At 50.7% G+C, this 118,870-nt stretch overlaps 11 protein-coding genes, 1 long non-coding RNA gene and 1 pseudogene across 34 annotated transcripts in view; 9 read left to right on the top strand and 4 right to left on the bottom strand.

Moving 5' to 3' along the window:
- Window positions 1-11,235: 11,235 nt before the first annotated feature.
- LOC119521847 (zinc finger protein 580-like) lies at window positions 11,236-13,539 on the top strand. Its single transcript, XM_037820519.1, has 3 exons — window positions 11,236-11,254; window positions 12,148-12,374; window positions 12,655-13,539. Exons 1-3 carry the CDS (start codon window positions 11,236-11,238, stop codon window positions 13,054-13,056), a joined length of 648 nt encoding a protein of 215 aa, XP_037676447.1. The 3' UTR covers window positions 13,057-13,539.
- A 139-nt stretch (window positions 13,540-13,678) lies between these two features.
- Window positions 13,679-18,604, top strand: LOC119521654 (zinc finger protein 580-like). Of its 3 annotated transcripts, none has more exons than XM_037820150.1 (2): window positions 13,679-14,374; window positions 17,994-18,604. In XM_037820150.1, the coding sequence occupies exon 2, from the start codon at window positions 18,056-18,058 to the stop codon at window positions 18,473-18,475; it is 420 nt and encodes a 139-aa protein (XP_037676078.1). In that variant the 5' UTR covers window positions 13,679-14,374; window positions 17,994-18,055; the 3' UTR covers window positions 18,476-18,604. The 3 variants fall into 3 exon arrangements, with proteins under 3 accessions (XP_037676078.1, XP_037676076.1, XP_037676077.1); XM_037820148.1 differs by having other exon boundaries at window positions 17,840-18,604; XM_037820149.1 differs by having other exon boundaries at window positions 13,679-14,407.
- A 15-nt stretch (window positions 18,605-18,619) lies between these two features.
- Window positions 18,620-21,283, top strand: ZNF580 (zinc finger protein 580). Its single transcript, XM_037820147.1, has 2 exons — window positions 18,620-19,220; window positions 20,308-21,283. The coding sequence occupies exons 1-2, from the start codon at window positions 18,807-18,809 to the stop codon at window positions 20,836-20,838; spliced, it is 945 nt and encodes a 314-aa protein (XP_037676075.1). The 5' UTR covers window positions 18,620-18,806; the 3' UTR covers window positions 20,839-21,283.
- Window positions 21,284-21,384: 101 nt separating this feature from the next.
- Window positions 21,385-23,297, top strand: ZNF581 (zinc finger protein 581). 2 transcript variants are annotated; one of them, XM_037819291.1, is made up of 2 exons: window positions 21,385-21,597; window positions 22,297-23,297. In XM_037819291.1, exon 2 carries the CDS (start codon window positions 22,316-22,318, stop codon window positions 22,907-22,909), a length of 594 nt encoding a protein of 197 aa, XP_037675219.1. In that variant the 5' UTR covers window positions 21,385-21,597; window positions 22,297-22,315; the 3' UTR covers window positions 22,910-23,297. The 2 variants fall into 2 exon arrangements, with proteins under 2 accessions (XP_037675219.1, XP_037675220.1); XM_037819292.1 differs by lacking the exon at window positions 21,385-21,597 and adding an exon at window positions 21,678-21,780.
- Window positions 23,298-23,946: 649 nt separating this feature from the next.
- Window positions 23,947-28,777, top strand: CCDC106 (coiled-coil domain containing 106). 8 transcript variants are annotated; one of them, XM_037819289.1, is made up of 6 exons: window positions 23,947-24,788; window positions 25,319-25,394; window positions 25,536-25,648; window positions 25,736-25,912; window positions 27,146-27,367; window positions 27,937-28,777. In XM_037819289.1, the coding sequence occupies exons 4-6, from the start codon at window positions 25,771-25,773 to the stop codon at window positions 28,251-28,253; spliced, it is 681 nt and encodes a 226-aa protein (XP_037675217.1). In that variant the 5' UTR covers window positions 23,947-24,788; window positions 25,319-25,394; window positions 25,536-25,648; window positions 25,736-25,770; the 3' UTR covers window positions 28,254-28,777. The 8 variants fall into 8 exon arrangements, with proteins under 8 accessions (XP_037675217.1, XP_037675212.1, XP_037675211.1 ...); XM_037819284.1 differs by having other exon boundaries at window positions 23,949-24,792; window positions 25,531-25,638; XM_037819283.1 differs by having other exon boundaries at window positions 23,950-24,788; window positions 25,531-25,638.
- A 1,457-nt stretch (window positions 28,778-30,234) lies between these two features.
- On the top strand, window positions 30,235-48,807 carry U2AF2 (U2 small nuclear RNA auxiliary factor 2). Of its 9 annotated transcripts, none has more exons than XM_037819279.1 (12): window positions 30,238-30,434; window positions 34,352-34,487; window positions 35,212-35,256; window positions 35,574-35,677; window positions 36,075-36,226; window positions 37,521-37,637; window positions 38,473-38,611; window positions 44,255-44,334; window positions 44,417-44,539; window positions 44,843-44,929; window positions 45,199-45,414; window positions 48,532-48,807. In XM_037819279.1, exons 1-12 carry the CDS (start codon window positions 30,386-30,388, stop codon window positions 48,664-48,666), a joined length of 1,383 nt encoding a protein of 460 aa, XP_037675207.1. In that variant the 5' UTR covers window positions 30,238-30,385; the 3' UTR covers window positions 48,667-48,807. The 9 variants fall into 9 exon arrangements, with proteins under 9 accessions (XP_037675203.1, XP_037675201.1, XP_037675207.1 ...); XM_037819276.1 differs by having other exon boundaries at window positions 30,239-30,434; window positions 44,843-44,941; window positions 45,166-45,414; XM_037819277.1 differs by having other exon boundaries at window positions 30,240-30,434; window positions 45,166-45,414.
- Window positions 48,808-49,689: 882 nt separating this feature from the next.
- On the top strand, window positions 49,690-66,343 carry EPN1 (epsin 1). 3 transcript variants are annotated; one of them, XM_037818777.1, is made up of 11 exons: window positions 49,690-49,949; window positions 52,842-53,143; window positions 57,946-58,195; window positions 61,006-61,130; window positions 61,359-61,433; window positions 61,838-61,921; window positions 63,161-63,464; window positions 64,002-64,112; window positions 64,202-64,285; window positions 65,299-65,556; window positions 65,766-66,343. In XM_037818777.1, the coding sequence occupies exons 2-11, from the start codon at window positions 52,916-52,918 to the stop codon at window positions 65,972-65,974; spliced, it is 1,728 nt and encodes a 575-aa protein (XP_037674705.1). In that variant the 5' UTR covers window positions 49,690-49,949; window positions 52,842-52,915; the 3' UTR covers window positions 65,975-66,343. The 3 variants fall into 3 exon arrangements, with proteins under 3 accessions (XP_037674705.1, XP_037674706.1, XP_037674704.1); XM_037818776.1 differs by lacking the exon at window positions 49,690-49,949 and adding an exon at window positions 51,747-52,670; XM_037818778.1 differs by lacking the exon at window positions 61,359-61,433.
- On the top strand, window positions 66,034-81,328 carry LOC119520922. 3 transcript variants are annotated; one of them, XM_037818781.1, is made up of 4 exons: window positions 66,478-67,389; window positions 67,490-67,664; window positions 67,922-68,059; window positions 80,504-81,328. In XM_037818781.1, the coding sequence occupies exons 1-3, from the start codon at window positions 66,943-66,945 to the stop codon at window positions 67,963-67,965; spliced, it is 666 nt and encodes a 221-aa protein (XP_037674709.1). In that variant the 5' UTR covers window positions 66,478-66,942; the 3' UTR covers window positions 67,966-68,059; window positions 80,504-81,328. The 3 variants fall into 3 exon arrangements, with proteins under 3 accessions (XP_037674707.1, XP_037674709.1, XP_037674708.1); XM_037818780.1 differs by having other exon boundaries at window positions 79,796-81,328; XM_037818779.1 differs by having other exon boundaries at window positions 66,034-67,664; window positions 79,796-81,328.
- On the bottom strand, window positions 75,923-76,938 carry LOC119521845 (annotated as a pseudogene).
- On the bottom strand, window positions 80,349-99,532 carry LOC119521844 (ret finger protein-like 4A). Its single transcript, XM_037820518.1, has 4 exons — window positions 99,385-99,532; window positions 97,947-98,013; window positions 89,244-89,590; window positions 80,349-81,064 (listed from the first exon to the last, which is right to left on the bottom strand). Exons 1-4 carry the CDS (start codon window positions 99,530-99,532, stop codon window positions 80,487-80,489), a joined length of 1,140 nt encoding a protein of 379 aa, XP_037676446.1. The 3' UTR covers window positions 80,349-80,486.
- An 8,269-nt stretch (window positions 99,533-107,801) lies between these two features.
- LOC119520924 (ret finger protein-like 4A) lies at window positions 107,802-109,857 on the bottom strand. The gene is made up of 2 exons (XM_037818782.1): window positions 109,572-109,857; window positions 107,802-108,474 (listed from the first exon to the last, which is right to left on the bottom strand). The coding sequence occupies exons 1-2, from the start codon at window positions 109,855-109,857 to the stop codon at window positions 107,903-107,905; spliced, it is 858 nt and encodes a 285-aa protein (XP_037674710.1). The 3' UTR covers window positions 107,802-107,902.
- LOC119520927 lies at window positions 109,456-111,418 on the top strand. The gene is made up of 2 exons (XR_005214247.1): window positions 109,456-110,443; window positions 110,750-111,418. It is a non-coding gene; the product is annotated as an uncharacterized LOC119520927 (long non-coding RNA).
- A 5,604-nt stretch (window positions 111,419-117,022) lies between these two features.
- The window catches only part of LOC119521843 (ret finger protein-like 3), a 2,657-nt gene continuing 809 nt past the window's right edge, over window positions 117,023-118,870 (bottom strand). The window contains exon 2 of the mRNA XM_037820517.1: window positions 117,023-117,600. Coding sequence (XP_037676445.1) covers window positions 117,023-117,600 — 578 coding nt within the window. The remainder of the gene's footprint in view (window positions 117,601-118,870) is intronic.

The raw sequence follows: 118,870 nt of genomic DNA, 5'->3' as shown, positions 1-118,870 counted from the left end.
GGCCACTATGCTTAACTACTACTATTTCTTATTAATAAATGCAATTTTATTGCACACACCATACAATGCATCCGGTTTGGCTACTTTTAATGTAAAGAATATCCACTTTGCTAAGTGTGAAGAGCAATCCTGAAAAATGAGTCTGGGAATCAGATGGAACTGATCATGAGGGCCCTGAATACCGCTTTTATAAGCCCTTCTATGACTGTCCCCAACTATTGTATATTATTTTCCACGTATTTTCAAAGGGAAAAATCACTGAGGTTCTAAAAAGTGGGAGTCAGGAGACTCCGGCTCGAGTCCCATTTGGCCCTTTCCCATTCCAAGCCTCATTTTCCCCGGTCCGTGTAATGAGGTGGCAGTTCCTGAGGTCCTCGTCAATCTCCAACGCTGCCGGAGCAAAACCGAAGCAAGTGACCGGCACCTGCTCTGCTTGGGGGACCTTTTGTATCCCACTTATGGGGGGTGGGGCGAGCGTCACGCGGGCCCTTCCTCTCCGCGCCTTCCGTTTCCGGCCGGAGCATTTTCGCAGAGGGCCCCGGCGCGCGCCGTCCTCCCGGAGTCTCCCCCTGGAAGCCTCGGCTCCTCCTCCACCTGGGCCGGGCCCTTCCTGAAAGAGCTTTCCCGGTGGCCGCCGTGTGGGCTCGGTTGGCCCCGAGGGGCAGCCCAGATGTCCGACCTGACGAGCACGGAAGGCGGATGGCGGCTGTGGCGGCGCTTGGAGAAGCAGCGGGAAGAACCAGCCCAGGGAGAAGGGACACCATAGAGAGGCTGGCTCCGGATAGAGGGGCCCGGGGGAGGGAAACGAGAGGCGGAGTGAGGGTAGATGGGCGTATGGGGGGAGTTGGCGGTCCCCGAAGGAGAGAACGGGAGGCGCCAAAGAAGGGAGCTGTGGCTTGAGGGTCGGGGGTGATGGCGGTGGTTTCGGGCCTCTGTGAATCAGTCATTCGCTGCGCGTGTGCCCTTGAGCTAGTGAACTCGCTGGTAACCGGGCGGCCCTGTGCCTCTCACGGTCCTAGTGGTGATTAAAAGAGAATCGCGTGTGGAAGAACCAGGCATAAGGCCTATACGTAGACAGTATGCAACAAGTGGGAATAGTGCTACTATTTAGCACTTGGACATCCTCTTTGTAGCTCTGAAATTCTTCAGGCCATTGAAATCAGGCAATAGGGTATTAAAAAGAAGGGCTTAGGGCTCTCCACATAATGGGTCTTGAGATATCTCGCTCTCTGCAGCCCCTGCCCTAGCTCAGACTTCATTCTTTTCCAGCTGGATCACAGCACCAGCCTCCTTCCTAGTCTCCCTGCTTCCACCCTCTAGCCCTCCGACAGAGGTAGAGAGGTCTTTCTAAAACTCAGATCTCATCCTGTCCCTTCCTAGCTCAAAACCCTTCCAAGACAAAATCCGAACTACTGAGCCTGGCATTTGGGGCCCTGTTTCTTCTCTTACCACTTTGTGCTTCACCCAAACCCAACACCTCACACCCTCCTGAAAACTCTCACCTTTTTACACCCCCAGGTGCTAAGTCTTGGGTTATTCCTGCTGCCCTCTTTGGTTTACAGGATTTATTTCCTCCAGAAAGCACCCTCTGATTCCTGCCCACTTCCCTCTCTCAGGCTGAATTAGGCAGCCCCCTGGCTTCTCTCTGCTGTTGCCTTCAGTCCACTACTTCAGAGGAATCCTTCCAACTCCTTGACTTAATGGTGTCCCTTGCCAGCTCAAAACCCTCCAATGGTGTCCTAATAAGCTCCTCAGTCTGACACCTGTGGAGGTCTCCAGCTGGCCTCAGCCCTGGCCGGGCACAGTATGCTGTCACTGAAAGCAGTGCAGTTCTCTAGGCGGTTGCAGTCTGTCCTAGTTTCCATATCACTGCACTTATGACCCCACATTGTAATTGCCTATTTGTCTGTCTCCTCCGCTGAACCTGTCTGTCTGGTATGGAAACCACAGGCCACATGTGGCTCTTCAGCAATTGAAATGTGGTTAGTTCAGATTGAGATGTCCAGTAAGTGTAAAATATGCACCAGATTTCAAGGACTTAGGATGATAAAAAATAAGGTAAGAGATCTCAGTAATTTTTACATTGACTACATATTGAAATAATATTTTGGATATGCTAGATTAAATAAGATGTTGTTAATATGTATTTCCCTTGTGGCCACCATCAGACAGTGCTGTTTGAGACCTGCACAGCCCATTACACTAGCCACTCGCCTCATGTGGCTGTTTATATTTAAATTCATTACAATTAAATAAAATTAAAAGTTCAGTTCTTCAGTCTACTGGCCACATTTCAAGTGCTTATGATCACGTGTTCCTAGTGGCTGCCATGGTGGACAGCACAGACTATAGGCATTTCCATCATTGTAAGAAATTCTATTGGACAATGCTATATATCTTTGGGGAAATATTATAACTTTTTCACAATTATATTCTCAGTGCCTAGGACGGTACCTGGCATAGAGCGGGTGCTTATTAAATAGGGTTGAATAAATGATTTTCCTCACCAAGCTGGGTCAAGTATTTCCTCTTTGCTCTTAGAATACCCTGAACTTGCCACCTCTGTTACAGCACATCCCCGTTTGTTTTGATTGCCACTGTCCTGGGTCTGATTTCATAGGGATCAGAGATTGGATCTAATTCATTTCAGTGCCCCCAGCATCACCCAGCCCATGGAGTGGTGATGGCGGCCAGGAGATGTATATTGAAAAAAAAAAGTCAATAACTGGGCTTAAAATGCCTTTTGATTTTTCCATTGCAGCATGTCCCCTGTAATTTGATTGTCTCTCTGCCTTCTCCCACTGTATGAGTATTTTTTGGGGGTGGGAACATCATCTGACTCATAGCTTGTATTATTATAAGGTTCAGTAGAGATACTTAGGATTAATAGCAATGACAATTATTATAAGGTCAATGCTGCCTTATGTTAAGTGCTCATTTTGTGCCAGGCACTTATGGTGCACTTTATATTCTGTAGTGAGCATTTGTCTTCTTTTTGGTTGCTTGGCATCTGAGTATCTTTCCTGTGTTTGGGGAATCTTCCACTTCATGGATTTTGGTGGTAGAAAGAGCCCACCTTCCACTATAAAAGTAGAAAAGTTTGTATACAAACATAATGATGAGTGGAAAAAAAGGAAACAAAGAGATTATATATAGCATGTAATTTATATAAATTAAAATGCATCACCCAAAGACCTACAAGCAAATGTTTATAGCAGCTTTATTCATAATCGCCAAAAACTGGAAGCAACCAAGATGCCCTTCATTAGGTGAAAACAAACTGGGGTACATCTGTGAAATGGAATATTATTCAGCAATAAGAGGAAGTGAGCTATGAAGCCACTAAAAGACATGAGTGAATCTTAAGACTTACTGCTAAGTGAAAGAAGCCATTCTGAAAAAGCTACATACTATGTGATTCCAAATATAACTTTCAGGAAAAGGCAAAACTATAGAGACAGTAAAATATCAATGATTGCCAGGGATTTGGGGAGTTGAAGTGAAGCACAGGGAATTTTTTTTTAGGTAGTGGAACTATTCTGTATTCTGATCCAATGGATATATGACACCATGCATTTCTCGAAACCCATAGAACTTTACAACACAAAGAGTAAACCTTAATGTCTGCAAATTAAAAAATAATTTAGGAGGCCAGGGGCTCCCAGGATGGAATGCAAAATATGACAAAACTATCTAACTGTATTTCAAATATATGAAACAATTGCCCTGAAGGGAGTGGGGCAAAAAGCTGCTTATCTAAGTGTGGTGGTTTCATGCTATTAGGTACCCCAGAAAAGGCCATGTTCTTTTAACCCATTCCTGTGAGTCAGACCTATTGTGAGTGGGAAGTTCTGATTAGGTTATTTCAATCAAGATGTGACCCACCCCATTTAAAGTGGGTCTTAATCCTTTTACTGGAGTCCTTTAAAAGAGATGAAATTAAGAGAGGCTCTTAGAGAAAAACTCCGGAGAAGCTCAGAGAGGAAGCGACTGAAGCCAGAAGCTGAAAGCAAGGAAACCCGAGACGAGGAGACACCAGCCACGTCTGTGTCAGAGGCGTCCCGGGTGCCGGCAGCCTGGTCCAGAGTCCAGGTATTGTCCTGTTGATGCCTTGTGTGCTGGTTTGCTGATGCTGCTGGAATGCACAACACCAGAGACGGACTGGCTTTTATAAAAGGGTTATTTGGTTACACAGTTACAGTCATAAGGCCATAAAGTGTCGAAGGTAACCCATCGATCGGGTACCTTCACTGCAGGATGGCCAATGGTGTCCAGAAAACCTCTGTTAGCTGGGAAGGCACGTGGCTGGCGTCTGCTCCGGAGTTCCGGTTTCAAAACGGCTTTCTCCTAGGAGGTTCCTCTCTAGGCTTCAGCTTCTCACCAAAATGTCACTCTCAGTTGCTCTTAGGGTGTTTGTCCTCTCTTAGCTTCTCCAGAGCAAAAGTCTGCTTTCAGAGGCAGTCTCCAAACTGTCTCTGTAAACTGCAGCTCCTCTCAGCTCCTGTGCATTCTTCAAAGTGTCCCTCTTGGCTGTAGCAAGCTCGCTCCTTCAGTCTGAGCCCATATAGTGCTCCAGTGAACTAATTCAGACCCACCCTGAGTGGGTGGGGTCACAACTCCATGGAAACTATCCAATCAGAGTCATCACCCACAGTTGAGTGGGTCGCATCTCCATGGAAACACCCAAAGGATTCCAAAATCTTATCAACACTAATATGTCTGCCCACACAAGATTGCATCAAAGATAATGGCTTTTTGGGGAACATAATACATTGAACTGGCACACCCTGAGTTTGACATTTTCACAGCCTAAGAACTGTAAATTGTAAGTTAATAAATCCCCATTGTAAAAGCCAACTCATTTCTGGTATATCGCATTTTGGCAGCTTTAGCAAACCAAAACACCAAGTAACTTTAGAAGTGAACTGAGTCTGTACAACTAAATGCCGAGGGCTGGCCTAACCCTCAGCAGCGGGCAGGGTCCTGATGGGGGGGCTGGAGTCGGCAAAAAAACGAGACAGACACCTTGTGTCTGGGTACGAAGATGAAATCTCCGACCAAGCAGAGCATCAGAGCTTTATTTTTATAATTTTCTGTAACATACGCACTAGCATTCAGGCATGCAATACTAGAATATTTTGGCTAAATCTCAGACATTATTTATTCTCACACAGTGATCAGTGGGTTTGCAGGGACAGACTCCCTGGAGCGCAGCAAGACACAGTGTTTCGGCACAGGCATAGCGGTTCCTGTTATTGAGTACCAAGCAACCTGTAACTATTTTTTGTGTTCATGTTTTAGAGTCTGCTAATCATTACCTTTTCATTTCTTCTAGCTAACTCTTTCAAAGCTTGGGAAGGGGGATTTTGAGCAGAAAGGGTGACCTATCGTCTTCTAAGAAAGGAGCAGGCATTTTCACTATGCTGACGCTAATGCAGGGTAAGCTGCTGGCTCATTGATGTAGCTAGGTGTGGGGGCATCCCACCACCACAGAGCCCAGAAGACGCCAACTGAGAAAAAGAGGCAGTATGAGTGTAAGAAACATATAAGAAACAGCATAAGAAACAAATTCCTTTTAGGCAGGAGTCATAGGTGCCACTCGACACTCCACCTTGCGGAACGGTCACTACGACATGTACTGAAGGCCCAGGGACTGTGCCACTAGGCCCACTGCCGGGTGCTGAATTGGCTGCCCATAATTAAAGGCAAAAGAAGCTTGTACATAAGCACTGTCCTGATGTGATAAAGTTGTTTAACGTGGGCTTATGGGGTAATAATTCTAATCTGCTATATGTGTATATTGGAATTGAAAAATTAAGTAAATGGATGGTGGAGGTAGGAGTCAGGTTTGTCACTGGAGGAGCCAGAGAAGGCTAGAATGGCCCATGTAGTGGATTAGAGTTGGAGACATCAGCATGAACTATTACGAATAAACATTAAAAAATAATCCATGGAGCCACACAACTCAGTAAACCCTTAAGTAAACCATGGGCTATAGTTATAGTACAATTATAAACATGTGCTGTCATCAACTGAAACAAATGTACTACACCAATGCCAGATATATGGGAGCTCTGTGCTTTCTGCATGGTTGTTCTGTTAACTCACATAATAATAATAATAAAAAATAATGATAACAGGGGAGACCCAGGGGAGAGTATATGGGGACTGTCTGCACTGCCTTGGCAATTTTCCTGTATATCTAAAACTTTTATAAAAATAAAAAGTTTATTTAAAAAGTGAATGCAAAATGTACCACACTAAGAAAAATGTTTAAGAGTAGAGAAAACTGTGTGTGTGTGTGTCTAGGGGGTGGTATATGGAACTCTGGACTTTCTGCATTATTTTTCTATAAAGCTAGAACTGCTCAAATAAATAAATAAATGCACGCAGGTGGAAACAACCTAAATGTCCATCAACTGATCTGTGGATAAGTAAAATGTGGTATATCCATATAATGAAATATTATTCATCTGTTTAAAGGAACGAAGTACTAAGACACTACACAACATGGATGAACCTTGAAAACGTTACGCCACCTGAAAGAAGATTAAAGAGACCACATGTGTAAAATTTATATAACATCTCCAGAATAGGCAAATCCATAGAGACAGAAAGCAGATTACTGGTTGCCAGGGGCTGGGGGTAGGGATAGGGAATGACCACTTAATAGGTACAGAGTTTGGGGTGATAAAATGTTTTGGTAATGGAAGGTAGTGATGGTTGCACATTTAAAATGTACTAAATGCAGCTAATGGTAAATATTACCTATGTGTATTTTGTCACAATAAAACAAATACCCACACAGAAAATAATAATACACACTTTACAAACACACATACAAATAAAAGCCTACATGCAAAACACATTATAATGATTGCCTATATGTAGGGTTGCCAGAAAAAATGCAGGACATTTCATTAAATTTGAATTTCAGATTTAAAATGAACAATTCTTAGTATAAGTATGTCCCCAATATTTCACAAGACATATTTGTATTAAAAAGTAGTATTCACTTTTAAATCTGAAATTCGAATTTAACTGGGCACCCTGTATTTTCTATTTATGAAATCTGGCAATCCTATGCATGACAGATGGAAATGGAGGTATGAGAATAATAGGGGATAAATGAATAAACAAATATCTGAAAGAAATTATTAAACAGACAATGATGATAATGTGTCATGAACCAAAGAAGAACAGTAATTCAAGCTCCTTCATTTGAAACACAGCTGAGAAAATAAAAAGGTCAGCTACCTACCTTCCCAGCCTCCTTTGCGGCTATGGCATGGGTACACGACCCAGGCTCAGCCAGTCAGACACCCCCACCGCAAACATCATTTCAAGAGCTAGGAAGCCAACAGTGGGGATGGTGGCGCATCTATGGGGGGCTGTGACGACTGCAGCAAGATTGAGTTCCCAGTGCAGAAGTGGTCTTGGCCTAAACTGTGGCGTCTCCTGCTTTGGGGTGGAGATAGCGGCAGAGCTTGTCCTGCTAGACTAGTTCCGTGGCAGCATTTGGGCTATTGTTACTTACCCTTGAGCTTGCTTCTCTAATCCTCCCAGTGATTCTTTGAGCTACTGATACCCTTTAATCCACCTCTTTTCTCTTTGCTGAGCCAGTGTTGGTGTCTGTGGCTTGTAGCTGAGAACCCTGTCTCTTGTAATTTTCTCAGCAGTCCACTTGGGAACACAGTCTTCCTCTGATGAAGCAACTCAGGCTCTAGAGGTGAAGGGTTCCAACTAAGGAGCTTGACACTTCGTTCAGGGACCCAGGACTCAAACCAGTTGGTCTGACTCTAGGGCCTGAGATTTTAACCCTCCCTGCCTCCTACCTGGTCATTAAGAATGAGAAACCCCTTGATTTAAAAATGGGCAAAATATTTAAATGAACATTGCACAAAAGAAGATATTAAAATGGCCAATGAACATAGGCAAAAGGGTTCATCAGCTTTAGTGTTTAGGGAAATGCAATTAAAAACACAATGAGAAACCACTTTGCACTCACCAGAATGGCTGAAATAAAAAGGACTTTCAGCGACAAGGGTTGGGGAGCATGTGGAGCAACTGCAGCTCTCGCACGCCGCTGACGGGTGTGTAAACTGGCACAGCCACTTGGAAGTATGGTTAGTATCAACTCGAGGCCTACGCATGATGCTCTAGGACTCAGCGCTTTCATTCCCAGAAGAGATGGGTGCCTGTGTCCACCAGTGACCTGCATGAGAATATTCATAGCAGCTTTATTCATAATAAACCCAAACTCAAAAGAAATGTAGATGTCCATCAACAATAAAATAAAAAATAAATTGTGCTATAGTCATACAATAAAAGCTATACAACAATAAAAAAGCTATCGCTATACACAGCAACGTGGAAGATTTCACAATGTTCAGAAGAGAAGTGATCAGACGTAAAAGAGTGCCTATGGTACAATTTCATTCATATGAATTTCCAGACAGGCTCACGTCTTTGGGAACAGAAATCAGAGTAGTGGTTACGTCTGATGGAGGCTAGTGACTGATAGGAGGCATGAGGGAGCCCTTTTGGGGTTGCTGGAAATGTTCTCTAAGCCAGTCTGGGTGGTGATGTGGTCATGTATACCTGCAAAAATTCATTGGTCCGTAACCTTCAGGTTTGTGCAGTCTGTGTAATATATGCCTCAATATATAAAAATAAAATGAACAAGAACAAGGAATGACAGCCTCTATGTGATGGATGGGGAAACTGAGTCATCATATGCGCAGTGAAGTCACACAATGTTTCTCAGATTTGCTTAAGAGGCCAGATTGTTTTGAGACCAGAATTGGGATCCTGTCATTTCCAAACTGCCTCACTGAAGAGTTATGTTTCCATTGTACCCGGAAGGAATGCCTAACGCTTCCAGACAGTGCACTGATGGGAGAAGGCAGCCTCCTTATGGATTCTTAGCGCTCAGGGTGAGCGAGAACTCAAAGGCTCCACGTCAAAGGCTTTACCTCGCCTCTCCTCTCCCCGCCACACCCACACGCACACCCAGCACCTGGTCAGTCACTGAAAGCTGGCGATTCACTCGTTTACCCGCAGAGGCTGGCATAGGGTCGGCGCTTAATGAATATGTGGTGAACGAAACACTAAATAAAATAAAAGGAAGAATGAAGGCGCTAACAAGACGATTTAGATCGGTGGAACCAAAGGCCCTGGGAACCCCCCCCGCGCAGGCGCGTGTTTCCGCGGGGACGGCTTTCGGGTGAGCACCGCCCCGGGGCTGGGGTTGCTGGAGACCCGCCGCCGCCTCCGCTGCCGGGACGGGCCGAGCGGGGTTCCCGGGGCGTGGGGCGTGGGGCGGGCCCCCGGGAAGGGGTGCTGGGGGCCGAAGGAGTGGGTCAGGCCCACGCTCTCTGAGGTGAGAGGCTCCGGGGAATGCGCACACCAGCTGATGTAGAAGGAGCGAGAAAGGAAGGGATCTTTGAATTGGAGAGAAAAAGAAAGTGGACGTGTTGGGAGATCCTAGAAGGGAGGAGGGTCACTCTGACCGTGAGGGGTGGAGAAGCTGCGGAGAGAAAATCCCTGAGGGGTAAGAAAGAGGAGTTGGAAAGCAGGGATAGATAACCCTGGGAATCCTAAAGGAAAGTGTGGGTCACTCAGATCCTAGGGGAAGACCCTCGGGCCACACCGTAGGATTTGGGTTTGTAGGCGCTGGAGGCTGGGAGTGTGAAGTGGTAAAGTTAGAGAGTCTAGGGCTTGGGCACATTGAGAGAGGGTCATGGGGAATGTCCAGCCCTTTGGAGCTGTGCGGGGTTTAAGGTGGTGGAGGGGGATGAGATAGGCGAGCAGAGATTGGGAGATACAGACAGGTTCTTGGCAGCCCCTGTCCTTAGTTCCATCCCCCAACCCCCACCTTTGGTTAATGATTTTTCTCCCTCCTTTAGCCACTCCTCTGGATTTGAGGAAGATCTGAGTTTATCTTCAGCAAACATGGATTCTCCTGCCCCCAATGTGTACCCCTCCCCTGAATTGGGCCCCTCCTCCTCCTCCTCTCCCTGTGGATCCCTAGGTTCATCTGCTGCCCAATTCAAGGCTGATACCTGCTCATTGAGCAGAAGGGCATGTTGTACACCTACACATACACCATGCAGGTGGAGGAGCCCGATGACAACCAGGAAGTTAGCGGAACTGGCTTCTGCCTGGCTTAAAGCTGTCCATGGTGCCTGCAGGTCTTCAAGAATGCTTTCTTCCTTAAGGCCCATGGTGTCTCCTAACGCTGGGACAGCTGGTGCTTGTCTGTGAGGCTTGTGGCACGGCCTTCAAGCAGTTCAGCAGTCTCTGCCAGCACCAGCTCAACCACCAAGTGACCTACACCTGTTCCTTCTGCCCCAGGTTGTTCAGGAGTGCCCAGGAGCTGTCTCAGTGCTTTAGGGCAGACTGAGTCTATGATCAGGCACAAAATTGAGGCCTTCAGTAAACAGAGTTCCTGGAGTCCTTCCCCAGGTCTTCAAGACCCCAGCCTGGGTGATGTCAATTCCAGAGCTTGGCTCTGGCTTCACTAATGGACAAGGACAACACTCTTTCCTTGGCTGTTATGTCAAAGACTGAATGATTTCCAACCTCAGGCTGTGCTATAGAAGTTTACAGGTGGCAGAGAAACTGAAATGATGGAACTGTAAGCCATAACATTCTTTGAAACTTGCTCTACAAATCATACTTTGAAAGTTATTACTTTTCTGTATATATGTTATATTTCACAATAAGGAAATAACTGAAATTGCGGAATTGTAACCCATAAGATTCTTTGAAATTTGCTAACTACTTGTTAAATCATACTTTGAAAGTTATTTTCAATTTTTTACAATAAAAATTATACAATAAAAAATGTTAAAAAAAAAGTTTACAGGTGGCAGGGAAAGGAGGAGGATGTGTATGAGAAAGATGAACTCAATTTCTAGGGAGATAATTGGTTTTTTTTTTCCCCCTTTAGCTGCAACCAAAAGGCAGGGACCCTGGATTTTAACTCTGTACCTGCTGGGCTTTGTCACGGGAATTCACCCTCTGCTTTCAATGATCCCATCTGTAAAAGGGGAATGAATTTTCCCCTCCCTGTTAGCAGCCAAATGGTGATGATTTGCAAACACATGAAGGCATCTAGTTCCTTGTCTTGTTCTTTATTTTTAAAACTGGGACAGTCTTAGACAAACCATCCCAGTTTGCTTGGTGCTGATGGGTTTCCAGGGACCAGGGACTCTCAGTTTTAAAACTGGAATGTCCTGGGCAAACAAAGGTGAGTCGATCACCTACTGTGTCCTCACCTGGTTCCTCAAGATTAAGCTGACACCTATTGATGCAGTATGAGGCCAGAGGAGGCAGCTCAGGAGAAGGCAAAGGGAGATGGGCGGCTCCCACCCATGGTTTCCCTTGCCCCAAGTGCCTACAAATCTTTAGGAGCCTGTGCTACTTCATGTAACAGCGTGCCTCACATTCAGAACTCCGGCCTTATTTGTGTGGCATTTGTGGAAAGGCCTTCAAGTGCTCCAGCAACCTCTGCCAGGGTTGACCCATCTGGGATGGGGAGACTGCTGCCACCCCTGCCTCCTCCACCCTGAATAGTAGCCAGGAGCTGACCCAGCACATCCTGCTGTGTTAGCCAGGGCAGGGTTTCCTGGGTGGCTGTGCATTGTGGGTTCCGGGGTACTCTAGACCTGGATATCATTTTCCTTCACTGCATCAGCCCCGTGGAGGGATGTGGCATCATAATAGCCACTCCAACTAGCTGCGTGGCCTAGGGCCCATGACCAAGGCCACCTTCTCTGTCCTTGGTTTACCATTTACTTGGAAACGATACTGACTCCGTTTTCTTTCTGTGAAACTTGTGAAGCCACAGGCCTCACTTTTCTCACCTGCACAGTGGGCTGAGTAATTCCAGTGTCTTTGCTGTGTAGTGACAGACAAATCACTTTCCCTTTCTGGTTTCCGTTCCTATTTATTTGTACAAAGAGTGGCAAACAATTCCCACTATCCAAACCTTTTCTGGAGCTGGGAAAGATAAAGAGATTTTTTTTTATTTTTTAAGTCACGACTTTTTGGACAAAAGCCATTCCTTTTGTCTTCCCTCCTTCTGCACCCAGCATGTCGCCAGATAACGACTTCATTTTGACTTTTCTGCGTGCGTGATAGGGAGAGGTGAGGGGTGCAGGCCGCCGGAACCACTGATTGCGCTGCTTGCTTCCCGCCGGGGCGAGTTTCTGGGGACCCGGCTCGCCGCACAGGCCGCGGGAGCGGAAGCCGGGCTCCTGGCTCTCCTGGCCCATCCGCAGGGCGCGGCGGGGGGCTCGGGGCCGACGCTGGAGCTTATTCCCTCCGAGCTGGGACCAGAGAGACCGCCACCCTGCGAGCCGGCGCGGGTAGGTAGGCGCTCAGGGCCTGGAGCCGGGAGGGCGACGCCCTGAGGGCTATGACCATAGAGACTCTGGGAACTCGGGGCTAGAGGGGCCAGTGCCGCGGTGGCGTCGACGCCGAGTGGCTAGAGAGGCCTCGACAGGGGCCTTAGGCTGTGTGTGCGTGTGCGCGCGCGCTTGGTTAGACGGGGACGGGGGCGCGCGTGCTGGGATGTGGGGTGGACAGGCTCTAAGGCGGTGAATTCTGGAGAAGGAACTTCATTGAATCCCTCTCTCCTCCTCTCAGGCCCAGGATCCCAAAGTATACTTTGCCCCCGTTCTCTCCGTGGAGGCCATGGACTCCTGCTCTCCCAGGGTGGCCCCTGCCCCCGCAGCGGCCCCCTCCTCCTCCGCCACCCGCCCGGCGGCCCCTGCACCCCCGCAGAAGGACCGTCACCTGCTCATTGACGTGAATGGTGTCCCCTACATGTACACAGCGGACGAGGCCCCCCCGCCGGAGCCCGAGCCCGAGCCCGAGCCGGCCAAGGGCTTCACGTGTCCCCAGTGTTTCCAGGTCTTCAAGAGCGCCCTGAACCTGAGGAACCACAGCATCTCCCACTCGGAGCTGCGGCCCTACGTCTGCGCCATCTGCGGCAAGGCCTTCAAGCACTCAGGCAACCTCTCGATGCATCGGTTCATCCACCTGTAACCCCGGACCGTGGTTGTTTGCACTTGTCATTGTAACGGCTACTTTCCACTCCTTTACCTGCTGTTTGTTATCATAATGGCTGTTTTGGCTTAGTTACTGGTTGTGGGGACCCAGGGCCCGGGCCCGCCCCCTCCTCCATTGTGAGATGCTCGCAGCCGCCTACCCGACCAGGCAGCAGGCCCCCTGCCCCCCGCGTCCCAGGGGAAAGCATTAAGACGTCGCTCCACTAAGCTCGGTTAGTAGCCAAATCTCGCGAGACCGGGTTGCAACCGAATCTCAGAAACGCGGGGGTCGCAAACCCTTGTAAGGCCCCTCCCCCGCACTCGTCCCTGGTTTTCGCGCCCTTCAGTTTCCACATCCGGGTGCAACCGTGAGAGCATCACCTCTCGTCCGTACGTCGCAGTGAAACCCGTGTCCACTTCTGTGCCCGGCTAAACTGGGTTGGAACACTTCTTATTGTTTGAATAAAAACCCTAAACTCTTTAGGCTCGGGGAGACTGATTTGAGCCGAAGGCCTCCGTCTCCAGTGCCGGTTGACCTTGCATTAAAACCCTTTCCCTGAAGCACCAGTGTCACTATTGGTATTAGTGCGCATCGGATGGTGAACCCGCAGTTTTCGGCAACTCACCTGCCTTTGCTGGGCCAGGTTTACACCTGCCTGCTCTGTCCCCAGCGTTTCCAGGATGCACAGCAGCTCACCCAGCACATCCGGGTCCACTAGGCTGAAAGGACTTCCCTTGATCGTGCAGGCAATGGGCTCCATGGAAGCTCTCGTTTCTGGCACAGGCGGTGGGGGCCTGGGCCTGGCCTCACTGCCTACCTGCTGTGGGACCCGAGGGACGTGATCTCTCTCTGCTTAGGTTTCCTCATTCCTGAAATAGGGAGTGGCTTGTGGTCTCTGAACCTTTATAGAATCACCGACCCAATCTGGAACTCAGTTTTCCCATCTGTAAGACGGGAAAGAGTTCCGATTCCATGATCACAGTGAATCCAGACATCAGAATGTACAGTGTTGTGTAGTTAATGCACAGATGCCAGATAATGGTAGCACATATCGCTCCATTAACTTCTCTGTAGCACTCGTGGTGCCTGCTGTGACGGACTCAAATGTTTGTTTTGATTATTACTGGGTAGTGCGGCAACCCCAAGGACCTAGGAACCTTTCTCTGGGTGTGAGTTTCCAGCCGGAGTGCTTTCCTGGGGGCACCCCCAGCGCCGCCTGAGTCCGGAAGAGGCGGCCTTCAGCTCGGGAAGTCGGAGCCGACGCCAGAACTCGTCTCTGCGGACGCTTCCGGACCCGAAAGTTTGCCGAACCCGGGTATGGAGACCGGGCCGGGGCTCGGGGGAGCGGGTAGGTTCAGGGGAGGTGGCAATTCTTATAGAGTCCTGCCCCGCGGGGCAGTGAGGCTTCGGGGCCGCGTGAAGAACTTGGGGTGTGGGACCGAGTGGTTCCAGGCGGTGGGCGTCGGAGACTGCGAAAGCCCGGGAGGGAGGTCTGGGGAGGGACTCTGGGGACCCAGGGCGGGGGCTGCGGTATAAAGAGAGGCCGGAAGACAGCCTGGGCAGTGGGTTGCTTGGACCCAAACCGACCCGGAAACACGGGCTTGGGAAATCACTTTTCCGAAAACGGAGACGGCCTTGTTGCATTGGGGGTGCAAGATAAAGTGGGATGAATGGTGGGCGGTGAGAAGAAGGGCTAGTCCAGAAAAGGTTTCTGAAGGAGGGAGGACTCAGCTGGGCAGGGTTTGGAAAGCCGAGGGAAGCGAGGGTGCTGGGCCGCGGGCGGGGGAGGCGCGGGGCACCAGGATTGAGCAGCGTGCGCCACCTCCTGATGTCCGTCTCACGGGGCTGAGAGAATTAAGCGAGGCCACGGATACGAACGTGCCGTATGAACCGAAGAACTTAATATATAATGGAGTTTGGGGGACGGCTGATCCGTTGCAGATCAGGCTGGAGAGAGAGGCTGCTGAAAGTGAAGCTGTTTATCTGATAGAGAAGGAGGTTAGGATGGGAATTCCAGAGCATAGAGACTCAGTGTCCCCAAATTGGAGGAGTGAGTGGAGAAGTCAGAATAGTTCATTCACCGTAGCTGGACAGTGAGTATGGGTGAGGGGAGGGGTGGGAAAGATGGCTGGAGAGGGATTGGGGCCTTTTAAGAGGCCTTAAATGCCAGCTTAAGGGGTTTATGCTGTGGGCAGAGCTGCGGGAGGGTTTTGAGCAGAGGGAGAAATCCTTCTGAAGTTGGTGGGTGGATGAGCCAGTTTGGGAGGTCAGGATAGATAGGAGTCAGGAAGGCAAAGGAGGAAGTGGCCAGTAAAAGCAAGGGGAAGTTTCCGGGCAGAGGAAAACACATTCGCCTTTTTGCCTGGAGTTGTGCAAGTGCAAGTTCTGATCGGAGCACAGAAATGGAGAGAGGTGGGAAGGTGGCTGAACCACATCACGAAGTGCCTTACATTCCAGGCTGAGGAACTTGAACTTTGTTCTCAGGGTAATGGGGGCTGTGGAAAGGTTTTGAATGTACAGCAGTTGCATTTGTCCCAGATGTTAGAAGGCTCCTTCTGGGACGAGTGTGGGAAGGGAACTGGAGGTTATCATTCCAGGGAGATTCTGGTTCAGGGGACCAGGTGAGACAGGAAGGAGCCAGAGCTGGGCTTGGAGAACAGAAGGGAGCACACAGCTCTGAGAGCCTTTCAGGGTCAGGAGTGATAGAACTGGGTGCCTGTTTGGATTTGGTGGGGTGGGGTGGGGTGGGGTGGTGGTGAGGAAATGTGACCTTGTTGATGGTGGGGCCTCATGTACCAGGAGGATGAGCAGGGTGGGACGGGGTGGTTTCATTTACTCACTCCACCAATATTGAATTGGGCCCCTACCCTCTCCCAAGACCTTTGCTGGAATCTTGGGATAGACCTGGGCCTGCCTTCATAGAGAGCAGGGAAGGCAATAAAATAGCAAGTCAAGAAAAAGAGGAGTTCACAATGGATCTTGTTATGGGACGTGAAGGAGACGGACAGACAGACCAGTGAGACAGCCGAGGTGTCCACCAGCTTGAGTGATGCTGATGAAGTGCTGTTTGAGTGAAGACTGGAATGGCCCGAAAGAATCCATCTTTGTGAGGGGCTGGAGAGGAACATTCCAGAGACAGGAACAGCAAATACAAAGGGCCTTGAGACGGGAGAGGTTGAGGGGTCTGAAGAAGGGCAAGAAGGAGGGCAGCCAGGGTTTGAGGCTTTGGGAGTTGATTCTTGAGCAGTGAGGGGGCTTTGGTCAGAGAATGACATGATTCTGTGGGTTTTAAAACAATATCACTTGCATGAGGGAGATGTGGTGTGAGGGTGGACTGCAGCAGTAAACTGGTGTGTGTGTGGGGGTGGTAAACCGTGGGGGTCTGCACTGGGCGAGGGGGAGGGGAACCAGAGAGAAGTTTGGGGTGCCTCCAGAGAGTGCTGAGGAGCCAGGCAGAAGCAGGTACCATCCTGGGCTGCTCTGAGGATTTGGTGTATTTAGTGATGGGCGGGCTGAGTAAGGGCTTAATAAATTGTGCTCATCGTCATTTCTGGGTGTGGGGTGGGGTGGGTGGGGCTGGCTTTCATGGGTGCAACTAGTTATATGGGTCTGAAATTCACCAGAAAGATCTGGGTCAGATACAGGCTGGGAAGTTGGTGTAGACCAGTGGTATTTAGCTGGCAGAGGTTTGGCCCCCCAGGGTACGTTTGGCAATGTGTGGAGCATTTTGGATTTTTGTCGTGTTGGAGGTGGACAGGGGTTGCTACTGGCATCTCGTGGGTGGAGACCAGGGATGCTGCTGAACATCCTCCCACACAGAGGGCCGCCCTCAGCACAGAATGGTCCAGCCCCCAGTGTTGGTGGTGCTGCATTTGAGAACCCCTGGTGCAGACAGAGGGTGTAGTTGAAGGTATGAGAACGTAAGTAGCAAGAGGAACTGCAAACTCAAATGTTGTAAATGTGCAGGTGGGTGACCCAGGTGAGTGAGTGGGATGGACGCCTGCCCAGTTCACCAGTGGCTGCTCTGCTTCCTGTTCCCACCATAAAGTTACCAAAGAATCTCCAGGATGACTCTGTCCAGTAGAAATACAATGCAAACTATTAAAATTTTATAGTAACCACCTTAAAAAAAACCGAAAAGACATAGCTGAGATTAATTTTAATAATATATCTTACTTAATTCAATACATCCAACCTATCATTTTAAAATGTAATTGATACAGAATAATTAGAGATAGTTAAAGACATTTTTTTTGGGTACTAAGTTCTCAAAATCTGCCAGGCATTTTACATTTGCAGCGCATCTCAATTCAGACCCACCAGGTGTCAAATGCTCAGGATGTGGCCGGTGATCACTGTTTTGGAGAGCCCCATTTCCGGGATCTTTAACTGTAGCCTCAAACAGAATTATATCACTAGGGAGTTTCCTGAAGAAGGCAGATGCTATCTCAATTCCAGCAGACTGCTGCCCCAAGTTTCTTTCAAGAATAACTAGAAATTCGAATTTGTATGAGCATTTTCTGGCTTTTTAAATATTGCCCAGTTAATTTATAAACATTAAACAATAACAACAACAAAAAACATCCTGTAGTTAAAACTAGATGCAACGGTGAGCCCTTTTTGGCCCGCGGGCTTCCGGCTTGCAGCGGTGGAGTGTGGAAAATTAAACGAAATGAAATATGCAGTGCCCCAGTCACATTTCAAGAGGGTGACAGTAACATGAGGCAATTTGCATTTAAATTGATTAAAAGCAAATAAAATTGAGCATGCGTTTCTTCAGTCTCTCCAGCCACCTCTCAGCTGCGCAGAAGCCATGCGTGGCGGTGGTCCTGGACGCGCGCCGGGCATAGGACGCCTCCGCAGCGCAGGCGGTCCTGCGGGACAGCTCCGGGACCGGTGCCGCAGTAACCCTCTCTCCTCTCTGCCGCTCCCAGCTGCCCCGCAGAGTCTGCTGCCACCGCCCCCGGCGCCCCAGCTCCGGCACTGCCCCGAGGCCATGGACCCGCCGACCCCACCGCCGGCCGCTGCGCCCTCCCCACCGCGCCACTACCTGCTCATCGACACGCGCGGCGTGCCCTACAAGTACACGGCGCAGGTGGAGCACGAGCGGCGCGCGCCGCCGCCGCCGCCCGAGGAGCTCACCCCGGGCGAGGGCTACGACTGCCCCGAGTGCGGCCGCGTGTGGCGCACCATCGGGCAGCTGCGGCACCACCTCGTGGTGCACTCGCCGTTCAAGCCCTACGTGTGCAACGTCTGCGGGCGCGGCTTCAAGCGCACCAACAACCTGTACAAGCACCGGCGCGAGGTGCACGGCGCTCCGGCCCGCGCCCGCAGCGACCGGCCTTACGCCTGCGGACTCTGCTCGCGCCGCTTCCAGGACGAAGTGGCCCTGGCGGAGCACGAGAACCAGCACTAGGGCGCGCGCCCCGCAGGCCTCGCTTTCCTCGTCTGCCCGGTGGGAAGTGTCACGCCTCCCTGCTCCGTAGCTGGACATGTCTGATCTCCTGTACAATTTAATAATATATTAAATCTCGATACCTGGCAACATCTGGCCTCCTTTGGGCCTCGGTTTCCCCATTTGCTGGAGGGAAGAATCATGGCTGTGCCACAAAAGGGCAATGGTCGGTCTCGGGCCTCGATTTCCCCATCTGTTCAGCGGCAGAAGCACCCCCTCGCCGGGCCCTCTGCTTTGCGGGTGGCGATGACCGAGCAGCTGAGACCGCGGAGCGCAGAGGGTCGGCCCCGGCATGCCGGTTGCGGGGCTCCGGGCACACTACTTAATCTCTCCTAGCTCCGGTTTAGCAGGTCACTTCCGTCAGTTCCACAGGGCGGGGGCAGGGGCAGGGGGACGGGCTTCCTTGGGGGTCTCGCTCCCTCCCCGCGACCCCCCCGACGGCGGCCAATTCAAAAGGGCGCGCGGGTGCGGCGGACTCGGAGGCGGCGGAGCTTTGCTCAGGGCGCGCGCGTTTCCGACCGGCGCGCTTTCCCAGGGACGCCGCCGCCCCTCGCGCCTCCGCGCCCCCCGTGCCCGCGTCCCCGGCGCCGCCGGCCCGGAGCTCCCCAGAAGCCTCGGTCCCGCTGCCGCCGGCGCTCGCGAAGGGAAGCCGGGGCCGCCCGAGACCTCGGCGCGCTGCTCCGGACCCGAGAGGCCGCTGCACCGGGTACGGGGGCCGGGATGGAGGGAGGAGCCTGGCTCCGGGACGGCGCCCAGGCCGGGAAAGGGGACACGGGACGGGCGCTGGGGGCGTTATGGCGGGGAACGAGTCGGCGGGGCCCGGGGTGGACGGACAAGAGGGAACTAGAGGTGCCATCGCTCTTTGTGAAGGCGGGGGCTGGGGTGTGGAGAGCGGAACAGGGGCCGCTGGGAGCAGAGCGAAAGAGAAGAGAGGCGGAGGAGCAAGCGGCGGATGCAGGGAGAGGGATGGAAGTCCGAAGATCTAAGGAGAAGAGGAGGAATGAAATAAAGATGCCAGACCGTATATAGAAAGGAGAGGGAAACGGGTTGGGGAGGTAGCGTGGGAAAGGGGATCCCGAGGCCTGGTATGTATAACCGTGAGTGGGAGCAGGGGCTTTTGGAGAAAAATAACAAGAAACAGGGGCACTGGGATATCTGCAAGGCATCTGGGGGGTCCTAGGGATGTACAGAGTGCATAGTGGGGAGAGGAAGGCTTGACTTCGGAGTGTCTAGCGGAGGAGCAGGATATAGGAGCCGAGTGAAAAGTGGAGAATTGGGTTAGTGGGGCTCTGCGGGTGTACTTAGGGGGGAAATGAGAGACGAAGGGTTCATATAAAGATGGGGGGGGGTGGATGCAGAGGGTCTGTAGGCGGACGACAGAGGCCAACGCCGTGGCCCAGGGGGAGAGGATGCCCCGAGGGGTGGGGATGGTGGGGAGAGGAAGCGACTGGTTAGAGAAATTCCGGAGGCAGAAGAGCGCCGGCGTGTGAGATTACGGACCATAGATGAAAAGAGGGTAGTAGACTTGGAGATAGACTGGCTGTTGGGGAGGAGGGAATGGGACGAGGGAGGATGAAGCCCTAGGGAGCTCTGGGAGGAAAAGCAGGTTGGGGTGGGGATGCGTTCAGCTAGTTTGAGACATCCAGGAGGCAGCGTGGATCTGGGCTGGAGTCGGGGTTTCTTTTCTGTAAGGGAGGTAGATCGATGGCATACAGGAGTAACAGGCAGCAAGAATGGAGACGTTTGTGGAAAGGAAGTGGAGATTTAACTTCTCTCCACTCCGCCACTCCCAGCTGCCGCTCCAGATGCTGCTGTTGCCTCCGCGGCCACCCCATCCTCGGTCCTCCTCTCCGGAGGCCATGGACCCTCCGCCCCCCAAGGCTCCCCCATTCCCCAAGGCCGAAGGCTCTTCTTCGTCCCCTTCCTCGGCTTCTGGGCCCCGACCCCCACGGCTGGGTCGCCACCTGCTCATCGACGCCAATGGGGTGCCCTACACGTACACGGTGCAGCTGGAGGAGGAGCCCCGAGGCCCGCCCCAGCGCGAGGCGCCCGCGGGAGAGCCCGCCCCCCGCAAAGGTTACAGCTGCCCGGAGTGCGCCCGTGTCTTTGCCAGCCCTCTGCGGCTGCAGAGCCACCGTGTATCGCACTCGGACCTCAAGCCCTTCACGTGTGGCGCCTGTGGCAAGGCCTTCAAGCGCTCCAGTCACCTGTCGCGGCACCGTGCCACGCACCGCGCCCGCGCCGGTCCGCCGCACACCTGCCCGCTCTGCCCACGCCGCTTCCAGGACGCCGCGGAGCTGGCGCAGCACGTGCGCCTCCACTGAGGTCGATGAGGCTCCTAGACCGCGCCTGCGCGGCCCCTCTCTGGGCCACCACGTCTGTCCCACACAGCGACGCTCCTACACACGCTCCCTGTCCCTGCTGAGGTTACTGCCTTCCCTTCGCCCTCAGTTTCCCCATCCGTCTCCTCTCCCCTCCTAGCTGTGTGATGTAGACCAAGTCGTTGTCCCTCCCTGGGCCTGTGAAATGGGTGGATTGGAGAAGAGGCGGAACACGGGCCTGGCTTCCCGTCCGGCTGTTCTGTGTGACCCTCTGCGAGTGACCTACCCTCTCTGAGCTTTAGTTTCCTGCTCTCCGAAGTGGTGATCGGTTGTGTGTCCAGGTGGAAGAGGCGACAAAAGGGCGAGGGCACGGTCTGGTTCATTTCTGTATCTCCTTCTTCCGCCCACTACGCCTACACCCTTTGCTCAATAAACATTCCTCACTTCATTTTCGGGCTCTTTTTTTTTTTTTTTTTTTTTTTTTGCGTTTGAGGGTTGGGGTCGGGCGGGCGGACCCAAAGCACCTGGGCACGGTCGTCTCGGCGTGTGTTTCCGGCCGGAGCCGTTTCCTGCAGGCCCGGGCGCCCCGCCCCCCTCCTCTCCGGGACCCTCTTCTCTCCCTTCCCCGGGCCTCGCTCCCCTTCCCGCCGCCGCCAGCTCCCCGGTGCTCTTCAGAGGCCCCCGTCCCACCGCCAGCTGCAACCGCGAGGGTAGCCCGGGGCCGTTCCGAAGTCGCCCGGACCTGAGAGGCTGCTGCACCGGGTACGGGGGTCGGCAGGAGGGCGGGGACCGGGCGCGGGCGGAGGGGCGGGGCCGGGGTCGGCGTCCGGGGGCCCCCTGGGGCTCTCCGCGGAGGCGCGGACGGGGACCGGGATGGGCCGCCCCGGAAGGAGAGGGCCGCGGGCCGGGGTGGATCCCTGGGGCGCCGGGGAGGGGGACGTGGAGGTAAAGGGTGAGGGGCGGCGTGGAGGGCGGGCGAGCACCAGGGGATCCGAGCGCCGCGGCGGGTTGGGAAGGCGTGGGCGTCCCAGCCGGCGCAGTCAAGGCTCCCGGGGGAGGATGCAGGAGGCGCTGACGCCGAAGTCGGGGTCGGGGCCACGTAGAGGGGAGGGAGCGACCCGCAGGCCTTGGAATGCGGCCCGGGGACGCCCTGAGGGAGGCTCCCGTGGAGGGCACGGGTGACCTGAGGAGCGCAGAGAGGGGCGATGGAGAGGTCCGGCCGTGCGCGGAGGGGTAACGTGGTCCTGGGGCTGCAGCGGGCAGGAAGTTTTCAGAGGAGAGAGCCCCTGCGAGCTCCAAGGACTCGGTCTGGAGACCAGGGCTGGGTAGAAGGACTGCAGGAGAGAAACTGAGGGAGGGGAAGTGCCGTAGTTCCGGACACGGCATATGCAAGGGGAGAGGCTGAGCAGGTGGTGCCGAGCCTCCCTCTTCTGTAACCCCATCCTGTCTCTAACCCACCAGGCCTCAGTTACCCCTCCGGATGCTGGTGCTGCTGCCCCCCTGTCCGCGGCCCCAGGTGCGCCCCTCCTTTGAGGCCATGGAGGCCCCTCCCTCTCGGTCGGCCCGGTCCCCAGAACCAGGCCCGTCCTCCTCCTCGGGCGCTCCCCGGACTTCGTCCCCTGCGCGGCCCAACCACTACCTGCTCATTGACACCCAGGGCGTCCCATACACAGTACTAGTGGACGAGGAGGTGCAGAGGGAGCCTGGAACCCATGGGGCTTCAGCCCAGAAAAAGTGCTACAGCTGCCCCGTGTGCTCCCGGGTCTTTGAGTACATGTCTTACCTTCAGCGACACAGCATCACGCACTCGGAGGTGAAGCCCTTCGAGTGTGACATCTGCGGGAAGGCCTTCAAGCGGGCCAGCCACCTGGCGCGGCACCACTCCATCCACCGGGCGGGTGGGGGGAGGCCCCACGGCTGCCCGCTCTGCCCGCGCCGCTTCCGCGACGCAGGGGATCTGGCCCAGCACAGCCGGGTCCACTCGGGGGAGCGCCCCTACCAGTGTCCGCACTGCCCCCGCCGCTTCCTGGAGCAGAATACGCTGCAGAAGCACACTCGGTGGAAGCACCTGTGAGCCGGGCCGGTGGGGACTCTGGAACCTCTGGGGTGGAGACTGAAGTCATGGCCCTCAGACGACTGGTAAGAGCTGGAGCCTGGAGAGACAGACCAGCCTCATCGCAGGGCTCGCCCTGCCTGAAATAGGGACTCCCGAGGTCCGGTAATCGGTGGTTTGGGGATGTGATGGAAACAAGACCTCAGGGCACAGGCTGGAGTTTGCTAGACAGTAAAGGGTAGCCCTGACCGGAAGAGTGGGGAGTGCTGTTTGTGGAAATTCTGTGCCTCAAAAGCATGCCTGGGGGTCGTCGGGGATCAGCACCATCTTCCTGATGTCGGGAAGGGGCCCTGCGCCTGCCTCCCACCTCCCAACCAGGGACAGCCAATAAACATCATTTCCACTTTGAGCACCAGACGTGTTTTTGGAGAGGTTGTTTGGGACCATCTTTGCCTTCCCTGCAGCAGGCAGATCTCAGCTTGCCTGGCTGGGGCTGGGGAAGGCTGGCTTGGTGCTGGGTTGAAGTCCTGGTTCTGCTTCCCACTTTCCTACAGCCTGGGTCTAGGCAGAGTGATTTTCAAACTTAAAAAATCTTTTTTATCACCATCCACAGTTAAGAAACATATTTCATATGACAACCCAATATACAGATACACAAAATGTGAAACAATTTTCTTCAATAGCAGTTATCTTTTTTACTTGCAGGGCATTCTGATATTTTAAAATCTATTATTTTCAATTGTTGGTCCCATCTACTATATTGAGTTCTCACCTCATGAACCTGCAGTTTGGAAAGCCCTGATGTAGGGCAGGTGGTTCCCCCTGGACTTGTTGATCCAGGCTGCAATTCATCGGTAAAGTGGAGGGGGCAGGGGAAAGAATGTGGTCACAAACGCCGAGGTTCTTTCTTTGCATGGTTAAAGCCACGTTGGCAGATGGCTAGCGAAGTCCCAGAGCACAGATAGTTAATGGAGAGCGGGAGGGGAGGCAGGTGGAATTGAGCCGAGGCTCAGGCAAGCTATTTAGTGCCAGACTGTCTGTTGAGCCTTATTTCACCCCCCAGCTCCTTTTGGAAGAACAAATCTGCCCACTTCCCAGAGAAAAGGGCCTCTGCCTGACCTCCAGCTACACCGACGGCGCCGCCGTCCTGAGCCCCGTGGCCAGGCTCTGGCGGTGCGTTTTGCTTGTGTCCCATCCCTGCATTCCCGCAAGGAGCGTGTACCTAGGGATTATGAGCTCCCCACCGAGGCTGAAGAGGGAAAGAGGCGGCCAGCACCCGGATCTAGGTCTGATTGTTCCAAAGACAGCCGCCGGTCACCAACATGGGGGTGGGGAGTGCGTTCCTGGCCCCTATTTTCAGGGAGAAGGGTGGCCCCCGCATCCTCGGATACCTCGGGGCCTGCTGTGCTCAGATGCCCCGTGGAAGGTGGAGCAGCTTGTGGGGCTCCGCACTGGCCGTCTCCTAGGCATCTTCAAAGGGGACTTTCCCTTTGCCCAGGTTTTCGGCTGCCTCCTACCTCCGCGCCCCGCCTCCCACCCGGGCCCCGACCCGCACCGCCAGCCTGGAGATGGGAATTTCATGATGCTCCCTGCCTAGGGCTCGCGGCGGGCGGGGTAGAGCAGCAAGGGGCCATCGCACAAGTGCGGTATCCGGCCCCGGCCGCAAACGGCGCCCCTCGCCTGGGCCGGGGGCCTCTGGAGCCAGCGAAGCGCGGCGGGCGGGATCCGCCGACGTCCCGCGCCCCTCCCCGCCCTGAGGCTCGCCTCCGCGGCCGCCGCGCCCGCTCGCGGGTGTGTAGGCGCTTCCTTACATCCCCTGACACTTTGCAGACGGTCCCCGGAGCCGGGCATGGGCGCCGCCGCCGCCGCCGCCGGTCCCCGGGCCGGATCCCGCGCGCGGGTAGGTGAGCGCGGGGACCCCGGCCCCTCAGCCCAGGGCGCCCGCAGGCGGGGGCTAGCGCACGCCCCTGCAGGGACCCCATCCACCACCACCCCTCTCCCACGAGCGGAGGCCGCCCCCACGCGTGACCTTCCTCCTACTGCGCAAGCGCCCAGCCCCCACCCACCACGGGGGAGGGGGTCCTGCTCACCCACGCGGGCGCGGGGTGCCCGAGGGGGGGTCTTGGCGCCGCGCGTGGGCTGGCCCCCCACCCTGTGCGGAGAAGTTGGGGCCCAGTTTCCCCCTTCCTCTGTTGGCTTCGTGGACCGTGGTGAGGGTCCTTGGCGTTCAGGTCAGGGTGTCCCAGCTGTCGACCCCATGGGGAACCCAGAAATTCCAGGTCCCAGCCCCTTCCCTCAATGCGCCGGAGTCCAGGAGTTCCCAAGCTCAGCGCGTCCTCCGTCGGTCCTCGAGTCCTGGCCCCCACCTCCCCTGGGGTGGACCTGGAGCCTCTCCTCGCCCCTCCATCCATGGCTCTCGCTTCTGTTCAGTGCCCCTGAGGCGCTCCGCTGCCCGGGTCTGCCTCAAGCCGCGCCATGAGTGACCGGAACAGCCGGAGGAGGACAAGTGAGGAACCAGGGACCCCCTTCCCACCCGCGGTCCCAAGGCCCACCCTTCCCCCCAGGGCTGCTGTGGTTGGGGTCTGGCCCTGGGGCGACGGCACCAGGCTTTCTCCCGGGTGACCCCGGCCTCTCTTCTCTAGTGAAGAAGGATGATGAAGACTTTGAGATCTCCATCCCCTTCGACGAGACACCCCACCTAGACCCACGGATCTTTTACAGGCTGAGCCCCTCTAGGGGAAACTTCGAGGGTGAGCTGGGGTAGGCACCGAGGGCCTTGAGTCAGGTGGGACACTGGGCGCAGGGGTCCTCGGGCATGAGGCCAGCCTGCCCCTGCTGTGTCCCCAGAGCCTCCGGAGGCTGCGCCCCCGACCCTGGCCCTGATGAACGGCGTCAAGGCCCAGCTGCACCTGGCCCTGGAGAGGAACTCGTGGCTGCAGAAGCGCATCGAGGACCTGGAGGAAGAGAGGGACTTCCTGCGATGCCAGCTGGACAAGTTCATCTCCTCCGCCCGCATGGAGGCAGGTGAGCGGGGTGTGGCTGAGGGAACCCCATGGACATGGTCCCCACTGTGTCCCACTCCTGAGCGCCCTGGCCCCCAGCTCCCACCCTCCTCAGGGCCACAGGCATGCAGTCCCCCTCTTGGGTTTTCTCCGTGGGGTCCTGGCAGTTAATGCTCTCTAATCCTCAGCCTGCCTTGGGGGCCCTTCCAGCTGTCCCAGGTCTCTTATCCCTATCGGCTCCCCCAAATCCTGCCTGCCCCAAGCACCCTGACATCTGGGCCTCCAGGGACTTCTGGGGTTCCCTGGTCCTTCACTCCAGCCTTGTCTTTGCAAGGACCTGAGAGTCCAAATCTCCAGCTTCCTCCCATGCCCAGCTTGATGGTCAGGGCACCCGTCTCCCCACCAGCCCTGTCCCCTACCCTTGCTAATTAAAGCTCCTTTCCTACTGAAGAGCCTAAATCCCTTCCTGACCGAGTCAACGTCTTTCCTTAGACCTTATTTGGTGGGGATCACAGCATGTTACCCCCCAGACCCTGCCTGGCTTCTCAGGGTTCTCAGCACACCCTGTTCTCTTGTTCTGTTCTAATTCATAGCCAGTTGCCCCCCAGTGAGCCCTGAGAGCTGGCCCATTAGTCCCCTTCCACAGCTGATCCCCTCCCCCACCCTAAGGCTGAGTCCGTTGGCAGCCTGTCTTCTCATCTGCTGGGAATTGCCAAGGGTGTTCATCCTGTTCAGTCTACCTCCTTCCCGCCGCTGGTGGGTCCAAGGGCCTTTGGATTTTCCTGGGGGGACCCAGCACCAGGCCTCCGTCCCTCGGGTTCAGAGCCCCAGCTGGCTTCTTGAAGGCAGCTGCTCTCAGCCAGCCAGACTCAGGAGTCTGTGCCCTGCCTGTCTCCAGGTTTCTAGGCTCCACTCTTCTGGAGCTCCTACCAGGGTTCCCAGAAAACCCCTCTGCTATGGAAACCCCAAGTAGCCACAGACCCGTTTTGGTCAGTGCAGTCCTTACCCAGAGGCCTCTGAACTCCAGCCCAGGTCTCCTGCAGGCGGCCACTGAGGAGCTGGCCCACCTGTTGCGAACACTCCCACCATGGCCCCTGCCCCCAAAGCCCAGAGGATTCTACCACTTCATCAGAGGTCACGCGGGACCCCAGTCCTTGTTGGAGACCCTAATTTTGGGAAGTCCAGCCCCTCCCCGTTGTTTCCCATGGGAACGGTGGTGAGGCCTCCTGCCTTCTCTTCCCTCCCCTTCCTGCAGTTCATGCGCGTCTCCCTCCTCCCGTCCTTGCAGAGGACCACTGCAGGGGGAAGCCCGGGCCCCGGCGGGCTGAGGGCGAGGCCTCGGAGCCCGAGTCGGCAGCCTCCTCGCTGAGTGCGGGGTCTGAGGAAGGCAGCGCCGGCGAGAGGGACAGGCAGAGGCAGAAGGGAGGCGCCGCTCGGAGGCGGTTCGGGAAGCCCAAGGCCCGGGAGAGACAGAGGGGTGAGTGGGGGTGTGCTGGCCGGGAGTGGGGTGGTGGTGGGGGGCGCGGCAGGGCACCCTCTCCCCTGCAGGCCTCAGCGTCCCTGTAAAGAGACCGGCCCTGGGGCCACCTCTCTCAGCCTGGATGGGTTTGGTCAGGACTGAGTTGAGGGCTCGTGGAGAGGGGCTCTGGACCTCTGTTCTCATTCTCTCCTCATCTCTGGGGCCTTCCTTCTCCAGTTTCCCACCGGGCCCACTTCCTCTGTCTCTCTCTCTTTCACCTTTTTATCCTCCTGCTTTCCATTTTGTTCACCTGTCTCTGTATTGGGCTCATCTCTGCCTCCCTCCTTCTTGATCTTTTCTGACTCCCTCTCCTTTCCTCTGTACATGCCCTTCACCCCATCTAACTTTCTCCCCCATACCTGCTCTCCCATATCCATCCTGCTTCCTCCATGTCTCTCTCTGCCCCTTTGTCTCTCAACCCCTCCATGTTTACACCACTGTCCTCTCCATGTCTCTGTCTCCACATCTGTCTCTTTCCCCCCACATCTGTCTATCCCCTCACTTCTGACACTGTCCCCCGCCTGCAGTGAAGGATGCTGACGGTGTCCTCTGCCGCTACAAGAAGATCCTGGGTACCTTCCAGAAGCTGAAGAGCATGTCGCGGGCCTTTGAACACCACCGTGTGGACCGCAACACCGTGGCCCTGACCACGCCCATCGCTGAGCTGCTCATCGTGGCCCCCGAAAAGCTGGCCGAGGTGGGCGAGTTCGACCCCTCCAAGGAGCGGCTGCTCGAGTACTCCCGCCGCTGCTTCCTGGCCCTGGACGACGAGACGCTCAAGAAGGTGCAGGCGCTGAAGAAGAGCAAGCTGCTGCTGCCCATCACCTACCGCTTCAAGCGGTGATCTGCCTGTGGCCCCCAGCTGGGGTCCCACATGGGTACTCTCAACCCCTCCGACCCTGTTTCCCCCGCCCACCCTCCCCAGCACCCGGGCATGTGTGCGTGAGGGGCGCGTCCCTCCCCAGGGCCTCGATGGGACGGGCGGCGGGTCTGCAGCCTCCGCTTGTGCCCCCAGGTCCCCCTGTACATAGGTCTCCCTGCTCGCCTCTCACACTCCTGGCCTTCTCCTCCTGCCCTCGTTCCCTGGGCCAGACTCTGAAGAGCTACTGCCCAGGGGCCCGATTCTGCCCTTCCCTCTCCAGAGAGCGGTGCCCGTCCCACCCTCACTGGGCACCTTTCCTCCCCGGTAACTGGGAGCCGCTCTCTGGGAGTGCCACCCTCTCTCCTCGGGGCCAGAGGGACTGTATAGACTCGTCTCCACCCCCCCAGGAGCTCCCCACCCGCCTTCCGGGATCGCCCCGACTCCCTGTGAGACAGAGAATTATTCAGAGAATTTAAATTAAAGTTAGTCGAGAGAATTTGGAATAAGACAGGCCCCAGCCTCTTCCTAGGAGGGGGACGTGGCTGGAAGGGGGTGGCTGTTGCCATGAAGACGGTGACGGGGGCTCGGGGGTTTCAGGGAGCGGGCGGCCAGGCGGGAACTGGGTGATGGGGAAAGGCAGGGTGTAATTAGCTCCCCGGAGGCAGAGGTGGGAGGGGGAGAAGCAGCTGTGCCCCCAGGAACTCTGTGGGGGCAGAGGCTCCAGAGAAGGAGCGCCACCCGAGCTTCCAGGCTATCTGGAAACAGAGGTGCGGCGGCAGGAGGCGGGACCCGATGACCTCCAGCCCAGGAGGCCTCCGGCGACCAGGGCCTTTCGGAGGACGCTTCCGCCGGCCCGCCAGGGGGCGGTAACGCCAGGTTAACAGCCTTCCGGAAAGTGGGCGTTGCACCGCCTTCTGCACCTGCGCGCTGCGGAGGGCGCACAAACGTGGTTGCCAATAGCAACCAGGGGAGGGCGGCCTTGCTTAACGGTCGGGATTTAGGGACCTTCACTTCAGGAAGGGAAAATCTCGCGCACGCGCGCAACGGGTTCTGATATCCGTCTCCCTACCCGGGCAGTGAAAATCTCCCCTCAGACTGACCTCTACGCAAGCGCAGAAACCGAGCACGCGCCCCGCCCCTTCCATGCCGCGCAGGCGCAAAAAAGGCGCGCCGGCAACTCCGCAGCTACCGCGCGCACCCGTTCCCTGGCTCCCTGCTTTTGTCTCGCGCAACCTTCTTAGCCCCTTCACGAGATCGACCCTTCTTTTCTTCCATTCTCCCCACCCGGAGGCCAGGTGCGGGCAGCCGGGACCCCGCCCTTAATCGTGTCCCTTCTTCTGACCCACCTCTCGGTCCTCCCTCCCTGTTCAGTTCCCGAAGCCGGAAGGAGCCGAAGCGCCAACGGAAAAAGCCGAAGCTGTTCACCGCCAGTAAGGTCTTCCCGAAGTGGTGGCGGAAGGAGCCGAAATTCCCCGAAAAGGGAGGAGCGAGCGAGTGGACTATCCGAAGCTTGGAGTTGAGCTTAATCGCTGGCGAAGCCCGAGGACGAGCGCCGGGAACCTTCGGAAAGTGCCTAAGTTCGGGACGGTTAGGATTGTCGGAAATAGCCGCTTGGAGAAGGCGGGAGAAGAGAGGGGGAAATCTGCGGAAGAAGCCAAAGATTGGGACAGTTTGAATTGTCGCAAGAAGCCGAACCTTTAGAGGGGGCTGTGAGCGGAGGAACGTGAAAAACTACGGAAACACCCGAACGTTGAGGAGCTCATCTCAAAAGTTACGGGAACCTGCGAAGCCGGCAAAACCCTCGCTTCGGGGGTTTTCGGAAGCAGCCGAAGCCGCCGCCTCCGGACCCCTTCCTCTGCCGTCGGAAACAGCCGACGCGTTTCCGAGCGAGGCTCTGGGGGCGGGGCAGCTCGCGGGTTGGCGGGCGGGGAGAAGGGGCGGAGCCGGGGCGGGGCGGGGCGGGGTCCCGGGGGCTTGATTAGGTAGGAGGCGGCGAAGCGCCGGCGGTGGCCGGAAGTATCCGAAGCAAGCGGCGGAAGTAGCCGAAGCGGCCGGAGCGGGCGGGCAGCAAGGCGAGGCGAGAGCTGCACAGGGCCCTGCGCGGCCGCCCCAGCATGTCGGACTTCGACGAGTTCGAGCGGCAGCTCAACGAGAATAAGCAAGGTGAGGGCGCTGGGGTCGTAGGGCGGCGGTCGGCGCGGCTCTCCACTTCCCTCCCTGGCCCCCGCCATTTTCCCCCTCGTTCCCCCCTTCCTCCGAGGGCCGCGCGGTGCCCCTCCCCCGCCCGGCGCCGCGCGCCTCGCTCACGTGACCGCCCGCGTTCTGCCGCGCGCGCGGCGAGGGTAGGGCGGTGGGCGCGGGCCCGTGACGCATGCGCGCTGCTGCGCCTGTCCCACGTGGCCCGGGCGGAGGCGGTGTGGGGACCGATGCGCGAGCTCGCGAAGTGGCTTGACGCGACTCCTTTTCCTTGGAAGGAGATTATATTAGGGCCTGTAATCCCTCTTTTTTTTCCCGTTGTCCTGGCACTTCCGCTTCCGGCCCGTCGGGTCTCCACGCCCCCTTTGTTTCCAAAATGGCGGCTTGCGCGCGGCCCCCTTCCTTCCTTCACGTGGTGAAGGCCGAGCTGCGTGTCCCGGGCCCTGCGCGTTAGGCGCCGCGGAGGCTCGTGGAGGCCGCGCCGTTCTCGCCTGTTCCTTTTGCGTGATTTCCTGATACCTTGTCCGCCAGGGTGTTCCTGCTCTCGGTTGGTCGTGGGGCGCTTATCTGCCTGCCCCTTCGTGGCAGCACTCTGCTCGCACGTACATCCTACACACGTGGGGGCTGTTGGCAGCCCTGACAATACCAGCGTGCAGTGTTTATGCTTATTTCTCATCTCTTTCCTACTTGGGAGAAACTCCAAAACCTGTTGTATCCCAAACTGAGAGTACCCAGTTCTGGCCTTGTAAATCTTAGCACAGAATAAGGAAACTGAGGTTTCGGGTAAGAGTGACCTGGCCCAGTTGGGTAGAATTGGGCAGGGTGGGACGAAAGTGCCCCTCAGGTGGTGCTAAGGGTCGCGGCAGTCGGAACAAAGCGCGGAGCCGTGCTGGTCAGCTTAGGGGCTCCAAGGAGGTTAGACTCAACAAAGTCGGTAGGTTCCTGTACTTACTGTCTCCTTATTTCGGCTTAAGAGTGAAGAAAATGAAGCCTAGGGAAGACGGGGGATTTGGGTCTCTCGGGTCTTGTGATGCTTGCGGCTTGAGTTGCCCGCGTCCCTAGTTGGAGCCTTTTTTCCCGCTGTTCTTCAGCGGACTGAATGAGGGTTCGGGAATTGTCTTTTGAGCTTAGGCTAGACTTGGACGGGGTGGGGGTGGGGGGGGGGCTGGGTTAAGAGCCAGTGCTTAGGGAGGGTATAAGGTTTACCGAGTGCCCACGGTATAGACGTCCCATACTGTTTAAAAGAATAGGCTGTGGAGGTAAGCACGCACGTGGCTTCAAGTACGTGATTGGTTCTTTAGTGGCTGTGCTACTCTAATACCTTTGCACGAGACTGGCTATTGTAATTCTTCTGTCACAGGGATTTTGAGAGCATTAATGTGGGTGATGGTGATGATATTGTGATTAAACCCAGTGCTTGCTGTGTGCCATGCACACAGTCTAAGCGTGTTCTTGTAACAGCCCCATGAGGCAGGGATTTTCTTCTCTTTGCAGAGGAGGAGCCCGAGGCTTAGAAAGCTTAGACTTTTTCAGATCTTAGCTGATAAGAGGCAGAACTGAGGTTAAACAGGTTAACAGGTAAAGAGTTTGGTGTGTGCCCTGGCATATGCTAAGTGCCTAGTAAACAGTATTTGTTCCAGTATAATGTGTATCAAGAGAGGCAGATCTCCCACTCAGATCTCCAGAAGTTGGAGCTCAAGAAGCACAGGCAAAGGTGCTTTCCAAATGCCATTCTGCCAAGTTCTGGTCCCTCTTTTAAAGAAGAGTTAACCAGATCTTAGAGGTTAAGTTGCATTTGCCTGGTTCTATATAGTTGGTAAGCAGAAAAGCTGATAAGATGCTGAGCTCTGGTTGGCTGCAGGGCCCGTATCCATTCCATTACATAGGACTGCCAAGTGAAGCTGCTTGAGTCGTCCTTGGGGCTCTTGATATGTGCTTCTTGGCGCTTCTGGGGTGATCCCACTGGTTGGGAACCTCCTGGTTGGGGAGGCCAGGCCCTCCCCTGGGTTGACAGAGCTGCTCCCATGCAGCAACTGCACAGAGCATCATGAATCAGCTAAGCTCCCTGTCTCATCCGCATGTCTAGAGAGAGCTCATACGAGAGAGCGCACACTGAGCTCCCTGCCTGTGAGTCTGTCTCCACGGGCTAGGCTCCGCGCATCTCTGGGTTCCCGCCCTGCCGTGTGCACCTGTGTCTCTCCAGGGCATTATTTTTCTTGTCTGTGTCCCAGGCACCCAGCAGGTGTCACTGCTTCCTCTGTGCATGTCCCTTTCTCTTTCTTTTGCTGCCTTAGAACCTTAGCAAGCAGGAAAGGCCCTTGGGGCTCACAGCCTGCCCATTTACAAGGATGGAGGTCCGAGTCCCAAAGCCCCCAGCCAGAGCTCCCGAGGCCACTCCACTCTGCTGGCTCCTTGTAATCCCTTCCCAAATCCATTTTTTTTTTTTTTTTTTTTTTTTTTGCCTTCAGGGACCCTGTTAAGGAGTGTGGCCTGGTGCTAAGCTGTACTCGCTGACATGACAGGGTTCAAATTCAGGTTTCACTATTTCTTGGCTTTCTGGTCTTTGGCAAATCACATGAATTGTGAACCTCCGATTTCCTTATGTATTACCTGAATCCAGCAGGGTTTTCCCAAAGTGGAAGTGAGGATTAAGTGCAAAAAAGTGATTTAGTAATTTCTGGTTTGGGGAAGCATTCTTGCAATGTTTGTTACTATTTTTTTTTCTTTCTTTCTGAGGTGTATATTTTTTCTGAAGTTGTAGCGATTTTAAAATGGAGGTGTATTTACCAAAAAAAAAAAACAAAACACATACAGTTTTTAATTACGTCAGAAAAAAACATGAGACCAAATGTTGATGTTGAGGCTGAGGCCCCCTTGCCGCTGCTCTTAAGAGGCACATGTTCAAGTTTGTAAGTGTGTGCGTGTGGTCATTTCTTCCTTTGTGTCTGATGACTGGTGTCCTTGAGTCCAGGCTGTGGCGTGAGGGCATCCTGGGCCTCTGGCTCCTGCAGTTCTCATCCACTCTGGCCTTCAGTTTCCTCCTCTGAGATGGAGGGTGAGGGTGGTGAGCCTCCACCCCCAAGTGCCCATCTCCGTTTTTTGGAGGGTGAAGGGTCTGTTGGGAGTAGAGGTTTCTGTGGTTTGTTAGCAAGGCTGTGCTCTCTGGGCCCTCTCCTCCTCTCCTGAGGGTGGTGGGTGGGAGTTTTCTCTGCCAGCCGACCTCCTGGAGACAAGTGAGGGGGAGGTGGGTGGGAAGAGCTGAACCTCCTCCAGAGCCGGCACAGACACAAGCCCCTGCCCCAGCCCCTCCTGTACTTGGGCTGGGTTTGAGAGAGTGAGGCTGGGGGAATGGGGTGGTTTGGGGTTCCTGAGGACGCGCTCCTCTCCCCACCTCCCGAGGCAGGCTGGGCCTGGCTTTCCCCTTCAGCCTGCAAATTCAGAAAGAGAAGCCACTCTCCTGGGGGGAGGGCCTCTGGTGTGGTTCACCTGGGTGGGAAGGCAGCTTCCTGAGGTATCAAGTCCTGCCTGTCACCTGATCCCAGGGCCCAGCCGAGGGCTCACTGGGTGGCTTCAGGAAAACGTTGGGTCTCCTGATTTCCCAGCCTCTAGTCCTGCCCCTCGAGGGGGACTGGGAGCTAGCGTCCCATCTTTTCTAGCTCCCCAGCTCTCCTGAGCGCCTTTGGGTGGCTCACTCCTGGGGCATTGCCAGGCCCTGTCCCCTCGGGGTCTGTGGGCTCGTTTGTGGACCCGGAAGGCTGCCCATCTTCCCTCCACTGAAGCCCTGGCCTTTGGGGGTGGCCTTCCCGGGGTTGGGGCCGTGGCAGGGTGGGCTGGACCCCCGGTGCTTCCTCAGCTCAGCCCCCTCCCCCTCCCCTTCTGCCCAGAGCGGGACAAGGAGAATCGGCACCGCAAGCGCAGCCACAGCCGCTCCCGGAGCCGCGACCGCAAGCGCCGGAGCCGCAGCCGTGACCGGCGCAACCGGGACCAGCGGAGCGCCTCCCGCGACAGGCGGCGGCGCAGGTACCGGGCGGGGGTGGCCCGGGTCCTGGGGGCGGCCCGGCTGCTCTGGGCCTGCCCTCCGTGGCTTCTTTTTTCTGGGGGAGGCATCTGCGGCTTAGTGTGTCTTGAGCTCAGTTTTTTCCCTTGTGTTTCTGGGTTTCTGTGGTGCCGGGGGTTTGTTGGGGGCACTTGGTTTTTTATTTTAGAGCTTTGTCTGGAGATGGAGTTGACTCGTTTCTTTCACGAGGGCTTTCTCTGGCTCTCTTTGAGGGCAGGTTTTTTCTTTTTGACCCTCTCTCTCTGTGCTCAGTGTGTGACAGTGTTCCAGGGCCTGGGTTCTGGCTCTTGGCTCCTGGGAGAAGGAAGGTTCTTGGAGTGGGGCAGTGTCTGCAGCCGGGGGCTGCTGTGTCCTCCCTCCCAGGGCTCCCCTCTCTGTTCTCGGCCCCTCTTAGCTGAGGAGGGGGGTTACCTGGAAATCTGCCTTCCTTCTCCCCTCTTAGTTTCTCCAACTGGGAAGTGGCCTGTCCTGGCCTTTTAGTCCTCTCCTCCTTCCACTTCCTCTGTCCTGGGGCTGGGGGTGTCTTGGGGGTGGGGAATGGTAGGGCCGAGGGGTGCCTGCTTGCTGCTTGTTCCCCTCGGCCCTGCCTCTAGCCCTGGGGGCTCAGTGCCCTTGGGGGTGTGTGGTGTGTGGGGAAGACGAGGGTCCCCAGTCACCCCTCCCCATGCCTTTCCCTCCCACCCCCAGCAAACCTTTGACCAGAGGCGCTAAAGAGGAGCACGGTGGATTGATGTGAGCGTCTCTTGCCTGTTCCCCTTACCCTGAATGAAGTCCGCTCCCTCCCCCCTCCTCCCTTCTGCACACCCTGCCCTGCCCTTGCTCAGCCCTGGCCCAGAACACAGGGGAAGAGCTTTCACCTGCCTTGCCTGACACCAGCGTTCCACCCACCCCACCCAGCCCCGGACGGTGTCCTCTCCACCCCCCCCCCCCGGAGAGACGGCACCTGCGCTCACGGGGGAGCCGAGGAGGAGCCGGGGTGGGGGGCCTGCGGGCCCGCCGGTGGTCAGACTGAGGTCACCCTGGCCCGCTCTTCCCCTCCTGCCCCCCAGCCGCTCCCCCCGCCATGAGAAGAAGAAGAAGGTCCGCAAATACTGGGATGTGCCCCCCCCGGGCTTCGAGCACATCACCCCCATGCAGTACAAGGCCATGCAAGGTAGGCCTCTGGGGAGCTGCTGCCGATGCGGGGCAGTAGCACCCCAAGTGTGTGCTTGCGGGGCGATCCAGGAGCAGGTCTCCATTCAGACCCCTAGCGTTTCTGGCCTCTGCCTTTTGGCAGTTGCCCCTGGAGGAGGAGATGATCTGAGTGTGGAGGACGCCCCCAGTGGACACCATCAGAGGAGACCTGCCTCTTAGAAGCAGTGTCTGCAGCCCCTGGGCGGGACCCCACACTGGAGGTGGGGATTTGGGGGAGGCAGAGGGAGCTGGGAGGAGGGTCGGGAGGAGCTGGGGCTGGGGCTGGGGCATTCTTGGGGCGTGCGCTGAGCCATGGTCCCTGAGCTTGGGGCGAGAGTGGCCCTGATCTCGTTTGTTCGTCTTTCACCCTCTTCAAGCTGCGGGTCAGATTCCGGCCACTGCCCTTCTCCCCACCATGACCCCAGACGGTCTAGCTGTGACCCCAACGCCTGTGCCCGTGGTCGGGAGCCAGATGACCAGACAGGCCCGGCGCCTCTATGTGGGGAACATCCCCTTCGGCATCACCGAGGTACCGCCCTGCCCCTGCCCCGCCCCTCCCTCTCCCCGCTCCCCCACTCCTTCCTTTGACCCTCCCCCCCGAACCTGCACGGGTCAGACTCTGCTCCTGCAAGACCCCCCGGCCCCCTCCCAGACGGACCGATGGAGTTGAGCCAGCCAGGGGCCGGGCTGGGGGTGGCCCTCTCCCTCCCTCCTCTTCCCCCTCCCGCCTCCCCCTCCTCCAGCAGCCCAGGGATCACACACACACGAAACACACTCCCTCCCGGAGAGGCAGGCAGGAGACTCAGCTCACAGACGCACGCGCGCCCGCAGCGTGTTCCCGACGTGCCTCTGTCCTCGCCTGTCCCCCTCCTCTCCCACACCCCTCCGTGGTCGCTGCTCTTTTATTTTTGATCGCCCCGACCTCCGCCCTGCCCCGCCTTCCCCACCTCTCCTCTCCCTCCCCTGTCCCCCACCCCTTCCCGTGGCACCCCCGAGAATCCCGAGATCAAAGAGTTGTTTCCATTTCTCTTTAAAGTGAAATATTGTGGGGCTGAGATCCCTCGTAGCAACAAAAAGTTTGCTACCATCGTCGAAGGCAAGTAAGGTCCATTCTGACTTTCTCAACCTGCACTTTGCTACATTTGATAAACCAGCCCCCGGACTCCAGGGCCAGGTCCCTCCACATCACTCTTTTTTCCTCCCCTCCCATCCCCGCCCCCCCACTCCGTCCTCCCCGTGGCTCCTCTCGCACTCTCGACCTCCTCTTTGCTCCTCTGCCTCGGTCTCTCTTGCTGTTCCTCGTTTCCTCCACTGACCCTGGGTCTCCCTGATCCTGACTCCTTTTTCTTTTCTCCTTTCCAACCATTTTCCTGCCTTTTTGTCTCCATTGGATGTTTTTCTCTTCCTGTATGTTTGTCTTTCTTATTTCTTGTGTATGATGATGTGTCATTTTTTCTTTCCCTGTTGTCGTTTTCTGTGTTTTTTCTGGAAACACTCTTCTTTTTCCTGATTGTCTGGGGCCCCTTTGGCTCTCCCTTTGCGCCTTCTCTTCGGTCTCCCCTGTTTGCTTCTATCTCTTGGCCCCTTGCTGTCTCTACCACCGTTTCTTCCCGACTCTCTCTCATCTCCCCTTGCTTCTGTTTCTACTTTTGACCTCTGCACCCTTCCTCTGCCGTATTCCACTTGCCCCCTTCCCTTTCCCGCCCCCTTCCCTGCCCTCACCCCTCTCCCCTGCCCCCACCCCCTCTGTGTCTCCCTCTCTCACCCTCCCTCCTCTCTCCACCTCCCTTCCCCGCCCCCCCTGTCTCCTCTCCCCTCTGCAGGAGGCCATGATGGATTTCTTCAACGCCCAGATGCGCCTGGGGGGACTGACCCAGGCCCCCGGCAACCCGGTCTTGGCTGTGCAGATTAACCAGGACAAGAATTTTGCCTTCTTGGAGGTGAGCTGGGGACACGTCAGGAAGCGTGTGCTGTGTGAGGACCGAATCCCTTCCACGGGCTGTGCCTCTGGCGCTGCCTGTGGGCCCGGGCCTGCAGCAGCCTCTCGCCTCTGTCCCCTGACTCTGTCTGGCCTCTCTGCAGTCCGCTCTTCCCCCTAGTTCCAGGGTGAGCTTTGCGAGATACCAGCCCGATCCTGCTCAGGCTTGCCTTTGCTTTCTGCTCACCTTGGCCTCTCAAGACCTTGCTGCCCTAGTTCTCCACACTGGGGCTGCCCCACACTGGGGGCCTTGGCTAGCTGATCCCTGAGTAGCTTGCCTGTCAGACATTCAGTTCTTTGTGGGTTGCCAATACTTCTGTAAAATACGGTAAGCATGCTGCAGTAACAGTAGGTTGCTGTAAAAGTTTGTAGTTTGTTCTCACTTTTTGTGCTCACCTCTTTATGGCCCGGCACTGGTGGGCAGCCCGTGCTTTGAGTAGCATTGCCCTAGATTTCAGCTCCTAACACTCTCTTCCCCGTTTTAATTAGATTACTCTTGTTATACTCTCTCAGCACTTTGCTTTGTTCTTTTTTGTACTTGTTACAATTTGTATGTTCACTTCTGTGTTTGTGCTCAGTGTTGGTGAATTTCATCACTAGAGTGTGAACAGGGATTTTGGGTTGGTCTTGTTCCCCTGGTGTTTGTCCTGGTGCTAGCATGAGGCCTGGCTGTGGCATTTGTTCAATTAATGGCTGCCTGAGAGGCAGAAAGAGGGGGTACAGGTCCCAGAGGGATCAGGGGTGGCTGAGCAGCACTGGAGCCCACGTGCTTCACCGCCCTTTTCTCCTTCCTTCAGTTCCGCTCTGTGGACGAGACTACCCAGGCCATGGCCTTCGATGGCATCATCTTCCAGGGCCAGTCTCTGAAGATCCGCAGACCTCACGACTACCAGCCCTTGCCTGGCATGTCGGAGAACCCCTCTGTCTACGTGCCTGGTGAGCGACATCGGTCCTGGGCTTCCTCCCCCACCCTCTTTCTGTGTTTCAGCCTCTCTTTCTTGAGCTCAGTTGATAACTGCCTAGAAAACAGTGTTTTGGAAGTGCTTTGAGATTTACGTGCCGTCTCGTCTGATTCACTCCAGCCTTTTTGAGCTGGATGTGGCACCCGGGGAACAGAGAGGATGAATTGTGGTCTGCTTGAGGACCCAGAGCTCATTGGTGGCAGAGCCAGGACTGACTGTGGGTGCTGATGGGAGCAGGGGCTTGGGGCCCACGTCTCATTCCCGCCTGCACCCCCTGGCTCTGGGAGGGGGTGAAGGACTCAGTGTCTCTGAGCCTCGGGCTCCCCAGTCAGGGCTGTACTCAGTGTGTGCACCAGTTAGCAAAACATCCACAGGCTGCCCCTGTGGAGCCGCACGTGGCTGTCCCTTCACTGTTTCCAGCGTCTCCCTTGAGTCCCTGCTCTGGGGCCATTCCCCACAGGCCTGTTCAGGATTGTCCCCGAGTGGCAGAGAATAGCCTGGCCCCAGGGCTCAGTCAGTCAGTGTTTTTGTGAAGACCCAGGAAGTAAGCATTTTCAGCTTTGCGGGCTGAACAGTCTCTGCTGAAACTACTCAACTCTCCCTTTGTGGTATGAAAGCCGTCAAAAGCGATCTGTCTGTGAACAATCCGGGCTGTACCCCTGTGTACCGTAACACTTGCAGCCTCTGAAATGTGAATTTGGACCTTTGCAAGTTGTGACATAGTCCTCGAAAAATGGAAACCACTTACGCTAGCAGGCTGTGTGGAGACAGGACAGACCTGCCCCGCAGGCTGTGGCTTGCCAACCCCTGTTGTGGGCAGATGGGGTAAGTGAAGACTTAGGCTTATTTAAGACCCTCTTGGGTTGCTCCATCACTTTGGGGTGGGAGGGGGCTGGTGCCGCTGGGCCCCGGGAGCTGTGTCAGCAGAGGCAGGGTGAGCCCTGGTGTGCTGCGGGGCTGGGGTGGAGGAGGCCAGCCCCCCGGACCAGGGAGGGTGTGTGCTGCTGCTCCACTGAAGGTGCCTTGGAAATGGAGTCAGCTTTTCACTCCATGAGGCAGGGGACTCAGCGCGGGACCCTGAGTTCTCTAATGCTTTTTACTGTAACAGTTTTGATAAATTCGGTGTATCCTTTTGTTTGTAATTCAGGTATAACTTACAACTGAGGTGCTGTAATCTAGGTGGATAGTTCGATGAGGTTTTACATCTTTATTTGTCCATGTAGTCATCTTCCACGTCAAGCTGTGGAAATTTCCTTTGTGCCTCTTCCTCGTAAATTCAGCATGTTTTAGCTGCGTATGCAGTCCGCTCACCTGCTGCACGCTTATTGTGCCTCGGGCACTGTGCTGAGTGCGGCCTGCGTTACCTTTTGAAAGCCACAGTGGTCCTGTAGCGGGGTCTGCCATGGTGGCTGCTGTCCGTTTTTGTCTATAAAGCTTTATTGGCACAGCCACGGTCATTGGTTCACAGTCTGGCTGCTTCCATGCTGCCAGGGCTGAGCTGAGTGAGGAGTTGCAGCAGAGACTGTGTGGCCTGCGAGGCAGGAAAGATCTTCTACCCGGGCCTTCGCTGGGAGAGTTTGCCGACCCTGCTGTAGGAGACGGGAGATGGAGGCAGCGGTGCGGGAGAGCGTGGGGCCGTGAGGTTGGTGGAGTTGCTACACTGAGCTCCAGGTGATTTGGTTCCAGAGTCCAAGCTTAGACATTTCCCTGCGCTGCCTGCTCCGTTTCTCTGTGGAAAACAGGAAACCTGCGCATGCAGGGGCTTTTGATTGTCTTCCCTTTGTTGCACGCCCTTTTCTAGAGGTAGCTGTTGATTGTGGTTAAACACAGAAAAGCCATCTGTCAGTTTTTTCTCTCTGGGATGTCCCTTCGCACAGATGCCTGGTTGCCTGGCTCTGCCTGTGACTGGGTGGACAAGTTCAGTTCTGGGAGAGACTGCAGGAGTGTGATCTGGCTGTTGTAGGCTGAGCATTGTCTGGTCCAGCTTTACCCACAATAAAGCTGGCGTTTTGATCCTCCCATCAATTTCACTACAAAAAGGGACTAAAAGGAAAAAAAGGCAACAGACGTTTGTGATTGAAAATACAAACTCAGGAACACGGAGGGAAACATTCTTCCCTCGATAGAAGGGTATCAACCTGTAATTAAGCATGCGTCATATGTAGTGGCAAAACATGAAATGCTTCTTTAGTTTCCTGTTGATGCCAGGAGCAAGGCAAGGCCACCCAAGTCAGACCTATCTCTTCAAGGCTGACGTGCTTGAAAGCCAAAACTCCAGTTCCGAGGCAGGCCAAGTCCCACGGGTTCAGGGCTGTCCTCCACACGGCTGCCCTTCAGGCACCAGCTGCAAACCTCATTTCTGGCCAACAGGCTGCGAATTTGGGCATTCCCACCAGCTCCTTGGGTTCAATGGAATGACTCACCGAGTTCACTTAAAATTAGGAGTATAGCTCTGTCATAGCAAAAGAATAGAAAGAAGCCAGCTAAGGGAGAGATGCGTGGGGTGAGGTGGGAGGGCATGTGACCCTCCAGGCACAGTGCTGTGATCTTCCCATCCTGTCATTTGTGGAAATGCCCCCCGTGTTTCCTGACCCGAGTTTATATAGGGTCTCCTCACACTGGCCTGGTGGGTGGAGTCCCTCCTCCCCAGAAGTCCAGGAGGTGGGCTGAGTGGGCCGGTACCAGGCAGCCCCGACCCCCAGCCCCCAGTCCCGTGGCTGCTCTGGCTGCTGTGGCCAGTCCCCCCAAGAGCTCAGGGGTCATCTGGTTGGCAGATGAGCTGTTAGGTGTGGGCCCTGTGGCCCATCAGGAACTGGGTGTAAAGACCAGCCAAGCTTTGCTACAATGTGGGATCTTAGTCAACTCTTTTAAGACCAAAAGAAATGAGATATAAAGAAGGAGCAGGAAGAACCAGGCCTTTATTTGAAGGCAAGAGGACGCTAGTCTTTTAGTCCATGAATCGGTTTTGCCCTGAGCTCTGCCTCAAGCCAGCACTCAACTGCTGAGGGCTCGGGATGAGTGGACGGCCTCTGCCTCCAGAGGCTCTGAGCCTGGGGGCTTAGCCTCCCCTTGAGTGAGACTTCCGTTGTTCTAGGCCCAGTTGTTAGTGTTGGGGACAGAGCAGTGCACACGGCAGACCTGGTCTGACTGCCCGTCAGGTGACAGTGCAGGGCTGGGGGTCCGGGGAGGACTTCAGAGGGGAGGAAAGGGCAGGCTGTAGAGCTGGGTTCTGAAGGGTGGGAGGTACGTACCAGGTAGCCAGCGTGAGGGAGAGTGTTCGAAGGAAGGACAGAGGTGTGGGCAGGGTTATGTTGATGCTTTCCTGGCTGTGTGACCTTGAATGGGTCATAAGGATTGGGCAGGCCTGGATTAGAACCTCCACAACTGCATTCTTATCTTGGGCAAGGTGTTCAGCCTCTGCACCTCCTCGTTTGCAGAACGGGGAGTGCCAGTGGCTCCCTCCCGGCAGTTGGGAAGGTTCACTGTGTGGTGGGCCCTGGGTGGGTTCTCAGTGGGGCTCACACAAGGACATGGAATGGCAGGCAGCAGCCCTTGAGCTCCCTGAAGGAGAGCTGTCGGTGCCAGGCTCCACCATGTTGCATGCGTGGAACGCAGGGTGCTTTTGGAGGTTTGGCACTCTGTGTAGTCCTTTTGGTGCATCCGTTTTCTCAGCCGTCTCATCAGTTGGCTGAGGAACCTCAGGCTCCGAGAAGGTTCCGTGAAGGTTCCGTCTAAAGTGCTGTCCTGTTGTCGTGGCTAGTGTGACTGCCCTGCTGTTGGGTGCTCGGCTGGGCAGTGAGTCGGACCCGCCCCGGCCGCCGTCCGGGCTTCTGGGTCGGTCTGCAGGCCTTGCACGTGTCAGCACTTGCCGTGACTCCTCTCATCCACGCAGCCCTCCGCAGTAGGCATTTGTGTTCTTCCTGTTTTGTAGATAGGGAAACTGAGGCCCAGGGAAGCTTCTTTTACAACTAAGATGAATGCAGGGAGTCCTCCTGGCTGCCTTGCTGTCTCTGGGCATGGGTGTTACACAGCCTGCTGTGGGCTGGACCCTGGCTGTGTCACTCAGTTTCTGGGGGAGCTCGGGCACGTTGGCGACCCAGCCTGAGCCTGTTTCCTCGTCTGCCGCCCAGGTGGAGTGACAGCTTAAGCAAACCCTTGGCTGTCAGGAGCTGGTTACTTCCTTGGTGACCTCGGTGCTCACTCTCTGCACCTCCATCTGCTCCTTTCCGCACTGTGGAAGGGCCTTGGCGGGGACTGAGGCAACAGGCTGGAGGAGTCGGCAGTGCCTGGGCCGGGGCGTGCAGCTGGGCCTCCTGGGGGCTCCACAGCCCCACAGCTCCAGCTCCGATGATGTAGGCCCTGGCCGTTGGTGCAGGTGGTCCTGTGGCAGCGACCTCCGCGCGGCTCTGGGAGGGCGCCTGGGGGAGGGTGCTGTGAGCCTGAGGTCAGATGGGGCCTCGTCCCCCTCCCCCTCCCATGGGCTCAGAGTTTGGAGACTGTGTTCCCTCCCATCCCTGACCTGGCCTGTTCCTCCCAAAATGCAGGATGGAGGTGGACAGGGGCCTTTCCCAATTGGTGGCTGTGGCAGCGGGGCAAGGAGAGGCCGTGGTGGGGTGGACTTTCTTGCGACGAGGTTAGGGCACTCTGGGCAGATGGTGGGTCCTTTGGTTTGTCCCTCTGTGTTCCAGACAGTGCACTGGGGCTTCCCATATTTCATGTCTGACTGGAGGACTCCAGGAGTTAGGTGATAAGTTTGTGATGCCTTTGGGACCTCAAAGCTGGGGCACCTCTTGGGCATTTGGGTATACGCATCCACAGTTGAGCGGAGGGGGCTGGAATTGCAGCCAACATGCAGTGCTCATTAAACTCACTCAGCTGACACGACCATGCTGGGCACCGCGATGCGGTGGTGAGTGAGCCGGGCATGCCCCTAAGGGCCTGCTCTTTACCAGAAACTGGACACCACACACAGAATCTCTGCAGTGGACAGGTAGTTACCATGTGTGATGACGTAATCGACGTTGAGGGCTGTGCTCTGAGACTTTGTGAGCAGCGGCTGAGTTTCTTGTCCTGAGGGTCCTGTGGGAGACAACCCTTGTCAGACCCAGAGCGACTTGCTGGGCTCACAGGGGCGTGTGATCCCAGAAGGGAAGGGACTGAGATTTTACAGGGAGATGCAGTTCAGGTGGGGTTGTCAAGGAAATCCTGAGTCCAGGCCTGAGGGATGAGGAGCTGGTCGAGGGAGGGGGTGTGTCTTTTTGACTTTCCCCAACAGGACGCGAAAAACAGGTCCGCAGCCAAGGTGACCTGTCAAAGTCACAGGGCAGCCGTGGCAGCCAGGGCTGGTCATGGTGAGCTCTGAGCAGTGCTGCCAGCTGGAGGTTGTGAGGCTGGACAGGTCTGGGAGCAGCGTGGTCTCTGCCACCAGGATCAGGGTGTGCCTCCCCCAGCACCTTGGGCCCGAGGCGGAGGAAGTGCAGACACGTGTGTTGTTGCTGCCCCAGAGTTAGGTGGTGGTTGTCCTGGTCAGCGCCAGATGGCCAGGGCCTGTGGTGGGCTTTCCGTTCCCTGGGTGTTGTACACTGGGAATTGAAGTCCTTGCTCTCTCTTCTCCTAGGAGTTGTGTCCACTGTGGTCCCCGACTCGGCCCACAAGCTGTTCATTGGGGGCTTGCCCAACTACCTGAACGATGACCAGGTAACCCCTCCTCTCCAGCCCGGCACCTCCCACCACCCCCGCCTTCCCCCGGGCCTGATGGATGGGGCATTTGTGGCTGCAGGTAAAAGAGCTGCTGACATCGTTTGGGCCTCTCAAGGCCTTCAACCTGGTCAAGGACAGCGCCACGGGCCTCTCCAAGGGCTACGCCTTCTGTGAGTACGTGGACATCAACGTCACAGACCAGGTGAGTCTCCAGGTACTGGCTGCCGGCTGCTCTGCCCTTGCCCCGCCCTGCGCGACAGCCCACGTGGAGGTCTCCCTGACTTGGGATGGGGTGGCAGGAGCCAGCTGGACACAGTGTCCTTGGGGTGGGACTCATCCCCTTTCCCTTGGTTCTGGCTCTTTCCAAGCTCTCAACCCCCTTTGCCTTCCCCTTTTCCTCCACCAATGCCCCTGGCTCTGGAGTACCAGGGCTTGGGGGAGGCGTGGGGACCACCCTGACTCGCACCTCTCCCCTGCACCCCCTCCTGCCCTTCCTCCAAACCAGGCTATCGCAGGGCTGAATGGGATGCAGCTGGGGGATAAGAAATTGCTAGTCCAGAGGGCAAGTGTGGGAGCCAAGAATGCCACGCTGGTGAGCCCCCCGGCACGTCACCTTCATTGGCTAGAGGGACGGGGGGTGGTCGGGGAGGGGCTGGGCTGCTCCAGCTCTCATGGGGATGGGATTGGGAGAGGCATGGGTGGTGCTGGGAGGTGGGGGGCATGGTCGTGCATGGTCTTTGTAGGGCGCACAGGAGGTGGGGAGATGGAGTCCTGTGGGGGTGGGTGGCCGGGGCCTTCAGTGACGCCCTTGTCCCCCTCCCCCCACAGAGCACCATCAACCAGACGCCCGTGACTCTGCAGGTGCCGGGCCTGATGAGCTCCCAGGTGCAGATGGGCGGCCACCCCACTGAGGTGCTGTGCCTCATGAACATGGTGCTGCCCGAGGAGCTGCTGGACGACGAGGAGTATGAGGAGATCGTGGAGGACGTGCGCGACGAGTGCAGCAAGTATGGGCTCGTCAAGTCCATTGAGATCCCCCGGCCGGTGGACGGTGTCGAAGTGCCCGGCTGCGGGAAGGTGAGGAGCCCCCAGGCCAGAGCACCTGTATGTGTGTGTTTCTCTCTCGCACACACAAGGACGCACGCACATGCATGCCACCTCCTGGGCTTGGCACCAGGCGGGCCTTGGTGAGCTGAGAGGCCTGGCCACCAGGGCGTGGCAGTGGAGGTGCAGGGTTCAAAGCCGGGCTCTGCGTCATCCTTGTCACGTGACCTTGTGTCAGTGCTTCTGCTTTCGGAGCACTAGGTAGCTTGTCTCTGAAGTAGGGAGGAAAGTAAGAATAGTTAAACGGAAGAAAAACATTCATGTGCTCTGTGCCAGCTAGTCTGTTAAAGCTTTACATGTCACCATCGACTTCTTACCGCATCTCCCTGGGCAGGGGGTGCTGGTTGTTTACTGCCAGTCTGGTGAGGGAGGCACGGACAGCTGCCCACGGAGTCCCCTTGCCTCTGCTACTGGGCCAGGCGGACACCTTCCCTGGTGTGGCTGGAGGCAGCCATGAGGTCACTCACTCACGCAGCACGTTGATGGATGCTCACTCTGTGCCAGGCTCTGTTGTGGGTGCTGAGGATTCTGTGAACAAAAGCTCACAGGCTCAAGGAGGTCAAATCTCGGACGTGTGTGCTACGTTAGGCAGGGAAAGGGAGTGGGCTTCAGATAGGGTGACCAGGGGTCTGGGTGAGGCGGGGACCAGGGCAGGCAGTGTTCTGGGCCAGCAGGCGAGGGCCGGTGCATCTGGGGACAGCGAGGAGGCCACGTGGCTGGAGCAGAAAAGTAAATCTGAGGACAGCAGGAGATGAGATGGCGCGTGGGGCCACGGGGGTGTTAGGAGGAGTGCTGGCTTTGCCCCGAGGGAGGTGGGAAGGAAGTTGCTGGACGGTATTGATCTGAGAAGTCTTGTTTTCAGGGAGCACTGAGACGTGGTCATGGGCGGGAAACCGCTCCCTGTTAGGATGAAGTGGGAGGTGGGCACGGGAGGGTGAGGCACTGCTTCCTCCAGCCCTGCAGAAATGAGACCTGCAGGACAGGAATTTGGATTCGCACAGACAGCAGCAGGGGGGCTGGCAAGTGCGGCATCTGGAGCGCAGAAGCTGACGGGTTCCGGGAGGTGTGGTTTATCGAGACCGGGCCAGCGCGTTCTGCAGACACCTGATCTTGAAGGGCCGGGCTCATTTCCTTAAGGAGCTTGGCCTTCCCTTAGAAACTGCAGGGCTTTTAAGGAGAAAACGGGGCTCTTGCGGTGTTTTTAGAGTATTTGGGCTGCTGTTTGGAGAATGGATTGGAAGGGTCCAAGGAGGGGTGTAGAGTGTCCCGTTAAGATGAGCCGGGATGAGCCCGGAGGCCTGAGTTAGAGCAGCAGCAATGGGAAGGAGAGAGCTGGTGGATTCGAGAGGGACTTTCGCCTGTGAAATACCAGAGACTGGTCTGAATGTGTGGGGAGGGAGGTGGGAGAAGGTGAGTGGGATGCCCAGACTTCGCCCTCTGGCAGGGGAGGGGACAGGGCCATGCTGGGGTGGGGGTGGGGGGCTGGCTTTGGGATTCCTTTGGGTACCCCGGTAGAGAGGTCTAGGAAGCAGTTAAAACGGACCCGTTTGAGGGTTGGGACTGGAGGAGCTTGCCCTGGGGGTGCAGGGAGTGGGCAAGGCAGGATGGGCGGGGGCCAGAGGTGGAGAGCAGGGGCCTGAGGAGGAGGGTGGGGCGGCCTCCTTGCTTGCTGTCCCATTGACCCCGCTGGTGCGCTGGGAGGCTGTGCGTCTCAAGGCTTTCTGTCCGTTCTGTTCAGTGATGACCTCTGGTCCCTGGGGTAGAGCAGCTTCAAGTCAGGCCGAGGATTTAGGGAAGAGTGAGTGCAGGAACCCTGGGCCCTGGAGTCGGACCCCCCCCCCCCATCTTAGTGTTAAACCTGACGGATCTCTTCAAATACACATAAAAGCAGAGAGAGAATAGCTCGGCGAATTCTCCTATACCTGCGACACTGCTTCAAGTTACCAGTGTTTTGTTCCTCATTTCTGTATTTTGACACCTCTCCCATGTTTTATTTTTGCTGGAATATTTTAAAGCATGTCTCAGGTGTATCATATGTTACCTGAAATACTTCAGTTATGTTTCTTTCAACTACTGACATTTTGGGCCACTTGTGGGGGCCTGTCCTGTACGTTTTAGGATATTCAGTGGCAACCCTGGCCAGTCCCACCACCGCCCCCAACCCCCAGGGTGACAGCCAGAAACGTCCAGACGTAGCCGAATGTCCCCTTCAGGGCACAGTCACCCCACTTTAGAACCACTCATTTTAAAGTTTATCTTAATGAAAACACAGTTAACATTTAATTCCTTAATTTATACCCATTCTGTGTTCCTGTCTGTCTCAAAATGTCCTTGGTTTCTGTGAGGATCCAAACAAGGCCCACCTTTTGTTTGGTTAGTTTCTTCTACTTTACATTGGTTGTATGTCACTGTTTTTTGTTTTTTTTTTTTTAATGGTCAAACCGTTTTATTCATTTTGGAAATGGGTCATTTGTCCTATAGAATTCTCATGTCTTGGATTAGGCTTATTGTATCTTCCCCCCCCCCCCCCATTTCCTGTAAATTGGTGGTTCAGGCAAGATTAAAAGCTTGCCTAGCTTAATGTTCAGTTTCTCTTTATTCTACCTGAGTTTGAACTTCTGCTCTTTCACACTCTGGCTGTGTAGGTTTTCCCTGATTTCTGAACTTCCTGACTTCTTCGAGGATGTGGGGTGGAGTGCCTGGCCTAGTGCCTGGCAATAGCAGATGCGGCCCCGGCTCCCCCTACCCCTCTGGGAGTGGGCCTCTGCTCTCCAGCCTGTGGTGCTGCTGCTGACTGCCTGCATGCCTCTCGTTTTTCTCACTCTCCATGCCTGTGGTGCCTCTGCTCTCTTTAGCTGTAGCCTATGCTCTGTTGATCCTGGGTTTTTTTTAAAAGGAGGGTTTGCATAAATAACCCCCAAGCCTGTACCAAGGGTTCCTTTCCAAGGCCTGTGCTCAGTGAGGCCTGCCTCTCTTAGCCACTTCCTGCTGAGTGCTGGTTATTTGCTGCAAATGAGCCTAAGCTTGCCCTCTGAGGCCTGTTTTCTGTCTGTCGGTCTGGCTTTCACAGCCTGCTTCTTGTCCCCACAGATCTTTGTGGAGTTCACCTCTGTGTTTGACTGCCAGAAAGCCATGCAGGGCCTGACAGGCCGCAAGTTTGCCAACAGAGTGGTCGTCACAAAGTACTGTGACCCCGACTCCTACCACCGCCGGGACTTCTGGTAGAGGCGGCCGGGGAAGGCGGGGAGGGGCTGGGGGGTTTCCTCCCTCCTCCCGCCCCCGTTGTCCCCTCTGAAGAGGATGGGCAGAGGAGTGACAGCCGAATACCAGCCGGCAGCAACTGGAATGGCAGCGATTCAGGGTGGGGGTGGGGGTGGGTGGGGCCGGGAGGGGGCTGGGGACGCACACAGGCCCACACAGACACATGCACCCACACAGACACAGAGGGACGGTCGGGATGGGAATGGGGCGCACAGCAGGGCGGGGTAGGACCCCCACAGCCCCTCCCCAAACAGCCTCTCCTTCCCCGTTATACCCCCCACTCCCCTCCTAGGAACATAGCGTGTTTATATTTTATGGCCAAACTATTTTGAATTTTGTTGTCCGGCCCCTCAGTGCCCTGCCCTCTCCCTTTCCAGGACCACATTTCCCACCCTTTTGGCCTCTGGTCCCCTCCCTGGTTTCTTACGTAGTTGATTCTCTTCTCTAGTCTTCCCTGGACCTGCTCCCAGCCCTGTGGCCCCGTCCCTCTCCTTTCTGTGGCAGTTTCATATTTGCTAAGACGAATTTGCTCATTAAACATTTTGTTGTATTTTACTTTATGGAGCTGCTCTGTGTCAAGTGTGTCAAGCCCTCCCCTTCAGCTCTCCGAGAGGTTCCCCTTGGGGCAGTGCGGGGTGTTCGGGCTGGGGTATCCTAGCTCTCCCCGCCGGCGTGCCCCGCGGCTCTGGGCCGGGCCCAGCGCGTGACCCCGGGGCGCAGGGAGGATCGACCGAGGCGGCCCGGCCCCAGCCAGGGGTGGTCCCTCCGGGGGACGCCTGGGAAGGGTCGCTGCTACCAGTGTTGTGGGCGGGCGGGGCCCGGCCCCATGGCTGTGGGGCGGCGGGGTTTGGGCCTGGCGGGGGCAAGGGTGAGCAAGGGTGCGGGCGGAAGTGAGATGAGTGGCGCCTGGCGACGAGGGCGCGGGGACTGCGCGGCGGAAGTGACGCCACTCGGCGAGCCGCCTGCGGGAGGGGCGGGGCGCGCGTCTATTTCCGCTTCCGGGCCATCACCGTCTTCGGTTGCTTCCCGTCTGCTCGGCAGCTCCCCTCCCCCGCCCGGCTCTCCGCGGCCCCTCCCGGGCGCCGGGGCTGCGGGGCCGTGGTCGTGCGGCCCTCCGAGCCTCCCTGCCTTCGCGCGTCCGCGCGTCCACCCGTGCGCGCCGCCGCCGCGCGCCCCGCACTCCGAAGCCGAGCGGGGGCAGGGGGCTGACGGCCATGGCCCCCCGGGGTCCGGCGTGAGAGCGCGAGGTGAGCGCGGCGGGGCAGTCGAGGGTCGCGGGGGCGGGCGGGGGCACCGGCCGGGTCCGCCCGGGGCTCGGGCCTGGGCTGCGGCGCGCGCGGGCCCCGAAGGGCCCCTGGGCCTGGGTGCCTCTGCCCTCCGGCTTCCGATCGTCTCTGGCTGCCTTTGTGTGTCTGACTGGGCGGCCTCGCGCCCCGGGTGACCGTCTGCCGTGTGACTGCCTCGGCGTCCGTGTCTGGCTGTCTGGGTGTTCTAACTGTCGCCGTGTGCCTGACCCAGCCAGCGTCTTTGCCTGCCTGTCTTACCCCCGCATCTGATTGTCAGTCTTTGCGTTCTCGTGCCCCTCTCCGGTTTCTTGTCTCCAGCCCTCCCCTCCAGACTTCTCGGCTTCCAGCGTATCTCTCTTTCCCGGCCTTCACATCACCTCCAGCCCCAAAGCCCCTGCCACGAGTCCGGTCTAGCGTCTGCCGCTTTCCCTTCCCCGAGTCTGTCTGGTGGTGAAGAGCACCCTCTCTGGAATCACCCTCGGAGCTTGTTAACTTGTGATATTCGGCAGGTGACTTCTCTTAGTTTTCTAGTCTCTAGAATGGGGGGTCTTAATAGTTACTGTATCACAGGGCCGCTGTGCGTATCCATTGAGGCATGCTTATAAAGCATCTGCACAGCCTGTGGTTCCTAGGAAGGCGTAACTAGTAACTACAGGGAGGTCCGTGTTCCGTTATTGGAGAGTCTCTGCTCCAAGTGCTTGATTGATATCTATCATTTGAGCGCCCCTTGTTAAGTGTTGCTATATCGTTTGTACTGCATTTAAGTTTATTATCTTTCCTTGAATCCACTTATTTTGAAATACATTGCCTTCTTCTAAGCAGTGCCTGTAAAACCCCAGCTTTGATGCGGTAGTTTTTTGTTTTTTGTTTTTTTTTTTTTTGGTGCACTTTAACGCACACAATTGATGCCACCCTTTTGGAAACGTTTTCTGTTTTTTTTTTTTTTTTCCCCTGATAATAATAGCAACTAATGTTTTTGAGTGCCTACTATCTGTGGGGCTCAGAGCCAAGCACTTTATGTACCTATGTTATTTAATCAACAAGCTTGCCAGGTAGGAATTTCTTTCTTTCATTTCCTAGTTCAGCCAAGTGAACCTCAAGGAGGTTGCTCTGTTGGCTGCTCTTGTTGCTGGGATTGGGACCCAAATTCCCATATTCTTTCTATTATATCCCATTTTTCTTGTCTCTTATATCTGTCCAGATTATTGCCTTTCTGGTTCAGGGCCTCGTCTTTTCTCCTGGTTCTCCTGTCTCACCATCTTAGCACGTTTCAAGCATCTGCATCTTGTGTCTTTGTTTCTTTGTGTCTCTGTCAGGTGTCTTGGTGCCTCCTTCTCTTCCACTTTCCCCCTCCCTGCCTGTCACTTCGCCTCTTGGTCTTAGAGTATCTCAGGCATTTCCGGGGCCCTGGCCACCTCTCTTCAGCTGTTTGCATCTCTGAGAACCTGGCTCCCTGGGCTGAGGTCAAGGCAGGGGCCAGCTGGCCCCTCTCATTTGCCACATGTCCCCTGAGACGTAGGTTGTCGTAGTGCTCAGGAGGCCGTGTCCCACGGTGGTCGGAACCTGCTGGCTGCGGTGGGGGGTGAGTCGTGCTTCCCTTGGCCAGGGAGGTGGCCTCTGTGACTCAGTTTCCTCTCCTGCGAGGTAGCCATGACTCATGGAGCCCACGTGAGGATTGAGTGAGTGTGTAAAGCACGTAGCGATGCCTGGCACGAGGTAAGCGCTGTGTGAGTGCTCGAGCTTGGCATCCTCATTGCTCGATTCCTGCCTTCCCCTTTCAGTATGTGTTAATTTCATTTAGTTATACAGGTAAGTTCTGGAGTTCAGGTGCGTGTAGGTTTGAATCTCTGTGCTGCCTTCCCTAGTGTGTGACTTGCTTGTACTTCACTAACCCCAGACTTCTCATCTCTAGAGTCTGGTAATACTGCACACAGTGCTAAGTGAGAGAATCCATCTCCTGCTTAGCGAGCGGCCTGACACGCTGGGTCCCAGTGGCTGGGGCCTGCTGGGTTCTTTATCTCTCCTCCTCTGAGCCTGCAGCTGCCCCCACCCGTGGGACAGGACGCTTGGTTCCCGGCATTCGCCGCCCTCCCGCTGCCTTGGGGCCACGGCTCTCTCCACCCATCTGTCTAATCTCTTCGCTGGCCAGCTCTCCCGTGTGTCCTTGTTTCTGCCTTGGATTTCTGCTGCCCTTCACCCCCACTTCTCCAGAGGTCTTTGCTGCGCTGCCTCCTTCCTTATTTACTGATGGCTCCTCTGGGTCAGCTTCTGTGTTGGGAAAAGCTGAGCTCAGACAGATGTGGTCTCTGCCCCCCTGGGGCTCGTGGCTTGACCTCCGCCAGAGAATCAGACAAATAAATATGAAATCACGAGAGCGACAGTCTCCAGGCAGCAGTGATGGCGGGGTCTGGGTGGAGACCTGGAGACCTGGGAGGGGCGTTGGTGTGTCGCCCTGGGGTGGGTCAGGATCACTCAGGTGAAGGGGGGAGAGAGGCCCGGAGAGCGGGAGGAACTATCCGATGATGCCGGCTGGCACCCCCAGAACTCTCCGTTCGCCAGACCCTTCCAGTTCCTGGACTGTCCCATGGTCACCATTTTACAGAGGGGGAGGCCGAGGCGCCCAAGGGCTGGCAGGGGCCGATCTGCCCGGCTGAGCAGAGGCCCCAACCAGGAAGGAGCTGGGTAAGTTTGAGGAACTGAAACTGGATGGGCTCACTGGAAGGCACAGGTTAAGGCGGGACATTGCCTTTTGGCCACAGTTAGGACCTCATCCTTGACCCTCAGGGTGGAGGGTGTTCAGGCCGTGCAGCCCCCCGTCCAGGCTGTGTCCCCAGAGGCCCCCTGTCTCCTCAGATGTGGTGACCCGCCTGCCCTGCCGCAGCCTCCCTCCTCAGCAGCCGCCTCTTGGTGCCCTCGCCGCGGGCACCATGTCGACCTCTTCGCTGCGGCGCCAGATGAAGAACATCGTCCACAACTACTCGGAGGCGGAGATCAAGGTCCGAGAGGCCACCTCCAACGACCCCTGGGGCCCGTCCAGCTCCCTCATGTCTGAGATCGCCGACCTCACCTACAATGTTGTCGCCTTCTCGGAGATCATGAGCATGATCTGGAAGCGGCTCAATGACCACGGCAAGAACTGGCGGCACGTGTACAAGGTCGGTGGCCCTGGGACCCCCCGGCCCATCCCTGCCCCACCCTGCCCCTGGGTGGAGCCAGAGAGGGGGGCAGGAGTCTGGCTGGGGCAGCCTGCTCGGGCCTGGCCTTCCAACAGGTGGGGCTGGCCCTGTGTTGCTGTAGAGAAGCTCCCTTCTTTTTTCTTCCCCTTTCTTTGAAATGAATCAAGATGACACGTACAATATTTTTAAGTCTTGGATCATTGTTCAGACTTACTCTGGAGGAAGTGGCACATTTGTAAGAGTCGCTCGTTTAAAAGGTCCACGAGGGTGCAAGGTGTCTGCCCACCGGGGCCCCCAGTGTGCTCCTGGGGACGGGGTGCTTGGGTCCTCTGTCTGCTCCGCTCCCCTTTGCACGCTGGAGGTTGCCCTCTGCACCTTTTATCCTGTTCTTTTCCACTGGGACGCACTTTAGAACACCTGGGCAACTCTACCTGCATTGTACCAAGGGAGAGGAGGCTGGTGCACAGACGGTGTCACGTCCGCTTCCGTTTATACGACGCGGGGAAAGGCAGAACGGGGGACAGGAAGCCGAGAGCTCGGTGGTGCTTGCCAGGGGTCGGGGGGCCGGGGTGATGACAAAGGGGCAGTGTGAGGGAATTTTTAGGGTGATGGGACTGTTTGCATCTTGATGGTGGTGTGGTTCCATGGCTGTTTGTCTGTCAGAGCCCAGAACTGCACTGTAAGACGAGCAAGTTTTGCCATCTGCAGAGTATCCCTCAATTTAAATAAAGGAAAATGAGACCATATTTGAGAGATTATTCCCCATCAGACATAAAAAGAACTCACATATTTTTTAACTGCGTAATATTCCACAGTATGGATTGGTCATGTTTTATTTAACCAGTTCCCTGTTGATGGGTTTTAAACTGGTTTAAAACATTGCTTTTACGAGTAAGATTGCCGTAAACATCCTTGTATGTTTGCCATCTTCTAGATGTGAGATGGTTGGGTCAAAGGGCACGTGCCTTTGCGGTTTTGATAAAAAGGCCAAGTAGCCCACCTCGGGGGTGTTGCGGGTTCGGTCTCGACCACAGCCATGGAGTGGGCTTCACAATAAAGTGAGTCACGAAGTCCTTGGTTTTCCAGAGCACGGAAAAGGTACGTTTACATTCCACTGTGGTCTGTTAAGTGTGCAATAGTGTTATGTCTGGAGAAACAATGTACCTACCTTAATTAAAATGTGACAGAGTCACGAAGTGAGCACATGCTGATGGGAAAATGGCGCTGATAGGCTTGCTCGAGGCAGGGTTGCCACAAACCTTCAGTTTGTGGACGTGATACCTGCAAAGCACAACAAAATAAGGTGGGCCGATGCTCACTCCTGGTAGTCCCTCAGTGTGCCGTGTTTCACTTGAACAAGTCTCACGCTTTGGGCCGAGCAGGATGGGTCCGCAGGCAGGGCTCCGTGCCAGGGTTTCCGGTCTGTGGCCGCCCTCTGGAGGGGCCGGTGCCTTCTCTGGGTTGGAGTGAAGTGGTGAGGGCAGCGTGGCCTCAGCCGGGTCCCCGGCCTCCCCCTGGGCTGTGGAGGACCCAGCAAGTGGGTGTGTGTCAGACCCTCGCAGCAGGGGCCGGCGAGAAGGGCCTGGGCACCATGGCTGGTGCTGCTGCTGTGCCTTACTGGGCACACGTCTGCTGAGGGCTCCTCTGTGTGTAGTGGGGGACCCTGTTCTCCCAGCCTCATCGGGGAGACATTGGGATAGTCTGGTCCCGGGTGGGGGGACCAGGAAGGCCTTTCTGCTGCAAGGGTTGGCCGGCACTCCTTCCCCGGGCTCCGTGTCTCCAGGACCGAGGTGCCTGGTTTGGTTCTGGGATGCCCACTCGGCTGTGTGTTCTGCAGGAGCCTCAGGGGCCAGGGCTTTGCCTGCAGGGACTGGGGCGCGGTGGGGGGTGGGGGGGCAGTCACTTCCTGTCCCCGAGTCTCCCGCTCTCCCTTGTGTGGCAGGGGTCGGAAAGGCAGGAGCTCCCGCTGGGCAGGACTCCCTCCCAGGCAGCTGGGCTTCTCTCCTTTTCAGAGCGGAGGAGACTGAGGCCTGGAGAGGCCATGCTGCTTATGGTGTGGAGTGGGACTTGAGGCCTGTTTCCTCTGGCTTGTCTGTTTGTGTCCCTGGTCGAGCCATTTGTGGAGCCCTGTGTGGCGTTTGTTCTGCTCCACGTGGGGAAGGGACTGGGAGGGACGTGGAGGTGAGGTGAGGGGACAGGGCCTGCTGGGCTGGGGGGCAGGTGTAAAGGGAAGTGGGTCCTCAGTGGCCCCCAACAGCAGGGGCTGTGAAATGCTGCGGTGGCAGCAGGCCCTGGGAAGGGTTGCGTCGGGTGGGGGGCTGGGAGGGAGAGGCAGCAGGGGGGTGGGGCGGGGGATTTTCTAGAAGCAGCAGGGACTCCCTGGAGGGGTTCAGGCAGGGACAGGCTGAGGCTTCCTGTGGGCGGGGGTCCGAGCCCTCCAGCAGCTCCTGCTCCTCCCCACGCCACCTGCCCCCACCAGCCTCAGTCCGAGGTGTCCTCGGGCTCTCTGGGGCCCAACACGTTGAGCACTGATGGCACCATCCCTTTGCCACCAGCTCACTTTGTGGTTGCTTCTCTGGGAGTGGTCGGGCGGGGATGTTCCTTCCTTTTAGATGGATGGAGAAACTGAGGCCCAGGGAGGGGCAGTGGTGGTAACCCTGGGCTGTGCCACCTGCCCTCCCTGGGGATTGGTCCTTGGCTTGTACTCGAGGTCAGGCAAGGTGGCCCATGGGCCAGGCTCGGTCCGCCTGTTTAGGATGATGGCATTTCGTTGGCGTGCAGCCACGCCCCCTTGTCCGTGCTTCGGTGGCTGCTCTCACCCCATGTGGCAGAGTCGGACATACAGGGACACCCTTAATGGAGCCGGTTTAAAAATTGACAGAAAATATGGGCTTATCCAGGTGCACGTGTATTGTTTTTCCTTGATTTTTTTCATCACAGCTTAGCATACTAAACCAGTCTTGATTGGTTTTGCCTGCGTGTGCCCTGCGTACCCGCCCCCCCAGATGGAGCGGAGGACCCTTCCAGCCCCCGAGAGGCTCCCTCCCCAGAGGTGCCGCCTGTCATGACGTCTGTCAGCAGAGATTGGTCCTGCCACTCTTGAACGTCACCTGAGGGGACCGTGCAGCTCGTGGTCTTTTGTGTCTGGCTTCGTTTGCTGCCCATCGTGTCTGGTGGGCCCGTGGTGCCTGCAGCTGTGGCCGGTTGATTTCCTGTGGCTGTGCATGCGGTCTTCCCATTGAGGGGATTTGTGTTCTGCTCTGGGTGGGCATGTGGGTTGTTTCCAGGTCCGCAGACTTTTGACTGCAATTCCAAGTCCAGGGAGCCCTGAAGAGCAGAAGTTTCTCATAAGTCATCTGGCGGGACCAAGCGACCACCCCAGGCTGGGGTTACTCAGGTGTCTCTGATGGTCCCTCTTAGATTGTTGTTATCACTCCACTGGGGAGTTACAGTCCGTGTGCTGATTGCACATCTCATCACTCTGAGTTCTGGAGAATTCTGAGTCCTGAAGCAGAGCTGACCCAAGAGTTTTGGATAAGGGGCCGCGGGCTCGTCTGCCTGCCCCACAGGCAGGCGTGATAACGCATAGGAGCTGCTTTGTCTTTCTTTTCTCCTCCAATCTGTAAACGCCTCCAGGGCCAGGGCGCGTTGAAGACAAATCTCCGTTCACTGACATGAGTGGTCTGCCAAGAGCCTGGCCGGGTCTGGGCTGCCCCCTCCAGAGGTTGGGGAGCTACGGTGGACCCCGGGCAGCAGCTCCCGGCGGCTTTCACGGTGGCTCGGGCGGGCTGGGCCTTCCCTCGGTGTGGGTCTCTGCTCTGCATCTGGGGCCTGGGTGTGGTTCTGGGGCTCCGCGGCCCGAGTCGTCCTCTGGTGTTTTTCAACTGTGTGTCCTCTTTCTGAGACCGGGGGCCACGGCCCATCTTGCTCTACGCTCCGGGGTGCGAGCCACAGACTGGCCTCCTGGAGGGCCTCATGAGCTCTTGTTTCTTCTGTTTCACTTTAACTTGTTGAAAAGAGTTAACATTCTCAACACGCAAAAGATGCTGGAGGGGACAGTTGGGACAGAAGTGTCCCCACCCTGTCCTGCACCTGCCACTCCTGGCTGTGGGTCTGTCCTTCCCGGGAGCCCCTGCCTGGCCGGACGGCCCCGGGCGGAAGGAGCCCGCCCCCCGCAACACTCTGCCCCACACCAGCGCACTTTCTGCATCGCATTTGCAGAACGATATAGACGCGGTCCAGAGTACTGGGAACCCACGTGCGTGAGTTAGCAAAGCATTTTTCTCGTGTGTTACCTTAGGATTTGTTTTAAAGAACTGGAGCAGGTTCCTTGCCGTTGAGTGAGGCCAGCCGGGATGAGGGTGGTCGTGGCTGCAGTTAGTTCTTCAGTGGTTTGTCCCTGAGGCTTTGTAGCCTCCACCATGACCTCAGTCATTCCAGGACGTTTTCACAGCCCCCAAAACAAACCCTACAGCCAGCCCTGCAACTCCAGTCCACTTTCTGTCTCTGAATTTGCTTTTTCTGGGCATTTCATAAAAATGGGGGCATGTAGCATGTGGCCTTTTGTGTCTATCTTTTACTTGTATCGTGTGTTCTAGTTTATGTTCCGGTATCTGTCAGGACTTCCTGTGCTTGGAGAGGCCACGTTTTGCTTCTCCATTCGCCGGTGTGGGCTGCGCAGGGCTCCGAACCCAGGCAGCCTGCCGCGGTGTGCACGGCACTCAGAGGCCGCGGGAGTGACTCTGGGTGACCCTGAGTGACCCTCCCTCCGTCACCCCCAGGCCATGACGCTGATGGAGTACCTGATCAAGACGGGCTCGGAGCGTGTGTCGCAGCAGTGCAAGGAGAACATGTACGCTGTGCAGACACTCAAGGACTTCCAGTACGTGGACCGTGACGGCAAGGACCAGGGCGTCAACGTGCGCGAGAAGGCCAAGCAGCTGGTGGCCCTGCTGCGCGACGAGGACCGGCTGCGGGAGGAGCGCGCCCACGCCCTCAAGACCAAGGAGAAGCTGGCGCAGACCGCCACCGGTGAGCCCGCCGCCCTGTCCTCCTGCTGAGGCACCCCCGCCCTGGAAGCAGGACCTGGGGCCCTGAGTTCTGGCCTTGCCCTCCCTCCGCCCACCTGGGTCCCGGCCGGGCTCGCAGTGGCCCTCGCATGGGTTGGAGGGTTCTGTTCTGTGGGCCCACACATCTTGCCACGTGCCCCCCAGGCCCTTGCCCACCCTGGGAGCAGTCAGAGCCCTGGAGAGGGCGAGGGGGCCGTGGGAGAGGAGCCAAGGCGGGGGCTCCCCGGGTGCGGGGTTGCTGGTGCCTGAGGGGCCACTGGGCTGCCCCTGCGGCGTGTGCCTTGGTTGGCCCCGACCGCCCAGGGGTGGGAATGGAGTCGGCGGGAGGCCAGGCTGTGCTGTGTGGACCTGGTTGGTCCCGCACATGCAGGCCTGTGGGTCTGTTCTCCTGGGGGTCACAGCCAAAAACGTATGGAAAACAGCATCGTCAGAGCAGCAGGAGCTGGAAGGTCTGTGGTGGGGAGGCCAGAGGCGACTGACACGGTGAAGAGAGAAGGGACCAGGCAGGGTGCAGGACGGGTGGCGCGGGCAGACGCTGGGAGCAGGGGCAGCTCTTGGGGTCACGGGTCAGGACGGATGGGCGAGCGGCGCTGCACTGCCGGGCTGTGGAGGGGCGCTCCAGAGGGCAGGGGGGCGTCAGTTCGGACGTGTCACACCTGCGGTTCCTGTTTGGTGTCTGGAGAAGGGGAGACAGATGTGTGTACAAGTCTGGGCCGTGCTTGGACCGCAGGACGGGGCTTTGTCAGCCCGGGGGTGGAAGTTAAGGCTGAGAGAGGGTGGAGGGGAGGGAGCCCCGGACCTAAGCCACTGGGGGAGTCGAGGAAAGGCGAGCCAAAGGGGAAGCCAGAGGGAGAGTGGGGTCCCTGGGGGGCTCCTGGCTGCTTGGGGTCAGCGTGAGGGAGGGGGAATGGGGCTGTGGGAAGGGGAGGGGTCTGGGGTCCCACAGGGCACCTCTGGGTGGGGAGTCTGGGGTGCCAGGGAGTGGAGGAAGGGGGGCTGGGAGAGAATTCAGGGAGCCTCCAGGGAAGAGTTTTTAACAGAGGTCCAGGGCAGCAGTCATCAGATCTGTGAAGGGTGGTGGTAAACATTTCAGGCTCGTGGCCCGTGGTGCTGCAGCCCCCCAGCTCCGCCGCTGTGGCTTGGAAGCAGCCACGGATGACACGTGGACGAGCGGGCCTGGCTCGGTTCACACTGGAATTTGGATTTCACTTAAATGCTAATGTCATGAAATGTTCTTTTGATTTTATTTTCTTCCAATCATTTAAAAACATGAAAACCTTCTTTTCTCAGCTCCTGGGCTGCCCAGAGATAGGCGGCCGGGCCTGCCCCGTGCATGGTATTTGCTGACCTCTGTCCCAGGGCGTGCTCCCCTGGAGGGGCGCCCCCAGGCTCACCTCTTTTGGGACATGGGCGTGGCAGTCGGGGGTGGGGGAGCCAGGGAGGGGTCACGGCGGAGGTGTCCTCGCTCTGTGGCACCAGTGTGCCCCCACCCATCTGTCACCCTCCTCTGCTCCGTCCTTTTCCTGTTCCAGTTCCGGCCACGCTTCTGCTCCCTGCCCCAGTGCCCTGAACCTGGCCCTGGCCTGGGCTTGGAGCCCTGCAGCAGACCCGCCCTGGCCACCGAGGGCTGGGGCTGGGGGCTGCGGGCCAGATTTGCCTGGTGGGCAGAGACTGCGCGGTGGGGAAGAGTGGGAGCAGGGGCCTGGGGACCCAGTGGGAGCAGGAGCCCAGGAGACAGGCTCGAGGAGGCTTCCAGGAGGAGGAGACGGGAACTGCTGATGGGGCGGGGAAGGTCCCAGCCCCAGTCCCAGTCTTTGGGGGTGTAGGGGATGGGGACTTGGGGGTCAGGTGTGAGGGGATCGCATGTGTGTGACAGAAGCCCTGTCTGTGTGGCTTTGGGTTTCCATCCCTTCTGCCCAGGCCTGTGGGTTGTGGATTGCTCTGGGGCCAAGGCCTTGGGGGGCCTGGAGGCCTGGCAGCTGGTAGAGGTGGACTTGCAGCCCTCCCTGGCAGGACCCAGTTCCTTCCCTGGCTCTCCTGCTGGTCCCCAGGCCCTGAGTGGCCTTCGCTGCCCACCCTCCCTGGCTCCTCCTTGTCCCCTCCTCTCCCACAACTGGGCCTTGGAGTCCCCAAATCGGAACAGATGCCACCCCCCACCCCCCATTTGCAGGGTCAGTGTGATGATCCTCCACAGGCTGGGGACACTCCGGGAGGGGCTGGACCGGCTCAGGCCTGGGCCCTGGATGCTGCTGGGGCCTCAGCTTGCAGCCTGGAGGGGCGCCCCGCCCTGTCTGGTGACTTTTGCCCCTGGGCCGGGCCTGCTGCCCTCTGCTGCCCCCCAGCCCCTCCTGTGGGTGGAGCAGCCTTCACCGCTGCCCGGGCTGGGCGGATGGGCCAGTGGGCAGCTCTCAGCTGCTGCCTGGCTTTCCCACGGAGGCATCCCAGCCCCGGACTTGGCCTTCAGAGGCACTGGGGGTTCAGACTCCACCCCTGCAAAACAGAAGCCCTTTCTGGGTTTCTGGGGTTCTTGTCTCACGTTCTCAGCTCCACTCACTGTTTTAGAAAGGTACTTAAGTGTAAACGTTCCCATTTTAACCACTTTCAGGGGTGTGGTCCAGTGGTAGTAATTGCATTCCCAGTGTCATGCTACCTTCACATCATCCGTCCCCCCAGACGCCCACTCCGTGCCCCCAGCCCTGCTGCACCTGAGGCTGCCAGGTCTGGCTTCCGCGGAAGGCCCGGCCGGCCCTGACCTGCTTCTCCCCACCGCAGCCTCCTCGGCCGCCGTGGGCCCGGGACCCCCGCCCGAGGCGGAGCAGGCCTGGCCGCAGAGCAGCGGGGAGGAGGAGCTGCAGCTGCAGCTGGCCCTGGCCATGAGCAAGGAGGAGGCCGACCAGGTAGGCGGGCGCGGGGGGCCGCCATCCCCCTCCATGCCCGCAGCCGCTGCCCCCTCTCGCCTCCCCTCGCGCCGCCGTTCCCCCTGCTCTCGCCTCGCCCGCACACCCTCCACCTGTCCCTGCGTCTCTGTCCCGTCCGCCCCTGCTCTGGGCCTGTCTCCCCGGCCCCTCTGTCTGTCTCTCCCGTCCTCCTGCCCCCCCAGCCCCCTCACGCTCTCTCTCCCCCAGCCCCCGCCCTGCGGCCCCGAGGACGACGTCCAGCTTCAGCTGGCCCTTAGTTTGAGCCGTGAAGAGCATGACAAGGTCAGCGCCGTCTCCCCGCCCCCCTCAGGCCCCGCCCCTGGCGCCCCATCTGGGCCCCCACTGCCCCCCAGGATCTCGAGCAGACACCCTGCACCTGGAGCGGGCGAGACACTGTCGGGTGACGGGTCCCTGCCTCTCCCCACCCCGGCAACCCCTGGCCTTGTTGCCTGCAGCTCAGGATCTGCCGATCACCACCCCGACAGGCGCCTGTGGCCCCCGTGTGTCCTCACCCCTCCCCCAGCCTCCCACCTGTCGTTTGATCCAGGTGTCCCACCCCCCCATTCCATGCGTCATTCACATCCCATTTTAATTTTTTGGTTGCTCTTGTCAGGGTGGGAGAGGGGTCAGGGGGCAGCTTGGGGACTCTGAGGCCCACCTGCCCCCCTCCCCTCCCCTGAGCACAGGAGGAGCGGATCCGGCGAGGCGATGACCTGAGGCTGCAGATGGCCATCGAGGAGAGCAAGAGGGAGACGGGGGGCAAGGAGGAGGTGAGGGGCCCTGTGGCAGCCTGACTCGTCCCCTCCTCCCACTGGCTGCTGTGTCCCTGTCATCTCGATCTGCCCTCCCTCGTCTTTGTGTTCATCCCTCGTCCACTTTGGCGGGTCCGTGGTGGGGGCTGGAGTGATGGGGGTTGGAAAGCACGACTCGCTGTCCTGGGTTCCAGTGCTGGCTCTGCCGCCTCTCGGGCCCTGGGGCTGCCGTCCCTGCTGGCCGAGGAGAAGCTGCAGTGCAGCCGGGTGCTGCGGGGTGCTGCGAGCTTGGCCATGCAGTGGGTCCCCCCGGCACCTGCCGAGTGCCAGGCCACGTGCTGGGCCCCTGTGGCCTGCGGAGCCCCCCTTTGGCACCGCGGGTCGGCCTCTCGCGTCCATGGCTCGTCCTCCTTCACCCCAGAATGCGGCAGCTGCGGCCGCAGCGTCTGTCGAGGGCCCTTGGGCGTACCGGGCTCTGCCGAGTGGTTCTCCCCACATGCCAGGTGGCTCTTGTGGCTGTGGCCTTCTCCCGTGAAGCCGAGCGTCCTTCCTGGCGCTGGCCCCGGCAGGGTGGAGCTGGCTGTGCTGCACTGTCACGGCTGCCACGTTGTTGTGGTCGAGGCTGGCGGGGGCCGTGGGGCTCGGGGTGGGGACATGGCCCCTGGTCGGGTTGCTGCACAGCTTTGTGCCCTCCCTGGCTGACCCAGCCGGCCTTCTCCGTGGACAGAGGCCCGGGGAAGACGGGCCTGGAGACCCTTCCTGGCACCCGCCCCTGCTCTCTGCTGGTTGTCGCTGGGTGGGGCGGGGTCTCCTCGTCTGGAGAGACAGCTCTCTGGTCAGCCAGGCCCGAGCCCTGCGTCCACCGTCGGCCTCGTGGCGGGGCGTGTGGTGGGCACAGGGAGGTCCCTGGGAGGTGCGGGCACAGCGTGTGCTGTGGTGACGAGGGGGAGCGAGGCCTCGGGCAGCTGAGTGGCTCTGGGCTGGGCAGGGGAGAGGCCCTGGCCATCGCAGAGGATGGTGTGTGGGTGAGGGTGTCGGGGGGCCTGGGCCCAGGCTGTTGGGGGTTGGACAGAGCCAGACAGATGGACGCCCAGGCTGTTGGAGAGGGGGGCCTGCCCTCTTCCCTTGTTTTTTCACCCTTGGTCTCAGCCCTTGGGGAACAGCTTGTGTGTTTGGGGGCCCATCCTCTTGGGTTTTGGGGGTCTGAGGTCCAGCCCCGTCTCCTGCTCCCTCACGTTCTCTCTCTCCCCCCTGCAGTCATCCCTCATGGACCTTGCTGACGTCTTCACAGCCCCTGCCCCTCCGCCGACCTCGGACCCCTGGGGAGGCCCAGCACCCATGGCCGCTGCTCTCCCCACTGCGGCCCCCACCTCGGACCCTTGGGGGGGTCCCCCTGTCCCTCCTGCTGCTGACCCCTGGGGTGGTCCAGCCCCCACTCCGGCCTCTGGGGACCCCTGGAGAGCTCCTGCCCCGGCCGGGCCCTCGGCTGACCCGTGGGGTGGAACGCCCACCACTGCAGCTGGAGAGGGGCCCGCGCCCGACCCCTGGGGCGGTGCCGATGGTGAGTGCCCTGTTGGGCCATGCCCTTGGGCAGCCATGCGGGGGAGCAGTGATGGGGGGCACAGGGCCTTGTGGGGTTGGAGACACCCACCAGGGGAAGGCCTGTGGGAGCTGGTGGAGGGCAGGCTGGGAGGGGCCCCCATGCTCAACAGGGGCAGGGGCTTGATCCCGAGAGCCGTGGGAGACTGGGTGGGGCAGGACGTGCACCTGGGTCTGGGGGACGCATCAGAGGGGCCGCCGGGGCTCGGGTGGGCCAGGAGCAGGGGAGAAAGGGGGCTGGGGCTGGGCAGGGGTGTCCTGAGGCCTGAGCCAGTGGGGGCTTCTGGGGGATGGGGTGGGGGTGGGGTTTGCTTGTGAGCGGCCTGGGTTGTGTCCTGCCCATTTTGAGAAGAGCATCCAGTTGTGGGCAGCCTGGTGGTCACAAAGAGCAGAGGGACGAGGCCCCCAGCCCGAGGCGACAGGGATGGCATTCTGGGTGGGGGGTCCTGGGATGGGGCTGGGCAGCCACCAGCCCCTCACGCGCCCCTTCCTCCCCCAGGTGGGGTCTCCGTCAGCGGGCCCCCGGCCTGTGATCCCTGGGCGCCGGCCCCGGCCTTCTCGGACCCCTGGGGGGGCTCTCCTGCCAAGGCCAGCACCAACGGCACCGCAGGTACTGCCGCCCTGGGCCTGGGTGGGGTGTGCGGGTCTCCCCCGGGTCCGCAGGAGGAGGGGCATTCACGGAGTGTCCTGTCCCCGCAGCTGCCGGCTTTGACCCGGAGCCCGACGAGTTCTCCGACTTCGACCGGCTGCGCTCGGCCCTGCCGCCCTCAGGAAGCAGCACGGGTGAGCCCGGCGTCCTGGGCCCTTGGGACCCCCCCCCATTTCCTGTTCCCCATCTCGGTCCAGGCCGGGGCGCTGCAGGGCTGGGAGTCACTGAGGAGCACCAGCCCTGGCGCTAGGTCCCACCCGTCTGTAAAGAGGCGCTTTGCCGAGATCCCCCAAACGTTGGGTCCCGCGGTGCCTCGTGGGTCTTCCAGCACAGGCTGGCCTGGGGGTCCTGGGGTCTCATCCCAGGCACGTGCTGATCGCCCATATGCTCGATGCTAACTGGGAGCACTTCTTTTTTTTTTTTTTGAATAAGTTTTATTTTTAGAGCTGGTTTTGATTTAAGGAAAAATTGCAAGACAGTGGTGAGTTCCCTTAGACCCCCGTTTCCTCTGTCAGCGTCCTACGTCGCTGCGCTACGTTTGTGACAGTCGACGAACCGTCGCTGACTCGGTTAGTAACCGAAGCCCACGGCTTATGTTAGGGTTTGCTCCTGTGTGTGCAAATCTTAATCAAGCAAACGCATATTGGAGCATGAATTGTGGCACAGAAATACGTGCGGATTCATTAATTCTCACACTGCGACGGGAGAGAGTGTGGCACCAAAACTTCCCCTGCTCTGTTCCCCGAATCTTACATCATGAGATCGGATTTTCATTTTTCTAGGTTTTTTATGCCACACAAATGTGTGCATTTTATCAGTATTAGATTTCATAAGTTTACTTAAAAAAGAAGGCCTGAAGTTAACGAGCGCCGTGAAGTTGCTGGGCCCGTTGGCCCTTGCGCTGGGTGCACCCCCCTCTGTGAGGAGCGAGTTTCTTGTGGGCAGACCCCGGCCTCTGTCTCTCGCTTACGGGGTTCAGGCCATACCCACCGCGATGGGGCACAGATGCGCTCCCTCCTTTGTCTGCTCCTGGGTGAGGCTGGGCTCTGCCGGGCTGTGGCCTTGGGGAGGTGCCATGCCCCGGGTTGGCGCTTCCTAGGATGGCCGTCACCCCTGTCCCTGAGCGCCCTTTTCCTCCTCCTCCCAGGGGAGCTGGAGCTGCTCGCCGGAGAGGTGCCCGCCCACAGCCCTGGGGCCTTCGACATGAGTGGGGTCGGGGGGTCTCTGGCTGAGGCTGTGGGGAGCCCCCCGCCCGCGGCTGCCCCAACCCCCACACCCCCCACTCGGAAGACGCCGGAGTCATTCCTGGGGCCCAACGCAGCCCTTGTGGACCTGGACTCCTTGGTGAGCCGGCCCGGCCCCACGCCCCCCGGAGCCAAGGCCTCCAACCCCTTCCTGCCAAGCGGTGAGCGTGGGGCCCTCGCCCTGCCCCGTCCCGCTCCACGCCCCCCAACCCTTCCCTCCTCTCAGGAGAGTCTGAGCCTCGTGTGGGTGACGCTTGTGTGGGGGCGTCTGCAGTACGGCCCAGGCGACAGCCCGGGGTGGAAGGGCTCAGGGTGGGCGGGTGCCCACTGGCGCCCCTGATGCGGCTCTGTCTCCGCCCCTCCCCCACAGGTGCCCCTGCCACTGGCCCCTCAGTCACCAACCCCTTCCAGCCCGCACCCCCGGCGACGCTCACGCTGAACCAGCTACGTCTCAGCCCCGTGCCCCCCGTCCCTGGAGCACCGCCGCCCTACACCTCTCCTCTGGGAGGGGGCCCTGGCCTGCCCCCCATGATGCCCCCGGGACCTCCGGTCCCCAACACTAACCCCTTCCTCCTGTAATCCAGGAGAGGGGGCTTGGTCCAGCCCAGATGCCCCCATTTCTGCTCCCTGGGAGATCAGTGTTGTGAGTGCATGTGAAATGGGGAACCCCCACCCCACCCCGCCCCCTCCCTGCTCCTGGGGCCCACTCACACTACGCCCTCACCCGTGCCCCCCACCCCACCTCCCCACAGTGACACTGGCCCTGGGGGACGGGGGTGCTGGGAGAGGAGGACCTTTTCCCGTGGCATTAGAAGGGGGAGGGACAGCTGGGGGTCCCTCACCCCCACCCCTGACCTGCCCTCGAATCAGTGTTGGAGCCTCCTCTTCCCCTCGGTGGATCCTCAGTCATGATTTTGGCAACTTTGGGAATAAAGGACAATTCTCACAGGTGTGGCTCCCCCAGGCTCCCCTCCATGGCTCGCGTGCCCCCAAGCCCCACCGTGGGCCCCCAAGGCTGTGCTCTCTTGGCCTCCTGGGGGCAGCTGGGGACCAGCCTCTCCGAGAGGCGGTGGCTTCTCTGGCCCTGCGTGTGTGTGAGGTCCAGACCCTCACTCCTGACGGGGTCTCTGGCGGGAGGCCCGTGGGTGTGGGGGCTTCAGCACAGGCCCCAGTGGGGTCTGACGGCCGTGGGGTCACGTGGGACGTCGACACTGGTGAGCACTTCTGGGGACGGCAGCTGGGGGACGCCTCTGCTGGCCTCGCCTGGCCCTGGGCCGGCACGGCTGATCATCCTGTCCTCCACGGAGCCAAGCCCGGGATCCCCGAGAAAGCCTTTCTCGGTCGAGCAAATGGGCGTCCAAAAGTCCCCGTTTGCATCTGTGTGCTCGCCCTGGGCCGAGCCCCCCTCGCCAGCACGAGGCCAGGGCCCCCAGCCCTCCCCGAGGTGTGTGCCCTGCCAGCTCCACTGAAGCTGGACATGGGCCTTGTCCTCGGCCCCCAGCCTAGGGGACTTAGCGGTGGATCTGCCCAAGTCCACGGTCCCCCAAATGCCTGTCCCCCCTGCCGTGGGGGCTGCTTCTGCCGCTCCTGATGGCTGGGTCCGTTCCTTCAGCCTCACCTTCAACAGCAGTTCTCAGAGCCCTCGCCGGGGAGCCATGCTGGGGCCGGGTCCCCAGCCTTGGAGACCTCATTGTCATGGCACAGGGGGGCCGTGCTGGCCCCCACGACAGCCCACCTCCTTGTCACCCGAGGAGACGCCTCCCACGTTGAACAGGGTGGCCTGCGGCCCCCCAGGAGGTCACAGTGAGGGGCTGTGGCGCCTGAGCCTGCGAGACGGCCCCGGGCGGGAACCGGGGTCAGGTTCCCTGTCGGCTGCTGCAGCCTGTGCCCTGGCCGACTCGGTGTCGCCGCCTCCCGCCGACCAGGCTCGCGTCTGGGGGTCGCGGGTGCACCGACTTAGAAGGGCACGGGCCTGGGGCTGCGTCTGCATCAAGGTTCACCGTCCCGCGTGGGCGTCACCCCGGGAGGGCAGCGGCCTCAGGGTGGTGGCGCCGAGACTTGGTTTGTTCTTGTCTTCCTCTCCTTCCTTTACAGCCTCGGGGAAACGCAATCCACCAGGGACTGCGTGTCCCCTTATCCCTTCCAGGGTGTGGCAGCTGCGAGCCGCCCCGTGAGGGAGAGCTCAGTGGGCGACTCTCACCCGTGAGCGTGGTTCACGCCCGCTCAGCGTTCGTCGTTTTTCTTTCCTTCGCCCACCCAGGATTCAGCTGTAAGTGTCCTGAGGCCACGAGTGAGGGGGCATGTCTGGGTGGTGGCGGGCTCTGTGGGGCGTTGCTAATCCGGGCGGAGCCTCTGGTTGGGGAGGACTCCCCTTTTTGATTCAGTTTAGGGTGTGGGGAGCTGGGCAGTGAGCGCGGAAGGCGCCAGGCGTGGCAGCCCTGGGGCCCGGGCTGGAGAGCTCCTGGTTGACACGGGCCTTGCTCAGGACCTCACACGTGAACCCTGACCCCATTTTCTCCATTGCAGACCCCCTCACTCACGGGATGTGCTCGTCAGACCAGCCCCCTTAGGTCTCGCTCGCCTTCTTACATGTGCTCAAACTTGTCCGGACTGCCTCTCTGATTCGTTCTCTAGAAATTCCTCGCGGTGTAGCTCTGTAGACAGGTAGGCTTGTGTAAATGTGCACAGGTTTTGGGGTTGAGTCCCCGTCGCTGCACATGCTCGGTCTTACCCTTTATCTCACGGGTTTCCTTCTGGTGTAGCCCTTTCCCACGTCACACCCCTTCCCCACCTGGAGTGACTTCTGCCAGCACACCTGGCATGACGCCCTGACTCAGGGCGTGACAGACTGTGGGCCTGCGGACTGGCCGTCTGATTTTATGAATCAAGTTTTATTGGAACCAGCTACACCCATTTATTTATTTATTTTTTTTAAACAAATTGTTTATGGCTGCTTGTGAGCTGCAGAGGCCAGAGACAGAGACCTTGTGGTGCACAGGCCAGAAATATTTACCATCTGGCTCCTTAAGAAGTTTGCTGAACCGTGCAGCTCCTTTTACTTTACAGGACTTCTGGTGCCCCCCACCCCATCTGAAAGTCTAGGGTGACCTCGTTCCCCACAAACACACACCCCCTGCGATCCCACCGTGCTCCCCACTGAGAAACCGCTCCACTGTCTTGTTTCCTAATGACTGCTTTTTTCCTATATTTAGGGATATTTTAACTTCATCTTTATGTTATTTGATTTTTCTTTTTATTTTAGTTTGCATATTTATAACTCCGAAAGCACTATCTAGTGATTGTTCCTTAAATACAATTTTTTAAATGTTTTATTGTAGTAACATATATGACTCAAAATTTCCCATTTTAACCACTTTCAAGTGTCCAGTTCAGCAGTATTAATTACAATCACACATTGTGCTACCTTCACCAGCAACTGACACCACCAGCTGTCACCAAACTTTCGCCCCCTTTAGGCAAAGACTCCCCATTCCAACACCGACCCATCGCCCCAGCCCCTGGTCATCTGTCGTCCACTTTCTGTCTCTGAATTTCCTTGTTCTAGGTATTTCATATAAGTGAGATCGTACAATATTTGTCCTTTTGTGTCTGGCTTATTTCACTCAACACGATGTCTTCAGGGTTCACCCATGTTGTAGCACATATCAGAACATCATTCGTTTTTGTGGCTGAACGATGTTCCATCATGCGTACGTACCGCATGTTGTTTACCCATTCGTCTGTAACAGGGCACTTCGGTTGCTTTCATCTTTTGGTAATTGTGAATAATGCTGCAATGAACATTGGCGTGCAAATATTTGCTCGAGTCCTTTCAGGCACATACCTAAAAGTGGGATTGCCAGGTCATATGGTAATTTTATAATCTACTTTCAGATGATCCACCAAACTGTGTTCCTTAGCAGCTGTGCCATTTTTCATTCCCACCAACAGTGTACGAGGCTTCAGGTTCTCCTCATCCTCGCCAACACTTTATATTTTAATAGCCATCCTTGTGGGTGTGAAGTGGTGTACGTTGTGGTTTTGATTTGCATTTCCTTGATGATCAATGAGTGATAACATCTTTTCATGTACGTGATAGGGTTTGCATGTCTTCCTTAAATACAAGTTTTATGAGACATATTGAAACACACAGAAGTGGAGATCGCAGGATTGTAGTTCGCCTCTCCCGAGCCCACGAACGCCTCGCCTGATTGAAACTGCCATACATGGAGCCACTCTCATTCTGTCCCTGTGCTCTTTGTATTTTTTAACAAAAAACTTATTTTGAAATTGAATTTGGTCAGGTTTATTGAGGTACAATTTACATATACTAGCATTCCCTCTTCAGTGTACAGCTCTATGGGTTTTGACAGACACATGTTGGGCAACCACCAACATAATCAACATGTAGAGCAGTTTCATCACCCCCAGAATTCCCCCGAGCACTTTTATAGTCAACTGCTCCCCCTCACCCTACCCTGGCAACCTTTGATCTCTTTTCTGTCCCTAGAGCTTTGCCTCTTTCAGAAAATGTTCAAATTCAAAAATACTATGTAGGTAGCCTTCTGGGTCCATCATCTCTTACTCGGCTTAATACATTTGAGACTGTTCCGGGTTGTTGCACGTATCAAGTTTTTGTTCCTCTTTATTGCTGAGTCTTCCACTGTCTGATGTATTATGTCTACATATTCATCTACCAGTTGAAAGACATTTACGCTATTTCTAATTTTTGGTGAATATACAGAAAGCCATAAACATTTGTGGACAGTTTTTTTGTGTATGTACATAAGATTTCACAAGACATAGGGTTTAAGGTTTTTAAAAAATTTGTTATATATGTGACAGAATTGGCTGTTTTAACCATTTTTAAGTGTATAATTCAGCGGCATTAATTACATTCACAATGTTGTGCTCCCATCACCACCGTCCATTACTAAAACTTTGTAATTACCCAAATAGAAACTCTGTTCTCATTAAGCAATAACTTGCGTTTACCTCCTCCCCAGCCCGTGAGAAACTATTTTCTATCTTTATGAAATTGCCTATTTTAGATAGCTCGTATAAGTGTAATCATAAAATATTCATCCTTTTGTATCTGGCTTATTTCACTTACTATCTGGTATTTTCAAGGTTCATCTGTGCTGAGGCACTTATCAGAACTTTATCATTTTCTTTGATGCACAAAAGTCCAAGGTATATTTATTCTTGTGTTGCTGTTGTTTTTGGTGGCTTATCTAAGAATTTGTTGCCAAATCCAAGGTCATGAAATTTGCCCCTATGTTATCTTCTAAGAGTTTTTTAATGTGGGCCCTTGAAAAATTTTTAGTTATATGGGGTGAGACTAACTCCATTCTTTTTTGCATCTGGCTCTCCAGTTGGCCCAGCACCATTTGCTGAAGAGACTGTTCCTTCCCCATTGAATGGATTTGGCACCCTGGCTGAAACTAAATTGAACATGGCTATCAGTGTTTATTTCTGAGCTCTTAATTCTGTAGCATTGGTCTAAATATCTGTCCTTATTGTGCCGCACTATTTTCATCACTGTAGCTTTGTAGTAAGTTTGGAAATCTGAAGTGTTAGTCTTCCAGATTTCTTCCCCATTTTCAAGATTGTTTTGGTTATTCCATATGAATGAATTTGTGAGTTGACTTTTCCATTTCTGAAAAGAAAAAGGCCATTGGAAATTTGATAGGAATTGCATTGAACCTGGAAGTTGTTTTGGGTAGTACCACCTTTTTTTTTTTTTTGGACAGTTGTTTGATCATTTTACAGGAGTTAAAATACAATATACGTATTGGTATCTTAGTGTCCAAAAGCAATTATTTTACCATGTGCATTTTAATCTTAATTTCATCCATTTTAAGTTGATCGTTAATTTAAAAACTGAGTTTTAGTCAAAGTTGGTTTCAAACATTGTCACCACGTTGCTTTGAAGAGCTGCATCGTGGAACCAGCCGTTGCTTTTCCTCTGCTCCTGCTCTCCCTTCCTAATGGGTCTTCAACAAACCAGAGTTTCCGTCTGTCCTGAGCCTCCAGTGATGCTGATGTTCTTCCTGCCTCTCTCCCTGGCACTTGTTTTGTGTTTTATTTGGAAAAGATTCTAGAGGAAACCCCTTACCACAGTCCCTCTGCTTTTCTTGAGATTCTGGTTTAGCCTCCCCAGATCTCTTTAGTTACTATTTGTATGAATTTTATTTCCATTCTTTCACTTCCAACCTGTTTGTGTCTGAATCTAGAGTGAGTCTCTTGTAGTCAGCGTACAGTGGGGTCATGCTTCTTTATGCATTCTGCCAATGTCTGATGGGAAAGTTTAATCAATTTCCAGTTAAAAGAATTGCTTATAAGCCAGTACTTACTGGCATTTTGCTTTTTGTTTTTTGTATGACGTAAGTCTTTTTTGTCCTTCATTCTTTCCATACTGCCTTACTGTAGTGAGCCCTTACTGTTTCCCTTCTCACTTCATTCTGTGCATAGTTTTTAGAGATTCCCAGTGTGGTTACCATGGAGCTCATGCTGAACCTTCTAAATCTATAATAACTTACTTTAAATTGATACCGATTTGCCTTCAATGACACGCAAACTCCCTGCTCCTATACTGCTCTGTAACCCTCTGTAGTGAGTTTCAATTCACGTATTTTGGTAAAGATTTTACCACTAAGTGGAATGAACACATAAGCTATTTATTCGGGCAACGATAAACCTGACAGGCTTGCAGGAGAGGGAAGTCCCTCACAGCTGGAAACTTTCCAGAGGCCAGCAGTGCAAGGGAACCACCAGAGGGGAAGCAGGACAAGGGGAAACCCCCAAATTCCTGAGGAAGAGGAGGAAAGGGGGTGGGGGTGCATGATGGGATCCTCTGACTCAGAGCACAGGGGCTGAGGTGGAGTGGGGTTTGCCCACAGAGTGTGGACGCTGGGTCAAGAGTGGCAGGTATGCAGAGCACACTAACTCTAATGGCTAAAAACTGCTTTTGGGGGCTGTTTTTAAAACAATTTGATGTGTACGAACTTGAGTTTGGCACCTGCGGGTTTTCCTAATGGGCCCAGGCTGCCGTGAAGAGGTAGAGGGCACAGAGGAGCACGGCACAGAGACGTCTTACCTCCCTGATGTAACACCCCCTCGTGTCGCTGCCGTCACAGATTACGTCTCTGCACAGTGTGTGTCCATCGCCAGTGTTTTAAAATTGTTTTATGGATTTGTCTTTTGAATCACATAGGAAACAAAAAGGAGTTACAAACCAAAAATACAGCAATTCCAGGCTTCGTATTTATCTCTGTAGTTATTACGCGAGTTTTTATTTCACCACATGGCTTCCAGGTGCTGTCTACTGTCCCTTTATTTCACCCTGGGGGGCTGCAGGCCCCACTCAGCCAGCTCTCCTTTCCTTCTTTTTTTTTTTTCTTTATTAGAGTTGTGAGTTTAACAGATCAATCATGCATAAAATATAGGATTCCTATAGAGCACCCTATTATTAATACCTTGCATTGGTGTGGAACATTTGTTACAGTTGATGATAGCATATTTTTATAATTGTACTATCAGCCATAGTCCTCGGTTTAACTTAGGGTTCACTGTGTAGTGTACGTTCATGGATTTTTAATTTTTTATTGATACCATTTATACAGTTTTTAAATCATATTCATATATATATGTCAGTGCTGTTAATTGTATTCACAGTGTTGTCCCCCCATCACCACCATCCATCATCAAACACTTTCATCGTTCCAAAAAGGAGCCCTGTATGTTGCAAGCCCCAACTCCCCTTTTCCTATCCCCACCGTGTCCCCTGGTAGCTTTATCCTAGGTTCTGACTCTCTGACTTTGCTCATTCTCATTGTTTCTAATCAGTGAGAGCATGCACTGCTTGTCCTTTTGTGTCTGGCTTATTTCGCTCAACATGATGGCTTCAAGGTTCATCCATGTTGTCGCATGAATCAGAACTTCATCCCTTTTTATGGCTGAATAGTATTCCATCGTATGTATTGACTGCATTTCATTTATCTGTTCATCAGCTGAAGGACACTTGTGTTGCTTCCATCTTTTTTTTTTTAATTTTTTCCCAAAATTTCAGATGTTTTTTATTCCAAGGTTCTCAAAAGAAATAAAACAGAAAAAGCTAACAATCTGATCAGATGTACAGTTTAAAAACGTCTTTTGGTGTTTAACAACAAGTACTAGGAAAGAAAACTACAGAGTTATCTTGAACCGGACAAATAAGTTACCACTGGCAAGTTTGTGCCACTAGTAAAACAAAAATAAAAAATTAACTCTCCTAATCATATAGATATCTCTATGAAAATCTTTTTTTTCAATCTGTGCAAAAGGTCTTCATAAGTTAATTTTTATAATATAATGGCTGTCTACTATGTGATGTTTAACTGATTTTTTTTTATGTACAGAGGTTGTTTCCCAAATCTTATGCAGACGAGTATGGCACTTAGTTCATACATTTCTAGCAGCAGATTTTCCCTCCCTCCAACTGAGCTGTCAAGTTTCTGTCTTAACTAAAGCACAGATATCAAGTAGTGAGTGGCGAGGTACAGGGAAGCTGCATTCAGTCCAGACTTTCACGGAGCTGTAATCTTCCAGGGAGCATAGAACCAATGAAACCACAACTCTAAAGAAGGAAACAAAAACATTTCCCTTAGCACTAATTTTCACTAGAATCTACACTTCTCAGGGCAGCAAGGACTTTGGAAACTATGAAATGTCACATCTGTAATCAAATACAAGCATAAAGTTCAAGAACTGAAAAATACTTGGAAGAAATAACTGCTTAGCCTGGCTCCTGAGCCGGGAGGGCTTGGTCTGTGGAAACGGGGCGGCCGGCAGCCTGCCCCAGCACAAGAGAAATAGACTGAGGAGGTGCCTGATCATACACGGTTGACCACTGCTTTAAAAATATATGCTAGTGTGTTAATACAAGAGCTTTAATAATAGTGGATTATCTTATATGTACTAAAATAGAAATAACTTTACAAATCAGGAATTTCATAGTTTCAAAATTGGTTTTTCTTTACACTTAACACTTGAAGTGATGATGTCAAGTGTGGCACTGCTTGGATCCAAATCTTCCTTCATGTTTTCTGTTTGTGTATGTCTATACACGTCAATTAAAATTATAAACCTAAATGCAAAGGAACACAAAAGGCACATTGTCCTAACTGCAAATTGGTCTGGCAAAATAAGGAGCACAGGAGATGAGATGCTGAGATATGTTGGAGCTACTGGTTACTAGCTCTTCTGTCTTTGGTGAAGTTACCTTTAAAAGTGCCAAGTGATTTTTATTTTTAAAATTTACCTAATAGAGAAAGACAGCTAGTAGCCAATCATTTTCCTTCTATTCGCATCTCAGCTTACGTTTTAAGATAAATCCTTACTTTTAGCTTCTGCCATTTAGTTGCAATAGCAACTTTTTTTTTCTTTTTGCTTTTTTTTTTGGTTTGCCAGATCTCAGGCATAATTCTCACTAAAGCACTATCAGTAGTATAAAGGAAAGACAAAACCTTCAGTGACTTGCCCACCCCCACCCCACCCTACCCCCATTCCCAATGTTGCCTACACTAAATCTAGAACATCAAGTTAGTTTTTTTCCCTGGAAATGGCAAAAAAGACTACATTGCATCATACAGCAGATATCCTGAATCAGTCAAACTATCAGAGGAAAGTGATGGTGTATAGCCTTGCAGACGAACAATTTACCCTATTGAAAGTTCCCCAGTTAAAATGTGTTTCACACAAAACATTTTCCCCTTGAGCATTTCACTACCTTACACCTTATGTGAAAAATCATTAAAAACACCTACTACATATTGTAAAAAGCCACCATTTCAGCAACTCTTTATTGATACCTTTTAAGGCTGCATGCTGCTGTTTTACAAGGCATAATAGACCAGCTCGTTTGGTCAAAGCCTTCTGCATCATTAGTTTGAACTAACTTTTACTGAAACAGCTTCAGCACCAAAAGATTTAAGGCAAATTGGAATTCATAGAAAAGGATAAGGCGCTGCATCCTACACTGAAAGAAAAACAGAGAGCTAAGAGAAAGACTGACAGCAACACTGAAGACAGCGACACACTGCAAGCACAGAAAACACCATTGGTCACGTCGGACTAAACTTCAGTGAGCTCATCTCATACAGCTTAAAAAAGACACACAAATTAAAACAGAATGAACAAAACCACAAAAATCCAGTCATGCGTTTGGGTAAGTCTTTCATGGTCTTCGTGCGCACCCAGAAAATTGAAGTTTTCTTCCTTTTTTTTGTTTGTTTTTGTTTTTTGATTTTTTTTTTAAAACTAAAATAGACCTGTTTGGGGGAACAGCTACTAGATGAATTTAAGGGTTTTATGCACTTTACAGAACTTCTTTCTAGCAAAAACAGTTTTAGTTGATTTCATTATAATGTTTTCAAGAACCTGTGCAAAGCTGTCTGTAATTATTTCCTAAAGCACAGTTGATCAGAAAAATCCATGATTGTTCAGCCTTCTCACTCTTCTTCATGTAAGAACACCCTTCTGTACATCTCACGGTTTCTTATTGGGTTGAAAGGTGGCTGGAGAATGATCACTGGATGTCTCTGCGGCCACCTGCTGCTGACCTCTTGCCTCCTCTGCACGAACCGCCATTGTCTGTGTGTGTGTTTACTGTGCAGATAGGCTCCTTGCACAGCTCACGCTGCAGGCATGGACGTTTGGTGCTGTCTAGTGACAGGTGACTCATCTGTTGGGCCAGAGGGTGGATCGTGGATGCAGGCTGTGGTGACAAACTGTGCCCCATCGAGGGAGTCAACATGGCCCTGGGGTGCTGTAGGTTATATGGTTGAGGTTGCACCCAAGGACTTTGCACCTGGTAAGCAGGAACAGGAGGTGCAATACAGGGTGTAATAGAAGACTGAGTGATAATTTGGTTTGTGGCAATACTGTACAGTGAAGGATAAAATCCATTCTGTACAGCAGCTGTAGTTGGGTCACAAGTAAATGCCATCCAGCCTCTCCTTTATGCTATGGTCTTCCGTTAGGGGTGGATTTATTTGGGTTCTGTCTCTTCTGTCTTCCGTCTGTGAAATTAATAAGAATTCTGTAGGTGCAGAAACTCCTGATGGCATCTTAATGAATTTTCCTTTAAAATGACCAATAACAGCTTCCCATTTTTCTGTTGATTCCATCCCAGCAAAGCCAACACTACGGCTGGCACAACTGGAATCATGTAGGGTCGTAGAAATCACTTGTCCGGATGGTTTGAGGATATTTTCAAGTTCTTGCTCATCCACGGACAGTGGTTATTTAGAAATACACAGGTCGGTAGGATCTCGTTGCTTGGCCATTTGAGTTGAGCCCCACTAGCCTTCAGGGCAGGCACAGCTGTCTGAGCCGCTGTGGGACTATCAAAGTGACACAAGCATCACCTCTGCATTTGTTGGTTGTCTTATCCGAAACTGCCTTGGTGGAGACTTTTTCCGTAAGGCTGACACAGCTTCAGCGGAGCTGGGAGGCGGTCCTCGGATACGGAGGTCGGTTTTACCTAGTTGCTCCCACCCTGAGTTGTTACCGAGTTACCAGTGGGGGCGCTGGGCTGGGCTGGGACCAGAGGCCGCTGCCGGCGGTCGTGCATCCTGCGGCGGCCGCTGCCCGGGCTGGCCCCGCTGCTGGGGAGGATCCGGCGCCTGCTGGGGGCGGCCTCGCCGCGACGGGGAGGGCGCAGCTCCGAGCCCTCCTCAAAGAGCTTGCAGTTCTTTTGGGTTTATCCCTAGTAGTGGGATTGCTGGGTCATATGGTGGTTCTATACTTATTTTTACTCAGCTCCTTTCGAAAGGAGTTGTACAATTACTTAGAAAGTTAAATATACTTTTACTCTAGGATCCAGCAATTCCATTCCTACTTATTTACCCAGAGGATATAAAAATATTTTTACACATGAAAATTTGTCCATGAATCTTCCTAGCCATGCTTCTCAAAATAGCCCCAAAGTGGAAAAACACCTAAATGTCCATCAACTTGTGAGTGGAAAATGAAAAGTGATTATATATATGGCGATAAAATGGAATTAAATATGGATACCATCAACGACATGGATGAATCTTAAAAATGTCATACTAAGTGACATTAATTCAACAGAAAACATCACGTATTCTATGATTGCATTTATACCAAATTCTAGAAAAGGCAAAACTATAGTGACAGAAACATTACAGGCTATGGTTTCAGTCAGGTGGAGAGTGCAAAGAAATTTTTAAGGTATTGGGCTGCAAACCTTTTTGTGGCGGGGGTTGTAGAAATGCATAATTTTGAATCAAACACTTAAAATAGATGAACTTTATGCATGGAATGTGTGCCATATAAGCTGTTAAAAAATTCTCCCCTCTGTTGATACGGTGGTTACTATACATTCGTTTTCCATTCAACACTATCCATTGCAGACCTACTGTGTGCTGGCCACCCTTCTATCTGCCTTGACATGGAGCCTGTTTCAAAATTCGGCAGCCCCCAGCCCTTAGAGCTGGTGGTGGGATACCTCAGGGTTTCTGTCCTGTGATTTAGCAAAAGTCTGAGATGGCCATTTGGATCTCTAAATCCTGTTTATTCTATCCAGCCTCTTCCCTCTCTGGCCTGGGTATCTTCTTACGGCTTGACCTGCGCAAATTAGCCTCTCTGAGCCTCAGCTCCTCTTCACAAAGTGCAGATAATAACAGAGCTGTTACCACGGGTGTTCTGAAAATTAAGTGAACATTGGTAAAGGTTTGGAAGACAGTCTGCACACAGTAAGCTCTGTATGAATGTGTGTTAAATAAAATAATACTGAAAGAATCTCCTCACTGTGATTTATCCCAGATGCCAGTGTTTGTAATACTTAGACTAATGTTCAATGTTGTAACAAAGGACACCGTTTTACTCAGTTTAAAACAGTCCTTCACTTCCCATTACTTTCAGGGTGAAGCCTAAACTCATCATCATATACAAGAACTTCTTTGACCTGGTCCTCATTTCTCATTCTTGGTCTCACTCAGTAAACATTTTTTGGACATACATTGTGTGCTAGTCCCTGTGCTATGTGCTAGGGATGCATTTTAGTGCTACTATACATAATAATGGTTTTCAAATTGGTTTCCAGTTGTTCATTGTAAGTACAAAGACATATAATTGATTTTTGTATATTGAGCTTGTTTCCTGTTACCTTGCTTAACTCATTTATTAGTCTAGGAGCTTCTGAAATTGATTTTATGGGATTTTTCAATCATTTCATCTGTTTTGGTTTGCTAAAGCTGCTGGAATGCAATATACCAGGAATCAGGTGGCTTTTACAATGGGGATTTATTAGTTTACAGATTTACAGTTCTAAGGCCATGGAAATGTTCCAGTTAAGGCATCAACAGGACAATACTGAAGAAAGGCCACTAGCATCTGGGGTTCCTCCGTCAGATGGGAAGGCACATGGCTGGCGTCTGCTGGTCCTTGGCTCTGTGGTTTCATTGCTTTCATCTCCTGGTTCCAGTGGTTTCCTCTCTGAGCTTCTCTGGGCCTTCTCTTAGTATCTCCAGGGCTTTTCTCTCTGAGGTCTTTGGGTTTTTTCTGTGTCCTTTATCCTCTCATAACAGACTCCAGTAAAGGATTAAGACCCACCTTGAATGGGGTGGGTCACATGTCAATGGAAATAACCCCACCTGAAAGTCCCACCCACAGCAGGACTGCACACACAAGAATCGATTAAAAGAATGTGGCATTTTCTGATATATAATAGCTTCAAACCAGCACACCATCTGAAAATTGAGTTTATTTTTTCTTTCCAATTATTTTACCTTTCCTTTTCTTTTTCTTGCCTATTGCACTTGCTAAAATTGTTAGTACAGTATAAAATAAGAGCAGACATCATTGTCTTATTTCAGATCTTTAGTCTTTCAAGATTAAGCTTAATTGAAGATGTAGTATCTTCGCCCCTGGTCAGATTGAGGATGTTCCCTTGTATTGATGATTTGCTGAGAGTTTTTATCATGAATGGATGCTCAACTTTGTCACATTTTCTGCATGTATTGACATCATTGTTTAGTTTTTTCTTTTTTAGTCTGTTGTTCTAGTTAATTACATTGACTGGTTTTCTAAAATGTTGAACCAGGCTTTTATTCACAGGATAAACCCCATATGGTCAGAATGCATTATCTCTTTATATATATATATAAATTTGTTTCATATCTTGTTGAGGAATTGTGCATCTGTTCATGAAAGATGTTGGTCTGTAATTTTCTCTAATGCCTTTGTATGTTTTTGGTATTAGGGTTGTTGAATGTGTGGATATACTGTTCATAATATTCTCATAGTACCCTTCAGGATCTGTAGATCTGGTGTAAAGTTCCTTGACTCATTCCCGATGTGGGTGATTGTGTCTTCTCTCCTTTTCTTGGTCAGACTGGGAAGAGGTTCATCAATTTTGAAAGGAGTAGGATGAGAGTGGGTGTCCATGTCTTATTCCACATTAATGTAAATGGCATTGAAGAAGGAAGGAATGAGGGAGTGTGTCAGATGCTACCGTGAGTATAGCCTAAAATGGAGAGTAAATAGTCCAGTTTTCATGACACCTAAAACACAGACCTACACTAGCAGAGGCCCAAGAAAATATTCAATAAATGTTGTTGTGGTGGTGAAAATCTGTGTTCATAACTCTGGATACTATAGTGGCATTAATCCATTTCTCAACTACATACATACACATATGTATTTTTACTGTTTATATTAGGTCTTGCTTTCTTATTTAGAAAATGATATAATCTGGTGGGTTACATGAAAATCCTTATTTAATCACCTCCAAAACATATTAGTTTATCTTACAGAAAATTAAAAGGAAAACACTTGGACATTGAGCTGAAAGTTCATGATGTTTATTGGAAAGGAATATGTTTTACATATTCATAAGACCCAAACAAGACAACCATGTCAGTATTTGAAATGTAATGTTTCCTAATTTAGCTACTTAATTTATGTTCACAATTCATGAATGTTCCATACTTTTCTGCTATAACTTTGTACCAGGTATGAAACAAGCACAAAAGTTTTTATCTATGAGCATGTCATTTTTTATAAATGTGTTGTGCACCGAGTCTTATTCCTCTTGCTCAGGATAAACTGGCGGAGAGGCAGTGCCCAGACTCATCACAGGGCAGATCCTCAGGAAGCCTTGGCCATCAGTCATTGGGTGTGAAGGAGCAAAAAATGGGCGCAGTGGCTCTGCAGCCGAAAATTTGGTGAATGTAAAGATGTGGGATCCGTTGCTAATGTCACAAAAGGAAATGCTTCCAATATCCATGTCCAGGAAAATCCCCACTCGGTCTAATCGAGGGTTCACCTGCAGAGGAGTCAGGGGTACAGTGCTGGCTGAGTAGAAGTCTCCGTTTGTTAACCCCACAGTCCAGAAGCCACGCTCTGAAGTCAGTACGATCTCCTCCTGTCGAGGAACAGAGTCTTTGCAGACGCCCAGGTCCCACTCTTTGCTTGTTCCCACCTCCACCTCCCAGTAGTGGCGGCCACAGGTGAACCGAGGGGTGCCCAGGACACAGATGGGGTGGAATCTCTCAGCGCGCTGTTCCCGATTCTGTTTGAAGAATCCACATTTCATTCTCCTCCGGTCGTCAGAGATGATGAGGTAGTTGTTGGCTGTGTCCACATCCAAGGTCATATCCACTGGGGAAAGAAAAGTGGTTCAGCAAATATTGGCCCACTCCTCGTTTCTACCAAATGTCTCATTCACTGTCACCTCTTGAATTCTGCCCTTCCTCCCTAAATCAGAATTTTCTTGGGGAAACTTCCCTGACCTCCCTGATCGAGTTAAATTTTGTATATAGAATGAATGGACCTAATTGTAACAATAATTCGTCTTATAGTAGGAATTCTTTTTACATTGTTATGTGATTATGTGATTAAATATTTTTCTTCCCTTAAGTGTGAGATCTATGAAGTCATGGATCTTGACTGTTTGTCAATCTCAAAATTATATAAATTAGTGCCAATCCTGTAAAAAAATAGATATCTAATAGATATTTTGAAGGACAGAAAAATGATATACAAATTCCAGAATAATATTGAAACATTAAAGTTTGCTTTTTCTTTGTGTTAACACTCCCATTTTGTCCTATTGACCACATAGTTGCAAACATGTCAGGACTTCATTTTCCCAGAGTTGTAACATGATGAGGGGGTGATGCTAGCAGCCCTGGGACGAAATGAGGAATCTCTGTGCAAGTCAAGTTAGAAGAAGGGATTCCTTTGGACATGAACAGGGATGTCTGTTTCTGGAAGCACCTTAGACCTGGAACTTGCATGGGGTGGTGTTGGAGGAGAGGGAAAGCTGCACATGAATGACTCTGTGGGTCGCCAACACCTCCAGTGCGTCCCAGTGACCAGGACTGGAGCCCAGAGCTGATCCCCTAACACAGCCACGTGGGTAGAGCCGAGGGGAGTCTCCGAGGTGAACCCCAGGGGCCAACAGCCAATTCCTTCAGTCCATTCCCTTAGGATTCGGCTCAGAAGATGCTGGAAAATGTGCGGCCTCAGAGAGGGGTTTCCAAGGACAAAGAGTGTCTGGGACCAGTTTCACCGTCCCAAATGTGAGTCTGCACGGAGCAGAAAGGATACTCACTCAGAAAATACGGGAATCCACTTTTCTCACCCTTGCTGCGTGCTGAGCGCTGCCATCGATCCGCTCCCAGCACACCCGCCCCGACCACCCGCCCCCTCCACAGACCCTGGGGCGGGAGAGCCAGCCTGGGGTCGCCCGCGGGACCCGCCCGGGTCCTGGCACCTGCGGGTCTGCGCCGGCTGCCTGCCTGGAGCGCATCTGCCTACAGAGGAGCGCAGAGGATCCACCTTACAAGGAGCCTGTCCCCCAGCTGGATCGCAGGATAACCCCGCGGTAGCTGTGACGTGGGGTCGGGCGGTGTCTCCTGTGGCTCCGGGTCAGGGTGGGCCCGGGGCGAGCCCTGCGCGGACCCCTCTCTCCGGGCCCCACCGCCCCGCGCAGTGTCTCCCGCTTCCGCCCGGGGCCGCGCTGCGCTCCCTCGTGTGGGGTGGGGGCACCGGACTTTAAAGGGCTGGAGATGGACGTGAACCCGAGTGCTGAGACGCCGTGGGAGGCAGGGCACCAGTGGAGTCCCGGGAGCCACACGTGTGACCCGAGACTTCCTATTGGCTACAGTTTTATAAAGTAAGATACACGCAAAACTGCTTGGAAAACCTTTAACTCAATGGATCCAGAAATACTCCTTGCACAGGCGGCAGCAGCCACACTGCAGGTTCTCCGTAGCTAGCGCAAGTCTGGTCCTGACATAAACGCTCCTCCCTTTGCAATCCCCAGGTGGGTCTAACCTGCGCCCAGGTGGGATCAGCTGTCCCTTGGGGCACAGGAGGGGCCCGAGGTTAGGGGAGAGCCTCGTGGGAGGGGGAGGCTGCCCAGAGGCCTTACCTTGGAACCGCAGCATCCTCGGGTTCATCTGGAGAGCGGCTCTCATGCGGGGCTCCAGGTCCCTGACCCTGGAAACCAGCCCCCCCAGCTGCCGATTGGGCCTGACGTCGTTCTCCTGAGAGACCACGGGGCAGGAGGGGCACAGCAAGCCCTCCCCGCGGGGCTCCTTCTGCAGTGACGTGGTGCAGTGCAGGCAGCAGACGTACCCGCACTTCAGGTACACTGGTTTTTCAAGATGCTCCAGGCAGATGGGACATCTACTCACTTCCTTAAAGTGCTCAGCCATGGCCACTGCTGGGGGAAATGTGCCGGATTATTAATAGAGCTCCCGTGAGTTCAATTTGACAATAGTCCTTGGGGCTCTTTCATTGATACAGGCCTAGAGAAACGATGCCATCCCTACTACCAGGTAATGAAGATAAAATGTTAACATAGATACAAATGCGGAAGACACATGGCCCTGAACTACCGATATTTGAAACGCTAGTCGGATTGAAGGACAGGACCCATCATTCAGCATTACGTTGAGATGACGGAAGGGCCTAGACTGGGCTGTCCAGGAGGGTGGCCACGGCCACGGACACGTGGGGCATTGAACACGGGAGAAGGAGCTTCTCTGAATTAAAATGTGCTGAAAGTGTAAAATACTCCTGGATTTTAATATGTAATTGTAAACCTTAAAAACTAATCACATATAGACATCATATTTTGGATATTAAAATTAATATCTCCTTTTTAAAAACTTTCATTATGTGGCTACTTGGAAATTTATAATTCCATGTGTAGGTCACACTGTATTTCTCTTGGATATCATTGGTCTAGACTTAGAGATTGTCCACCTCCCCAGCTGGTCCAACCCGACTGTGGGAAAAACCCACAGCAGCACCCGAGAGGCTGAAGTGGTCGATGGTGGAAACTCAAGTCATCTCTGTTAAAGTGACCAAACTGTGATTTGACTATGAAAATTGAGAAATATTTGTTTCTTCTACCCAGGAATTGAAATCTAGGTTCTACTTACTGCTCCTGGGTAGGGGCCAAGCGTCCCTAAGATCACACCCTCTACCTGGCACTGAGTTAGCAGAATTAATAATTTTCTCCATTCCCAGAACTTGCTTTCTCATATCTGATCTTCATAGAAATCTGAGAAGTAAAAAAAATAAGTTCCTTAGGTCTGGACTCACCTTTTGTGGACTTGGTTCTCCTCTGGCCTCCAGCTGCTTCCAGGGACAGCTCAGTTCTGGGGAGAGATGGACCCACCCGGGGCTTTTATGCAGAGGGCCCCTCCCCCACCTCCTTCACATCCTGCTGCTGCTCTTTAACTCAATCAGGCTGTGATTTAATTCTGGCAGAAATGACGTTTTCCTGAAAATATAGAGAAGTTTCCACAAACAATGGAAATCATTTTATCCTGAGCATTTTTCCCCTATTAATATAAACAAATTATTGCCATATTTCATGCTAGGTTTCCATATTGAATATTATGTCTGTTAATGATACAATTTAGAATTAAAAGAGAAATTTTTAATACTAAACATTTGGCATCAATATTAATCTTTACTAAATGAATGGAGGTACTTTCAAATACTTTTTGTTTCTAAAAATAAAACCTCAGGTTTAGATCAAGGACATAAATTGAAATAAATGATAAATTAAACCTACTCAGAAGTCTTTCCTAAAATTGCATTCACTATTCCACAGTCATTTTTCAAAAGTCCTTTCTCTTTCAGTGGCCAAGGTCCAGGTTTAGAAGTTTGGTGAATCAACCCTCGGGTGATCCCTCTGTAATCAGTTAGCTAGTCAAGGGCCTGTTTTTATTAGTTATAGAATGAAAATTTAAAGGTATTTCTTACAATCTTACAATTTCCTTTATCTGACATGTTATAGAAAATAATATATTTCCTTTATTTAAACATTTTTGTTCTCTTCAAAAAGGATTCAACGTGGTTGTAATTGATTGACAGGTGATCAGGGTTTGTGGAGGGAGATGCAAATATGAAGCGGGAGTGGGTTAGGTTACACAGCTCTATAAATTGTGATCAGTTTGACAATAATGTTTCATGGTCAGGTCCTGTTTTCTATAGCCGTGGGCAGTTGTTTGGGAAGTACGTGCTCCATGGACGAGACAGCAGGGTCTGCAGCTGGACGTGCAGCCCAGGGATATGCCATACTGTTCTCTCCCACACCTTGGGGGAAAGTCACCCACCTTGGGTGGAGTCACCAACGCCCCCAGTGCACAGAGCCAGCTGCCTTCAGCACTGGAGGGGCTGATGGTGGGCAGGGAGGACGGCAGGCGTGGGCCGGGTGTGTCCATCTCGTGGATTTGTATTAAGTTGCCTGATATTTTGCATTGTGGAAATATTGTTGACATCATCATAAAAAAATCAGTATAGCTAAAAGTTGGCTTTTTTTAGTCTTTTTTAAAGTACGTATTATTGTTATTAAAAAACTTTTTATTTTGAAATGATTTCAAGCTTATAGGTCAGTTGCAGAAACAATACAAACTCATACAGAGTTCTCTAACATACCCCCTGTGCCAGTTTGGATGTATTATGCCCCCCAAAGTGCCATGTTCTTTCATGCAGTCTTGTGGGGGCAGATGTATTAGTGTGGATTAGGTTGGACTATCTGGATTAAGTTGTTTGCATGGCGATGTGACCCACCCAACTGTAGGTGATAACTCTGATTGGATTATTTCCATGGAGATGTGGCCCCGCCCATTCAGCCTGGGTCTTGATTTAATTACTGGGGTCCTTTAAAAACACTGGCATAGACCCAGATGCTAGTTGGTTTAGGTCAGAGATTCTTGGAGTTATGGACCCCGGGCATTGGCTGCAGCTTAGAGACATATTTTGAAGACCCCGTTGAAAGCTGATGCTGCTATCTGGGAGAAAGCCATTTTGAAATGCACCCTGGGAGCAAGCGGATGTCAGCTACAGTCCTCCCCAGCTAACAGAGGTTATCTGGATGCCGATGGCCTTTCTCCAGTGAAGGTGCCCTATTGTTGATGCCTTACCTTGGACAGGTTATGCTTTAAGACTGTAACTTTGTAACCAAATAATCCTCCTTTATAAATGGCAATCCATTTTCTGGTATTTTGCAAAGGGGGCAGCATTCGCAAACTGGAACACCCCCCTCCCCAGATACCCAGATCCACCAACTTTTAACATTCTATATATTATTTTAAAATTATTTAAAAATAATCATCCAAAATCATTTATATTTTATTCTTTTGGTATCAAGTAAATAGATTGCTTTTTTGGAAATTTCTTTTTTGCGTGCAAATCTCCCAAAGCATTGTTGTGGCCAATGCTTATTCATGTTGCTTTCCTCTGTGGGTGGAAATTTATTTTGAATACAACATTAAATCTGGAAATTTAATTTCATTAATATTACTTTATATGTGCATGCTGAACCTTTAATAAACCCCATGATGTTTTAAAACCTCATGTTGATTTACTGTGATTGATTCCTTAAGATATAAATGTTTCAGTGTTATTAATATTCACTCTCCACTAATTTGTGATATAAGTTGTTCTCACTTTAGCTAAAGTCTTTAGACACTCCATAAATTATACCTGTGTCTATCCATTCATCTATCTTATTAAAGTCCTAATGAAATTTTGGATTTTTATTGGTTGTTAAATAATGTTCTACTTATTTTGGCCTTTATAGTCTAGATAGAATAAGACTACACGGGTTTGAGTTTGTGAGTGACAACTGCAGACAATTTCTACAACATTTGGCTGATTAAATAATAAAATGAGCTCCGGGTCCCCGCGCAGCGAGCCCCTAGGTGGCGCTGTGTCCGCGCTCACAAGGAGACTTCCTGCTTCCGGCTCTGACCCGGGCTTCCGGCCTCCGTGCTGCTTCCTGAAACGCGCACCGGAGAGAGGCGGGAGGCTCACCGAGTCCCGTCACTGCTCAGTCCTGAAACATTTGTGTCTCTTGATACCTAAGGACATCATGGCCGCCTGAGCCTTACGAGATTATTCATAACTACAGCAGTTTAAAGTCACAGCGACATGTCGGGACCTTCCTTCTCTGCCTGGAAACCTTGAAGCCTGATGGACGGACCTGGGGAAACGCCCCTGAACCCGAGGCCCTCAGCGGTGTCCCCTCAGGAACCTTTCCTGACGTCCCAGGACAGATCATTCCCCCCGTGTTCTCCCAGGACGATGGAACCACCTCTGATGCAGCCAGTTACTGCTGGTACCGGCTCTGTGGGTTCCGTTTGTGGCAGTGAGCAACCGTATTGAGAACTGAGATTGTGACTTGATTTTGGATACGAAATACAGTGAGTATCCAGCAAAAAGTAGAGAGCAAATAATTTCCATTTAACTTAATTTGAAGTCAGTCTGGGTTCTTCCATGTCTTCTCCTGATTGTTCACCCTCCCTACAGAATTCCTGATTCTCTGGGGTCATCAGAAACAATTGTATTTCATGACTGAAGAGAGAAAAAGTGATGGTACATAATATAAAGAAGAAAGCAAATGAGATTCATCTGAGTGGTGATTCCACATTGAGAAGGGGAAATACTAAGATTACACACAAATCATTCGTGATTTCCTGAGTTATTAAATTCATAATTTTCATTATGTAAAATTATACTCATGTATTTTCAAATGTTTTCAAATTTGAGAGAAGGAAATTAAAGAAGTATGAAGCAAAATATCAATAAAATCAGTTGGTTAATTTGATTTGAGGTAGGTACTTCCAATAGACTGCAAATACTCAGGCTTCACACACTTTGGCAAGCCACCAATGGAATGAAAATGCATAATATGCTCTGTTAGGATTAATAAGGGATGAAGAATGTTTGAAGTCAGGTGATGCATCATAATTCTATGTGCATATGTGTCAGGCCTTGGATATATGTTTTACTGGAACGTAAGGTGTCCTCTATTTCTGTTTTACTCTGTGAAAAAATTTTAAAAAAGAAAGGTGATTTTCCAGTTTGAGATGGTTCCAGGTTTTTAGTTTTTCGTTAAAACAAACTTCTAAAAATAGATACTGGCAATTATGGAGAAAAATACTTTGGACGAAATGGTTGTGTCCACAGGGTGTGTTCTTAGGCGACAGTTTTGAGTGTGTTTTATTACATTTCTTGATCTGAATGGAAGATTCATCTTCCTTTTTCATCAAGGGGGTCTGTGAAAACATGCCATGACATAGATATTGACCCATTAATATTTGATTAAAGGAGAGGAGGAGACGTCCCAGTTTCACAAACACATCCAGCTGGCCTGATGTGAGCCAGTGGTTCTCAGCCTTGGCTCTACTGACCTGTACATTTTGGGTGGAGACGGTTCTTTGTGTGGGTGCTGACCTGGATGTTGTAGGATTTTTAGCAGCACTAATGGCCTCCACCACTAGATGCCAGTAGCCCACCCGCTTTGCAGTAGAAGTTTCTGGGGCACAAATGACCCATATCTGTGCTTTTCAATATGGTGGCCTCTGGTTATATGTGGCCTTTGAGCACTGATGTGGCTGGTGGCACATATAGAAATGACAATATTTTGAATTTAATGGCTTAACTAAAATATATGTATATTTTTATCACCTTTCTCATTTTTCTTTTTCGATTGTATATTTTACAATGTTCAAAATTATGGGAGAGACACATCATATCTGTATTGGACAGAGTTTCTCTGGAATATGGCACTCTTAAGATTTCCGTTTTCATAATTGATTCAATGTAGGGAATGAGGTCAGCACATTTAAACTAAGAGAGCATTTTAAGTGTTGGACGTATTGTTGAAAGGTGAAATCACTATATTAGTGGAGGAATTTTGAAAAGGGATGTGATCTGGCATAGAGAGAATTAAATGTCTGGGTCATATTGAAAAAGATTTTTTAAAAAGTCCATGAAACATAAATATCCTTCAAGTTAAAGATGGATGTGATGATTTGAGTTTGTTGAATTAAAAAGAGACGCTATGATGGTCATATACCCACACAAACAAGCACACGTCCATATTCAAGTTTGAGAAGCCTTCGTTAGGCCAGTGCTGCCCAGTAGAAATAGAATGCAAGCCACAAGTACAATTGTAAATGTCTTGTGAACACATTACAGAAATAGGAAACAGGTAAAACATAATTTTAGTAACTACTATTTAACCTCAATATATTGAAATATTAACCCTTCATGTGTGGCATTAGCCACATTCAAGTGCTCCAGAGCCACCAGTGGCTGTGATATTAGACACAGAAATCTATGGCATGACCTAAATGATAAAACCCTGCTGAAACCAGGTGGTTCTACACTATATTCAGAACAGCTGAGCTTGGAGCAGAGAAATTTTAGGTGCCAGAATGCAACTGATATTTTAGAGAGATCCTTTGGAACAGTTGCTTTTCAAGGGCCCTTTATAGGTTGGAGTGAGGTGATACAGAGGCCTTACCCTGGAACTTCAGCGTCCTCGGGTTCATCTGGAGAGCGGCTCTCAGGTGGGGCTCCAGGTCCCTGACCCTGGAAACCAGCCCCCCCAGCTGCCGATTGGGCCTGACGTCGTTCTTCTGAGAGACCACGGGGCAGGAGGGGCACAGCAAGCCCTCCCCGCGGGGCTCCTTCTGCAGTGACGTGGTGCAGTGCAGGCAGCAGACGTACCCACACTTCAGGTACACTGGTTTTTCAAGATGCTCCAGGCAGATGGGACATCTACTCACTTCCTTAAAGTGCTCAGCCATGGCCACTGTCAGGGGAAAATGAGCATGAAATGAGTTTCCATGAATGGACTGACTTGGGACTCTTTCATCTTTCCATGCATAGAGTTGTCATCTACCTTCTGTGTGCAGCCACTAGCACTAGGTAATGAAGACACAATATAAATACAAATACAAGAGTCATGGCCCTGACACTCTGACATTTGGAATCTAGGTGGAATGAAGGACCTTGCAATCAAAGAAATTTGAAAGAGACTAGACCTGGGCTGTCCAGTGTGGTAGCCACAGCCACATACGGATATTAATCACCCCAGATGGAGCTTATCTGGATTGAGTTGTGCGTGAGTGTAAAATACACAGTGGATTTCAGTGACCTCATGGAGAAAAAAAGCACATGAGCTGCTTTGTTAAAAATTGATGTGATTAAATATTTTTAATATTAAAATTATTTTGGCTTGTTTCTTTTTATCTTAATGTGGCTACTAGATAATTTATAATTACATGTGTGGGTCACATTGTGTTTCTATTGGTTATCACTGCTCTAGACTCAGGGACCCTCCAGCTTTCCCAGCTGGTCCAACCTGTCTGAGGTCAAATCCAAAGCAGTAGCTCAGCAGTTGAATAAGTCAACGGGAAATTTTCAACTCACCATCTTGTAGAGTTGGCCAAGCTAGGATTTGATTATGGAAACGAAGAAACAAGCCATTGCTTCAGTCTGGATATTGAAAATCTAAGTTCCATGTACTGCATCTACACCACAGGTCCAGTGTTCCTAAGTACAAACATTGTGCCTAGAAGTGAGATGGCCTCAGACAACACTTGATGAATTAGTAAGTTTCTCAATTCCCTGGACCTTGTTCTATCAAATCTGCCCTTTGTAGAAACACAAGATGTAGAAAAGAAATTACATATTAAGGGACTCACCTGTACTCCACTAGAGTCCTCTCTGACCTCCAGGTGCTTCCAAAGGTAGCTGAGTTCTGGAGTGAGATTGATTGGGAAGGGGTTTTTATAGCGAGGGCACTTCCTCCTTATTCACACCAGGCCACGCCTCTTTAACCCAATCAGGTCCTGAGCTTTAATATGGCAGAAATATGAGTTTTACAGATGGAATGGGTTACTACAAACATTTTAGTCAATGCAGAAATCCAAATCAAATATGAATTTCATTTTCTGATACTTCTGACTTGAATGTTTATAAATCTCAACAGCATTGCTTGTGGTTAATATTTATAAATATTTTTTTACTCTTGGGTTTTAGACTAAATTAGATCTGTACCTTTACTTTCATTTCTATTACATCATATAGAATCATAAATATTTTTAGCTTAATCTGTGACAATATGAAGGTAGGTAGAACTTCCATTTTATTTGACTGGGATTTCTTCCTAAGATCTAAAACTTCCATGTTTATCAATATTCACATTGTACTTATACATGATGTATCAATGTCTCTTTTTTAAGCAGTTTTGTTGAGATATATTCATGCTCCATACAATCCATCAAAAGTACACAATCAGTGCCTCTCAGCACCATCACAGAGTTGTGCTTTCACCACCACAATCAACCAGAGAACATTTTCCTTACTTAAAAAGAAGAAACCCACACCCCACATACCATCCTGTATTAGTTACTGTTCTCTAGGGAAATAGAACCAACAAGAGATATCTGTAAATGTGAGATTTTATAAAAGTGTCCTGCACAACTGTGGGAATGAATTAGTCCAAATTCTACAGGGCAGGGAATGAGCTGGCAACTCTGGTGAAGGTGTTCACTGAACTCCCAAAATAGCCAAAATAGAAGAAATGAAGTTTCCCTCTCTTCTCCCTTAAAAGTCTTCAACTAATTAGATTAAATCCAGGTGATTAAATTCTCAAATTATGGAAGACACGCCCTTCATTGATGTAATCAGTCAAGGATGCAATCAACTGACTGATGATTGAATTAACCAGCCTTCTGCTTTATTAACCAGCCACAAGTGTCCTTGCAGTAACGGTTAGGCCAGTGCTTGCTTGACCAGACTCCTGGGCACCATCACCTGCCAAGTTGACACATAAATCTAAGCATTACACCCCCCCGCATTGCTGACACTTAGCATTGGTGTGGTACCCTTGTCACAACTGATAAAAGAATATTAAACATTACTGTCCAAAGTTTACATTGGGTGTATTTTTCCAATTTACCAACCTTTTATTAACACTTTGTAATAGGGACATACATTTTTTCTAGTTCGTGAAAGAACATTCTTGTATTTGTACTATTAACCACAGTTGTCATCCACAACAGGGTTCACTGTGTTGTACAGTCCCATGTTAATCCTCTGGCTTTCCTTCTAGTGACGTACATGACCCTAAACTTCCCCTTTTCAATGACATTCTATGCAATTCAGCACTGTTAATCCTATTAACAATAATAATGTGCTGCCATCACCTCTACCCATTTCCAAACACTTACAATCAACCTAGTTAGAAATTCTGTACATATTAAGCATCAGCTTCACATTCTCTACCCTCATTCTATCTCCTGGTAACCTCTACTCTAGACTTTAACTCCAGGAGTTTACTTATATAATTAGTTTATATTAGTGCAATCATACAATATTTGTCCTTTTGTGTCTGGCTTATTCTACTCAACATAATGTCCTCAATGTCTATCCATGTTGTTGTGTGCACCACTACTTCATTACGTCTTACTGCCGAATAATATTCTATCAAATGCATACACCACATTTTCTTTATCCATTCATCAGTTGATAGACACTTGGATTACTTCCATCTTTTGGCAGTTGTTAATAATGCCATTATGAACAGTGGTGTGCAAATATCTGTTTGTGTCCCTGCTTTTAGCTCTTCTGAGTCCATAACTAGCAGCAGGATGGCCAGATCATACGGCAGTTCTAGACTCAGCTTCCCGAGGAACCACCAAACTCTCTGCCACAGCAGCTGTGCATTCTGCCCTCCCACCAGCAGTGAACGAGTGTCCCTATTTCTCCACATCCTCTCCAACACTTGCAGCTTTCTGTGTTTCTAATAGTGCCATTCTAGTAGGTGTGAAATAATATCTCACTGTAGTTTTAATATTCATTTCCCTAATAGCTATGATATTGAACATGTTTTCCTGTCCTTTTCAGGCATTTAAATATCCTCTTTGGAAACATGTCTATTCAGGTTTTTTGCAAATTTGCTTTTCTTTAATGTGGTTGTTTTTCCTGTTAGGGTTGTTGAGTTTACAGACATAGAATTCTTCATAATATTCTTGTAGAATCCTTCACTCTCTGTAGATCTGGTGTGAAGATCCCTCGTTGGTTCTTGATATTAGTGACTTGTGTCTTCTCTCTATTTTTTGTTCAGTCTGACGAGAGGTTCATCAATTTTATTGATCTTTTGGAAGGATAAGTGACAGTAGTGGTGGCCAGGTCTTGTTTCCACATTGATGTAAATGGCAGTCTAGGAGGAACAAAGGAGCACATCAAATATTACTATGGGAAAACCTAAAACAGAGACCAAATTGTTCATTTCTTAGCATCTAAAATTTAGTCAGTTGGGAAGGCATGTGGCTGGCGTCTGCTGGTCCTTTGCTCCCAGGTAATCAGAATGGCTTTCTCCAAAATGTCCTTAGGCTTCTGTCTCTCTTAGCCTCTCTCTCTCAGCTCCTGTGCATCCTTGCTTGTTCTCCCAGGGAATTTCTCTCTAAACATCTGGGGGGGTCCTCTCTTTGCTTCTCTGGAGCAAACTCTAGGCTTCATCTCTTAGCTTAGGTCTCCATATGTCTTTCTGTCTGCATCTCCAAGCATCTGGGTCTGAGTTGTCCCCTGAGCTCCCTTAGTGACTCCAGTAAACTAATCAAGACTCACCTTGAATGGGCAGGATCACACCTCCTGGAAATAATCTAATCCTAAGGTCTCATCCACAGTTGGGTGGGTCCCGCTTACATGGAAACAACCTAATCAAAAGCTCCCACCCACAATAAATCTGTCCCCACAACATTGCATTATAGAACACAGTCTTTCCTGGGGTCCATAACAGTTTCAAACCGGCACATCCACTTACATTGGGTTTTCTTTGTTCTTATTTATTTAGCTTAATAAACTGGACTTGAAGTCATTTGTTTTATACTGTTATTCTCTATAATTTAAGTAGTTTAATCTGTAAAACTTTCTCTAAGCACTGCTTTAGCTGCCTCCTAAATATTTGTAAATTTTCTATATTGATTAACATTCAGTTTGTATGTTTTCTAATTTCTCTTTTGAGATCATATTTGACCCATGGATTATACTGAAGTGTGTAGTTTACGTGTCAAATCTTGGAGGTTTTCCTTTATATTTTATATTTATTTCATTCTAATTTACTTTTTCTGTGATTAGTGAACATATCTTGTATTATATATTTTAATCTCTTTCATCTTATGAGATTTTTTATGGGCAAAGTATGTTCTCTGTTTTGGTGACTTTTATGCCCCTTAGAGAAGAATTTGTGTTTTGTAGTTGTTGGAAAGGTAAATTCTCTAAATATAAATTACATGACAGCCGTTGATGACTTTGTTAAGATCAGCTATGTCTTTACTTGCTGTATCTACTTATTATGTTAATTGCTGAGAGTGGATGAATATCTTTTAAGTTTTTTATTATGCTGTCTATTTAATCCTTTAATTCTGACTGGGTTTGTTACATGGATTCTGAAATTTTCTTGTTTGTCACATGAATATTTAAGAACTTTTTGTCTGTCTGATGATGTGACCCTTTTTTGTAATGAAATGCTCTCCTTCATTTTGAAAAAATCTTGGTTTTGAAAACCTTTTTAAAAATCTGATCTTAATTATTGCCACTCCAGTATCTTTTGTTGAGTATGCAACATAAATATTTTTCAACATATATCCTTGCAAACTTCGCATGTTTATATTTAAATTGTGTCCCGTGTAAACAAAATATAGTTGTTTCATGTTACTCTGTTTTTCTCTTCCTGCCTTATTTGGGGTTGTTTATATATTTTAAAAACTCCTTTTTAATTCATCTCTTGGATTTTTCAGGTCTATCTTTTCTTTTTTAAGTCATTTCTTTAGGGACTTAAAAATTTATTCTTTACATTTCATGGTCTACTTAGGATTAATTCTGCACCATTTCATGTAAAAAATAAAAACCTCAGAACTATATAAGTCCATTATGCTTATGCTTTGAGATATTTGTTAAATTCATTTCTTCTTTCTTAAATTTATGAGACATTATCATTTCTGCATTATACTATCTTATGTAATTTAAATAATTCAGTAAAAATAAATTTTCTCTTATCCCAGGTATTTGTTTCATTTCTGGTAATCTTTAGTCACTATTGAGTTTCCACCTGGTATCTTTTGTCTTCAACTTGAGAAACTTCATGTTGGGTTTTTTGTACTAAAGGGTTTGAGGCAACCAATTCTCTGAGTTTCATTTTATCTTAAAGAGCCTCTTTCTTGCCCACATTTGAGGTATATTTTCACTGGATAAAGCACACTTAGATTTTACCTAAAATTGCCCTCTTATTGGCCTCTTCCTCTTCCTTCCCTGCCCCCGGGAGCCTCACTCTGATACCTGCAACTGTCACTGGTGTCCTGGGATCTCCCTGTCTCTACTCAGCAGGACCTTTGTGTCATTTGATATTTCACAATCCCCAGCACGTCCACGGGAGTCTCCCTAACTCAGCTCACACAGTTGATGAGCTTGACTCTTGAACATCTTCAGTAATTCTTGCACATTCATATGAGAATGTTCCTAATGTTCTAAATTGCAAAGGGAGCTCTTGAAAATTCTAACTGTTTCAATACGTCCTTGATGTGAGCATCAGGAACTGGCCCACAGCATCTGGAGTTCACAGTTATCAGATCTGTTCCAGACAGAGCAGGGTCCAGGCCAGTGCTGCCAGCAGAGGCTGCAGCAAGCCCCATGTGTCATTTTAAATGTTCTAGTAATCTTATCCTCTTCTATTTAGCCCAGTATAGAAAAAATATTATCGTTTCCACATGGCAATAGCCACCTTTAAGAGCTCAGTATCCACTGTTGGCTACCATATTGGGCCTCAAAATCTAAGACATGAAGAACTAAATATTATATCTCATTAAAATTCTCCATGTCTCTCTAATCTATTTTCAGGGTTAGCAACCATTTGTTGTTCAGAGACGTAATAATTTTAGGTACCAGAATTCATCTAGTTCCCATATTTGATGGGGACCCTTTCGCAGATGATTTTACCAAGGTCAAAATAAGTCACATGAGATATTAGACCATGCCAAAGCAGACATAAAATGATTCTATTTAAAGTTATTAAAATGGGTAAGGTGAGACTGATTTGAAACAATCAAAATAAGCAAACTCATAGAGTCAGGATCTAGAATCAAGATTCCCAGGGGACGAAGTGGGGGCAGGGAATGGGAAGTTAAGTCTTAAAATGTACAGGGTTCCCATTTGGAATGATGGACATTTTGGTAATGGATGGTGGTGATGGTAACACAACATTGTGAATGCAGTTAACAGCACTGAAATATATGTAATCTGAATATCATTGAATGGGGAACTGTTATGTTGTGTATATGGTAATATTACTGGACCAAAAGTGGTGGATTCTTTGCTTGATGCGCTCAAATGACCAATTCCTGAGACACATGGGTTTCAAAGAGAGAAAGAGTTCTATTGCTTGGTGGGTAACAGGAGAGCAGATGGTCTGCCGGCCCAAAATCTGTGTCCTCCAACTGCAGTAATTCTGATAGTTTTATGGTATCAACAGATGGGCAGGTTTTAGGATAATGAGCACAATGGCCCCAGATGATGTAATTAGAGGTGATCTAATTATTGAGCATGCACAGATTGATTACAAGCTTAGTAATAGAAGGTATGTAAGAAAATGTTGGCCTTAATATGATGATGGGCGTGATTTCTAGAATTATAATGAGTTATAGGTGACTTGTAGATTAAAGTCTAAGCTGCTGCACATGGCAGGTGGGCCCATTCTGGTTAGATCCAGCTTTGGTTTTCAAAATAACTTTGGATTTGTTGTGGGTTAGTTCTGGGCTGACCCAAGGCCCTTTATTAATAAACATTAGGGGCTGTCTTTAGTGATCTTAAGACTAAAGTCAGAAAATTGGATAAATGGATTTAGTTGAGGGTTAGTCACAAGGTTTTTACAAACACGTGGGCACAAGATAAAGGTTACACAATCATTATCAGAGATCAAGGCAGCTGGATTACATTTCAGGTTTCAGGTATGTCCCTGTGTCTACTCTAATAAATCAGAAATTGAAAAGCAAAACCTGTATAATAATTTAGTAATCATAATCAGCCCTTAAATCCTAACTTCTTGGATACAGTAACAGAATAAAATTTTTTTAAAAAAGCCATGGAACTACAGTACACAAACAGTGAACCCTAAGTTAAACCACAGACTTTAATTAACAGTACAATTATAAAAATGTGCTATCATCATTTGTAACAAATGATACACCTCAATGCAAGTTGAGGGTGCGGTGGTGTATAGGAATCCTGTATTTTATGCATGATTGTTCTGTAAACCTACAATTTCTCTAATAAGGAAAAAATAGTAATGTGAGAAACATATATGTAAGTATATGAACATATATATGTATATAGATATTTCAAGGACTTTAATGTGGATAGCATGTAGAAGAAATAATGCTCCAATTCAAGAAGCAAATATTAATTTCATAAATTCCACTTGATGACAGAAGTTCATACATTTGATGCCGACTTACGAAATTCTGTAACATTCCCAGGTGTTGTTTACTATCCAAAGTAATGCATTTCATTTTATGTATTAGAATTTTCTCCAAACCTTGGTACATTCTGTCATGAGCTTAATAATCTATGTCAATTCAATAGGACAACATACATTTACAAGCCTATCATTAAAAATAAGATTTTCGATATTCCTTTTTAGATCTTACAAATTTTGTGCCTCTATTCCCAAAACTTGGAAATGTTTAATTCCATTTTGTGGGGGCACTGTGGGGCAGAGACTGTCATTTCCCTGAGCATCGGGGTCTTTATTTGGAATCTTTCCCCAAACACATGGTGACCTCATCCAGGAGCGTCACTGGCTAAGGAACCTCCCTTCCTGAATCTAGCAGAGTTTCTGAGACACGATTGCCCGCAGTAAGCGTTAACTCTCTTAACAGAGAGGAGACTTTGGGGTCGGTGTAGAAGGGGCCATCTCCAGATTCCCTGCGTGAATGGTGACTCTTCATCAGAGAACAGAACCAGTGCTTGTTTGTCTGGGGGATCAGCACCAGGGGCTCGCACGTTCAAAACCAGAGGTTGTCTCTATGGCAATAGGCGTGAAAAGGTGAAGACAGAGTCCAGCAAGTAAGAGGAGATGAGGATGTAAGAGCACAAGGAAAGAGTGTGGCTGAGGGCTCAGGTGTGGATCTGCAGGGAAAGCAGGGAGAGCAGAGCTGCTTACCGAATGGAGCCGCTGGCCCAGACCAAGAGGCCCAGAAACACGACAGTGGAGCAGTCCAGGAGATGCTCTGAGAGCCAAAACCATTAATCAGGCATGAGTTACCATTACTCTCAGGCTCTGGACATTGCAAATTAACAAGAGAGTAGACATTACTCAAAAGATTGAGCACCCGCTTTGTGTATCTCACTGCCAAGAGAGTGAAAAGATAACACACCAAAAAGGAGAAGATATTTGCACTTCCTGTTTCTGACCAGGAATATAATCATGTATATAGCTATCACTGAGCTCCTATTATGTGTGCATTGCAGACTAAATATCTATACGATAAGGGTTCGGAAGGGACAAGAAATCAGTGGAGATGCTGTTGATGGCCGGTGACTGGTCTCTGCATTTCTTCTGGTCCACTCTCCCAAGTGGTTGGATTTAGGACTCACCATCGTTCCCTCATGGTGGCAAGACAGCTGCAGCCCCCCCAGGCCTCTAAAGGCAGGAAGGGCATGGGTGGGGAAGGAGTGTTTCTCCACCAGCTCCTTCCTGACAGGAAACCACCCCACACGGCACCCCCAGAACTACCTGTATCTTATTGGTGAGAACAGCATAACACAGCCTGCAGGCACAGAGGGCTCGGAGGGGCTTCTGTGGCATTTCTAGCCTTTACCCTAAAGGTGGGCTCTGGGGCTGGTTAGCAGGTGACTGAGGTTGAGTTTTCTCTTGTGGTCACGGGGGAGCAGCCGGGGACAAAATGTGTTCCCCACACTCATGACATGGTGAAAGAATGATTCACTCTTACCCAGGAGAAGGGTTTATGATAAATCCTTAGCCCAGGGAGCCCTAATCCAAGAAAGAGACAGTTTGTTCCCAGCAGGTTGAATCTCTGACGTTGGCTTTCGGTCCTGACAGTTCTTTTTCCAGGGAAAACTCTAGCTTGAGATCAACATCGTTGCCTTCTTCCACAGATATAGATAATGAGTTTTCTGCCACATACATGAGCAGATCACTGCTTCAAAACTGTTATTATTTAGAAAAGATCCAGTTGTGGAAAACCCTACTTTGACAGTGCCAGTTTCTCTGCTTCCAGTCACTTATGAGTGTTAGGCCACCCAATCCCCAAACAATTTGCAGAGTTAATCATCTGACTTTCAGTCCACTCTTCAAATCTGTGTCCTGGGACTTCCCTGTCTCTATGGATGGGGCACCTTTAAATTATTAAATAATGCTTTTACGTATCGCCAGCACGTGTATGCAACTGTGAGGCTGGATCTCTCTCATGTGAACTCACAATTGACAAGACTCTTGAAAATCTTCTTCAATAATCCTTCTAAATTTTCTTTAGGAATATTCTTCAAGTTTCAAACTTCAAGAAAGCCCTTAGAAATTCTAAGAGGTGGTGAAATGTAGCCATGGGGGAAGAAACAAATTGGGATAAGAACATCCATACCTGGCACACAGGGTTCAGTCTTCACAGTGACCTGGTCTATTTCAGGAGAAGGAGGTGAGGGCAGCACTGAGGACGTGGGAGGGGAGAAGGAGGAAGGAAAGGCTGAGCATGTGGGATGTTTCCAGAGCACACAGGAGACCAAAGACATCAGCTTCTAAAGCACGTGCGGCCCCTGCTGACCTAGCAGAGCACAGGTCCAAGCAAATGTTAGATAAGCTTGTCACTTCTGGATATCATTCAAGCATTTATCCAGCTCTCTCTGCTTACTGTGAATAAAGAGTAGTAGTGTTTCGTAACATTTAGAAAATTACATAATCCATTTGGTCACATCCAAGGGTTTTACTTAATTCATAACTTGCATAAAAATGAAGTCAATCTGGGAGAGGCGGGGCAAGATGGCAGACTGGTGAGCTGTATGTTTTAGTTACTCCTCCAGGAAAGTAGGTAAAAAGCCAGGAACTGCGTGGACTGGACACCACAGAGAAATCTGTCTTTGGGCATACTTCATACAACACTCATGAAAACGTGGAACTGCTGAGATCAGCGAAATCTGTAAGTTTTTGCGGCCAGGGGACCCGCGCCCCTCCCTGCCAGGCTCAGTCCCGGGGGAGGAGGGGCTGTCAGCTCCAGGAAGGAGAAGGGAGAATTGCAGTGGCTGCTCTTACCGGAAACTCATTCTACTGATTCAAACTCCAACCATAGATAGACTGAGGCCAGACACCAGAGACTCTGAGAGCAGCCAGCCCAGCAGAGAGGAGACAGGCATAGAAAAAAAACAACACGAAAAACTCCAAAATAAAAGCAGAGGATTTTTGGAGTTCTGGTGAACACAGAAAGGGGAAGGGCGGAGATCAGGCCTTGAGGCGCATATGCAAATCCCGAAGCAAGGCTGATCTCTCTGCCCTGGGCACTTTTCCTTAATGGCCCTGGTTGCTTTGTCTATTAGCATTTCAATAACCCATTAGATCTCTGAGGAGGGCCGTTTTTTTTTTTTTTTTTTTTTTTTTTTTTTTTTTTTTTTAAATCCTTTTTGCTTTTTCTAAAACAATTACTCTAAGAAGCTCAATACAGAAAGCTTCAAAGAATTGAAATTTGGGCACGTCAAGTCAAGAGCAGAACTAAGAGAGCTCTGAGACAAAAGGCAATAATCCAGTGGCTGAGAAAATTCACTAAACAACACAACTTCCCAAGAAAAGGGGGGTGTCCGCTCACAGCCACCATCCTGGTGGACAGGAAACACTCCTACCCATCGCCAGCCCCATAGCCCAGAGCTGCCCCAGACAACCCAGTGTGACGGAAGTGCTTCAAATAACAGGCACACACCACAAAACTGGGCGTGGACATTAGCCTTCCCTGCAACCTCAGCTGAATGTCCCAGAGCTGGGAAGGGGGAGCAGTGTGAATTAACAGAGCCCCATTCAGCCATCATTTGAGCAGACTGGGAGCCTCCCAACACAGCCCAGCAGCCCAGAACTGCCCTGGGGGGACGGCACTCACCTGCGACATAGCACAGTCATCCCTCAACAGAGGACCCGGGGTGCACAGCCTGGAAGAGGGGCCCACTTGCAAGTCTCAGGAGCCATACGCCAATACCAAAGACTTGTGGGTCAGTGGCAGAGACAAACTGTGGCAGGACTGAACTGAAGGATTAGACTATTGCAGTAGCTTTAAAACTCTAGGATCATCAGGGAGATTTGATTGTTAGGGCCACCCCCCCTCCCCGACTGCCCAGAAACACGCCCCACATACAGGGCAGGCAACACCAACTACACACGCAAGCTTGGGACACCAATTGGGCCCCACAAGACTCACTCCCCCACTCACCAAAAAGGCTAAGCAGGGGAGATCTGGCTTGTGGAGAACAGGTGGCTCGTGGACGCCACCTGCTGGTTAGTTAGAGAAAGTGTACTCCACGAAGCTGTAGATCTGATAAATTAGAGATAAGGACTTCAACTGGTCTACAAACCCTAAAAGAACCCTATCAAGGTCAGCAAATGCCACGAGGCCAAAAACAACAGAAAATTATAAAGCATATGAAAAAACCAGACGATATGGATAACCCAAGCCCAAGCACCCAAATCAAAAGATCAGAAGAGACACACCTAGAGCAACTACTCAAAGAACTAAAGATGAACAATGAGACCCTAGTACGGGATATGAAGGAAATCAAGAAGACCCTAGAAGAGCATAAAGAAGACATTGCAAGACTAAATAAAAAAATGGATGATCTTATGGAAATTAAAGAAACTGTTGACCAAATTAAAAAGATTCTGGACACTCATAGTACAAGACTAGAGGAAGTTGAACAACGAATCAGTGACCTGGAAGATGACAGAATGGAAAATGAAAACATAAAAGAAAGAATGGGGAAAAAAATTGAAAAACTCGAAATGGACCTCAGGGATATGATAGATAATATGAAACGTCCGAATATAAGACTCATTGGTGTCCCAGAAGGGGAAGAAAAGGGTAAAGGTCTAGGAAGAGTATTCAAAGAAATTGTTGGGGAAAACTTCCCAAATCTTCTAAACAACATAAATACACAAATCATAAATGCTCAGCGAACTCCAAATAGAATAAATCCAAAAAAACCCACTCCGAGACATATACTGATCACACTGTCAAACATAGAAGAGAAGGAGCAAGTTCTGAAAGCAGCAAGAGAAAAGCAATTCACCACATACAAAGGAAACAGCATAAGACTAAGTAGTGACTACTCAGCAGCCACCATGGAGGCGAGAAGGCAGTGGCACGATATATTTAAAATTCTGAGTGAGAGGAATTTCCAGCCAAGAATACTTTATCCAGCAAAGCTCTCCTTCAAATTTGAGGGAGAGCTTAAATTTTTCACAGACAAAGAAATGCTGAGAGAATTTGCTAACAAGAGACCTGCCCTACTGGAGATACTAAAGGGAGCCCTACAGACAGAGAAAGAAAGACAGGACAGAGAGACTTGGAGAAAGGTTCAGTACTAAAGAGATTCGGTATGGGTACAATAAAGGATATTAATAGAGAGAGGGAAAAATATGGCAAACATAATCCAAAGGATAAGATGGCCGATTCAAGAAATGCCTTCACGGTTTTAACGTTGAATGTAAATGGATTAAACTCCCCAATTAAAAGATATAGATTCGCAGAATGGATCAAAAAAAATGAACCATCAATATGTTGCATACAAGAGACTCATCTTAGACACAGGGACACAAAGAAACTGAAAGTGAAAGGATGGAAAAAAATATTTCATGCAAGCTACAGCCAAAAGAAAGCAGGTGTAGCAATATTAATCTCAGATAAAATAGACTTCAAATGCAGGGATGTTTTGAGAGACAAAGAAGGCCACTACATACTAATAAAAGGGGCAATTCAGCAAGAAGAAATAACAATCGTAAATGTCTATGCACCCAATCAAGGTGCCACAAAATACATGAGAGAAACATTGGCAAAACTAAAGGAAGCAATTGATGTTTCCACAATAATTGTGGGAGACTTCAACACATCACTCTCTCCTATAGATAGATCAACCAGACAGAAGACCAATAAGGAAATTGAAAACCTAAACAATCTGATAAATGAATTAGATTTAACAGACATCTACAGGACATTACATCCCAAATCAACAGGATACACATACTTTTCTAGTGCTCACGGAACTTTCTCCAGAATAGATCATATGCTGGGACATAAAACAAGCCTCAATAAATTTAAAAAGATTGAAATTATTCAAAGCACATTCTCTGACCACAATGGAATACAATTAGAAGTCAATAACCATCAGAGACTTAGAAAATTCACAAATACCTGGAGGTTAAACAACACACTCCTAAACAATCAGTGGGTTAAAGAAGAAATAGCAAGAGAAATTGCTAAATATATAGAGACGAATGAAAATGAGAACACAACATACCAAAACCTATGGGATGCAGCAAAAGCAGTGCTAAGGGGGAAATTTATAGCACTAAACGCATATATTAAAAAAGAAGAAAGAGCCAAAATCAAAGAACTAATGGATCAACTGAAGAAGCTAGAAAATGAACAGCAAACCAATCCTAAACCAAGTACAAGAAAAGAAATAACAAGGATTAAAGCAGAAATAAATGACATAGAGAACAAAAAAACAATAGAGAGGATAAATATCACCAAAAGTTGGTTCTTTGAGAAGATCAACAAGATTGACAAGCCCCTAGCTAGACTGACAAAATCAAAAAGAGAGAAGACCCATATAAACAAAATAATGAATGAAAAAGGTGACATAACTGCAGATCCTGAAGAAATTAAAAAAATTATAAGAGGATATTATGAACAACTGTATGGCAACAAACTGGATAATGTAGAAGAAATGGACAATTTCCTGGAAACATATGAACAACCTAGACTGACCAGAGAAGAAATAGAAGACCTCAACCAACCCATCACAAGCAAAGAGATCCAATCAGTCATCAAAAATCTTCCCACAAATAAATGCCCAGGGCCAGATGGCTTCACAGGGGAATTCTACCAAACTTTCCAGAAAGAACTGACACCAATCTTACTCAAACTCTTTCAAAACATTGAAAAAAATGGAACACTACCTAACTCATTTTATGAAGCTAACATCAATCTAATACCAAAACCAGGCAAAGATGCTACAAAAAAGGAAAACTACCGGCCAATCTCCCTAATGAATATAGATGCAAAAATCCTCAACAAAATACTTGCAAATCGAATCCAAAGACACATTAAAAAAATCATACACCATGACCAAGTGGGGTTCATTCCAGGCATGCAAGGATGGTTCAACATCAGAAAAACAATCAATGTATTACAACACATTAAAAACTCGAAAGGGAAAAATCAATTGATCATCTCAATAGATGCTGAAAAAGCATTTGACAAAATCCAACATCCCTTTTTGATAAAAACACTTCAAAAGGTAGGAATTGAAGGAAACTTCCTCAACATGATAAAGAGCATATATGAAAAACCCACTGCCAGCATAGTACTCAATGGTGAGAGACTGAAAGCCTTCCCTCTAAGATCAGGAACAAGACAAGGATGCCCGCTGTCACCACTGTTATTCAACATTGTGCTGGAAGTGCTAGCCAGGGCAATCCGGCAAGACAAAGAAATAAAAGGCATCCAAATTGGAAAAGAAGAAGTAAAACTGTCATTGTTTGCAGATGATATGATCTTATATCTAGAAAACCCTGAGAAATCAACGATACACCTACTAGAGCTAATAAACAAATTTAGCAAAGTAGCGGGATACAAGATTAATGCACATAAGTCAGTAATGTTTCTATATGCTAGAAATGAACAAACTGAAGAGACACTCAAGAAAAAGATACCATTTTCAATAGCAACTAAAAAAATCAAGTACCTAGGAATAAACTTAACCAAAGATGTAAAAGACCTATACAAAGAAAACTACATAACTCTACTAAAAGAAATAGAAGGGGACCTTAAAAGATGGAAAAATATTCCATGTTCATGGATAGGAAGGCTAAATGTCATTAAGATGTCAATTCTACCCAAACTCATCTACAGATTCAATGCAATCCCAATCAAAATTCCAACAACCTACTTTGCAGACTTGGAAAAGCTAGTTATCAAATTTATTTGGAAAGGGAAGATGCCTTGAATTGCTAAAGACACTTTAAAAAAGAAAAACGAAGTGGGAGGACTTACACTCCCTGACTTTGAAGCTTATTATAAAGCCACAGTTGCCAAAACAGCATGGTACTGGCACAAAGATAGACATATAGATCAATGGAATCGAATTGAGAATTCAGAGATAGACCCTCAGATTTATGGCCGACTGATCTTTGATAAGGCCCCCAAAGTCACCGAACTGAGCCATAATGGTCTTTTCAACAAATGGGGCTGGGAGAGTTGGATATCCATATCCAAAAGAATGAAAGAGGACCCCTACCTCACCCCCTACACAAAAATTAACTCAAAATGGACCAAAGATCTCAATATAAAAGAAAGTACCATTAAACTCCTAGAAGATAATGTAGGAAAACATCTTCAAGACCTTGTATTAGGAGGCCACTTCCTAGACTTTACACCCAAAGCACAAGCAACAAAAGAGAAAATAGATAAATGGGAACTCCTCAAGCTTAGAAGTTTCTGCACCTCAAAGGAATTTCTCAAAAAGGTAAAGAGGCAGCCAACTCAATGGGAAAAAATTTTTGGAAACCATGTATCTGACAAAAGACTGATATCTTGCATATACAAAGAAATCCTACAACTCAATGACAATAGTACAGACAGCCCAATTATAAAATGGGCAAAAGATATGAAAAGACAGTTCTCTGAAGAGGAAATACAAATGGCCAAGAAACACATGAAAAAATGTTCAGCTTCACTAGCTATTAGAGAGATGCAAATTAAGACCACAATGAGATACCATCTAACACCGGTTAGAATGGCTGCCATTAAACAAACAGGAAACTACAAATGCTGGAGGGGATGTGGAGAAATTGGAACTCTTATTCATTGTTGGTGGGACTGTATAATGGTTCAGCCACTCTGGAAGTCAGTCTGGCAGTTCCTTAGAAAACTAGAGATAGAGCTACCATTCGATCCAGCGATTGCACTTCTCGGGATATACCCGGAAGATCGGAAAGCAGTGACACGAACAGATATCTGCACGCCAATGTTCATAGCAGCATTATTCACAATTGCCAAGAGATGGAAACAACCCAAATGTCCATCAACAGATGAGTGGATAAATAAAATGTGGTATATACACACGATGGAATACTACACGGCAGTAAGAAGGAATGATCTGGTGAAACATATGACAACATGGATGAACCTTGAAGACATAATGCTGAGCGAAATAAGCCAGGCACAAAAAGAGAAATATTATATGCTACCACTAATGTGAACTTTGAAAAATGTAAAACAAATGGTTTATAATGTAGAATGTAGGGGAACTAGCAGTAGAGAGCAATTAAGGAAGGGGGAACAATAATCCAAGAAGAACAGATAAGCTGTTTGACGTTCTGGGGATGCCCAGAGGTGACTATGGTCTGTTAATTTCTGATGGATGTAGTAGGAACAAGTTCACTGAAATGTTGCTATAGTATGTAACTTTCTTGGGGTAAAGTAGGAACATGTTGGAAGTTAAGCAGTTATCTTAGGTTAGTTGTCTTTTTCTTACTCCCTTGCTATGGTCTCTTTGAAATGTTCTTTTATTGTATGTTTGTTTTCTTTTTAACTTTTTTTTTCATACAGTTGATTTGAAAAAAGAAGGGAAAGTTAAAAAAAAAAAAAAAAAAAAAGACAAACAAGGAAAAAAAAAAACAAAAAAAAAAAAACGATGTAGTGCCCCCTTGAGGAGCCTGTGGAGAATGCAGGGGTATTCGCCTACCCCACCTCCATGGTTGCTAACATGACCACAGACATAGGGGACTGGTGGTTTGATGGGTTGAGCCCTCTACCATAAGTTTTACCCTTGGGAAGACGGTTGCTGCAAAGGAGAGGCTAGGCCTCCCTGTATTTGTGCCTAAGAGTCTCCTCCTGAATGCCTCTTTGTTGCTCAGATGTGGCCCTCTCTCTTTGGCTAAGCCAACTTGAAAGGTGAAATCACTGCCCTCCCCCCTACGTGGGATCAGACACCCAGGGAAGTGAATCTCCCTGGCAACGTGGAATATGACTCCCGGGGAGGAATGTAGACCCGGCATCGTGGGATGGAGAACATCTTCTTGACCAAAAGGGGGATGTGAAAGGAAATGAAATAAGCTTCAGTGGCAGAGAGATTCCAAAACGAGCCGAGAGATCACTCTGGTGGGCACTCTTACGCACACTTTAGACAACCTTTTTTAGGTTCTAAAGAATTGGGGTAGCTGGTGGTGGATACCTGAAACTATTAAACTACAACCCAGAACCCATGAATCTCGAAGACAGTTGTATAAAAATGTAGCTTATGAGGGGTGACAGTGGGATTGGGAATGCCATAAGGACCAAACTCCACTTTGTCTAGTTTATGGATCGATGTGTAGAAAAGTAGGGGAAGCAAACAAACAGACAAAGGTACCTAGTGTTCTTTTTTACTTCAATTGCTCTTTTTCACTCTAATTATTATTCTTGTTATTTTTGTGTGTGTGCTAATGAAGGTGTCAGGGATTGATTCAGGTGATGAATGTACAACTATGTAATGGTACTGTAAACAATCGAAAGTACAATTTGTTTTGTATGACTGCGTGGTATGTGAATATATCTCAATAAAATGATGATTTAAAAAAAAAAAAAATGAAGTCAATCTTACAGAAAAAGAAAAACATGTCAAATTTATCTGCAATGGGACATACTAAAGGAACAGAAATATAAATACAAAATCCAATGAGTTTGACCATGACATTTCATATTTAAAACACAAATTATATTCTAATTAAAATTTTGTGTTTGTGATTTTTAAAATGTTCCACATTTTTCTAGTACTCTGTACAATGGGTGGGCCAGGTGGAAAAGCTGTAGATATAGACACCAAGCATATGTCCATAAAAGTGTTTGTTGTCTTGGCTTTATTTGTCTATTCTGGCTTGTGCTGGAGGAATGGGATACTTGGAATCACTGGCAAACAGATACTCAAGGAGCTTGCATCATCATTTCTCAGATTTGCAGGAGAAAAGAATGGCCGCAGTGGCTCAGAAGCAGAAATTTTGGTAAATGTATAGATATGGGATCCATCGCTAATGTCACAAAAAGTAACGTTTCCAATATCCATGTCCAGGAAAATCCCCACACGTTGTAACCAGGGGTTCACCCAAAGAGCAGTCTTTGGATTAGTGCTGGCATAGAAGTGTTTTCCTTTTCTCAAATTCAGTGTCCAGAATCCGAGTTCTGAAGACAACATGGCCTTCCCTTCTCGTGGAACAGATTCCCTGCAGACGCCCAGATCCCATTCTTCGCTCGTTCCCACGTCCACCTCCCAGTAATGGCGGCCAGAGGTGAACCGAGAGGAGCCCAGGACGCAGATGCTGTAGCTGAATCTCTCAGCGCGCTCTTCCCGATTCTGGATGCTGTGTCCACATCGGACCTGCCTCCCGTCTTCGGAAATGAGGAGGCGGTTGTGGGCTGTGTCAACATCGAAGGTCATATCCACTGTGGAGGAAAAATACGGAGCTCAGCGAAAGACTGAATCACACCCACCGTTCACTTTTAGTGCAAGGGTCCAATTTAATCACCCATGTTATTTTCTTAATTTCACATTTTCCGTAAATCAAAAATTTCCTGGGGAAAAAAACATCTGGGAGATTTTTCAACACCCAACATTGGTTTGTATGGAGTAAAAAGAAAATACTTGGAAACAAAGAAACCCATTGGTTTCATAGCTGAAATTGTGTGCTGGGCTATATACAAAAGCACACTCAAGTTCACACTCCGTAACACAAGTTAAGCTGTGGAATTGAATGAGGCTCATCTCCTGTAGCATTCGGTCCGTCAGCGGGGAGCACATGCTGCCCCACTCAGATCCATAATCTGCAGCTGGACCTCAATCCTCCAGAGCCACCACCACATGCACTTTCACCAAACTTTGCCTGGGGGTCTGGGCCCTGGGACAAATCTGTTCACCCAGGTGGATGTCTACACTGACGGTGGGTTAAATTCACCTGGGGCTTTTTAACATGGCAGGTTCCTGGGGCCCAGTGCCAGGGAGGTGGTCAGATTCAGTGGGTGCAGGGCTGTGCCGCTCAGGAACGGGCAGCCTCAGCAGCCCCTGGGCTCGTGTCAGAACTCCAGATCCTCGGGCAGCCCAGGGAAGGAATGTGAACCTGCATCTTTACAAGACCTCCAGGTAGTTTAGTGCCCACTCAGGTTTGAGAAGCCGTGAATTAGGCCGTGCCACCCAAGAGAAATATGATGGGAGCCATGTGTTCAATTGTAAATTCTCCTGTAGATACGTAAGAAACAAGTGAAATTAATTCTCATAATATGTTTTGTTTAACCCCCCATTACCACTCTATTATCGTTTCCAGGACTGCGTGGCCATCTCTGGCTATAGCATTGGACAGACTAGGTCCAGGGTAGACTTAGTTGTTTAAGAATCTCTCAGTGATTCTAATCAATACTCAGACATGCTCAGGGACCATGGACATTTTAGGTGCCTGAATTCTGCTGATATTTAATGGAGATGGTTTGCCTGGTTGCTTATTCCAGGGCCCTTGATGGGAAGGGAGCAGGCTGTGCAGAGGCCTTACCTTGGGACCGCAGCATCCTCGGGTTCATCTGCAGAGCAGCTCTCAGGTGCGGCTCCAGCTGCTTGACCTTGCAGACCAGCTTCCCCAGCTGACAGTTTGCCCTAATGTCATCCTTCTGAGAGACGAAAGAGCAGAGAGGACACAAAAAACTCTCTCCGTGGGCGTCCACCTGCAGGAAAGTGACGCAGTGGTGGCAGCAGATGTATCTACACTTTAAGTACACGGGTTTCTTAAAATAGGCCTCACACACAGGACAGCTGCTGGCTTCTCCAAAGTGCTCTGCCATGTCTCCTGCAGGAGAAAGAGTGAGGATATTAATTACTTCATGTGTCATATAAATGTCATAATTTATAGAATGGAGATTCCATGAAATGAATATACTGAGGCTTTTTCACCTCTATGTGCATAGAGCTATTGTCCCTGGAACTAGGGAGTAAGCATGCAAATATGAAGACTCATGGCCCTGAAATGCCAGGTGGAACGAGGAACACAATTCACCATTCAAGCTTGAGTTGAAGTGGTGAAAGGGTCTAGAGCTGAACTCTCCATGGGGGCTACTCATCTCCTGCAATGGCACTTGTCTGAATTGAGATGTGCTGTGAGCATCAAGTACACACTGAGTTCAAAGACATCCTGAGAAAAAGGGAATGTAAGCTGTCTCACTGGTTACTGTGTTAAAAGAAATAAAACAAATTGGAGCTACTATGTCTAAGAGATTTAACATGGAGCAGGAGATCACTCTGGAGGTGACCCTTGTGCAGGGCCCAGCCAGGGATCACAGGCTGCCACAGCATGCAAAGCCTCAAGGAACAAGTTCCTCAAAACACCGAGGACATCCGGACCATAAAACAAACCACCGATAAAGAACCCAGGTAAGTGTCTAACCTGAGGGATAATGAGAGTACCCCAAGTATCTACCAACCACAAACAACTTGTCTAATCTCCTTTAAAAAACCTTGTCTGGAAATGCCAAGACGGAGCACAATTTTGGTTGCTACCTGAATCTGGGCCCCCAAATTGTTGTTCTAAGACCCCAATTAAATGCCTTTGTTGCCTTGAAGCTTCATTTGTTATTTCTCAGTTGACAACTGTTTCAAATTGATTATATGTTGAAGTGATAATATTTAGACTATTAAAACTATATTTGTTTCTTTTACTTTCTTTAACATGGCTGCTAGAAAATGTAGAATCCCATGTGTGGCCACATCATCTTTCTACTGGACAACACTGGTCTGGGCTGGTGGACCCTCCAATCCCTCCAGCTGGTGTGACCTGACTAGGAAAGAACCCACAACAGCCGCTGAGAGATTGAAGTTTCAGTGGAAACTCAATTCATCTCTGGTAGACTAGCCCAAGCTATTACTGGACTAAGGAAAATGAGGAATATTCATTTCTTCTGGCTGATGTGGAAACCCCAGGTTCTGCCTGCTGCTCCTGGAGTTGGGGCCCGAGTGGCCGTGGGAGCTCACACCGTGTGTGGCACCGAGTTGTCTTCACACCACCCTTGCGCGATTCAGGGAGTATTAATTCCCCAGACCTTGCTCCCTCACATCTGCCCTTCATAGGAATCTGAGAAGTGAAAAATAAATCACATAAAATTGGACTCACTGTTCTCCAAGAGAGTCTCCTCTGGCCTCCAGCTGCTTCCCAAGGTTCTTGAGTGAAATCAGCTGTCAAGGGCCTTTTGTACCAAGGGCCCTTCCTCTCTTCTCATTTACATCAGACCACGCCTCTTTAATCCAATCTTATGTTGATTTAATTGTGGCAGTAATAGGATCTTAACAATGAAAAAGAAAACCATAAATTGTTTCATACCACATTGTAATTAAAGTTCAAATTGAAATGCATTTTCAGACATTTCATACTAAGTGTTTATGAATCTCAAGAGGATTTTCCTGGTAAATATTCACAATTTTTTTCCTTGACTTGAAGAAAAAATTAGATCTGTACGTTTATTTTTGTGTTTTACCTTGTTAAGATCTAAAACTTTCAGCCTTGTTAATATTCACCCTACAGTAATACATGATCTATAGTCTCATTCACCTTATTTCTAAGCATCTTTCTAAGTAACTGTATTAGTTAGGGTTCTCTAGGGAAACAGAACCAATGAGAGATATCTGTGAATATAAGATTTATAAAAGTGACTCACGCAACTGTGGGTATGCACAAGTCCAAATTCCATAGGGCAGTCAGCAAACTGGCAACTCCAATGAAGATGTTTGACAAACTCCTTAGGAAACGAACTAGCAACTATAACGCACTCCTCAGGAAACGCTTTGCTGGTCAGCAGAAGTGAAGGTCCTCTATCTGTGTTGCTTAAAAGTCTTCAACTGATTGATTGCATTAAATCCAGCCCACTGCATTCTCTCATTGAGGAAGACACGCCCTTCCTTGAGTCATCAGTCACAGCTGCAGTCAGTTGACTGATGATTTAATAAACCAGCCTGTTGGTTTATTAACCAGCAAAAATTTCCTCACAGCAATGGTTAGGCCAGTGCTTGCTTGACCAGACAGCTGGGTACCACCACCTGGCCAAGTCGACACATGAACCTAACCATCATAGTCACCATGCTGTATGAAGGGATGGAGGGATGGAATTTGGCCATGCTATAATCATCCTACAGGATAGGCTTTTTTCACTGATTTTACTTCCAATCAATGACTAGAGAGAAGAAACCTTAGTGTTCTCTGGTTTTACTGCTCATTTAGATGTAACTATAAATGAGCCAAAAATCATGATGCTCATTAAAACTTTTTTTTTCACATTTAAAAGATGAGAAGTTCAAAATGACCCTTCACAAATTGCACGTATTTTAAATATCTGTATTACAGAACCCTCAATGCGGTTTGAGATTTTGATGTTAAACATTTTTTGGCCTTTATTATTTCAGTATATGATCCCACACAGATTTTGTTTCCCATGTGTCAATGTAGTCATTTTTCACAACATTTGGTCCATGAAGTTATAATAACACACACATCTGGAGTCTCCAGCAACCTCCCAGGCACTGTGTCGACATTTACACAGCGTCCTCCTTCCCTGTTCTGAGCCTGGCTTCCTACCTCCATCCTATGATCTGAAATCAACTGGCTTCTTGATAATTTTCTCTGAGATTTCATCCTTTCTACATAATCCCGGATCCTCTGTGTGTCATGTAAAACACTAATATACCATATTCGAAGAGCACAAAATTGAATATACATCAAAAAGAAAAAAAGACTAATTCTTCTGAACTGTGATATGGAAATGAGAAGGGAAATATTCAGATTATATTACAAATTGTAATTTCATATTTTAGATCATGTGTACTGCAAATACTTGTGCATTATCAAACATTTCCAAATCTCTGAGAAGCAAATGAAAGAACATATGAAAATCATAAGGTGCCAGAAAGGGGAAACTGTGGTTACATGTGAAATTGAGGTATTCGTTCCAAACCACTGTAAATGGAAGGTTTGTGCTTTTGTTAAGCCACTAACAGATTTGGAATGCATGTACTATTTGGGTTAACCAGGAATGCAAATATGTTTGGAATAAGCTGATGATTCACAATTTTTTATGTGGATCTGAGTTTTAGGCTTGGTTAAAACACAGATGATATGATTTGTTGGTGTTTAGATGATGTCTTTTATTTATGTTATACTTCCTGGCATATTTTTTAAAAAGAAAGGTTATTGTCCAGCTGCACAGTCTTAGGGAAGTTTCTAGTATTTTTCTTTAAACAAACTTCTGATTGTCCAGTTTTGCAATCAGTGAGAGAAACATTTGGTAGAAATGATTGTGGCCACTGAGTAAGATTTTAGAGCACACTTCTGACTAGGTTTCATGACTTCTCTTGATCTAAATATGAGAATAGTGTTATTCCTTTCTCAGCAGCTGGATAAGGGACCTCATTCCATGTGGGTGGATATTACCTCCTTACTACGTGTGAAAAGAACCCAGCAGGAATCCCGTTATCCTGGATACACTCACTGGGCACAGCCTGAGCCAGGGTCTCCCCACCTGGGGTGTTGGCACCTAAGGCTGGAGGATTCCTTGGTGGGGGGGGGCGGGCACTGCCGGATGTTCTGCAGCCCCCTGGCCTCTACCCTCCAGATGCCAGCAGCGCCCCCTCCCGCAGCTGTGGAAACCAACTATCTCACCAGACGTTTCTCAAAGTCCTCTAAGCAGCAAAATCACCCTTAGGGGAGAACCACTGGAAGTCAAGATAATGTTTCCCATTTAACTAGACAATGTTCTTTTTAGGACATAACGTTTGACTTGCTGTCTTCTTCTTCTTCTTCTTTTTTTTTTTTTTATTAAATTCTGTTTTATTGAAATACATTCACACACCACACAATCATCCGTGGTATACAATCCACTGTCCACAGTATGATAACATAGTTATGTGTTCATCACCACAATCTATCTCTGAATATTTTCCTTACATCAGAAAGAATCAGAATAAGAATAAAAAATAAAAGTAGAAAAGAACACCCAAATCTTCTCCCCATCCCACCCTATTTTTTATTTAGTTCTTGTCCCCATTTTTGTACTCATCCATCTGTACACTGGATAAAGGGAGTGTGATCCACAGGGTTTTCACTGTCACGCTGTCACCCCTTGTAATCTACATTGTTATACAGTCGTCTTCAAGAGTCAAGGCTAGTGGGTTGGAGTTTGGTAGTGTCAGGTATTTACTTCTAGCTATTCCAATACATTAAAACCCAAGAGGTGTTATCTATATAGTGCATAAGAATGTCCACCAGAGTGACCTCTTGACTCCATTTGAAATCTCTCAGCCACTGAAACTATTTCATCTCATTTTGCATCCCCCGTTTGGTCAAGAAGATACTCTCAGTCCCACGATGCCGGGCTTGCTGTCTTCTTTAAATCGAAATGAGATTGACTTACAGAAGTCAGCAGAGTGTGAATAAAATGAGAGGAGAGAACTTTCCAATAAAAAAATGCACATGGGTCCATTTTACAGCAGTACTGAGCTCGGTGAATAAGCACGTTGGAGTCAGAGGAGAATTCAGGAGAGCTGAGTCCTAAATGACTTTATTTAATAAATTTCATCAGTGACCTGAAACCTGTGGCCAGGAGACAGCAAGGTGGACACTTTCTGCATCCACAGTGAAGCTATTATTGCCAAATCCACTCACTGTGATTTATCCCAGATGCCAGTGTTTGTAATACTTAGACCAATGTTCAATATTGTAGCAAGGGACACCATCCTACTCAGTGTAAAGCAATCCTTCACTCCCCGTTACTTTCAGGGTGAAGCCTAAACTCATCATCACAGACAAGAACTTCTTTGACCCGGTCCTCATTTCCCTTTCCTGGTCGCACTCTGTCAGTCAGCAAACATTTTTTGGACATGCACTGGGTGCTAGTCCCTGTGGTGTGTCCTGGGGATGCAAGTGCTACTGTGGATAATAATGGTTTTCAAATTTCAGTTTCCAGTTGTTCATTGTCAGTATGAAGAAACATAATTGACTTTTGTATATTGATCTTGTTTTCTGTGACCTTGCTTAACCAGCTTATCAGTCTAAGAGCACCTAATATTGATTTTATGGGATATTTCAATCATTTCGTCTGTTTTTGTTTGTTAATGCTGTTGGAATGCAATATACCAGGAATTAGTTGGCTTTGAAAACGGAGATTTATTAGTTTACAAATTTACTGTTCTATGGTCACGAAAGTGTCCCAGTTAAAGCATCAGAAGGATGATACTTTCTCTGAAAAAAGGCCACTAGCATCTGGGGTTCCTCCATCAGATGGGAAGGCACATGGCTGGCGTCTGCTGGTCCTTGGCTGTGTGGTTTCATTGCTTTCAGTTCCTGGTTCCAGCAGTTTCCTCTCTGAGCTTCTGTAGGTCCTCTCCGAGATCTCCAGTGCTTTTCTCTTTTTCTCTCTGAGGTCTTTGGGCTTTTTCTGTGTCCTTTATCCTCTCATAACAGACTCCAGTAAAAGATTAAGACCCACCTTGAATGGGGTGGGTCACATGTCAATGGAAATAACTCCACCTGAAAGTCCCACCCACAGCAGGTCTGCACACACAAGAATCGATTAAAAGAACATGGTTTTTTCTGAGTGCGTAACACCTTCAAAGCAGCACACCATCTGAAAATTTAGTTTTATTTTTTCTTTCCAATTATTTTACCTTTCTTTTTCTTTTTCTTGCCTATTGTACTTGCTAAAATTGTTAGAACAGTATAAAATAAGAGCAGAAATCATTGTCTTATTTCACATCTTTAGTCTTTCAGGATTAATCATAATTAAAGATGTAGTATCTTTGCAGATGTCCCTGGTCAGATTGAGGATGTTCCCTTGTATTGATATTTTGCTGCTAGTTTTTATCATGAATGGATGCTCAACTTTGTCACATGTTTTTCTGCATCTATTAACATCATCGTTTAGTTTTTTTCTTTTTTAATCTGTTGACCTAGTTAATTACATTGACTGATTTTCTAATATTGAACCAGCCTTTTATTCACAGGATAAACCCCATCTGGTCAGAATGTATCATCTCTTCATATATATATATATATATATAGTTAATTCAACTTGTTTCATATATTGTTGAGGAATTTGGCATCTGTTCATGAAAGACATTGAATTTTCTCTAATGCCTTTGTATGTTTTTGGTATTAGGGTTGTTGTATGTGTGGATATACTCTTCATAATATTCTCATAGTACCCTTCAGGATCTGTAGATCTGGTGTAAAGTTCCTTGACTCATTCCCGATATTGGTGAATTGTGTCTTCTCTCCTTTTCTTGGTCATTCTGGGAAGAGGTTCATCAATTTTAAAAGGAGTAGGATGAGAGTGGGTATCCATGTCTTGTTCCTCATTAATGCAAATGGCATTGAAGAAGGAAGGAATGAGGGAGTGTGTCAGATGGTACCGTGAGTATAGCCTAAAATGGAGAGTAAATAGTCCAGTTTTTATAACACCTAAAACACAGACCTCCACAAGCAGAAGCCCAAGAAAATGTTCAATAACTGTTTTTGTGGTGGTGAAAATCTGTGTTCAAAATTCTGGATACTGTAGTGGCATTAATCCATTTCTCAACTAGATATATACACATATATATTTTTACTGTTTATATTAGGTAATGCTTTCTTATTTAGAAACTGAACCAGTCTTGTGGGTTACATGCAAATCCTTATTTAACCCCCTCCAAAACATAGTAGTTTATCTTACAGAAAATTAAAAGGAAAACACTTGGACATTGAGCTGAAAGTTCATGCCATTTATTGGAAAGGAAATGTAAACATAAGAGCCAAAGAAGACAACCATGTCAGTATTTGAAATGTGATGTTTCCTAATTTACCCACTTAATTCATGTTCCGTATTCATAAATTTTCCATATTTTTCTGCCGTAACTTTTTACCAGGTAACGAAGAAGCCAAAAGTTTTTATCTATGAGCATGTCATTTTTTATAAATGTGTTGTGCACTGAGTCTTATTCCTCTTGCTCAGGATAAACTGGCGGAGAGGCAGTGCCCAGACTCATCACAGGGCAGATCCTCAGGAAGCCTTGGCCATCAGTCATTGGGTGTGAAGGAGCAAAAAATGGGCGCAGTGGCTCCGCAGCCGAAATTTTGGTGAATGTAAAGATGTGGGATCCGTTGCTAATGTCACAAAAGGAAATGCTTCCAATATCCATGTCCAGGAAAATCCCCACTCGGTCTAATCGAGGGTTCACCTGCAGAGGAGTCATGGGTACAGTGCTGGCTGAGTAGAAGTCTCCGTTTGTTAACCCCAGAGTCCAGAAGCCACGCTCTGAAGTCAGTACGATCTCCTCCTGTCGAGGAACAGAGTCTTTGCAGACGCCCAGATCCCACTCTTTGCTTGTTCCCACCTCCACCTCCCAGTAGTGGCGGCCAGAGGTGAACCGAGGGGTGCCCAGGACACAGATGGGGTGGAATCTCTCAGCGCGCTCTTCCCGATTCTGTTTGAAGAATCCACATTTCATTCTCCTCCGGTCGTCAGAGATGATGAGGTAGTTGTTGGCTGTGTCCACATCCAAGGTCATATCCACTGGGGAAAGAAAAGTGGTTCAGCAAATATTGGCCCACTCCTCATTTCTACCAAATGTCTCATTCACTGTCACCTCTTGAATTCTGCCCTTCCTCCCTAAATCAGAATTTTCTTGGGGAAACTTCCCTGACCTTCCTGATTGAGTTAAATTTTGTATATAGAATGAATGGACCTAATTGTAACAATAATTCGTCTTATAGTAGGAATTCTTTTTACATTGTTATGTGATTATGTGATTAAATATTTTTCTTCCCTTAAGTGTGAGATCTATGAAGTCATGGATCTTGACTGTTTGTCAATCTCAAAATTATATAAATTAGTGCCAATCCTGTAAAAAAATAGATATCTAATAGATATTTTGAAGGACAGAAAAATGATATACAAATTCCAGAATAATATTGAAACATTAAAGTTTGCTTTTTCTTTGTGTTAACACTCCCATTTTGTCCTATTGACCAGATAGTTGCAAACATTTCAGGACTTCATTTTCCCAGAGTTGTAACATGATGAGGGGGTGATGCTAGCAGCCCTGGGACGAAATGAGGAATCTCTGTGCAAGTCAAGTTAGAAGAAGGGATTCCTTTGGACATGAACAGGGATGTCTGTTTCTGGAAGCACCTTAGACCTGGAACTTGCATGGGGTGGTGTTGGAGGAGAGGGAAAGCTGCACATGAATGACTCTGTGGATCGCCAACACCTCCAGTGTGTCCCAGTGACCAGGACTGGAGCCCAGAGCTGATCCCCTAACACAGCCACGTGGGTAGAGCCGAGGGGAGTCTCCGAGGTGAACCCCAGGGGCCAACAGCCAATTCCTTCAGTCCATTCCCTTAGGATTCGGCTCAGAAGATGCTGGAAAATGTGCGGCCTCAGAGAGGGGTTTCCAAGGACAAAGAGTGTCTGGGACCAGTTTCACCGTCCCAAATGTGAGTCTGCACGGAGCAGAAAGTATACTCACTCAGAAAATACAGGAATCCACTTTTCTCACCCTTGCTGCGTGCTGAGCGCTGCCATCGATCCGCTCCCAGCACACCCGCCCCGACCACCCGCCCCCTCCACAGACCCTGGGGCGGGAGAGCCAGCCTGGGGTCGCCCGCGGGACCCGCCCGGGTCCTGGCACCTGCGGGTGTGCGCCGGCTGCCTGCCTGGAGCGCATCTGCCTACAGAGGAGCGCAGAGGATCCACCTTACAAGGAGCCTGTCCCCCAGCTGGATCGCAGGATAACCCCGCGGTAGCTGTGACGTGGGGTCGGGCGGTGTCTCCTGTGGCTCCG

The sequence above is a fragment of the Choloepus didactylus genome, chromosome 27 (genome assembly GCF_015220235.1).
Source record: "Choloepus didactylus isolate mChoDid1 chromosome 27, mChoDid1.pri, whole genome shotgun sequence".
Lineage (NCBI taxonomy): Eukaryota > Metazoa > Chordata > Mammalia > Pilosa > Megalonychidae > Choloepus > Choloepus didactylus.
This window is presented reverse-complemented; position numbering and strand designations above follow the sequence as displayed.

Coding starts and splice junctions, on each gene's coding strand:
- LOC119521847 (XM_037820519.1), top strand. Junction 12,375..12,654: donor CACCCTGCGAGCCGGCGCGG/GTAGGTAGGCGC, acceptor TCCTCCTCTCAG/GCCCAGGATCCCAAAGTATA.
- LOC119521654 (XM_037820148.1), top strand. CDS start 17,873: ATGCGTGGCGGTGGTCCTGGACGCGCGCCGGGCATAGGACGCCTCCGC.
- ZNF580 (XM_037820147.1), top strand. CDS start 18,807: ATGCCGGTTGCGGGGCTCCGGGCACACTACTTAATCTCTCCTAGCTCC. Junction 19,221..20,307: donor CCGAGAGGCCGCTGCACCGG/GTACGGGGGCCG, acceptor CGCCACTCCCAG/CTGCCGCTCCAGATGCTGCT.
- ZNF581 (XM_037819291.1), top strand. CDS start 22,316: ATGCTGGTGCTGCTGCCCCCCTGTCCGCGGCCCCAGGTGCGCCCCTCC.
- CCDC106 (XM_037819284.1), top strand. CDS start 25,364: ATGAGTGACCGGAACAGCCGGAGGAGGACAA. Junction 25,395..25,530: donor GAACAGCCGGAGGAGGACAA/GTGAGGAACCAG, acceptor TCTCTTCTCTAG/TGAAGAAGGATGATGAAGAC. Junction 25,639..25,735: donor CTCTAGGGGAAACTTCGAGG/GTGAGCTGGGGT, acceptor CTGTGTCCCCAG/AGCCTCCGGAGGCTGCGCCC.
- U2AF2 (XM_037819273.1), top strand. CDS start 30,386: ATGTCGGACTTCGACGAGTTCGAGCGGCAGCTCAACGAGAATAAGCAA. Junction 35,257..35,573: donor GAGGAGCACGGTGGATTGAT/GTGAGCGTCTCT, acceptor CCTGCCCCCCAG/CCGCTCCCCCCGCCATGAGA. Junction 37,638..38,472: donor AGAATTTTGCCTTCTTGGAG/GTGAGCTGGGGA, acceptor TCCTTCCTTCAG/TTCCGCTCTGTGGACGAGAC.
- EPN1 (XM_037818777.1), top strand. CDS start 52,916: ATGTCGACCTCTTCGCTGCGGCGCCAGATGAAGAACATCGTCCACAAC. Junction 63,465..64,001: donor CCCCTGGGGCGGTGCCGATG/GTGAGTGCCCTG, acceptor TTCCTCCCCCAG/GTGGGGTCTCCGTCAGCGGG. Junction 65,557..65,765: donor CAACCCCTTCCTGCCAAGCG/GTGAGCGTGGGG, acceptor CCTCCCCCACAG/GTGCCCCTGCCACTGGCCCC.
- LOC119520922 (XM_037818779.1), top strand. CDS start 66,054: ATGGGGAACCCCCACCCCACCCCGCCCCCTCCCTGCTCCTGGGGCCCA.
- LOC119521844 (XM_037820518.1), bottom strand. CDS start 99,532: ATGTCTTTGGTCTCCTGTGTGCTCTGGAAACATCCCACATGCTCAGCC. Junction 89,591..97,946: donor TGGGCCAGCGGCTCCATTCG/GTAAGCAGCTCT, acceptor GAAAGATGAAAG/AGTCCCAAGTCAGTCCATTC. Junction 81,065..89,243: donor GAGGACGCTGAAGTTCCAGG/GTAAGGCCTCTG, acceptor TTCTTTCCCCAG/TGGATATGACCTTGGATGTG.
- LOC119520924 (XM_037818782.1), bottom strand. CDS start 109,857: ATGGCAGAGCACTTTGGAGAAGCCAGCAGCTGTCCTGTGTGTGAGGCC. Junction 108,475..109,571: donor GAGGATGCTGCGGTCCCAAG/GTAAGGCCTCTG, acceptor TTTCCTCCACAG/TGGATATGACCTTCGATGTT.